Source organism: Centrocercus urophasianus, unplaced genomic scaffold (genome assembly GCF_019232065.1).
Source record: "Centrocercus urophasianus isolate 14NV4802_14NV808 unplaced genomic scaffold, USGS_Curo_1.0 seq_11, whole genome shotgun sequence".
NCBI lineage: Eukaryota > Metazoa > Chordata > Aves > Galliformes > Phasianidae > Centrocercus > Centrocercus urophasianus.
In genome coordinates, this window is record NW_024884253.1 from 21,104,743 (window position 1) to 21,248,118 (window position 143,376).

Consider the following 143,376-nt stretch of genomic DNA (forward strand, 5'->3'; position numbering starts at 1 on the left):
AACTCTTACGAAGCTTAATGAATTGCAGAAACATTATATGCTAACAAAGGCAAGATGCTTCATGAAACAGGAGGAATGTTCATTCAGTATCTCACAGCTCCAAAAAAAACATTACACAGGAAGTTAACTGTCAGAAAGTACATTTGCATAAAGACTTCATACAGAATATATTTAAAGGATATTAAAAAGATATAAAAGGAAGAATGTAGCTTTATAATGCATTCTCTTTCTAGAAGTGACCAGTCTAAGGTAAGTTACAGGAAGAAAGTAAAAAATATGGACGTAGGGTAAAAATACTTGTAGTTTCCATCTATAAATATTTCATAAACTGTTTTATACTTTCCTTGCCATGTTCTTCAAAAAGGTGGCGAGGCAGGCTGAGATGGCACACTAGCAGAAAACTACATGCCAATGATACTGTGTTTTCAAACTCACTCAACACCTTTTTAGAACTGCAGTGCCTTGGTGTACCTGAGATGAAAAAGGTCTGAAACTTTGCTTGGAAAAGGAGAGAGGAAAAAGTCCCCCCGCCACCTTGTCATTACAAACTTTACATAGGCGGATGTCACACACCTTGAGGGACAAATATGGGTCGCATCAACTGCTTGTTCCAATACAAGTTACATATCTGCTTCCCAAAAAGGCTGCAGTAGTATTAAAGGGTGTGAAAACAAGGGAAGCAAAAGGGCAGATGCAAAAAAGGTGTACAGCTTCTCTTCAGGAGAGTTCCTCACTTTTCACGGTAGCAAAAACCACCTACTAGCAGAGATGAGTGCCATAAAAGCTGAGCAACTGCAGAAAGAAAACATGATGAATAAAACTGTGATTGCACAAAGGCAGCTTTTCATCACTGATAAACCCCAACCAGACGAATTATTGGTGAGAGATCCATTACATGGAAATTCAGCCACCTGGGGATTCAAACCGTTAGCAGCCAGATCTATTTTTAATCACTCGTCTGCCAGTCTTAAGAGCAGAGAGGGAAGGATTTGGCAAAGCCCAGGGTAGTTCTGCAAACCCTCTGGAACAGAGCAGAACTCACCATGAGCTTTGGAGACACAGCCTTACTATGCACTCACAGGGGTACACAGCCCAAAATCATGCTGGTATCCCAGACCAGGGCTCAAGCAAGCAGCTTTGAAGAGAAGTGTGTGAATAGCCATGTCCAAACCTCATAGCACATGGGGAGCACACACCATGGTCACCCAGGCTGCAAAACCACCTGCTGCTGTAGGATAACTATCAACACAGCACCCAGCACAGCTCAACAGGCACGATAACTGCAGGCCTTTCACTTCAGCTGACAATCAAAGAAAAAAGGTGTCACAGGGAAGGGGATGACCCAAACATGGTGGTTATAGCTCCAGGAATCCAGGTTGGGTTGCCCTCCATCCCCAAAGCATTTGAGGCAGTCTGCTTAATAAATTTTACCAAGCTGTTTATCCAGAGCTAAACTACGATCCAGGAATTCTAAGCTGAATACAACATAGCCCAATAATCCAAACATCACGTATGCCTGATCAGTATGGGACATATCTGTCAGAAAACAGAACAGAATCAGAACTATGAGACTTCCAGGGATGGTGAGTTTATAAGAGCAGAATTAAGGCAGACGCCACAGGTCATGCATCACAATTGACATCAACTTTGGAGCACCCAACCCTGCAACAACACTGGAGTCTGTGTGCACAACTGCTACACAACTAGACCATATCTATACCTATGAAGGCACATTCCCAGGTGCTATAATTCAGTTCCAGTAAACCTTCATATGGGGCTCAAAAGAAACACTATTTCTTCCAGTTAGCATGGTGAGAATTTGTATCAAGACTTACAAAGTTTGGCCACATGAATTCTTGCTCTGAAGGGCTGTTGACCAAAACAAGCTTGTTAAAGAAGCCTCCTGTAGAGCTGCTCATCTGTTCCACTGAAATGGCACTACATTTGTTTCCAGTGATCTGCTTCTCTCCTGGGAACTGCATTCATAACTAACTGACAAACACAGCACATAAATTACCTTTGGTTTATAGAATCTGATTCAGTTTTTACTTTTTTATTTAATTTAAAAAAAAAAAAAAAAAGGAGCAGCAGTTCTTAGAACAAACTTACAAGGCAGCCAGCTGCCTCTTCCCTGTTTATCAGGTCCCCTGCCCAGCTGAGCCTAGCACACTGCTCTTCCCAGCCCAGGGCATGTCAAGTTTTGCTTCCATCACAGCTTTTTCACTGAAATACAGTTCTGAACAAAGCAGCACTACTACCAGAGTGTTTGTGTCATTCAGTGCTTACACAGAATTTTGTACATTCTGTTCTCTCTCTAGAGCAATAAGAAATAAGTAAGTAGCCGGCAGCCAAGAGCATGCTTGGGACATCCAAAACCATGCAATCGCTTAGTGGAGCATTTTAACACAGCCAACAAACCCTGCAAGGAACACCGTGGGTCAGCTTTGGCCCACTGCCCTGGCAGCACTTCTGAATTAGGACTTGCCCACAGCCTATGGCTCCGCTTGGACCTCTGTCAGGTGCCTTCATTCACACCTCATGTCACACACCACACAGAATCCCACCGGGGACTCCACTGGTGCTTGCTCAACACACTCAACCTATGAATGTGCTTAAGTCATGGATTGCATCGGGTCTGTTATGGTTTTGGCTGCTTACTTTTTATTTATCTTGCAAAGGATTGCTTTTAAAATACAAATTCTCTTCATTACTTGGTCTGTTTACTTCCTCCCCCTTACTCATTAGCAACCCCAAAATGCTGTAATACACTGTACGCATATGCGCTTATGCTTTAAATCTCTAATCTACTTGGCATCCAATTACCACAAGTAAGAGGTTCTGCAAAATGAACTAGGTGCAAACTTAAAATGGAATCCATTTAATCAGAACATCACCATAAGGTGTGGTGTGGGGAGGCTATTGCATATGTCTAACACTTGAGACCCAGCTCATATTTGTCTCAACACAAATTTTATCGTAGTCCCACCAACTTTTATTTAAAGGTCAGCCACTGCAAGAATCTAAAAAGAGCCAAGTAAGGTGGACAAATCAAGAGCTATTTAGCTTTATGCAAGCAAAACACCTTCTTCAGCAGCACGTACCACAGTGACGTAAATGTCATTGTCCTAAGACCACACAGCAGTAAGCATACATCAGGGCATCATCCCCATGGGCAACTCATGGTAGGGCTGGAGCTGGTTGCCCACCTCACTACTGTTGTTAGGGACACACTCATAAATTTGAGATGGTAATGCTTCACTGAATAGCCACGTCTTGCTGGTTCAAGTGTCCACCTTACTTGGAATTCGTTTCCTTACATCATAGCTGTGAAGCAGTCAACACTCCTACACCCATCAGAAATCTCTGATGGAAGCAACCACTCCCAAAGAACTTTCCTTTACTATGAAAAGGAAGTCTTGCTACATCAGCATTCTACATGCACAGTGGTACACCAACAGAAATTGTTTGGAAGAAGGGTGTAGACAGAGCTGTGAGCAAGCAAGGAACTTTTAATTGGGGAGGGTTAAGAATCACTTTGGTGAATATTATCAATTTTTTATTTTGAAATGCATCCTAATGAATGAAGAGCTTTATTTCCTTGATGCTCAGCACCTGTACAGGACTGACTTCAAAGTATTTCCTCTCTTCACAGAGAAGACACCTAGACTTGTGCTCCTAGTCTGGAGCACAAACCTTATGAGGAGCGGCTGAGGGAGCCGGGATTGTTTAGTCTGGAGAAGAGGAGGCTCAGGGGAGACCTCATTGCACTGTACTACTTCCTGAAGGGAGGTTGTGGTGTAAAAGGGTCTGGCCTCTTCTCCCAGGCAAATAGTAGGACCCGAGGAAACGGCCAGAAATTATACCAGAGGAGGTTTAGGTTGGACATTAGGAGAAACTTTTTCTCTCAAAGGGTGGTCAGGCACTGGAATGGCTGCCCAGGGAGGTGGTGGAGTTGCCGTCCCTGGCAGTGTTCAAGAGGCGCCTGGATGAGGAGCTACGAGAGATGGTTTAGTGCTTGTGGCACGATAGGAATGGGAGGGTGGTTGGACTAGGTGATCTTGCAGGTCGTTTCCAACCTTGCGATTCTGTGATTCTGTGACTTCTACCATGCCCATACCACATTTATTTTCATAGTTCAGTGTTCATTCCTCTAAAAATAAAAGTAGTAGAGAAATAGATGAATATTACCTCTTATCCAAACAACTAACAAGTTAGCTATCTTTGTCATGTTTTCACTCTATAAGACAAACTTCTGTGTTCCCCTTTATAACCAGGATGCATCTCCAAAGCAACAGCATTTATAAGGTCTCTGATGACTGCAACACAACCTTGACTCAAGTCAATGGCATTTCATAGAATCATAGAATGGTTTAAGTTGGCAGGACAGAGACACACTCCACCAGATCAAGTTGCTCAAATCCCCATTCAACCTGGTCTTGAACACTTTCAGGAACATGGCAGTCAGAACTTGAGGCAAGTGCCTGTGCCTCACCACCCTCATTCTTCCCAATGTCCTCTTCAAATCCATCCTCTTCTAGTCCAAAGTCATCATCCCTTGTCCTGTTACCACGCGTTTGCTCAAAAAAAAAAAAAAAAAAATCAATCAAGAGCAGAAGCATCTTGTTTATTTTTTCTTCTCCTCCCCTTCCCCCCAACGGAAATCAAGAAATTCTCTTCCTCTTGAAGCAGGCAAGGAAGACATGACCGAATTTCTGTAATGCTTCTGGAATACTCAGTAGCAGACAGTCTTGATTCCAGCGTTCCAGTTCTGGCGGCAGTAACTAGTAACAATGATGCAATAGTGGAAAAGCAAATAGTACTGTTTGTGGGGAAAGAGGGAAGGAGAAACACACAACAGTGATACAGGCTACAAAACTGTTCTTTTTCTGATGCAAATTCAAAACAGTCATTTTTCGCAAAAGCTTGAAGCTATTTATTTTCATCCAATGGATACCAGCAAAGCTGCAGCCTGTTCATACACAAATAGCTTTTTGCATTCCATCAGGAGAACATTCGGTTAAGTTTCTCCATAAGTTAAATGGACTCAAGGTCAACGTTTACTTTGCCAAAACCAAGGTCCCTGTGCCCAGTCTCTGTCCTCCAGGCACCTTTCCCACCAGTGCAGAAGGAAGTGGCTGAGCAGTCCCAGCACACGATGGGAAGGCACCAAGCAGAGCACAGCATCCCCCACTGCCCTCTTCACCCACACGCACTGTGTGCTGGAAGCAGCTCTCACAATTTACTGTGTTGCATGAATGCCTGCTAGCTACAGGATGAATTATGCATCTGGGATAGCACCAGTTTCTATTTTCACCGTGCTGAGACGGTCATGTGCAGCTTAAAAACTGAACTCTATTTTCTTCCAAGCAAGAGACTCAAAATAAGTTTGATGCCTAAGGGTGGGAAAGTGGCTCAGGCTATAAAACAAGAACCTTTTCACTTTGTTACTGTAGATCCTAATTTAATGTAACCAGGGCAATGGGCAGCCAATTTTAAGCAGGTGGTTTGGTTTAAATATTAACTCTCACAGCACACAAGGCTTTATTCAAAGGGTAAGTTCAACTGCACAGTGGCAGTTTACAAAACAAGTGTAATGCAGTGGAGAGCTGAGTGGTAATTACACTCCTCGGAGTTACTTTTAATCCTCAAAGTTTCATATGCTGTGGTTTCCTATAAGAAAAATAAAACCTCACACATAGGACTGAAAAGGAAATTAATACAGTATCTAGTGTTCTTTAATCAGAATTGCCAAGAAGTAATGGCTTTTTAAATGGCAGAAAGCTAATAACTAAATCTGGCTCCATGATCTATACAGAGTAAGCCGATGCATGGAAATCCCTAAACAGCTGGGCACTAGAAAACTTTAGCTTTGAAGAAGTGAAGTCCCTAACTTCCAACTGCAGCAAACCAACACATCAAGAAAAATCCACTGAACCACCACTTCTTTTTAAAGGACACAGCAGCACATCCCAAGCTGTTGTGAAAGGCCGGTCTGCTAGTTGTGTTTGATCAGGCACAAGCAGTTAGATTTTGCAGTCTCTTCTCAGGATAGTTTGTTACCTTCTCAGTTCTTTTTTAACAGACAAAACAGCACCATTCTGAACAACTCTTGTGAATTCCCCCTTGTCCTGCATTTTCTCCCCCATGCAGAAATGGGAGTTTCACCCTTCCCATCAAGCAACCATAATGCATGTGATTGAATTATTGTCTTCCTGCCCTGTACAAAATCCTGCCCACTCCACTCCAGAAGCAACCGACACGCATTCATATGGCTCATGCTGTCCTGGAAAACGGTATCTATGGTACTTCCAGACTCATTATCCACTGCATACTGATGCTGAATCAGTCCCAGAGAGTTTTATTTTAGTACTGCCTTCCTCCTTCCCTCTAATTCTGAAAATGCATCTGTCAATTCTGGATGCTTAAGCTTCAGAGGTGAGTATATTGACATTTAAAAGCAGACTTTAAAGAGTAAAAATGTATCCAGAGACTGAGCTCTGTAACATGCATAATATCTATCTGAATTCCAACGAAGAAATCACAGCGCTGCTTGAATAGATGCCCTGCTTCAACCCTCCCTGCAAAGCAAATGAATTCACATCTCTAAGAGGATTGGTCCTGGAGAATTACCCCCTTTCTGAGCACTGGGAGGGTGCAAGATCCCCATATCTCCATCCAGCCACAGTGACAAGCAGTGAAAGGAGGAAATTCCAACCTCAGGCAAAAAGCAGCAGGTGGGAATGATGTTGCTCAATGCAAAACTGTGCAGGGACAGGAGAAATGCCATCCTAACTGGAGCTGCCTCCTGGAGACCCTCACTTATCAGGCATTAATGACTGATATTTAGCAGCCAGTAAATATTTAGTAGGTGAACATCAACCAAGTTTTAACAGCATTTATACAATATTACTTAATTTTAATCATGTAAGTGGGAGCATTATAACAATATACACCATGATGCACAATCTTAAATGTCGTTGAAAGCTCCGAATCACTGATTTCCAAAGATAAAACACAGATACTTTCCTAGAAGTATACACGAGTGTAACAAGGCAGTAACTTACATGCCAGTCAGACCTCGGAATTTCTTATGCTGAGCTGAAGTATTGACAGCCTTATCTGTGTAATTTTACATCAGTTCAGATACCTGAAGTGGTGTTAGTGCCTTTTCCACACCTTCTCCCATGAAGGCAGTCCACTGCCAAGCAGCTGCAGCAGCAGGGCCATCTCTGCTCACTGCAGGGCCACAAACCCTTCTTGGAGTGATATCACTCAGCCATGAGCAGTCACTGGGTGATTTTCAGCATGTGAGGTCAAGCCGTGGTTCTCTTCTTTGCCCATCTCTCAGTCTGACTGTCCTGGTGCCCTCCATATCCACAGGGAGTAATTCTGCTGGTACTGATCCCACCTCCTCTACCAAATTTTCAGCAAAGGAATATTTTTTTAGCAGTTCGGGACAGATCCCTCTACACTGGAAATACAAATGCACAAATAAATTCTGCCAGCAACAGTTTCAGTTCAGAAGTCACAAATGCAAGAAAGTCAGTGCTCAGCTCTCTTTTCCTCCATAGAAAGGGCCAAGAAACCACCACCAGAATTTCAGGCCACTTTGCTCCCACTTATGCTAATTACACTGGAAATCCAGAGAATTTACAGTGGAGCCATCCAGGCCTTTGTCACAGAACTAGAAAGTCTTCCTAAATTCATCAAATGTGGGGAAAAAAAAAAGTTACAAACATACCTGATGCAAGACCTGTGGTGTTTCAGAGACTGCCTGCAATTACAGACATACTAAGGAGGGTACAGTGGGACAGGTCCATAGACATTTTCAAGGTCAGGCTCCTTACCAAAATACATATTTACTTGTTTAGCCATGATGCTGCCAAAAAAGTCACACTGTTCTTTCTGAAAGCATCACCTATTTCACAAGTTTTCCTAAAATAAAACTTTTACTTTTGCGAATACCTTGCTGAACAACAAACACAAGCATCAAATACACAAGAAAACAAACTAGGACTCACAAACTGCCTGTTTCTTAATCATGGGGTTCTTATCCCAACATCAGAAAAAACAAATCCTGCTCTGCTTGGCATGCCAACATATTATTTTAAATAAGTAGGAAAGCTGAATGAAAGTTCCCTTCATCTCCCAAACCTCAAGAGAAAATGAAGGAGTTATTTCCAGAGCACGTACCCAATGACTGCCCAGCAGAGCCTATTCACTTTGGTCAGGCTTCACAAGTCCCACACCTAATGAACACACTGCCTTCAGACTCCTCTTCAAATGCCAGCATGAGAGGATTAAAAATACATATGGAAAGAGAAAAAAAAATAAATTAGAGATTCTTACATGAACGCCTCTGCCTTTCATTTCCACAGTATTTGTTCCTGCTCCCTTCGAAGAAGCTGTCTCAAGCAAGAGGACAGCCCACGGGATACTTGTAATCAGGGTACCTATTTCTCCAAGCTTTGTAAGAGTAAAAATCATTAGGTACAAAAGCCCTGTGGTAGATGTTCATGCCTCCTAACTACTGAGCAGTTTCTCTGCTTCACCAAGCACCTCTTCCATAGGGCTCTGCACAGCACAGCCTTGGTCCATGCTGGGTGCAACTGAGAGAAGATAAAAGGATAAAGTAGGAGCTTTAAAAAAAAAAAAACAAACAGCTGACAGCCAGGAAACCTCGTGCTTCACCTGTACCTTAACTATCATCCAATTTCTCTGCACTGATGGGAGTATCAGCGGTGCTCAGCATGTACTTCCAACTCTGGAAATACTTCACATCACCGATCACAGATGAAGTGAGATGCAGACATGCTTTTCCATTCACTGGCTGCAGAAGGTTCTGTGCCAAGGAAGACGAGGTTTCCAGCCGAGGGGATGTGTAAGGGAGCTCGTGGTGGGGCTGCCATCTCCTGCACAGCCTAGCAGGCCGCAGCCTAACCACCCACCCTCCTCCATTGAGAACAGACATCTCTTAACGCACCCTGCAAAGCTTCTAATACATTTTATCGCACCTTTGGGAGTTAAGTTTCACGAAGTTGATTTTTTCAGAGCCTTGGCTTTTCCTTCGATGACTTTTTGATCTCTCATCCCATTGACTTTACAGACCCAGGCACCCCAGCTAAAAACCCCATCTTCTGATGCTGTTCTGATGGACCCTCTGCAGAGGCCTGGGAAGAGATCCTTTGCCTTGAAGAAAACCCAGCTTATGGACACTTCACTGGCCATCCCTTCCCCCCACCCTCCAAAATAAAAAAGCCTAGGACTTGTTTTCTCTGAAGAGAAATCTACAACGAGAAGTCTTTGTATCAAAAGATTATTCCTAAAACTTAGGTCACAACCCCACTATAAAGCTCAAAACCAATAATATCCTGTGGTCTTTATTTATCTTACTCTATCACATAAAGTTTTTCCCCAAACAAACTTGTCCTTTATTACAGCCCCCAAGCCTGGAATGGTATTTTTATATTTTCCTGTGGGTAAGACAGCCACAGGCAACATTTTGTTTAAAAATATTCAGCAGGTATTATTAGACAGAAGATATAAATAGAGCCCAGGAAGAACTCTTAGGGCCCATTCCTCAAACACGCTTCTCCCCAGCAGCGCACTGATGCTATTTCAGGTGGCACCTCCTGCTTTTCACTTCCAAGTTCTGACGAGGTCTGCCAGGTTAAGTAGCCAAAGAAACAGTCATTTAAGGACTAGTATAAATACTTATCTTATATAACACCGTGGTATGCCAAGCAGGGCAGGATTTATATTTTCTGGTGCTGGGAGAACAGCCCTGTGACCAGGAAGTTCTGATATAAACACTTAAGGGCAAGTGCAAATAGGGCACACGTCCACCTGCACTCCCGGTCCAGGGGTAGTGATGCTCAGTTTTCCCCTTTGGTAACCATGGAAAGAGTCTGCCCCTCCAACATTTAATTAGTGAACAGCGCTAAGTGTTCCAACAACTTGTGGAAAGAGTAAGAGTGTAGGGTCTTTATCTCAGGGCTTGGGATATTTTGTTTCGATATAGTGTAGGGAAAGCAGCTGTCACCTTGATTATAGTTCCCTTGTAACCGGACACATCTCACATCTCTAACTAATCCCAGCTCCGGCGTGCTCCCTTCTGCTTGGGTGACGCAGTTACAGATTGCTCCAGCAACCAACTGCTGCTTGTGCACCAGCGTGCCCTGCAGCAATGTTGCAGTCCCAGGAGAGCAGCGGATCCAGCAGCTTGCTGCACCTGCTGGCCCATCCTGCCCATGTGAGAGGAGATCTGCAGGGCTTCCAAGAAAGCCCAAAGGGTAGCGATGAGTGCCAAGCTGCAGTGTTTGGCTCCGCACACTCACTTTCCAAAAAGCAGAGCAGATGAGGGATATCTTGCTCAAATCATCCACGTCTGCTGAAACACTTGTCTCATGCGTGCTGTGCTGTCAGACAGGGCTGAGCAAGCAGAGGTGGATTCCCACCCCACACTGGTATCTCCTTTACAGCTTGGTTGGGATGCTCCAGCTGCTCTGCATCATTCTATCACCCCCATCCCCTGCCTGCTCTCCCTTCCCATCACCACTCACAGCAAAGCCAGCAGAAAGGCTGCTGATGGTGGGCAAACAACCAGAGCAGACCCAGCTTTTCATGTGCCTCGTCTCCAGTTCTTGGATCCCGTGCTTGCAACATGAGACCAGAGAGCTGTGCCAAGACTAGCCATTACCTGGCTGGTTTGGCAGCACTCAAGTAGCAGGGAAGGGGAAAAAAATATAATAAAAAAAATAAAAATCAGTCCAATGAGACTGGAAGCTTGAGAGACTGGAGAAAGAGAGCAAAGAACTTAAGGCAAATTACAATTTAGTGCATTACAGTTACTGTGTGCTGCACAGTATTGCTCAGAAATGCCATTAGCACAAGTGAGAAAATCATACTGAACAAAAAGCTGCATTTTTGGTAGGAAACCAGTAGTCTTACAACAACACTGCAGAGATAATGGCATGAGAAAATGAACGAGTGACAAGTTAGATGGAATTCAAAAGCCCTCAGTTGAGGTTGCTTTGTTTGTGTTTTATCTTATGATAAAAACAGCCTACAACTACACAGTAATGAGGAACACCTACCTGAACTCTCCCTATCACTGCAATATTGTACATTGCTGAAAAAACAAGACTACTTTTTCCTCATTTTCTTTTGAAGATGAAAGCCCATTAAGACATAATGTCATTCCATCTGCTTTGATTTATCCTGAGGAAAGTCAAAGCACTTATGCTATATGCTATAACAGAAAAAAAATTACATAGCTCAGTGGACAACGTTTTATAATTTCATGATACATTTCCCTGAGAAGGAGAGCAAATATATTTGTAAGTCACTTCCCATACTTGAAGTGCTGACTGAAACAGGAGTTCAGCACAACTACCAAGTCTACCCTTGCACACAGAGCCTAGCACTGTGCTTCAGGCTTTCCAATTACTCACAAAAAGACTCAGCAAAAACAGGCTTAAAAAAAAAAATTAAATGACAACTGCATAGTGTGGTAGAAGGGACCGCCTCTGTTTAATTGAAGGTCATTTCTGCTAAGCTGCATGCTATATTTACCACCTGGCTGGTAATGGCTGCTTTCATTCAAATGCTGTGCAGTAAAATACGTGCACGTGTAGGGTAGAAAGACTTTATCATTAAAACCTTGTGCAATAAATTAGCAGAATGTGGAAGGCTCGCACACTTCCTCAGCAAAATTAGGTCAGGACTCCTTTGAACAGCTCCACTTGAAGGCTGTGCCAGATTCCAGATCAAATACTTTTCAGTGTGTTAGAACCAACGGCTTAAGAGATGAACTTCTACACTGATGATAATTATTACTAGCGCTGTGCATTGCTGCCTGCCTCTCCACCTGTGGATAATTATAAATAGCCTACATTTTCCAGTGCCTGACATATGCCACCAGATCTACAGCACTTCCAGAAAACATCCTTTGTAACCAATGGTCACACATTTCAAATATGACAACCATGTAACTCCACATAGATTGAGGAATTATGATTTTCCCCACACGTACTCTTAATTAAACACTCTCTGCACTTGCACATACAGTAGGTGATTAGTGTCACAATAATGAGCGATGCTGGGAAGTGCCAAGCTAGATCTCCACATACCCAGCTGCACGCCATCTCCTGCTCTTAAGGGGCTCAGGGCTGTCCCCACTTACAGCAGTCTCCAGTAGCCATGTTAGGAGGGCATAGACCAAAGAACTGCCCTGGACACAAAAATTAGGTATAAATATAATTATACTACCCTTCCTTGCTCATCTTTACAGCTCAACACTGAGACTGGTAGTGAATGCATTCAGTTACCCGTTCATTTCTTGTAAAATTTTAATTATAAATTAATCTCAAATTAACTGCGAGCCCAAAGACTAAAAGTTTCAAGGAATAAAACAAGAAATATACACCCACAGCAGTAACTTTAGAGTCAACTACACCTTCTGTGGAGCCTAACAGTGTAACAAACCCAGTGGTAAGAAAATCTTTAGAAGCTCAGCCTGTTCCTTTTTTTTTCTTCCTGCTTTTAAATTTCACAGCTCACTGAGCTCACTCTAGCAAGCCCAGCTGTTGGGAGGGTTGTTAAGATACATAGAAACATCCTATTGCTTTCCACTCCGCCCCCGTTAGGTGTCACTATTAATTGCACAGCTGGCACAGCTGCCTGCTCGACCCCTCTAAGGAGGTCTTCCAGTTGTGTGAGCTGCTCTAAGTAACAAGAGAGAGGTTAGCTTTGCCTGTGCATCTACAGAAAGTCGTAGAGAAATCCAAAGAAATCTTCTTGCTATTCCTCTCCTCAGACATTCATCTCTGATCACAAATATGTAAATGCCATGTGAGCTACCCTGCTTTATAGGAATCATACCAGGTCCAATCACAAGACAGCCACAATCTCCACCATGAAGGATCCTATCTGCTTTTGTTGAAACTGGAAACATTTATCAGAAGAATTTTTCTCCTCAGTCTTTTGAGGTTCCTCAAGTGAAATACCTTTACATGCTTAAATTAATTACAAACCCTCAGATTTTACATAAAACAGCAAGAAGCATATGGCAAAGAAGTAACACTGAGTGTCCTATCTACGTGTTACAGACAGGCGTGATAGACACAATATCATGGCAGAATTAATAAATATTCACAAGGCCGGAAGACTTCTCTAACCTACAGCCAAGATACACGGCTCTCAAAAAAGTTCCAGAAAACCTTCACTGCTATTAAGCTGAACTGGTTTTTCATTTATAACAGCTTTTATGCCACCAAGCAGAAGACCAATTAAAGGTATCCGCCAGAAGAGACCTCTATCAGGATAGCAGGTCACTAACTCCCTGTTAAGTGCAAGAGATACGCTCAGGAAAGCAGCATTAGTGAAATCACAAAATCCCAGACCAGCCAAGGGTAGAATAAGCTTTTCAAGGTTTTGAATCACAGTAAGAACAGGAACAAAAAGGAAAAAGGTCATTTCCCCTTTCTAATGCCCTACAGTAACAAAGCAGACAAGGGATGACATTTCCAGCACAGCAATACTATTAACAGTACCCGACGCTCTTGTGTTAGCTGGAGCTCAGAATTTCTCCCTGCTCAGTGTCACAGGCCTCCTCACCCCACAGAAACACTATTTAAGACAGAGCTTGAGCCTCAACAAAGGCACAAGGATCCCTCCCTAACAGTGCCAAACACAGCCCTACTCTTTGACTACACATGGCTGCTTGAGCTGAAAGCAAGGGTAAAGTGCTTCCAATATGCAGCAGGAGCGGAAACATTGTCAGTCATCCCCAACCTTAATGTCTATCTCTTCAAGTAACAACTGCACCTGGGCAACCTAAGGAAGTATTTCTATTTAACTAAATAGTTTTATGGTGCCTGTGGGATCTACCTTCCTCACCCTCAAGCCCTGTGCATTCAAATCATTAACCTGCAGTGGGTTTTCCAAGTGTTATTCAACACAGATATGGCTATCAGATTATATCAGTATGTCTTTTTAATACACCCTTGTCTCATCACTCCCCCTGCATCCCTAAGGATGCTCTGTACTGTGCTGTAGAGATAACCACAGCTGCTCCCAGAACAGTATCTCCTGCTTTGCTAAAGGATTTTCTCAGCCGCCGGCCATCCATTGCCAAACTCTGGAAACCTCAGCCATAGTTCCATGCAGCAGATAGATGCAACCAGCAAAGCTTTGGTCAAAAGCTAGGAAAAGATGCTTGCCTGACAAATTCAGCCAACCCAAGCTGCAACACAGATGGACAATTTCAGCTGAGTCAGGAGACCACTGGTGCCACAACAGTCCTGGTGTCATCTCCCAGAAAGGACACCTGTGTATTCACTCTCTTAACATTATTCCTGTTTTTCCTTTAAGGACATTCCATCCCCCCCCCCCCCCCCCCCCCCCCATCTCATTTATGCTTCACAAACTTACTCCTGTCCCCTTACCAGGGCTTTGAGGGGAGAGGGAAAGTTTTGCTGCAGAATAAAATCAAGAGAACCTGTTAGTGCTATGGAGGATCAAGTCATACTTATGGAAGAATATTTGTAACTTACTACAAAATTAAGAAACAAGAGGGAAATAACTAACTAACTAACTAACTAAATATAAAATACATAAAGACCACCTTGTGTTTAAGGCTTTCTTCTTTTCCCCCCCCCGATAAATAAGGTTAGAGAAACTGTTCTTCCCAACCTCATACCAGGACAAAAGAATTCTTAACATTTTGAGGGCAATTTTGTTGTTTGTTTGACACTTTATGTTCTGCATGGCATTTGCTTCCTGACACTTGAAAAACATACTGCCTTCCATAACAGAAGTTACACACACACACGTATCACCACAGCTGTTCCATTCAAAAAGTTGTTCTTCAGAGATGGAAAATAATTGAAGAGAACATGACAGGAAAATTGTAAGAAACCCCATCAATGAGAAGAACTTAGGAGATACAAATGGCACCTTAGTAACTTCATTTATATCTCCAGTATTGTTCTGCCACGAAGAGATTTACGAGTTCCACATGCTGCAAATGCTTTACTCACTAATAATCCCAAAGTATTAGTCTCCTAACACTGTGTGCTGCCCCAGCAGTTCTTGAGAGCTTCTCACCTTCTCACAATGAGACTTACACAAGCCAGTTGCTAACATAGCCAATTCCCCATGCTCTGTTCACAGACACACCTTCTCCCTGCCACACAAAGCCTCACATTAATGCACTTGCACTGCCACCAGTGGCTTGGTCAAGTACCCAGTACCTGTGGGCTCCCTGCAGGAAGGGGGCATACCCCCACAGCCAGGGGAGGAATGGGATGTTCTGCATTGCAGGACAACTCAGAATCCTGTTCCTCAGCAACATTATCGTATGCAAATCTTTGCTGCAGGAATTATACTCTATTATTATTTATAGGGCTGAGCCATACCTATTTTTATTTATGCAACATCACAAATTTAAATTTGATGGAAGTTTGATTTTTTGCACGTCCCAGCAATGGTGCATTTCCATTACTTGGAACTAGCTTCACCCTTCCAGTTTGCTTTCCTTGCCAGTTTTTATTTTACGTTATAAGAACACCACCAATGTCACACCTCCGTGACTGTATACTTGGATGTGGAACTGCACTCGAAAGTGATTTGAAAAAGGAAAGGCTTTGTGGAGGAGGCTTTCACCTAGTAATCAGTTTAAGTGACACACTGATTTTGGGATCTCCACATCCAGAGTGAGCAAGGATAATTAACCCAGCAAACGAAGAAGTATCTGCTGAGATATGGTTTAGTAGCTTAGTGGCAGTGATTGGTAATAGGAGGATGGTTGGACTAGATGATCTTGTAGGTCCTTTCCAGCCTTGTGATTCTATGATTTCCATGCCTGTGACTCCATGATTCTAAGAAGTCTTCTGGACAGCTGTTCTCTCCTACAAGATACACCAAACCACTATCAGCCGTCTCCTGCATACCCCAATACAAAAAGCAAACAGAACTCAGCTTTTAAAGCTGAAAGAGATCCAGAGCACAATGTTTGGCTGGGCACAGCTGCATCCACCAGCTGTTAGTTCCAGCCACGGTCACCCACAGGGACACAACTGGGATTAATGCAGTTCAGCCTAGAGAAAGAGGAAAGCTTACTTCTACTGAGTTACTGCGGGACATGAACAGGCGTACTGGAGAGGATGTGAGGTGAGGCAGGAGAGATGAAAGGCCTAGTTAGGTTATCAGTTCACTGGCAGCAAGCACATTATGACTTTTCTCTCAAGACATCCTTAGTGTGGAAGCCACTCCAGCCACACACCCAGCTGCCCTCCAAGGAGCACTGCACCTCCCACACTGCACTGCCTCCTGCAGCTCTGCGAGACCATTCACACTCATACTTCTGAAATACTGTTCAGAAAATAAGGATGGGCTACTTCACACTGCTTTGAAAGGAGGCAAGCAACCTCCATCAATGTGGAAGCACCTCCAGAGAAAATTATGCGGTATTACATTTAATCAAGCAGGAGCAACACGTCCGACAACATAATATTTAAATCCAGACAACAGCATTCTGGTTGTTAATCACAGTGGTACTTCTGAACATTTTGATTCAGTTCCTGCACATACCAAAGGCTGTTTGACCTTCAGCAGTCCCTTCATCTTACGTTTAATGAGAACATAAACTATGTATTTATCTTCACCCTCAAAAAAAAAAAAAAAAAAAAAACTCAATTGCAGAATTTTTATTTGAACTTTCCCAAAAATCTGTTCACTTCTAGAACAAAACAATTTAGCTTAGACAGGAGAATTCTGAGGAAGCTGTTCAGATGTAAACTAAGCACAGTGATTTTAGATGTAGCATCCAGCTCAGACTTCAGCTGAGCACAGCTTTTGCGACATACACAGCCTATCTACAGACTGGGCCAAGTCTTGCAGACTCCTTAACGCCCTATTAATCATTATTTCACCTTAAATGAGCATCCTACTTGAGACATCGTCAAAAATCATTTGTTCAGCATAAGAGTACTTGTTGCAAATGGCTGTTACACACTATTTCTTCTCCTTCTGCAGTCAGTTTTCCAGCACGTAGAACTACACGTATTTTGTATTTCTGCCCAGATATCTAGTAGGCTTTTGAGAGCATCCCTCAGAGCTGAGCTAATCAAGAAAACAACATACATACGGAGAACTGTCATTACTACAGGGTCAAACACAAATGCAGTTCTTATTCGGGAGATTGCAAATTATATTTCAAATGTGAGCAAGAGAAATCTTGTTCCCAAATCACTGAGTAGTGCCATGTAACCTATGAATAAATTACTAGTCCTGAAGAGATTACAGATAGCAGTTCACTGTCATCATGAACTGCAGATAACCAAACAACAATCCTTTCACAGAACAGCCTAAAGAAAATTTTCTCATGCTTGCTGCAGTGCAAAGTACAGCAACTTGAATGAGGACCAAATTGCTTGCTCATTACTTGTGCATTCTCTCTCAAATGCAGCAACACAGAGGGCATATTTATGCCCTACATTCAAGCAGGGTCTTACACGAGGCCTAGAATAAGCTTTCCATTCTCAAACACAACATTTCTGTTAAAAATCCTGGTCAGTCAGATCTCTTCAGATGACAAAGGAGCACTTTTCCGTAAGTAGACAAGAGTCCTTTGTTCAGCCTCCAAGCCTCACTAAAGCCTGTAATTCTTTGCCATAAGGAAAATGTTTAAACTGGTCAATGGCAAAAGTCAATTTGGTGAGATAATGCAATTAATAAATGCCATCCATATGCCTCGGCTTGACATTTTATAAAGACAACTGGCCACGAAGAGCAGTGCAAACAGAGGGCTCTGCAGGCGGCTGGCTGCTCCTCGGGGAGCTCGTCTGCTGCGTGATGGATGAGCTCTTTGCCAAGCCTGGGGCTCCTGGCCCAAATGCAGCCACGTCCCCTGCAAGGACAGCAGGCAGCTCTCCTCCATCCTCCCTGGAAGGATTAGATCATGACAGCATATTTGAGGTGGGGCTTTACACAGCTTGGACCTCTGCTGGCCAAGCAGTCAGGCCTTCATCTGGTCATCCTAAGATTGCACTTCAGATTATGACCACATAAAATCAGATCCATCAAAACTTCATATAAACCCCAGGTTTGTGGCTCGTTATCTCCAGCCCACCATCTCTACCCCATTAGCTGCAGCAATTGCCACAAACCTACCACAGAGGTATCACCTGCCTAGGAACCACAACCCCAGCACTCAACTTCAAACTGGGAACTATTTGTCCTGACTTGTCCTTGAAGACGCTCATCTTCTTCCCTGATATGGATCTAGAAAAAAATGCAGAGAAAACATCTCTGCACTTCAGGCCCAAATATTAAGTCAATTCCAATGCAAACCTCGGGGCTAAGATATTAAAAAGAGAAACTACCTCAGTGTTTGATCTCGGGTCAAGAATCATCTGTTCTTTAATTTTTAAAAGATAAGCTAACCTGGGAGGGAAACCTATTCCCAGAAAGGTACTCCTGAGAACATCCAGATAAAGGGAGGCTTCCAGCAGCAAGTTGACTGCAGCACCAGAATGGCAAAACCTGAGGGCAGAGGCAGAAGCCGGAGCCCTCCCAAACTTCCAGCACAGAGGGGCTGCTGCAAGGCCCCCAAAACTGAGCCAGGGCAATGGGAGCAGCAGCCAGCAGTGCAGGCTGGCTCCAGGTGCTGCCAGCCACAGGAAACAAGGCATATCTTCCTCACTTCTGCAGGGAGCAGCAGCCCATATGAGCTAAGGAGCAGTGGAAATAAATCAAGACTAAAGAAAAGTTTCCTATCTTTCTTTGGAATTTACTTGGCAATGTAGATTTGAACGCGCTTAGGAGAGATGCTCACAGCATGTAAATCTGAAACACCACCCATCTCTTCAGCAGTTTTCTCTCCTCCTGTAATTACCATCTCCAAAACCTAGCTGCATGTTTCAAAACCAAAACAAATATTCACCCTCTCCAGCATGGTATCCATTTTCCAGATTCCAAAAGCAAAGTAATGATTAGAAACAAATGCAGAAATAATTATAGCACCATGCTTCCAAAATACTAAATATTTCTGAAAAATACACAAAAATATTACCCAAGTAATCCTTCAATAGCAGCGTATATGTCAACAAGCCAGTGCTGAGATGCTTACAGAAGGAACAGACAGACCACAGAGTTGATGTTGGTGCTGCAGCGCTGTATTTTACCAAACCCCCCACAGACAGTGCTGCGGAGCTGACATGAAGCAAAGTCCCCTAACTCAAGAAACACCACTACAGAAGAGGAGAGCCACGACTGTTCTCCCATTTGTGAGTGCAGCTGGATTACAGTGCCGCACACAGAAACCCATTCACCAGCAAGGCTTCCCCACACCCACCTTGGCTTGCAGAGAGGATCAGAGCACCACACAAGCTCTGGAAAACCATTACTCCCACTGGTGAGGAGCAGGAAGAAGCAGAAAGGTTTATCAGCCTCGGCAGAATGGGAACTGACAAGGACAGTGAGATACTTGGCACTGCTCTCTGTTGCTATTAAAATCAGCAAGCGCTGACTCCTGCTATCATCAAGACTGAACCCAACCTCATAAAAGACACACCTGACTCACACTTAGAGAGCTGGCCTTTTCTTTCCAGCAGTTTTACATCGCTCTTTTTCTCCCTCCTACAAGGGCACAAGAAAGAACACTTTTTCCACAATTCACCCAAGCCTGGATGAGTCCCAAAGTGCCTCCACGTCTGCTAATGTTACCAGACCCCACTGATACCAAACATATCCCCATGCACAGCAAACAGCCCTGTGAGCCCAGCGCCATTTGCCAGCCCTGATGTGGGCACTTGCCACCTCCTCCAGCCAGGCACAAAAGGAACAGCTGCCTGGCACCCTCCGCATCCCGATGCCATCTCCTAATGCCTGCTCATCCTACCAAGCTGACACTGTACGCCAATGCACATCTGCAGTACAGGAGCCAACACCAAGGCACACAGGTATGCAGCTCCCTACTACATTTCCAGTACGTTTTTAACATGGCTCTAACATGACTCAAACTGACAGGGACCACCCCAGTAAAGAGCAGGGTTTGGTGGTTACACAAAGCAAACACAGAACACACTTGTTCAAGAATCAAGCAAAGGAAAAGAACTTAGGAGCTAAAACCATTTGACAGTACTCCGAAAGCTTGCAGGGTTGTTGTAAGCATCCGTATAAAACCCCACTTAGGACCAGGACTGCATTCTGCACAGACAACAGATTTAGCACCCGTCTTTTCCCAGAGAGCAGTTTACAAAACTCCTCCTTAAGGGACCACGTAGCCGCCGCCAGAAAGGAAAAAAGGAGGGAGAGAGAAAAGAAAATCCACCTCCCTTTACCTCTCCCATCTGCCCACAACTTTCTGGCAGCACTCAGGGCTCTGCTCAGGGCCGGCAGCACGGCTCTCCCCGCTCCCGCCGCAGGAGCCTGCTCATCCCAAGGCAAAACCATTCAACTTCATACTTAACTAATGACTGTGGCAGTTGCACAGTTACTCCGCCATCAGAGAACTTCATAACAGTAGCATTCCTATGTGAAACTAAAGCATATCGTACCTCATCAGCAAGGGGGAACGTGCTTAGCGGGAACGGGAGTCTGTGCTCGACACAACTCGTTCTTAATTAGCCCTTAAGAAAAGCGTTTTGCAATTGTATCCATCGGAATCACTAACGATGAGGCGCACCGCACGGAGGGCTGCGACGGGGCTTATTTATACAATAGCCAGGCAACTTCAAAAGCGAACCCGAGTCGGTGACATTATTTAGTTCAGTGGAGCAGCTCATTTTAATTGGATTAAGTTGTCACGGTATTTTAATTTCATACTGAAACCTCCATTTATTATTTCCTAATATTTGCCCAAACGCAGCAACGCGCTCTTTTCTCGCCCTCCGAGAAGCGTCGTCCCGAAGCGCCGCCAGCGAAGCCCGAGCCCTTCCCGAGCCGTCCGCACCGCGGGGCGGGAGCGCTGCAGAGGAGCGGCTTTTCGGGAGGTACAAATCCCGGCAACGGAGTTAATTGCATTAAGCAGAGGTCCCCGCTCAGCGGAGACACTTGTGGCTGGGAGAAGCGTAAACAGAGGCATTATCCCCAGCAGCCCGCAGTCAGCCCGGGCGGGGATGGCAGCCGGGATGGGCGCGCACCCCGCGGGGAACCGGGGGTCTCGGGGGAGTCCCGAGCCGCCTAGCCACGGCCAGTTACTCATTTGGCGCCCTCCGCAGCAGCCCGTCGCTCCACGGGAGCAGATCTATCCTGCCGCCGGGGGGACCCGAACCCACACCTCCTCGGGCAGGGCCGGGGCGCCGAGGTGAACTTGGGGCTGGAGAGGCGCTCCCGCTGCGCCTGCCGGGGAGTATTCTCGGGGGCAGCGCTGCGGACGGAGCCCAGGTGGCCGCCCCCCGTCCCGTTCCGTCCCGTTCCGTTCCGTTCCGTTCCCCCGCCCCGCCGCTCTCTCGCTCACTCACCGGCTGCCCGGAGGCGCAGGCCACGAAGCTGAGAGTGAGCGCGAGCCACACGCACCGCATTCTTCCCGCGGAGCCGGCGCGGCGGCCGCCTGTGGCCGGGCACAAAGAAGAAAGCGGGGCCGCGGCGCTCGGCAGCGCCCGGGGGCGCGGGGCAGGGCCGCGGGCGCCCTCCGGCCCGTTCCGCTCCGCTGCTGTCGGCGCTCCGCTCCGCGCTGCCCGGCGGCACAACGCTGCGCGGCGCTGGGACTGCCTGACGACTGCTGCTGCTGCTGCTACCGCCGCCTCCTTTTCGGCCGCCCGCTTCTCTCCTTCCTTCCCTCCCGCCCTCCGCCCCGAGTGCGCGGTAGCGGCAGCGCGGCTCCCAGTTAAACCCCGCAGAAATTCCTGCAGGATTACAACACAGATTGGCAGCTCCCCCAGCCAGTGGAAGGAGGCGGCGCGTCTCCGCCGCCGGCTCTCGCCCCTCGCAAATTCAAGCAACTTTCCACCTCCTCCTACCCCCTTTCCCTCCCCCCAAAAAAAACCTCCGCCCCTCTCTATCCTCCCCTCTCTCGTCCTCCTCCCCAGTGGAAAACATAAGCAGCGAGCGGGGGCTGGCCCCGGGTAGAAGTAGGGACCTGGAAAGCCTCCCTCTGCTGGTTTTGTTGTTGTTGTTGTTTTTTAATTTTGTTTTTGTTGTTTTTTTTTTTTTTTTTTTTTTTTTTTTTTTTTCCAAGGGAATTCTTCCCTCTGCTGCGTGTTCTCAGCCGCCGGATCGTGCCGTGCTGCCTCTCACATCCTTCCCAGCTACCTAGAATGCAGCATCAGGTGTTGGGAAACGAAAAAGATGAGGCTCATGGTGCCAAAATGGCAGCTCATGTTGGGGTGCCTGATTTGTTTTCTGCCTCTTTTTTTCAGACTTTTCTCTGGAGACTGGTAACTTTTAGGAATGGGAGAGTGGCTGTGATTTGTGCCTCATTACATGGAGCCAGAAAGAAAACAAATATTGCAGGAATCTACAGCACCAAAAATGCGCACTTCAGAAGCAAAACCAAGAGGTCTTGCTGTGGCTGACCCATGGTGTTTATCATGTGGGGAAAATAATAGTATTGCAGAGCTTAGGAGCATCTTTCTGATTCAGGCGCCCACGCCAGCGTGTTTCCACTGCCAAGCGTGTCCATATGTTACATCAGTCATTGGACACAGGAAGGTGAAATATATTGCCTCTTGGTTATGAACTGCCACCCATGATTCAATTCAGAGCTTGCGTTTGTAGCCTGAGTGAGGTGATCACTATGACTGTAATGATCACTCTTCTTTTAGACAAGCCCATCCCATTCAGAGGACCCCAAAGAAGCAGTAAGCACGGGGATCCCAGTGCAGGTGTTTCTCCATGCCCATTGCCTTGCCTGTATTGGCCTTTGAGTGGTGCTGAGATCCTATCTGCCTCCAGGCCCTGTGGTTGCTTTCCTATCAAAACAGAAGAACAAAACCAAATGTGGTTAATTAAGCACATGCAGTCTGTTGCCTTCCCAGCCTCTCCCAGACAAAGGCACCCCACACATGCCTGTGTGATACGGCTGTGTGCTGGGGAGCAGCAGGACTCGTGTCCCCACGGGGCAGGTGGCCATGCCCTGAGTGTTCCCACTGCCAGGAACGTGATACTTCTCAGCAGCACTGGCCGTGCTATTTCCAGACCCACCTCCCAGACATGCCGTGTCATTGATTTTTAGGCTGCATTCACCGCTGAAATCTCAGCAGATTTTCAATGGTCTGCTCCTGGCAGGCGTCATGCACAAACAGGTTGTTTAATAGATTCCTTCTCCTTCAAAAGCCGTTGCAAATATTTAGGGCCAGTTCTGTGTATTCTCTTCTTTGACGTGTGGTTGGATTGCAACCTAACAAACTGAGGAACTGTTGCAGCATGACTTGATGAGAGAAGCTGAAGTACAGGGAAGCAAAGGGAGGAAAACTCAGGTTGGTCCAAGCCTGCAGGACCTCATGGGGTCCTACAGGCACCCTATCTGCAGGGTTGGCAGATGTAGAGAAGCCGCAGCTTGCCCAGTGTCAAGGCAGGAACCAGAAATAGCACTCCCTGGGCTGGCAGATTCCTTAATAGCATGAAACCAGAGCATTTGAAACAAGTAACATAAAAGGCAGCATCCTAACGCTTGTCAAACACCAAGGGGTAGGTGATTTACTACAGAAGAGATTTTTTTTAGCTTTCAGACCTTGCAGGCATGTCTTTAATAAATAAACCTAGCTCACCTTTTTTTTTTTTTTTTCTTTTTCTTTTTTTTCCTTGTTACAATCCGTGATTATCAGGGATTTACGTACTCAGTAGACTACATCAAAGACAAAATGTAATCCACGTCAGCTAAAGGAAGGTGTTCCTCAGGCAAAGACAGCAGTGCCAAATGGGCTCTGCATGGACAGCAAGGGTCCACATAGGTGTGCCAATGAAAGACTCGGAGAGGAGGCCCGCAACACCTGCAAAGACCCGCACACAGCCTCAAGTGCAGGGGAATATCCTGTGATGCCATGCACTGTGCTGGGTCCATGTACCGATACTAGAAGGAGCAGGGCTGAAGGCCAGAAGTTGGACAGATAGTTTGGACACATAGAAATGAACATGGGAAGAAAGGAAGGGAAACGGGGAAAGAGAAAGGAAAAAATGGAAGGATAACCCCCCTGTAGTTCACAGGAACAAGAAACAGTTGCATTGAGACCAGTTGTTGCCTCCCCATAGTCTGCAGCCCCACGGAAAATGGCTGTGATAATATAGCTCAAGGGCCATGGCACCTGCTCCTCTTGTCACCTTGTGTTTGTAGAGATAGAGGCAAGTGGGAGGCCCAGCATGAAGCTGAAACAAAATGTTTTTAACCCAAAGGAATGATGTAATAAGGACTACAGTGAGAAGGTAGCTAGTGAGATCCCTGTGTTTGTGCAGCCCAAAGCCGAGGGGAGGCCCGATGGCGGCTGCAGCTCCTCGCAGGGAGTGGAGGGGCAGCGCTGAGCTCTGCTCCGTGTGACAGCGATAGGGCCCGAGGGAACGGCATGGAGCTGCGTCAGGGGAGGGGCGGGTGGCGGTCAGGGACAGGGGCTGCAGCGGAGGGCGGCGGGCACGGAACGGGCTGCACGGGGCAGTGGGCACGGCCCCATGCCGGAGTTCAGGGAGCGTTTGGGCAGCGCTCAGACACGGGGTTGGAATTTGGGGTGGTCCTGTGTGGAGCTGGGAGCTGGACTCAGTGATCCTTGTGGGTCTTTTCCAACTTGGGATGTTCTATGATTAACCAAATGGTAATTTTAATGAAATGTCATCTAATGGAAGGACCTAGCATGAACAATGTGGTTATAAACCACCGAAAAGCCTGAGCTATAACCCAGCTATAATCCATGAAACATGAAAATCTGGCTCAGGGTCTCTTCTAGGGGGAAGTTCATCTCCTGGGTGTGTGGCCTGCCTTCCTGGCTCCGGCCCATGTGCACTGGCTGGTCAGAGCACAGAGCAACTTCACACAAACACAAGTGTTTCTAAGCCCAGCAGTGCTGTGGAGCACAGAAAACGCTTTGCAGGACACTTTTAGTGGGATGTACCCTCAGCTTACTGGCATTTTAGGTAAGAGTTGTGGCTGGAAAGAGGTGGGAGCTGTGCAAAAAGCAGTCTAGAAGAATCTTGGGAAGACCTCAAGCTATGGCTACCGAGTCATGGATAGGAAGAAGTGTGGTTAACAAGTTCCCAAGAGTTTCCCGAGCCTCCATTTCTGCGTGACTGTGTCCTCCAGGACGTGCCCCACTACTAGGGGTAAGGTGAGAGAGCTGCCTGTGGAGGAGAGCTCCTCATAGTGCAGTTTCTTGTTAAGATTTGCCCAGTAAACAAAGCTTGGCCCAGTGAGGTGAAAACCCCCCACTGTGGTGAGGAGAGGGTGAGGTGGTATTGGCTGGAGCCAGCCTGTATGGTATGAATGATTTGTTTCTGGGCTGGGACAGTCTTGGCATCATGTTCAAAGGTCAGAAGAGGTGACAAATGTTCCCAAGTAACTTATTCAAAGTGGGAGCCAAACCTGTGAAAAGGAATAAATGAGACATATAAAACAGAGCGGGTGATGCTGAACCTGTTTGATCCTATGCCCGCAGCAATCTGAAATAAAATTGTTGAAATTCATCAGTGGGACAGGCCAGTGTGAGATTAATACATCCCCAAAATACCAAATTTTATGCTTCTAATTTTACAACAATAAAACCGCCCAACTCTTCTATGAAAATATCTCACCAAATATTTGCAAGTACAGTCATGTTGATTTCCATATTATAACCTGAATTCAGGGATGTGGTAGAGTGGGACTGTTGTTTGTGGGTCCATTTAAAGAGCAGTCTTTTGAATCTCAGGAGAGGTGGCAATAGTTTTGGTAACATGCCATTGAATGTTCTTTTCTGCATCAGCGCTTAACGCTGAAATGTACAAACAGGCAACCTTCTCCAACAGGCTCTTGTTCCAAGGGTACCCCTTCTAAGCATCTTCAAACTGCCTGGGGACATCTTTGTTTCTCTTTGATTCAAAGGCTTTTCTGTTGTGCAGCTTCTGAATCACAGACAGATGCTGGGTATTTATTTCTTATTCTATTTATTTTGGTGAGATACAAAATACAAAATGTGTATGCATGGAACCGGGCCCTCCCCGATAGCATGGTAGGAACTAAGGCCACTGCTGAGTATCCAGCACTTGTTGTGTCTGCTGTGGGTGGGCAGGGGCTTTGTGCAAGGACTGCATGCTGCGTTTTGTACAAACACTGTAGAAGGTATGAACATGGCCTGCAACTGAGCCATGCAGCAACCAAAAACTTTCAACAAGCCTAACTTTTTTGTTTCATTTTTTGTGCAAAACAAGAGTGTTAAGAATGGAAGAGAATGGTGAAGGCCAGGAGTTCCTTCCCTCCAATAAGAAAATAAAACAAAAGGTAGAAAAATGCTGGCATTCTCATCAGAGCACAAGCAACAATCTTGTAGGAGATGATGGGCAGAGTAGAAGCAAGCCAAGAGCAGCCCTGGTTTGTGTTCATTGTTTTGGGACTAGTGGTAATGGGTACAAAGAGATGCACAGATGAACACAGGCATTGGGGTTTTGCTGCAGGAAGACCAGCACTGGGAAGGCAAAGGCTTCAGGTGAGGCAGGCAGAATATTATCTCCTTTGTGATGGGGAGGATGTTAACAGGTTTTCTGGAAGATTTACATTCAGGATGTTCTGACACCCCTGTAGAGGGTGACACCCGAACTAGCCATTCATCCTGATTCAAAGGTGACCTGGTCAGGTTTTAATACTTAGATTTGGCTGCACTCCTGGAATATGTCTAAGTCCCTGATGTTCACAGACAGATGCTGTGAATTTTCTGAATTTTCTGTTTAAAAACAGAAAACACGTGCCTCAAGTGCTGGCTGCTATGGAGGAGGGATGCCTACCAAACAACAAGAGCAAAGCAACTGGTACAATACTGACAGTGAGGGTCTCCGCAAAGTAGGAGTCTTTGACACAAAATGTTAATTTCCTAACCTTGGGTCTGCATGTTCACTGCTGTAAAGACTTCAGTGTCAGTCTGTGCTGGCCTCCTGAAAAGGTTAAAATTCGCCATCCTGCCATTCTAGCCAATGCTATTATGCTTTCTATTTTATTAGCACAAAAAGTACCTTTAAAATTGAAGAGATAATTCTTTATCTCTCTTCCATTTAGAGCCATGGCTCAATATTTCCTTGAGAAATTTGCATACTTGGAAGCATCTCCTACATGACAATCCCTGCAAATGAAATGCATTGTTGATTTAGTTTATTATCCCAGAAGATCATATCATGGTTAAGGTTTGTATGTGGTACATCAGGAGAAAAATATAGAAGGGTTGAATTGGAGTAGATTTTAATTCTGCCAGGTATATTGCTGAAGTTAATGAAAGTCAGTTAGACATACATTTGGCTGCCATTGCTAACTGAATAATCCAAGTAATAACAGAGGCATCTATTTAACTCCTGATGAGCATGAGTAATTTCCATTATCTTAAAATGTGTAGGAGTTATGAATTATAGCTGCAGAGATTGCCCAACACTTTTTCATTATTATATCTTGTTGTCAGTTTCTTATACATTTGCCAAAGTATAATGCATCAAACTGAAATTTCCTATGCTGGGTATCAGCCTCCAGCTGATTTCTTTTGTTTTGTTTTATTTTTGTTTTGAAAGTTTTATCTAGAATGGTGCATCTGTATCCAAGAGCAAGCTTAGGAGAAAGTATGTTATTTTGTCTATGTTAAGCCTAAGTCTTTCAAGCATGTCTTTGAGGAGATGTTTTACCTCCATTCACGGAAGCAAAGAGCAAAATTTTGGCAGAAGGAGTCAACCAAACAAGAGAAATTTGCTTTTCAACACATTTGGGAAATTATTCCCCAGTCTGGACCACGTGTAAGAGAAAATGTCTTTGCAGTTTGTACATGCTTGGTAGAGACTTGTTGAATTCAGACGTCTAAAAATCCCGTCTCTGCTGGCCACGTTCTGGCTGAGAACCGCAGAAATGTCTCTGTGGTTGGTCTCCAAATAAAAGAGCTTGCTGTAGACTTCCTCCCAGCACAGGAGAGACAAGGTCTGCTGTGTGTGCCTGTGCACCAATGAGATGAAAAGGGAACTGAGTTTACTCACAGAGGAAGACAGAGAGGGATGGTGGTTATGAGAGATAGATTGAGGAGGGAAGGGAGCAGCGTGGTGGAAACAGGAGATCGAGAGCAGAGGAAGGTGTTAGCACAAGAGGGTGCCTGCACCAAGGGGCTGGGCTGGAAGAGGATGGCGCCAGGCAGAGGAGGCAGAGCATGTGGATGGTGTCCAGAGTGTCCAGGAGCACCCAGGAGAAGAGGGGGATGGAGATGACCCTACCAAAGACCAGGTAGAAACTGTCTGTCATGAGGCAGCTGAGTTCTCATTCAGACCTGAAAATGACATCACTGATTGTAAGGATCCACGTTACTCTACTGTCTGCAAATAGCTACAGGGAGATGTCTCAGCACTCTGCATGGGCTGGTGAACATAAATAATGGTCTGTGCTGCAAGAGGTGATGCTGCCAGGAAGATCCATGCAGTTTTTTGATGCAGAAGTTGAAAGCTATGACAAAGAAAACTGTAATTACAGATGGTATCAGAAGGCATTAGCTGCAAGGACAACCTTGATTCAGATGTTTCTCAATTCTGAGCACTTTGCTTTGTAGTTCTTATAGCAAAGGTTTTTTTAATGCTTCTCTTAAAATATAACATGTGACATGTCACACTTTGTATTGCGTATTTCTACTGTCTGTCCCTGTAAATCCTTACTTAGATGAGTAAAGGTCATTGGCATTAACTAACACCACTTTTTACCTCCTAACTTTTGTGAGTAAACAGATGCTGCACGACCTTCCCACATCATATACCGAACATGTTAAAATGAGCCCAGATTTGTATGTAATTGAGAAAAGAATCTTAATGTGGTTTCTGCTACCTGCTTTACAGTTCACATATAAATGAATAAGTGTGTATGTATGTACAGCATAAACATATTCCAGTTGGAAGCAGGCATCTATGTCAACCTTCATCACAGCTGTTTGCTGTTTTGCGGGCTTTTTTGCATTTCTCTGTCTGTTGCTGTTGTTTTAACTTCTCTTGATGAAACAGAATCGAGAGCCAAAAAAACAAAATAAAGATGTGTCCAGGTCATGCTTGTTTCAGCATGATTGTTCCAATCTCAGGATATACATCCTGTGAGCATCAAAACAAATTAGTCTGCAGTACCAGGAGAGTCTGGCTGTTTCTAAGAGAAAATGCAGCTGGACTTTTTATGTTAGTGAAAATTCTTTTCCATGTTTCTGGTTTTTCTTTTTTTGTGTGTGCACATAACTGGAAAACCATCGAATATCTAGAAGAGGTTACTTAATAGGGATGAAGTGAAATAATCACAAATGTCCTTCAGTGCTCATAGAGCAGTCAGGCACCAGGTGAGGGGAAGAGCCACCGCCTACAACCATCAGACCATAGGATGAGGGCTTCCCCTGATCAGCTCCCATGGGAGGCTGGAGCACTCCTCAGTTGGGGTTTCAGAAATCAAAGGATAGTACACAGACATTCTCAATAATGACCAGCTTCCTAGTGATAGTAAAATGGGAATTATGAGGTGCTGCAAGCAAAGGACAAATTCTGAATGAGAGAAAATGAGTTCAAAGCATGTGATTAAATAGTGGTAGGCTTAAGGTCTTAATTCTCCTCTCACACTATGCAAAATAGGGGTAATTCATTTGCAGTCAGTGAAGCTATGGAGATGTAAAATGGCATCGGAGGAGAATCAGGCCATTGTTCTCTGCAAAATTCACTGATAAGACATTAATTACTAAAGAGAAAATGCCATCAAAAGGATTTGAAATGCTTTGCAGAACTCAAGAGACAAACTCATTAAATGCTATGTCGTACAGGGAATTAGTTCCAAATTTGTGAATGCAGAGAAGGCAAATGCTGCTCTATAGATAAATGAATGATCACTTTGAAAGCCTGAGTCAGAAGGCTTACTTTCTGTAGAGGAGGGAGCCAACCCCACACATTACATCCAGGGATGTGAAACGATTCCAGATAAAATAAATCACCCTGAACCTTGGTCCATCTTATGCACTGAATCCTAGCCAAGCTCAGTTGTTTAAGGTTTGTGAAAGTTCACTGGACTCTGCTTCCTGCCCAGCCTGTCTCCCTTTCCTCCACTCCATTCCCAACTCTTGTCTTAGGTCAAACCAGGCTTGCAAGCAGAACAGTTAAACACCAGTGCAACAGCATCATGTGAGGACTTCCTATCTCAAAACACCATTGCAATGCTGGAGATCTCACAAGACAGAGCAGTAGAAGAGTTGTAAGCAAGGATTGCAAACACAACCTTGTCTCAGGACACAGCACCATGTGACCTGGCCACTGCATGTCCTGCGTCCTGCTGGGGACACTATATGCTGAGTAGCGTCCAGCCCAGTGTCATGGAGAAGAAAATCTCCCCTTCTATCTCTTGTGGCAAGACACTTGGTGATCATGGGACTGAAGCCCATGTCAGGCTGTGGGGTGTGGCATGGGAAGCGAGACAAGAGGACATGTTTTTCATATGAGCTGACATTAAGCAGTGTTATATATCCCCTTCCCTTGACCAGAAGAATACATTTCTAACACATGGCCTGTGCAACACTGTCCTGTGATCTGGTGGGAGACTGCATTCCTGTCCCAGGATCTGTGTGAAGGGCAATGTCCTCTCGAGTGTCCCCTACATCCTGGCTTTTTCCTGTCACTGTTGTTTGAGTAGCTGGTTTTGAAAGTGACAAACCCAACCACTCACAGTGGGAGAGGGTTCAGGCTATGCCCTTGGCATCATTGTGTGCTGATCACACTTTGGAGCTGGTGGCAGGAGCTGAAATGGATTATTCACAGTTACTAAAGATACCAGAGGCCATCCTCTGTGGAATGATGGGAGTGGATCCCTGACTTGCAGGAGGACACATCTGCCAGGACAGTAATGGGCAGGGCTGCAGGACTTGCACTGTCATCCCCATCCACCCAGTACGCCTGCACTTCACAGCCCTAAGTGCCACAAAGATTAAAGGTACATAGCCGTGGTCAAAGTGGTCATGATGACACCATCTCACTCCTCAAAACAAGGACAACTCATCCGTTGGTCACAGAGTGCCCTGATTGTGTCTCTCAATGGATGGTGCTGTGGCCTCATGGACGTCACATCTGGCTTGAATGGCACACAAGGCTGTTGCCTTTCTGTTGCACACTGAGGCACCTCAGAATTTTTCCTGCTCCATGTAGTCTCCGCCTATTCACATTTTGAATGCACTTGGTTGAAGAGCTGTGGTTGTCAATTCCGTGGTATAATTCTGGGCAATAACATAGATGATACACCCAGATAGATTTTTTTGTATCTATCCTTATCCAGTCAAGTGAATGTGACCACAGATGCATGTGGACAGTCAATGGAAGTGCAAAGTCTTAGACAGAAAGTGCGGAATGACCCACAGGTGTCCTGTCACACACAATTAGAGGGAGCTTTGGTTGTTGTCTTGCAGTAGTGGAGTTAACTTTAGGACTGGTTAAGACTGGTGGTAGCAGGGAAGTGTGTACCAACATCAGAAAGCTGCAGGGCACGAGGTCTTCAATGAAGAGGGCTGCTGGATACCTGGGGTACATGGCCTAGTCTGTGCTGAGTGTACTCTCCAGAGGCAGCATGAACACATAGTTATGGTTTAGAGAATAATCCAGAGGTATGAGATACACGAAGGTTTTGACAAGACCAGAAGTTAGATGATATATCAAAATTTAGAAAGGCCTAGAAGCAGCAGCAATGGGTTTATATCATCAGCTCTGCTAATTCTCTTCTCCAGGGCTGGCTGGGAAAGTGCCCCTCTCCAGCAGCAGGTCACAGATGCAGGGAGTCCTACGGAAGGGGCATCCTGTTTGAGTAGAGTACCTTCAGTACAAATCTCCATGAGGTCTCTCATATTAAAATATTCATACTAAACTGGGGAAGATCTCAGAGACATGTTTTTACTGCATTTGCAAAGGCATCTTTTAAAGCAGGCCAAATAGTGGATTAACAATATGAAATAAAAAAAAGAATTAACAGCCAACATCAAAGTCATATCTGCACTTCTGCAGTGTCCGATCACTGGGCATCAGCCTGCTGGAACTGTGTCCGTTCCAGTGTTTTGTTAAAATACTGCATTGGGAACAGTAATTAAACAGATTCTGATGATGGTTTTTAACACATGCCAGCTGGCTCCCAGCCAGTGTCAAAGCAGAAACATTGTGCAAACTCATGGTCAATGATGACTTTGATCTTTGAAGGGCTTTGTAGCGGCGGAAGGAAATGGGAGGATAGGAGGGAGGGAGAAGGGTGCGAGCAGTGGGGAGAAAAAAGAGTAATGTGCACTGCAGTGAGGATCATCTCCTGCACTTTGGCCAAGGTGGTGGGTGCTTTCTTCCTTCCCCTCTTTTTTTCATGTGGGGCAGTAAGCGCAGTCATAACCATTATTATAAAGGCCCTGTTTTTAAGTGATAACCCATATGAGCAACAGAACTCCCTTAAGCATTTCCATGTGTGTGCCACTGGGATTGCTCTGGAGTGATTGCCCATGCATGCTTACAAGATCCGGCCATGCCAGCCTCTTAATGTGCAATGGACCCTGGATAGCATTGGAGCTTGTCGGGTCAGAACCTGGGACAAAGGAAATGGAAGCAGTCTTGTGTGGCCAAGAAAATTATGAACACCCTGCTATTGCAATTATCTGCTCAGGCATTGCTTGAAAAGCTACAACAGCACAAGGGAAATTGTTCTTCTGTCCCACCAAGTTCTCTGCCTAGCTGTCCCATGAACAGATGCAGAGGGTTTAGGTAGGTGACATTGCTGACTTCTAGGTGCAGAGCTGACTGTGTCTTGGTCAGCAATGAGCCCGCGCTGGTTTGCTGTGCTGGAGGGCTCTGCCTGCTGGTGCTGGCTGATGTGGCCCTCACGTCAGATATCTCAGCTGGTTTTGCTCATATTCTTCAGAAATTCTTTACAGAAGTACAATTATTTTGACAGTACAAGCTGCAGTTCTTCCGTAGTAGGACAGGAAAGCTGGAAAACCACACAAATGTCTTCATGTTGAAAAAGAAAATCTTTATTTCCCTTCCAAATTCTTCACCAATGTGATAGGATGACATTTACAATGTTTCCTTCTTTCTTATTTTCTGTAATGAACATTTTAAAATCATTAACTTCCAGCTCTTGAAGGACACTTGTAGCAGCCCGGAGGTTTTGACGTGGCTCCTAAGAATTTCAGAGGAGAACAAAGTCCTTAATGAGTTCTCCTGCACTTTTGCATACACAAAAGATGCCATCAGTGGAATAACCTTTATTTTATTTTGAGGGCTCCAGTAGAAAATGGAGTTAAATATCTAACCTCGCGTCAGCTGAGTTCCGTAGATGTTCTTAATCATCTCTGTGCGCTCCTCACCTGCTGTAATTGCAAGGTAAGGCAGTTCAACATGAATCTGGTGGGAGATTTTTAAAGCTAAAGCATTTACTACACAGCTGTATGGTAGTAGTTCAATTTTGCATCTGAGCCTCAAGAAAACAGTACGGTGGAAAAGATAAGAGTGCTGTTTACAGGACAGAGCCTCACCCCACTGTGAGGAGGAGACCTTGGAGTGGGAGTACAGGCAGTCTACAAATCGGCCTTGCCTTTTGTACCAGTCAGATCCTCCGTGTGGACACATTTAATTGATTTACAACTGACTAATAGCAAGTAAATTGATGTAAATCAGTTCTAAAGCAGTTTATGTCTGCATAGCTAGCTGGTCCTCTTTATTAAAATCCCATTAATTAATGCCATTTTTGTGTTTATACAGAACAGGTTTCTCTGATACCCCACCTTGAGCTCTGACAGCAGAAATGGCTCTGGCACTGAGTCTCCTAGCAGTACTCTGAAGTACACGTGCCGTGCACAGGGAAAGATCCTGGCAATTACGTTCACCATGGGCTTAGAGTAAGATATGCACTCCTTCAGTGTGCTTCACATAGTGTGAGCATCCTTTGTATTGAGTGCCTTTGGGTACTAAGGGAGGGTATCAGGAGCTCAGAGGTTCTGTAGATACATAGATAGACTGGTACCTGAGCAGTACTGGCACAGCTGTGCCCCTGCAGGCAGCCACAGCTAAACATCACCTCATGAGTGCGTGCAGGGCTCACACTGGGCTGAGGAATGGCACCATGCAGCTAGGCAAAGCCTGATGAGAGCAGCATCTCATTACAAGCTTTCCATACTGAGTCATTTATTATTTTCCAGAAAATTCCTACTTGGTGCGAGCCAAGTAGGGTCACCGTTTTCATTGGAAATATGGGTTACTGCCATCCTTGTTCTGCTGGAGCAGTGTTCTGGCCATGTGAAAAGTGAAGGGGAGTTCCGAGGAGATGTTTAGTCACAGCTTCATTGCTCTCTGCAGTTGAGTTTGATGGCTCCCAAAAAGTGTCTCCTCCCTTAACGAGTCCCAGGGGATCCAGTTGTGTACTTTTTCAAGATCTGTGATGCACATATGTATCTCTCTGGCATTCTCCCAAATCTTTTCAAAGATAAAATGTGAGATGAACATCTGGTTCATGCTATTACAATCTTTATTAAACACTAATTTCTTCTCCAGAATAGCACCATCTGCCACAGCTCCAGTCCTTGTTTTCTAACATGGCTTTTCCTTCGGAAGTACACAATGAAATGAACCTTTAACTGTTTTAGTCCCCAGAATTTCTTCAGATGAAAAGTACAGTGACAGTAGCAGGCCTCAGGAGTTTATTTGCTTAAAAATCCTACATTATTATTTAACATGGTAAAAATCCTTATTATCAAGGATACCAATTCCGCTTCACATTCAGAAGAGTTCACTCAAGCATTTTGATAAATCCATTGCTGAGGGCTTTGATCCTTTTTCAGCAGCTTAGAGCAATGTGTCTTCAAGCCCCGATAGTCACGGCGTGGATTTTGCAGAATATCCTTTGCTTCTCATAAAATTTTTTGGAAAAGAGAGCTTGTTACAGATATACAAAAATACAGTGTCGTTTTCAACGGTTAATTCCACATCTTTACGGTCCCCATTCTTTAGCCCAGGAGTACTTAAAGGCTGGAGAGATGGCACCTCTGAGATCCCTGCTCACTTCCTCAAAGGGAGCATGATCTCCAGCATTCCTTGTGAGCAAGGCACAGTCCCAAGTCACCCATTTCTTTCCCATGATATTTGGAGACTCACCTCTCTCTTTTCAGGAGCTCAAGAGTATAAAAGGATTATGGTCTCCTAGACTCTCAGGTCTATGACTAAAGCAAATCTAAAATAAACTTTATTAAGAGACTAAATTCACTTTGCTGTCTTGGTGTTCCAGCACCACATCAATAAGAAGCTCTATGGGCATTGTCATGTGTTCAAGAATCTGACTTGCAGTGCAATGACCACTTTAGGCCAGGCAAGTGCCTATGGGGTGTCCATCTCTATGTAGATTAATATGGGTCATTTTTACCTAAAGACACCCCAAAATCCTGAATTTCTACCTGTCATTGGCAGAAGAATGGATGAACTCCAGGAGCCCTAATTAGTGTGTGTGTGCCTGAGCACTGGCACAGGCTGACCAGAGGCTTTGGAATCTCCTCTTTGGAGACCTTCAGAAGCTGCCTGTCCGTAGGCCTGGACCCCCTGCTCTGGGTGTCCCTGCTGAAGGGGTTGGTATAGGTGGCTCTAGAAATCCTTGCCAACTTCAGCCATCATGGGAATCTATGATGCTGTGAGCACCACATGATGATGCTTTACTCCTCCACAGCGAGATCTGAGAGCAGCCCCACACACCTCCATCCCTCTGTGATGGTGGGACATGCCAGGTGAGACATATTTTGGAGCCATAGTCCAGCACAATACAGAAAAAAGCAGCAGAGGCTCAGATCTAGCCCTTCTGGGGTGCCCTCACTGCCTTCCTACCTCCCACAACTCAATTTACTTGTGCTTATGGTCACAACAGCATCAAAAAGGAATAAAGAAAAAAACCTGACTGTGATACAACTCTCTGGTGAAACTCTGAAAGAATGTATCTGCCCACTGAACTTCAAAAATTACATTTCAAATCTGGAACTACTCTTTGAAGAATTTTGAAAGGTGGAGGTCCCCATCTGTATGAGCTTCGCAGTAATCCTCCTGAAAGCGAGGGACAAACAGGTAGGAACTGAGACTAATGAAAGTTATCAATATCGCTGGGAGCCAGAAATGGCCAGAAAACCTAGAGGTTTTCCTTCAGATGTTCCCATCTGGAGATGTGTTGGAGATGGGAAGCTGGGTTCAGCTTCCCGTTGGAGTGGGCACCAGCAAGGAAGGTTCAGAGGAGTGGCCAGGCAGTCCCTGGCCACAGCTATCCTAGGGGAGGATGGCTATTTCTGTCTGCATTTCAGTGGTGCTCCTACTCAGGGAAACTGTTCCTGACCTCTCTGTTACTGACACTAGGCCCTGAATGCCTTCTGAAGTGCATCAGGTTGGATGTTAGGAAGAATTTCTTCTCAAAAAGAGTGATGAGGTGTTGGAAGAGGCTGCCGAGGGAGGTGATGGAGTCACTGTCCCTGGAGGTGTTCGAGAGACATGGAGATGCGGCCCTGAGGGACGTGGGGATGGTGGGGATGGGTTCACGGTTGGACTAGATGATCTTCTTGGTCTTTTCCAAACTTCATGATTCTATGATTTTATGAATCCCCACTCCCTTCCTGTCACACTAGGAGGATGTCATACAGACATCACAGGGCAGCTCTGAGGAAGAGAGTTCAGAGGCAAAGGCCGCCTCTCTGCCGCCCTTTGGGTCAAAGATCAATCCCACAGCATTCCTGAAAACAGAGGAGTGGATGTGTAACCCAGACAACGTTGCCAAATTCCTTCTGACCGTTCGATGAGCTGCAATACGCGTCCAAAGCCATCAAGGCTGCTGCACCCAATTACCTATCTGAGATGGTTGCATGCTGAGGAATTAATACTGCAGTTTTACATAACTCAAGCATGAAAAGCACAACACAAAGCCAAACTTCCTGGGACTTACTCCACAGCAGTTCTGATTTCAAATGGATCCTGCATTCAGACAGGGCAAGACAGAGGATGCACTCGAGGCACAGGGCGGTGCATTCAGTCACTCCAAACTTGCAAGGAGAACCTTTTTTCCAAGTGGATTGCATATTGCCAGGCGCATGCACAGAGTGATGAATCCTGAAGTGACAAACTGCAAACGCGCTCACTGAGCCATTGGCGTGAGCTGCTTCCACTCACTGAGCTCAGAGAGGATGGCACTCACTGCCCTGCACCTTCTAAAAGGGCACCAGAGTTCCATCCCCTTGTCCAAGGACAGGTTATGGCTGCACAGCACGCTGCCATCCTACCCTGAAACCCTTTGCTCCGCTGAGTGCACCTCATGGGAACATCCGGCTGTTTGCAGAAGCTGCTCTTGTAGCACTCAGTGCCTGAGCATCCCTTCCCTACAACCTGTTTTCATTTTACCAAAGAGAAACCCAATTTCCTGATTTTTTAAACAGTCTTTGTAACGTAATCAAATTATGATGATTACTGGGCAGCGATTTCAAAAAGCCCTAGAAGTGCTGCTCCGATGTTGCAGTGAATTGTTGTTACGTGTAGAAAATTTTGTAAACGCTTTAAATAAAATGCTTTTAATTCAATCAAAAGAGTAAACAGTGTTTGTTTTTTTGCTGTTCACTGTATTTGAGCCACAAGCATTTTTCCAAGTGAGTGGCTGTGGGGGTTTGTAACGCAACTCAAAGCAAACACTGAGAATATAAAATCACATTTGTTCAAACAGGATTAGAGAGTTTATTCTAGCAGAGCTTCCAAGGATTTCAAAGAGAAAATAGCTTTTTTTTTTTTTCTTTCAGTTAGGAAGGTGGAAAATATGTGCTGCCTGGTCAGTGGTGTTGCTTTGTAAGGTCTCAGATGTGCCACACAGCCCATGCTCAGGCTGTGCAGCAGCTCAGAGGTGCCATTCATTTTTCACAATCTCTCTTCTCTCCACAGCTTTCTCCATCTATGCTCAGCAATCACTTCTGCTGTGTTTTGTTAACATGGACTGGAAGCCAACAAAGAACTGAAGCCTATTTCTGGCGTGGAATCACAGAATCCCAAAATCAGAGAATATCCCAAGCTGGAAGGGACCTGTAAGGATTGTTGAGTCCAGCTGATGGATGGCACACGACACTGATGGAAAACGTGACTACTCCATGCTTCTCTATGTATTCTTCTTGCAGGATGAGTGTATGAAATGGTAATAAAAAAGAAAGAGGTTTTGCTGTTACAGCATCACAGACCTCACTAGGGTGATAATTCTGCCTTGCACAAATGCGCCTCTGAACCCTCCCTGCATACCTCCATCCCTCCCTGTGCCTCCTGCAAAAGTCACAGGCCCCTTTTGCCATCATTTGCCAGCAAATTTCCAGCTCAGAGCTGGAAATATCCCAAACCACAGAGGAAGCATCATCTGTCTCTGCTTTCAACTGTGTTGAAACCCATGTTCACTGTCTTCCCCACAACCCTATTCCCCAAGACAGGTGCTCTTACGGCTAGGAAGGGATCAGAGCATCACAGGAAAGGACGACAAACGCTGCACAATCTGAGAGACTTAACAGCACAGGGGGAGTGCAGAAGACTCCCCCAGAAGCATCTCCAAGGCTCCACAGCCTGTCCTTCTGCCATAATGATGGCTGTTGCTCAGGGCTGTGAATACTCTGTCCCCGTTTGTGGTTAGCAAATCAATTCATGAGCCTGCACCAATTTCTTAAAATGCATTTGTTATTTTTAAGTAGGCACTGACTTGCTTGGACAGATGATTTTCAGACTACCGGTTGTGCTCCAACTGTTTTGTTTCAGCTACTCACTGCTCATTACGTGTTCTATGTGATTGGCAATTTAAGTGACACGGTGTCACTCCTGATCCTGGATTAGATGGCTGAAGTATTTTAAAGAGAAGAGGAGAGAATGGTGTGCAGAAAACAGTGCATTTCTGCAGTGAAGACACATTTGCTCTACAGTTCATCAAACTTCGACTGGATTTTTGTAGGCATCAACAGTTGTCCAACTGCTGTCAAAATGTCAGTAATATCATTCTGCCATATATAGTGAATGGAACACAGGGCTTTAAAAATATCAAAACTGTAGGTTTCTTTTACATTTATCCAGACTTCTCTGTGTGTGTGCATGTTTGCATGGGTGTGTGTGGGGGGTGCACAAATGTAAAAGAAAATACAACTCTTGTGCATACACTGACAGTTTCTGTTCTTTTCCTCTGCAAAGCTTAAAGAAATGTTTAGTGCTGCTTGCTATGGTTCAAAATCTCTGGATGTTCCCTTGCTATCCTTGGTACATCTGTTTATAACTGGTAATCCCAGGCATAACAATTCAGAGAACTAAATTTTTATTTGTCATCGATTTCCTGGAAGTTAGTGTTCAAAATCAAATAACATTTAGGCACTGTGATGGAACCTAATTACTTATTTCTGCTGTAATTCAAGATGATGCGGTGCTCTAGAGAGCTTGGTTAATAGGAGAGAAAATTTATGTTCTCATTTAAAGTTATTACCATCAACTGAAGCCCTGAAAGAAAAATAAAAGCATCCATCCACGTGTGTGTTTCTCAAAATGGGCAGGTCGACGAGAGGTGTTTTAGCTGGGGGCAGCGACCCCTCCTCTGTAATGTTGGCACTGCCTCTCTGGGTCTCCTTCCATTTCTCTGGTCATCTAAGAACCACATTCATTTGACTAACTGATGAAGGATTTGTTTAAAGTAGGGAAAATGTATGCATCCCCTGAAAAATCCAGATACTGAAGAGTAATCACATATTTTTGTTGCCTGAGTGGGAGGATTTCCCCATGCAACTTGCAAGATTATGTTGCAGAAATGCTACATATAAGGATTATATTAAGCAACAGTCATATTTTTAGTAACATTTTGAGCAATTCAGCAGCTGGAAGCAGTGGGAGAGAATGACTCCCACATGATTCACGCAGTTGGATTTGCTTTGTAGGCCACAGTTTGGGATTCTCTCCCTTACCAGCAGCTATTTCTACAGTCTGCTCCAGCATGACCCTGTGAATCATTTAGCACCAGTGCGGAGGACTTGCTCATCAGCGCACAATGTTATCCCCACTTCCTCAGAAACCCAGTTGTAACAGCAAAACTTTCACCTTGGGATCCCAAGACTGTGCCTTGTCATAGAAAATACCCTTGTCCATAAATTTAATGGTGAGGAATTCCTTCAAGAGGCGATTCCTCCTCTGTCTGTGTTGTATTTCCATGACATTGGGAGACAAGACAGTGACCATGGCTCCAAACAGTGATGATCATAGAATCACAGAATCATAGAATGGCTTGGTTTGGAGCATACCTTAAAGACCACTCGGTACCAACCCCCTGCTATGAGCTGGTTGCCACCCACCAGCTCAAGCTGCCCAGGGCCCCATCCAACCTGGCCTGGAATGCCTTCAGGGATGGGGCACCCACAGCTCCTTGGGCAACCTGATGGAGTGAAATAAACTCCCCCTTCAATCCCCCTTCTCACAGTGTTCCAATCCCTCTTGCTTGGCTCTTTTTATTTAAGTAAGAGCAATCTCAACTAAAGAATCAACAATAGAGCATTTTAGAGACAGATTTCAAACCTTTGTGGCCAGGCATTCATCTACAAAATATTGAATCAATTGTCTTCTCACTGCATTTGCTGAGGCACAGAAGAATTGGATATTTGTGGAATTCATTCTTGCCTCACCCAAATGGTGAGTAGTCCATCCTAGTGGAGGGGGGGAACCCCCATCCCCACTTAGCATGCAGGTGCCACCAGTCGTGGCAGAGTTGCTGTCACATGAGAACCAGCATGGTGACCAATAAGGAAGACTGGAGGAGATGCAGTTTCTGGGCTCCAGCAAATGTTGTAGCCACCTGTGCACGAGATCCTTCTGCCTTTTGCCATGACATGACTAATGATCACCTCAGGTCATTTATTTCTTTATAGGCAAATATTATACTCCTTGCATTCTGCTATTGCTTGTGTGCTTTCTAGATGAAAGTCCTGGTAGGTCAGCAATCGTGCCATATTGAGAGCAAATAAAATAGATGAATGTCTCCTCTCCTGCTGCTGGATATCACAGCAAACACAGAGCACATTGCTGTGGCCTCCAGCCAACCGCTGCAATTCCCTGACACAATAGATGGGTTGTGGACAGCGGCAGCTAGTGAGGAACAGCGTGAAAGTTTTTAATACCTGCTTTTTATCATTTTTATCATTTTATCTGATCACCTTGATGTCATCAAGGTAGCATTTAGGTGGCAAGTTTTGGAAACCAGTAAATAACATGGGGTGTAATAGTGGCACGCTGACGACAGTGAGCTGAGATTTTGGTACTGTTGCAGATGGTGGATGGAGGAAGGAGGTGGGCACCAGGATATTTGAGGTTTTTTTGTTTAAACTGCTGCAGGTTGCACAGCTCATTTGAAACTGAAATAGAGAAGACAACACGGCCCCAGCAATACAGTCATTTTTGACTGCGGCACTGAAAGACAGGGATATTGTAATTTCAGTGAGTGTTACGCACAGCCTCTTAGTTATCAAAAGAACCATGCTATTTAAAGGTAACTAATGGATGAAATATGAATAAAGATTAAACTACAAAGGCTAAAAAGGATTATTTAGAGCACTTCCATAATGCAGAGTCCTGACATTAATATTTAGACACTCGTGAACACTTACATAACGGCAGCTTATTTTTAATGGCCTTCTATCTTGCTTTGTTAACAGGCTGACAAAATGTAATTTAGGACTATAAGCTGTGAGCCCCACATGGAGAAGAAAAGCCTATAATTCACATCATACTCTGGCTTTTAAGACTTAGGAGACGGTTGTGATTGTGTGGCAGAATGCAGCTTGCAGGGCAATATCCATTTACATGCCATTTGAAACCTTCAGGCTAAGCGTAGCACTGCAGAGTGCATCATAGAAAACGGAAGAAAAGAAGCCAGTTTAGTTACAATTGGACTGACATGATGGCAAATTAATTCATAAGGTAAGAGGAAGAAAAGGATCTGCAGCTCCATCAGTGTGGCTGCATACCCACAGATGCTCGCGGGTCGTAGGCTTTGCTTTGCATCACTGATTCATCACTCCTGATTTTCCATCATTCCCTCAGTATAAAGCCAAAGAAAGGGAGCATGCATGAGATCAGTGTTTCCAGGAAAATAGAAAAAGGCAAGAAGAGCCAACATAAAAAAGCTGGTGTTGTGTGCACTAGGAAATTAAGGTTGTTAGTTAACATTTATTTTCTCCTCATCCAGCCTAAAGTTAATCATTATTAAGCCTGTTATGAGAAAATCAGGGCTAGGGTTGACTCACATTAAGGGTGGATGCTACCAGCAATTAGCCTGGCTGTACCTCTACATCTTTTCCCCACTATCTTCCTCCTGATGTGCTGTGGTGGGTGCAGGACCTCCTTCTCCTCTTCAGCCCATTTCACAGGTGTGCTCAGGCGGGCAGTTTGCTTTATACTGACTCCTTAACAATTGCTTTGGCCAGTATCTTCCCTCTCTGCTATGACTAGTTCCTGGGTGGTCATGGGCACGGTTTATGAGCCCTCCCTGTGATCTTTCAGGGCAGTACACCACCTAGCACCTTCTGGCCAAGTGTGGGTGTCCAAGGCATAGCCAAGGCCTGTCTTTAATAAGATCGTTCTTAGCAAAACAGCCCTCCAATGGGCATTTTCGGGTCCCACAGCTTTGCCAACTCAATAATAAGTGTAGCCCATCTCTGCAAATAGATCTGTAGAGGCCCGATAACAGTGATTGTACACTAAAGAGAGAGGGTAGTGGCCTCAGGTCTAGATGAATGGCCAAAGGAAAACCTTGGTGGACACCTTGAGAGAACTCTTCTCTTGGAGATGCACTCCGAGGAGCGCATCACTGGGGTCATGCTAAACTTACCTAGGGGTCATTCAGGCCAGCAGCCTTAGGGTTTACTCTTAGGGATGATGTGAGTTGCCAGGATGCCTCACTGCAAGTAACATGGGGATCTCCTGGAAGATTGCCCCTGATCCACCACTGCTGCCAAGAGGGATGTGGGATAGCAGCTCTTGAGTGGTGGTATTTCAGTAGTGTGGTGGTGTACATGCAAAGTCTCAACACCTCACACTTCTAGTACATAAAACTGACTGCAAGAAAACATACTTTCAGCTCTGAAAATTATAATTTCTTTATTTGATGTCTAATATAAATATAAAAATCTACCTCTCTGTTTTTTTTTTGATCCTCATCATCTTTATTTAGGCATTTTGAGTCTTGAAGATATTATACCGGGTTTAATCTGTGACAACAAGGACCTTTGGCAAAGGATACCCTGCTCAGATGACCAAGGAATTCATTCTACTGTATGAGGATGTCAGCCTGGGTAAACACATTTCAGTACAAGGAAGACATAGAGGCTTTGGAGAGTATCCAGAGAAGTGCAATGAAGCTGTAAAGGGTCTGGAGCACAAATCTTATGGGGAGAGGCTGAAGGAACTGGGATTGTTCAGTCTGGAGAAAAGGAGGCTCAGGGGTGACCTTATTGCTCTCTACGACTGCTGAAAGGAGGCTGTGGTGAGATGGGATCAGCCCATTCTCCCAGGTAACAGCAATAGGGTGACAGATAGTAGCCTTAAGTAGAGGCTTTAAGGAGGCTCAGGTTGGATATTAGGAAACATTTATTATGCAGAAGTGTGGTGAGACATTGAAATAAACTGCCCAGGGAAGTAATGTGGAGATGTGGCACTGAGGGACATGGTTAGTGGGCATAGTGAGGATGGGTTGATGGTTGGACTCAGTGACTTTAGTGGTCTTTTCCAACCCTTATGATCCTATGTCTAAACTTCTCCAGACCCTGAGAGGGAGAAGAAATTGCTGAGACAATCACTCTTCTTCAGAAGACTTCAGAGACAGCTGTGACCATTGGTCTCATTGTGTTAGAAAACCTGATGCAATGTGACATTGCACAACTGAGCTGATGATCAATCTCCCTGATGACAACAGGGAATCCTCCAAGGTTCGAATCTAATCAGGGACTGCAGAGGGCAGCAGTACTGCCAAGTACTTGGGCAGCTGCTCCCTGCCACTGGACCAGGAGAATGATTCTCACCAGAAGTGACAAGAAACTCCTGACCCCTCACTGGCATCTTGGGCAAATAGGGTGAATGACAAGGTGGGTTTTTTTGTGCGTGATCATACTTTTCTTTGCTAACAGCAGTGCTAGTGGTTTGCTGGTTAGGGAAGGAAGGCTGGATGGTGACACCCCTACAGGAACCACACAGGCACTTGTTGCCCTGTTGAGCAGCAGCTGGCATTACTCCATTGGGTAATTATAGCTCAGACTCAACAGAAGCAGATTCATGCCCATCCTGTTGCTGTGAATAGTTTCCAAGCAACACCTTTACAACATGCCTATATTCATATATATGTACAGAAATAAATGTGTCCCTCCAGCTCAGGATAAACTATGCTAGAGTCACAAGTAGGTGGCTGTTAACCCAAGCACTTTGGGAAGCTGGAAAAAGGATGTGACAAGACATCCATGGGATTCCACTCCCTTTTTTTTTGGGCTTTTAAGAAGGGAATTACCAGTGCTGCCTGTGAACAACAAACCTGCCTATTAGAAGCTTGATGTTGCTGTTAGTGGATAAAAGTAATATTTCTAATCTACTGATGTCACACAAAGAAATATGGGTTAGATGGTATAGTGGAGCGGGTCCTCCTCAGGGTGATGTTCTGTGCTCACCAGATAAATTCAGCTGATGAATTCTCTAAGAAACACTGTACAAAATGAAATACGTATTCCTGTTCTGAGCATTTTTGTTGCTTGGATGGTACTAAACAGGCAAATTATTTAGGCTTGGTAAAGAAGCCATTATGAAGAACATCAGAGTACTTGCTGCTGCTCGGGTAGATTTTCCTGTGGCTCTCATAGGCTTCTGAAATCCACAGTAAATAATAATATTTATTAATGAAGTTTAATTTTTACCAGATGGTAAGTAGTAGCGGTGTGTTAGGCGTGCTGTTCGATAATGCTCTGCTGCTGCTTTGAATTCTCATTACATAGCATGCTCCTGGAGTTGAGAAGTAACCTCACTGTAAAGGCCTGCCCGCCCGCGCCCTGCTGCAGATGGGGGCTTTGCTGTGCAAGCCTTATCCAAAGCCAGCAGACGCCAATGGAAACAACCCTGCATGCTGGCGGATGAACTTTGGAGCTGCCAAAGGAGCTGAAATAGATACCTTTCATCAGAGAAAAAAAAACCTTCTGCCCCAGCAGCGCATACCGACCAACATCAGTCATTTAATTTCACTTTTGGTCTCAATATTCTTGATGCAAGAATAAAAATTCAATTAAATATCAAATGACCGAAAAATGATTTGTAAATACTGTGCACAGTGGAGAGTTTTCTGCTTATATCTTCCATTAAATTGCTTACTTATTTCCTACAAAACCTGTAGACTGGAAATCCAGACATTTAAATTGAATGTAATTCTTCCAACACAGCAGGACAGCTGCCATATTCCACACAAAGCCATCTGTAGCAAGAAAAACACAACATAAAACCCAGACTATATGGAAAAGGCTCTTCATCTTCCATACCCTCTTCTTTGCCATAGCGGTTCTCTTCACTTTGCTCTTTCTTAATGGTGCTGCGAATCCAGATGGACCGGGCATCTTGGTTTAATGTGCTTCTTAGCATATGGTAATATGTGACTATAGGAGATACTTCGTTATCCAGCTGTCAAGGGACTTGCCCATGGTATGGTGGCTGCTGCTTTGATCTGTCAATCTGCATTTTTAGCCTTTTTCCTTATGATGGACTGGGCACCAAAGGATGGGGATTCTGGGATTCTTCTGTGGTGCTACAACCAAACAGCTTTCAACAATATTTGGTTTTTAACATTATTTTTTTGCTGTCTCAGTTCTCAGAGGCCACAGGGCATTGTGAGGAGCCAGGCATGACTCTTGTCCCCAGTGGGGACTGCAGAACAGCCCAATCTCCCATCTGAAAGAGGTGTGGAGCCTTTCTCCTTCTCAGGCCTTGAGCCCAGCTGGGACATCCTCACTGTACAGGCTTGAAGTTTCACCACATACTGATGGAAGTGAGTCTTCTGAGAACAAAAGCCTTGGGTTTGAGTCCAGAAACATACTCGGCGTCCAGCTCTTTATACTGGTAGGCATTTTTACCTGGCACTTCAGCATAGATTTGTCTTGATGCTGTCTGGGTCATTTCCTTGGCAATACCTGCCGGCGGCAGGACAGAGGCTAGAGGCAAACTGATTCTTCGATGTCCTCGCAAATGAATAAAAGTCATTTCAAACACATTTGAGAAAGGGTTTTCAGGCTCCTGGGAGCAGCCACCATTTAATGCTAGATGATTCTGGGTCCAGATATTTTTCCTGAAAATATCCCCAAAATAAACATGTAGAATCCCATAAAATCAGTTAACTTGAGTAAGAGCAAATCCAATTTTCTGCTCATAATAAATAATCTACCAAACAATGGAAATTCTTTAACTAGCTCCTGTCTTACTTCTAAAATAAGGGTTAGGCCAAAGAAAAGAATGGCATGGCTTTTCTAGCACACAAAGTGCACAAATGGGTTTCTCCCTCCTTCATATACACATGGAGCTCCCCCAGGAGGGTGCAGTATCAGGAGGAGGAGGATCTCTCTTATGGATTTGGGTGCAACCCAATCTAGTTGCAGCCAGTCACAACACTGCCATTCACTTCAGCATATGGTGCTGAATTTAGATGTGTATTTTCCTTTAAAGTCCTTGAACACCAGTTAATTGTTTGTGTGTGTATGTTATGTGCATGTGGACCAGATGCACAGAGTTGTGGACCCCAGAGAATTTCACTGCTTTCAAAGGATGTGATGTAAATTTCTGTACACTAAATTTATTTCTTCCCATGCAACTGTGTACAATCAGTTCTAATAGGAACTAGACACTTCCTGCACGTCTGTTTTTTAATGGAATCTGCTAAGTTTTATAAGGGCCATATTTAGCTGTACATCCTCTCCACTGTTAAACTGTATTATCCTTCTAAGGAAGCCATTAACTCTTCACTAAGCACTCTTCCTATAGCGATTTTATCATGCATGCATGGTGAAATGTGGATCTCTATGGGCTAAGCAGCTCTTCCTAGTGAAAGAATCAGTGGGCACATATGTAACAGGGATAAATGAGGAGAACCTCTAAAAATGCATGACATGATCAGCAAGTAATTTCTGCTCGTCTGCCTTCCAACAGCTCCTAATGCAAACTTTGTATATTTAAACAACTTCCTTTTTTACAACAGGTCCTGAGACGATTGCTCATGGCTCTTAGAAACGATGTTTTCGGTTCCATTTTCATTCCAGCTTGAAGGAGAAAGGTGATTTGTGCATCTTGGCTACTTCCACATTTGCAGCTGAAGACGCTTTCTTCATTGCATCATTCTGGACCAGCTCCCACATTTCATCTCACACTGTTCTGCTCTGCTTTCCCTGTACAAAGTGGAACCATCAGCTTCTAGCTGAAACAGTCTATTTTAAGACCTAGGAGAAATAAAATGAGGAAGATTGTAAGTGAAAAAACTGTGGAGAAGTTCACAGTGCTTCCTTTTTATGAAAATAAACTAGCGGCTGCTTCTGGCAAATATGAAGGTTTTATTAATGGAAATGTATGGTAAAGATCTTAATCCTTGAGCCTGGCACTGCTCTATTCTGTACTGTCTGCATAGAGTTTACACGGGAGTTATAAATCAGAAAGAGGTAGCATTGAAATAAACAGTCTGTACTTCCTAATGGATAACGGTATTAAACTGTACAGCAAGTTTTTGCCTTACCTCTTCTGCACTTGAACAACCAAATGTCAACAAATTAGAAACTGCTTTCCAGTCTGCACTCACCTGCATCCACTTCCTTTGCAAAAGCCAAAAAATGGACAATTATTGCTCTCCAGTGTGTGTGTTTTCTTCCTGTGGTTTGTGGTTCTATCTTCCTCTAACTGAGGATTGTGGAAGTAAGCAGTAAACTAATAGGTGCCCAGATGGCTTCGGGGTATCAATGTCAGAAAGACTTCCAGCTCTACCCTGCAGGACCCCACAGCCACTGGAGGCGAATCCATGCCACAACTGTTGTTGTGTTTGCACAGTCTAAGGCCTCTCTCTCTTATACCATCTATACCCCAGGCTTCTCGTCCCACAATGGCAATGGACTAATGTCAAAAATAAATGGTGGACATGATAAATCTTACAAGGAAAATAAATATTCTGCATAGTTTTCTTGAGAATTTTGATGTTGATGCTCTTTTCTCCTTTCTGGTTCTGTGCTGGGGAAGGAGAGAATGAGTGGGTAGGGTCAGACCCGGGTTTTATGCGCAAGCAAAGAAGCATGAGGAAACTGTCTCAAGTTATACTAAGATTTACATTGGACAAATTAGGAAAAATGTCTTTCATGGTGGTCAAACAATGGAAGGGGCTGTTCAAGGAAATGATGGGGTCCTCATCCCCGGAGGTATTTATGAGATATGTGGATGTGGCACTAAGGGACACTGTTTAATAAAAGGGCTCAGTAGATCAGGTTGATAGCTGGATTTGGTGACCTTGAAGTTGTTTTCCAACCTAGATGATTCCCTGATTCTGTGATTCTGTGTAAATGCTGAGGTTACACATAAACAAGGCCCAATGTCCCGGCTGGCTGGCAGCCTGTATTTCAGGAGAAAGAGACAACAGGATGGCTGGGGAGAGTGAAATGTTGAAAATGTGTGTTCTGAAATGACTAGTAATGATCCTTGGGAGGATATTCACTTGTGTCTAACGTGGCTAAGGAAAAGAAGGAAGAAGAGAAACCTAAGCAAACATATACATTTTGAGCAGCCCAGCAGGACTGAGTTTCACAGCCAGTTCCACAGCCCAGGAGCATCACTTTCCTTAGCTCAACCCAGGATGCCTGCAGCACTGTGACCCCAGCCTGACTTGTGACTGCTCTGCCCACCAGCAAGTCTGGGAGAGCAGAGAGGAGATGATGGGTCCTATCTTCAGTCTGGCTGGAGGACACCTCATACAGTCTCAGGCTCTCTGAAGCCACAGGGCCACACCACATCCTTCTTCCCAAAACTGCAAATCCCAAGGGGGCTGATAACTAAGAAAATCCAGAGTAAAATATGTAGAAACTTCTTACAGAGTTTTCCCTTCATCTGCATTTCTAGAAGGAGTGTCTCAAGGTTGCTAGCGTAAAGTTCAACATCCATTAAAAATATATATTTATTTTCATCATCTACATAAACAGGATCATGTGTACCCTGTCTGCTTTACAGAAAAAAAAATAAAAAAATATCATGTGTGTATCCAAGAACCTCACACAGACTGCTTGCAAAATTATTTGTGCCCTCTGTCTGTATAACTCTGCTGTGCTCAGGTATTTGCAGCATTTGGGCCTTTATGAAGGAAAACAAGAGAAACTCATTGACCTCAACATGTCTTAGGACAAAGATTCCCAAAGGATTATTGTATAGACAGTGAAAAGAAATTCTTTAGGTTATTTCTATAATAAAATATGGAAAAACTATATTTTAAGAAAAGAAAATGTTTGATGTGATTTTTTTAGAAATAGAACTTTATTTTCTCAAAAATTCTCATTCGTTTTGTTTTGCTGGTTAGATCACACATCCCATGGTACTTCAAGTGTGCTCCAGGCAGGGTCTGGTTTACACAGGATGGCTGCTGTCTGGCTTTCAGTGGGATTTTGGAAGCCCGTTTTCATCTAACAAGGTCCTGCATAAACCCACTGAGATGTGCACAGCCAACTAACTTTTAAGAGCAGGAATACACAGGTTATTATTACGCATTATGAAATGGAAGGAGAAGGTACCATTTTAATTAAGGAGCATTTTAATTAAGGACCTCTATTACGTGCAGAAATAGATAACAATTTGGAGTATGGGTCAGCAGGGAAATCAGACATTTTGATGCAGAATTTCAGCCTAAAAACATAAAATGAAGTGCCTGGAGTAAAGGCACATTCTTGCATCATGGATCTAGTGGAATAATCTCTCAACTGATCCAAAGAATCTGCAGAAGACTGCCCTGCCAGGGCTCCTTGACCAAATGCTTCTGACGAAACTCCTCAGCAGGATCTTAGGGAAACCAAAGAGTTGGTCATAAGAGAGGAAGCAGAATACAACTTTCAGTCATGCCCAGGGCCAGGACAAGAGGCCATGGGCACCAACTGGGACACAGGGGCTCCCTCTGAGCACCAGGCAGCACTGCTGTGCTGTGCGGTGACGGAGCACTGGCACAGGCTGCACAGAGGCTGTGGGGGTCTCTTCCTTGGGGATGTTCAGAGGCTGCCTGGCTGTGGGCCTGGGCCCTTTCCTCTGGGTCTCCCTGCTGGAGCTGGGGTGGGCCAGATATCTCAGAGTTCCCTGCCAGCCTTGGCCATCCTGGGGTTCCATTAATTGCTGAGGAGAAAGTTTATAAGCAGACTGCAATTTGTGCTAGGATGTGCTGATCGACCTACTGTAAGCAACCTGGACAAGAAGATAAGCAGCAAGGTGAGAACATTTTCCGATGACAATAAGCACCCAAGGTAGCAAGGGCAACCAGCAAAGGATGGCAGAAGAGCCTGAAGAGACTGCATGACTATGCCAATAAAATGGTGGGTAGAATTCAAGGTAGACAGATCTACAGCGATGAAAGAAGGAAGAAAAATCTTAATTTCACAAAAAAAACCATGGTTTCTGAGCTATTCCTACTGCTGAGGAACTATCTGTTCTGTGGTGATGACAAATAGTTCTCTGAAAATTTCCGCTCAGTTTTTGCTAGTGTGCAAAAAGTAAATTTGAACTCTTTTAGGGAATTAGGAACAAAATAGAAAGTACTACTGCAGAGCTCCACAGTTTGCCCAAATGCTGTGTCTTGATGCAGCCCTTTCCCCTCATGACCAAGGGCAGCATTAGTGTAGAGGCAAGTAAAAACGGTGGCAGATGAGGCACAGCAGCCAAGCAGGGAGCAGGGGAGCAAGTGGGCAATTCCCTGTGTAGAAAGGAGATGCATGCACTGGGGAGGTTTAACAGATATTTGTTACAATGCGGTGATCATGATGAATCACGGAATCACAAAATCATTAAGTCTGGAAAAGATCACTAAGATCTTCTAATCCAACCATGGTGGCAATGGAGATGAGGAGACGGTTGGACTAGATGATCTTATAGGTCATTTCCAACCTTGTGATTCAATGATTCTATGAACCATCAGCCCATCACCACCGTGCCCACTAACCATGTCCCTCAGTGCCATGTCTAAGACCAGAAAGAGGCAGAAGTGTCCGAGGACCTCCTGGATGAGAAGCATATAGTTGCTGGAAGGACTCAGGGGGACTGAACATGGGAGTGAGGGGGAAATCCTGGGAGAATTTCTTCTTTTGGTTCAAGAGGCTTCTGTCTGAAAGCAGCTGGAGGCTGAGAGAGAACTAAAGGTTAGCACCATGTGTGCCTGTCCCGCTCTTCATTTTCTCCAGACCGCTGATGGAGATGGTTACACCACGCTGTTCTTATGATTCTGCAAAGTTCTGTGACCCCAAAGATTTCAAAAAGGGCACTTGGCATTCCCCAGGGTAGACCTGTAAAGTTCAACCTGCTGAGGAGAACACGTGATAAATTCTCCTCATCATTTACCTCCTACTGGTAATGCTGGAGACCTAAGCTGCCAGTGAAGTGTCACGTATATAAACACGCTCTAAATAGATTTATTTCACTTCATCTTTTAATTAAATTCATGTATGTAAGCTGCAAAAATAAACACTTCCTGGGGACTCAGAAGAGCTATGCCGGATGGGATGACATTCTTTGGTTTTGAATCAGATCTCACAGCCAGTGAGAAAGTATGATTAAGAAAGATGAAAACATCTGGACAACAGCTGATGATGATGTCCTCCCAGGGGACACAATCAAAATATCCTGAAAGAATATTTTTGTTGTGGAAGCAAGGCCAATATTGTGCACAGAGAGAAGAGTATTATTTCTTGGGAAAAATAAAGAAGTGCCCTTGTCCAAAGGGCTAAAAAACTCTCCATTAACATTAAAAAAAAAAAATAAAAATAAAAAAAAAAAAAAGGAAACAGTAATTCCTCCTTTTTCGGACAATGAAAATAAATGCTTACTAATATCTCCATATTTAGACAAGCCGGCATACTTAGGGGATATAGTCACTCGTTTGGTATCAAGGGCTTCTTTGTTTGCAGAAGTAAAAATAGCTTTTGAAAAACCCTTGTGGACACTTCTGCCTTCAAGCGTAACGTGGCTGTGATACCAAATCACAAACGGTTCACAATTCCTTTGAAATCAGTGTCAAAAACTGGCTCTTTAAAAAGTTGCTGAAGATACTGACTTGGAGATGTTCGCAGGGTTGAACACGGACACTGATCAAGTTCTCCTGGGTTCATCCTAGAACTGTGCTTCTGGGCTGTGCAGCCATTTAGGCCATGGTCAAGAGCCTGTGGGCAAGACTACACTCATTAACGTTGCTTCTTAGTCGGACAGAGAGAGAGCTACACATCCAAACTCCTTTTCACAGAGGATGAGTGACCTGACAGTGCTGCCTTGAAAGCCTAAACTCATTTCCTCCTGGCAGAGCCAGCCTTGCTCTTGTTTGGCTGCTCGGGGATGTCTCCTGCTTGTGGCACGAGGTTCGGTTCTGCCTTTTGTGGCCTGGTGCTGAATAAAGATGGTGCAGAGCTGAGCGCATTGATCTTCTACGTGGCTGAGCCCAAAAAGGCAAGCAAGAGCAGTCGCTGCTCAAAGGCAGTCCGGAGCCTTCAGCTGACCCTGTGCCACCTGACAGAGTTGTGACATTTCCTGTTCATCGAGGCTCTTATGCCTTGCTCTATCCCTACAGGGCATAGACGTCCCCTCCAAGTCCCAGTCCCATTCAATCCACCTTTTTCATCATTTGGCCACCTGCATTATCATCAAATCCTGCCCTGTCAAGGGGAGAAGCAATGCATGGAGAGCTCTGTCTGCTCAAGTTTTCCTCCAAGATCTCCTCTATGAAAGTGAAGGCTTGATAATGAAAGGTTGTAGTAAATCTCTCAACTCAGGAATGGTACTGTATGGCTTAAGAACAAAGAGAATGAAAGCCTAATATCTTACAAGGGACCAGAGAGAAAATCAATCTAGGCAATTCCCATACTATTTCTGTAACTCTATAAAGTCAGGTTCCAGAAGGCCCTACACAATTTAAAACATATTTTGCAGGGAAAAGTAATCACGGCCATGGAGTTAATGGGAAAATGGGATAAAATTGTAGATTTTTCTTTAATAAGGAGCTGATCGTGTGGACAATTGAATTTTTACAGATCACAGATCTCATCTATCTAGACTTCAATGAACAAATTGATGGGAGAACAAAACGGAAATGATTTGTTGAAATGGGAAAGAGGGGATCTCGTGAGAAAGGCAATGAAAAAGAAATAGGTAATGAGGAAGTATTAATTGGGAATTAAGAGATTAGAGGGTAATTCGGGTAGAAAGGTCATACTGAGGAGCTGGGTTTTTTTGTATACTGAGAAATGGTGTTGACACAAAACACAGAAGTGGCTTAGAACAGTTTCAGAACACTGTCAGGTTGGACTGGGATATTCGATGGGGGAAATAGGGTGGCTATGAAGTCACAGGTAACAAATGGGAATTTAGGCACTTAGGGATCAGAAATGACTATTCCTACAATAAACCTGGAATTAAAAGTAATAGCAGATAGAAATATTGCAGGTGTTTCAGTTATTGGCTGGCTGTAAATCACCACCAATAGACTGAAACATTTCCAGAGGAAAGGGGAATTGTTGATCCTATTTTCAAGACACTGGTAATCCAGTGGTATGTGTTCTGTTCGAGCTGCCAGCAGCCAGAAAAGATGAACTGAGGCTAGAAAAACACAGGGCAAGAGCAGCAGGTGACACCTTGTGTGCAAAGGTGTGAAGGAATTCCATTGCAGGTCTTGGTGCACAACACGACCTGATGGAGGCCTACAAGAGCAGGGCCTGTGCAATGCTGGCAGCCCCTTTCTGGCCCCTTTGGGCACTGTGGCTCTGGAGCAGCTCCTAATTATGGCAGTGGGGACAACAGGAGCTGAAGAGTCTTGAACTGGAGTTGGATGCTGTATAACCAAGATGTTATAATTTTGTATAACCAAGATGTTATAATTACAATATAATCAAGAGAGTAAGGCAAACAGACAATAATCACAAAAGAGAATAAGTGGAAGAGCTTACCCTTGGGTTGAGCTCACCAGAAGATACCAAAAGAGGGGATCTCCAGAAGAGATCCTTCCCCTCTGGTAGCCAGCTCTTAAATAGGTCCAGGAGGGGTGCAGCCTGGCTCCACCCCTTCCGGCAGCACAGGTGAATTGCCTTCACCTGTGCTCCTCTGGCTGACTCAAGGCTCACCTCAGGTGATTAATCAGAGGTTCAGGCCGTGACTCAGCAGTTCCCATACAGATGCGTTTAAGTAAATGACTTCTGTGAGTTGTTGGACCACTTCTCAGTGACCTGGGTGCCCCAGGCTCCTCAAGCTGTTGGCTCCATGTTTTCCTATTGGTGCAGAACCAGCTGTGTTCCCAGAGAACCCTGGGCAGCATTGACCAGTCAATTCCTGGAGAACTCTGCAGAGCTACAGAAATGCAGTACCACTCTCAACGTTTCATGATGGCATTTAGTCAATCCTTACTCACACTACTGCAGCAAAAGATTTCTTCTTATTCCTGAACTTGAATATTTTTTAGTTCTGTTCTATTCCTAGCTTATTTTTCTCAATTTCTTCTACATTGCCAAGGAAGAAACCATTTAAAACAATAATTTTTCAGCATGAGATTTTGCTAATGTCTTGTGGGCAGCAGTTGCTATTATCAGCCTCTTGTGCCTGTTTCTGTGGGATTTGCTTTCCCCTCACGACAGCATTAACACAATTCTGCCATTACCTACAGTGTTTCCAAGGTGAGTCAAATAATTTCAGTGGGCTCTCAGAAGTGAGCATGCTTGGCTACAGCAGTTTCTGGCACACTGAGAGTGCCACATCCCAGTGCGTGGGGAGCAATTAACTCCATAGTGTGAATTTAAGGTTGGTAACAAGGTCAGGGGAGTGAGAAAATGGCAAGAAAGTAGGAGAGTTGCAATTCAAAATTTAGTGAAACAGCAAGATCCTATGCTGTGAAACTTGTGGGAGATATCTACCAGTGATACTGTGTGAGTCAATGCTATAGACCCTCTGCAGAATCCACCTTGTTCTTATGCAGCTGTGCTGAAGTCAGAGACAACTCATTTAGTTCCATCTACTTGGATTTTGGGGATTTTTGCCCAACTCTCAAATAGTTGCTGGAATGTAATGGAAAATGTGATCACAGAGAGTCTGGTCTTGATAGATACCCTATTTAGTTAATAAGCCTGTTTATTTAGACTTAGCTATTTCCTGTGGTCTACAACGTATTTCCAGAGAGCAAACTCAAGTGCTGCTCTATAACTACTGTCTGTAAGTACTACCAAAAAAAATATACAAACCACTTTCATTTAATTCACAATTTAGAAGCCATCGTGCTCCGTGGCAGACATGTGTCTTTTACTCAGAGCTCTCCACCTACTTCTTCTTCAACAAGGTCACTCTCTTTTGCTAAAATTATTGCTTCCAAGTTACTCATTTCTATGTCAGAAGAGCTGGTGACACCACTAACTGTGCACCAGCCCACACAAATAGCTCTCCCTAGCCAGCAGCTTGCCAAAGGAGCCATACCTACCCCAGGTGAATCTGCCCACCATGGGTCCATTCCCCAGTACCCTGTGTTTCAAACAACCTACCCAAAAGAATTGAGTCACAGTCTGATCAGCCAAGCCAGGTGTAGGACTGATGACTTCTTGATTTCCAGCACCGCACACCATGAGTTAAATTCCCATCTAGCAGCACAGTGACGTTTATTAAAAGCAATAGCAAAATCATTCTCAAAACTGTGCAGCATCCTGCTTCTGTCCAAAAACAATCCACTTAGAAGATGAGCACCATCCTTCAACACTACAAAAATTAATAGAAGAGGAAAATGAAGTGAGGCGTGTTATGAATGGTTGCCAGCACCAAGTATCTCACGTTATTCCATGAGAGCCTCTCAAAGCACATCCCCATAAGACCGATTAAATCAGTTGTCAGTAATCTGACTAAAGATGGCGTATGGGGCTGAGGTAAAACAGAGGAAGGGAAATCATAGCAATAAAGGAAAGTGAATACAGGATAACACACATAAGAGCAAGCAGCAAGAAATCTGGCTCCCCTTTTCAGCACCATCAACTGTTCTTAAACTCCTATGCAATCACTGTGTGCGTGTGTGTCAGATATAATCCAAATAATTGCAGAAGGTTCCAGCCCTTAACGCAGGGCCTCATGAGGGTAACCAAAAATGCTGGCTGTGCAGCTTACTACAGGGGAACCTACATCTTCTAAAGCAACGGGTGGCTGGCACTGGGCAAGCCTGGGAAGGGACTTGGAAAACATGCTCACAAAAATGTTATATTTAAGGGACAGAAATTCTGACCAGCAATTTTGTGGTCGGTTTTTATTTTAACATGTGTATTTATTGTTTACCCAGAAGATTGACAAATTAACAGTTTTCCTTATAACCACAGCAGTATTTGTACTGCCCAGAGTGCATGCACCATAACTCTGAAGCCAATTTATAACTTGCAGCTACAACTGAGACTTTGCTCAGTCCTTCACTAATGAAGATTTTCGAGTGAAACGATCTCCTGCCCTCTCTTTGGCTGTGGGCCATGCATGGACTCCCACCCACATGCAGAACTTTTCAACCAGCTGATGAGGAAAACATTGGATAGGCCAACCATGCGGGTTCCAACTTGGGTCAAGTCCAAGTGCCCAAGGCTCCAGGCTTACTCACGAGATCACGAGCAAAGATGATGCCTCATTCAGGCATGTTATCACTAGGGTAAGAGCCGTTTAGTCATCTAGACATTCCATCAGGCTCATGGGGATAGTGTCCAGCACTGTGAGTATTGCCCTCCTCATTTACTGGCAGCATCAAGCAGCATGTGCTTGCCTGAGGCAGCTGGCATGGCCTGGGGCTTGGGATAAACAAACACATGTGTGCCCTAGAAATCCTGAGGGCACAAGTGCAGAAATATTGACAAACAGGTGGACTTTAATTTGTGCAGTCAAACTCTTATGCCATTGCATTGAGGATGACTGTGTACTGTTCCTGCTTTTCCAGTTAGTGTAAGGTTATTTCACTGGAAAGTGCATGTTTTCTCACATGTGGGTTTTTTTGGAGGGTTTTCTTTGAAGCATGAACTGGGGGTGAATTTTAACTTGTTGCTAAGCTGGAAGAGTGAAAGGAATCCTAAAGGGGACTCCATGGAAAGAGGTTCCAAAGGCTGTTGCATAAATGCTGTCACACAGGTGTGGCATTAGCAGTGCTATCCCAAGTCCCAGGAATGCTTCTCCTCACACCACTCTTTGCCACCTCCTTTTCCTCCCAGGTTTAGGATTTGTGTTTAAAACAACCGTCTGGATCTGTGATTTAATGAGTTTGGCAGGAAAGGGAAAGATCCATTGAAAACCCTTATCCTTTTTTAAAACAACCTCTGGAGGAAATAATTTCACAAATGAAAGATAACTTTCAACAAAATTTCAGTCCGTTTCTGGCTGATTTTTGAAGGAGTCACTCTCACTCAGGTCTAAAATCCACTTTAGAATTTTCTTCTGGGACTCCTAATGCAATGTGCATCATGAAGGGTGCATTTATATTAGGGATGCTAAAAGATGCATACAGATATCAATTTTTCAGGCCATTATTAGTGCTCAGTATATTAAAAGAAAGCTCCCCGTGCCCACTGAATGCAACAGAAGAACTGGCAAGCAATTGCTACCAGCTTCCTCACACCTCAGACTGAAATTACCTCTGCCCTGCACATTCCTATTTGCTAATGTCTAGGGAGACATTACATGAGAAGAAAAGGAGTGAGATGAAACCCTGTTTGTAAGATGTTTGCACGTATTGGCTCCAAAAGAGAAACTAAAATGACAATTAGATTTTGCTGCTGACAACAGAGCAGCTAATCACCGGAGCTAAAATCAGATTACACGAAATGAAAGTCTGTTGTCTGGCTGCGGCTGAGTTTCAGATGTTCTTAGTATAAGTGTACCAAGAGGAATTGCAATCCTGTTATCCAAACAAGAACTAAAAGCCCAAATCAAATACCAGAAGGATCAAACTGCTCCTTCCTGCACTCCACATCCCGCTCCCCCTCTGCCATCCTACAGCTTGAGCCCCATCTCCCTCCAGGTCCCATACTCCACGTTCTCAGTGCTGCCTTCAGGTTCCCACAGAAACATCCATACCAGCACACAGCACACATCTGGAAACATCAGCTTTGACAACGATGTGGTTGGAAGCTGAAAAGTCTCAGTATTTAATTTGTTGGCCTCTCAAGCTTTCTTCCTCTTCTTGCTCACACACTGGTTGCAGAATTGTACAAAAAATCAGCAGCAAATCATACCCTCTGCTGGATGCCAGAGCAGCAGTCAGAGGCAGTGTACTGTATCACCGGCAAACATTTTGGGTACTTGTTTTTCTACCATTCACCTGAAGTTTCCAGAAGGGTTTAACCAAAATGTCAAAGAAAGAATATATGCATACCGTAAATCTAATGATCAAGATAGATGTAATTTATTTAAATTTGAGAAAAAATCAAAGTAAACTCTTTAAAAATGTTGGTCATATATATTTGAGGCTTGCAATGGGGTAATAAAAATATAAATTATGTACATAGAACCTACTGTGGTATAGGAACTTAACCTCAACATATTGATTGAGGCAGTTCTTGTCCCTGAATTAATATACACCTACGGGTGAGTATTTGTTTTAGGGAAGTTAAATAGAAAGGCCATGAATAAGTATAAAAGCTGAGATGAAATAGCCATCTGGACTACATTAAACCAAAATACGTAACTGATGCAGGGAGAGCATGCATCCTTTGATCCAGTCACGCACAATCGAAATGAAAGTAAATGGGCAATTCCTATTATCTAATCATCAGAGAAGAGTTTGCAGCACATGAAAATGCCTCTGCAGCACGAGGACCCCAAGCATGCCAGCCCTGGATGGCCCCATGTTGCATGCTGCACCAGGGCCAGGACATCAGTGCCAGCCTGAGCTGGGCCTGTGTTTAACCTGGTAATGGTAAGCCTCCGGAACAGCATTGGTATGGATGTTCCGCTGTTGGATCTGTTCAAAGCTGGGTCTGATGGGGTTTTGAGCACCCTGGTCTAGTGGCTGCTGATGGCTGAGAGGTTGGAGTAGGTGATCTTAAGTTTTTTTCAACTCAAATCATTCTGTGATGTTATGTATAAGTTTTGTAACCAGCTAGCTCCAGAATGAGCTAAGAACTCATTAGAAACTGCTTCCTCACCCAGGCAATTTTCTGCCCATCCTCAAACCCAAGGCTTGAGTAGGTGCCTCTGACTCCTGGTCCCTTGGCTTCCTGGTCAAAGACATCAGCCAGCCACAACCATCAGTTGGGTCTGCTGACAGCCCCAGTAGTGTAAGATCAGTAGTGCTATGCTGGCAGAAATCCAGTGGGTAAAGTAAGGAACATCAGAAACTTTTCCCTGGTGTAGCTCACTTGGGAAACCTATTAGTATATCACCAAAGTTTTTCCAGCAGAGCTGTACCAATATCAGGAGAGGTTCTCTGGGTCGATAAATTACCCCCCGAGAGCTACTCTCAGGCTAGACATCTCCTCTGGCTTTCCACCTCTGGCCCACACTTCTGTGATGCTTCTGAGATTTGTGCCCAAGCCCTGACACTTGTCCTGAACGTGCTCTGCTGGAATTAACCACAGGGACTGGACTGCTGAAGTCTTACATACTGATACAGGATGCACAACACTTCTTGACCATCTCATTGCAAGCAGGACTCATTCAGCTACAAGTTGCAATTCCACTGGTGTCACTGTAAGATCCCCCTGCTAAGGAACGATGACATTTGGAGGAACAAGTAAAAGCAGGCACAGCATAGGGCCATAAGGCACCTGTTTAGGGCATGAGTAGATTGATGTTTGTCATGGCTTTACGATTTTTTGTTATTGGTATCCCACATCATAACATCACGTAGTGCACTGGGACTTAAAGTGTTAATGCTCCAGTTCTGGGCACCTGTCTGGAAGAGAAGAAAAACTACAAACCCCAGGGGGCTTTGAGGTCAGAGAGGAGATATAACCCCTGGCAAGCTCACCTGATGTGCTTTCTTCATCAGGCTCTCCTCCCTGCTGCTCAACCCGACTGCACATCTCACCTCAGCATTATGGTGAGGCCTATCCACCTTTCGGACACTCTCATTATATTTGATTTATTAGCTTTAATTCTAATTATATTGTATTACAGTGTATTATCTTGCATACTGATACCATATTTAGTAAATTTGCTTCTCCTCAAATTGCTGCCGCTGCTCCAGGTCTATAAGTATTTAAGGTGTGGGGGGCAGAATGGCAAGGGCGGATTCTTTTCAGTGGTGAAGGGTGACAGGACAAGGGGAAACGGCTGGAAACTGCAGCATAGGAAGTTCCACAAATGTGCACAAGAACTTCTTTACAGTGAGGTGACGGAGCACTGGAACAGGCTGCCCAGGGAGGTGGTGGAGTCTCCTTCTCTGGAGATGTTCAAGACCTGCCTGGATGCCTACCTGTGCGACCTGCTGTAGGGAACCTGCTTTGGAAGGGGGGTTGGACTCGATGATCTCTGGAGGTCCCTTCCAACCCCTACAATTCTGTGATTCTGTGAAATTATTTAGGGGTCCCCAGTTTCCCTCTTCCGAAGGCACAGATTCACAAAATCCCTCCATCCCACCAGTCATGGAACTGGGCCAAACCAGCCTGTAAACCATTGACAATGTTCTAATGGGCAGCCTCATCCAGCCTGCCTGAGGACGCAGCAGTACTCAGCAAAGCAGAACTTGCTGAAAGCCATTTCTGAATTCCTTTATCTGGCTAGAATTTCAGCAGGTTCAACCACAGTGAACGGTCTCCTAGAAAAGCCCTGTCTGGAGCAAAGTAGAAGTATCACTGAATACAAGCAAATCATTTTCCAGGATCCTGCTGTCAACTGCCAACTTCTGGAAAAGTTTTTCCATCTCTCCTGTGCTCCTCAGCTCTGTGCATGTGGTTTTGTCCTGTGTTGAATGCGACGAGTTTTGGAACAGGCAGACTGTGAAGTCACCCTTATGTGCAGAGGGAAACAGGCTGGAGAATAGCCTTGAAACAGCTCTGTGGTCACCAGCATCATGTTATCTAATTCATTTTCTTTGTTATTTTCTCGGCTCACAGAGCTAGAGAAATGACCTGCAAACATTTGCTGCACTATAAATATGTGCATTTTCTGACATTACGACATAAAACATTCACCTGGAGAGAGTTCCCATTATTTCCCAAACTCGAGCAGAAATTTCTCGTAACACTCTGCCTGACCACATTACGCAGTCATTTAGTTTCCACAGAATGTAGCTGATAATTTAAAAAACAGTAATTTTTCTTTTAAAACCTTCACAAATTTCTCCATGACTTCTTTTGGAGTAATTTCTACCTGCTCTGACAGGCAGAGGTAAAGCCAGCTGAGTACCTGAGCAAAGATGCTCCTGTGTGTCTGATAGCCCTTGTAGGGCACCACAGGTTGTTTCTGTGACATGCTGCTCACGATGGGTGCTCCTTGATGAGAACCATCCTTGAGTGAAGTCATAGAATCGTGGAATCACCAAGGTTGGAAAAGACCTCTAAGATTATCGAGTGTGACTGTCCACCTATCACCAATATTTCCTTCAGGTAGGCAAAAAATCTAGCAGCTGGCAACCCTGCCTGTGGCAACGGGGTTGGAACTTGATGATGTTTGTGGTCCCTTCCAACGCAGGACATTCTATGATTCTATTCTATGAAACTGCGTGCCTTTACAACCAGAGTGAAGATGTGAGGCAGGGAGGGCAGCTAAAAAACTAACAGTGTACCTTTGGAAAACAGCTGGGAGCCCTGACAGCTCCCTTATTTGGGTACAATCTCCAAGCTGGAAAAGGGCTCCAACAAGCCCTCTGTCACCAGCTTTATCCACCACAGTCCTGTTCCTGCTCTCACCAGAGCACGTCTTCTTCCCTTTGCTCTTGGTAGAAGATTTTTTTTTGCCTCTTGCATCTCACCAAGATATTAGAAGAAAAGAGGAAATCCCACACTCCAGGTGGTGCTGCTTCCCACCCACCCCAAACACCCTCCTGCTCCGTCCTCCTGCCAAGCAAAACTCCACGTCTCTGAGATGAACAGCGAGGGGAAAGATCATACATGAGAAACGGAGAGATTTCAGAGCAAACATTGTGTTCATATTTGTCAGGAACAAAAGGTGTGATCTGTGGACGTGTGCAGCTGAATTTAAATTAGTTTGCACAGCTGAGTTAACCTTTATCCCTGCCTGCGAGGAGAAATAGCTTTCTCCAGCTGTGGTGCCCACACAACACGTAGTGGCTGGTTTTGGTAACGGGGGATTGTAAGGAAAAGCAGCAGGACTTGGAAAAAGCTCTTCCTTAGTGGAGCTTCATCATGGTTCCACAAAGTCCAGAGCTGTCATCTGAAAACTAGGTCAGGGTGACCCAGCTGCTATAGGAAGGGTGAAGTCAGAGGGCGAGGCAGATCCTTTGAGTGAGAAACACAATTGCTACCTTTTGTCTCATTTCCTAGTCTGTTTCTTAAGGTTCCTAGTTTCTTATCAGGACATGTAGCTTAAAGTTCCTGTTGTACACTGAACTTTCACATAGGCATTTCTCTGGAGCTGCTGACTTAGAGTGCTCGGAGCTGGGCTTACACAATACTCAAGAGAAACACTGCTCATACCTGGGAGGAGCTGGCCCTGTGCTTAGCAGACACGAGATCCTGTTTTTTTCCTGCAACCCTTGAGAGGCTTGGGGCACAACTCAAATGTCTTCTGGAGTCTCCCAGCTCTATGATAGAACCTTGCAGGGGTGCCCAAGGGCTCATCAGTTGGCTTGGAAACATCTGGGAGTCACCTTCAGAGAAGATACTAGGAAGCATGGGGTCTGTCTGATGAAGTGCAAGCTCCTCAGCTTCCTCATGGTTTGGTGAGGACCAGATGGAGGCTGGAGATACTCAAAGCATCCTGTGAGAGCTGATTAGCTGATATGGGCTCGTTAGCAAACAGGAATGATTAGAGGACAGAAAAGCAGGGGAACATCATATGCCTGGGATTTGTCCTCTTTCCACCTCTGTAGCACTGACCAAATCAAGTTTGAATGCTCCATGTACTCATCTGTTTGTCAGCTGGAAAAAGCAGCAGCAGCCCAGCAGGAACAGCAATGTGGGAGGGGCAGATCCCACCCGTTGGAAGGATTCAGCTTTGGTAAACCCCCCCCCATCTTTGCAAACCTTATTGCAGACCAGCAGCTGCCCATGCTTTGTTGCAGTCTGGGTAAGGCCCTGGAGCATCATTAGAAGTGTGTGGTACTCTGGGAGGGACGGAGCAGTCCCAGGTTCAGCAGAGGAGCTGCTATGGCAGGGTTTGCTCCTCAGACTCTGAGAAACACAGGGAACATGGGCACTGACAAATATTCCATAGGACAGGAAAAATGTCACCTTACACACATGATTTCTACATTGAGATGCACTTGTCAGGAGCCACAGAATCAACACCTGGCTAAGAAAGCAAAAGCCAGGCAGAGCTCATTTGCTGACAGGCTCAGTCTCCTGTGGCTGTTGAACTGGAGACCTACAGGGAAGTACAGTCATTTATGCTGTGCAAAAACACTGTTTTTTATCGCTGTTGGAATACAAACATTTACAGACCTCGGGGTGTAGCTGAGATCAGCTATCAAGATGGGAGAAGTTGGGAAGGTTCCCTGGGGCACCCAGAGCAGAGCAGCCCCCAGACCTTCAAAGGCAGCCCAGCAAGAGCAGCAGATCCCAGCAGCTGATATCTGTAGGCATTACTTATCATTTCAGGGGTGAGGCATTTTGCACTGCAAAGTCTCACTTCCTCTACAACACTTGGAAAACACCAGTACAATAACAAGGGATATTTCCCCTCTGCCCCAGTGTCAATCTTTATCTCCCAGCCACCCATATCCAAACCATAAACACTGTGGGCTCTTCAGTGGAGTCCCTCATTCACAGACAGCATGAGAACAATAAACAAACTGCAGACAGTTCCCCCCAAGGACCACTTTCTCACTGTGGTTGGATTTTGAAGATACCTGATGAAAAAGAAGCGAAATGAATGGGCCTTACAAGTGGTGATGCTGGTAGCTCATGGAGAGAGAGATAATTGCAGCCTCTATGCAAAAAAAAAAGCAACAAAACAACCCACCAACAACACAAGAAAAATAGTACCATTTGGGGTGATCTTAAGCAGCTTATTAAGGACTATAGCTCTGACAAGGGATTAATTGCCAACACCTGTAGATGGCACTACAAAGAGGACTTGAAATGCCCTAACTTGGCATGTATGTTGGCCTAATAAACTATCATTTTTGCAACTTTTTAATTGTAATCTCCACCTATTCCTCTGCATTATCTTATGCAACAACATTTTCTAAATAAAGCTCCAAGCTGAAAGACCCCACGCTAGATAAATTAACTGAAGTAAATAAGCAAGCAGCTAACTGCAGCTAATTATACATCTGCTGGCAGCTTTGCTTTTAAGCACCTTACAGGTGAACATTTTAATTACTTAATATGCTCCATTGTTCTCGAATTAGATACAAGAAAAATAACATTGATCCAATCCTTTTCTAATTTTTATGCAGCAGAGTTGGAAGGCAAGTGGCTTTGTAAGGGGATTACGTGCATGCTCATCCTACTTAGCTATAATAAAGTTCTCTGCTTCGTAGCGAGGCTTTTTAACCCTCTTCCAACAGCTGCAGGGAGATCCTAACGCTGGATGCTTTCGGGAATCTGAATTACACCTGAGGGAGAGTTCAGAGGAGAAAGAAGGATAACATACGCCAAGGGCTCTCCAAAGCATTGGAAAACAGCAGCACACCACAATGACCAGTAGCGCCACATCTACACGTTTCTTGAACGCCTGCAGGGACAGTGACTCCACCACCTATTTTTGAGAAGGATAGAAAGGATGACCCAGGGAGCTGCTGACCTGTTAGCCTCACCTCTGCACCAGGAAAGAGCATGGAGTACATCTTCCTGGAAGCTATGCTAGGGTACATGGAAAACAGGGAGGTGATGTGGGATAACCACCATGGCTTCACCAGGGGCAGGTCCTGTCTGATCAAACCTGTTTCTTTTTATGATGATGTAACTGTGTCAGCAGACAAGGGAAGAGCCACCAATGTAAGCTATCTGGACTTCAGTAGGGTCTTTGACACGGTCGCCCGCAACATCCGTCTCTCCAAGTTGGAAATATAAGGATTTGACGGGATGAGGAACTGGTTGTGAGATCCTACCAAAGGGTGGTGGTCAATGGCTCAACGTCCAGATGGAGACTGGTGACAAGTAGTGTCCCTCAAGGGTCAGTACTGGGACTGGTGCTCTTTAATACCTCCATCAATGACACCAATGATTGAGTGCACCTTCTGAACAAACAAGTTTCTCTTGTTTTAACCAAACAAGGAAAACACCATGACGGGAAGGTGATCAGCCTCTTGGCAATTTTAATAAATGCAAAACCAAAACACTGAGGGCCTTAAACTCTGGGTATTCATGGCAGGACTGTGCCAAACCATTAACTGATACAACCTGCAATCTCCTCATGCAGGTGTAAGCATACAACGCACGCCTGGGCACACAAAGCCACAGCGAACACATTTTTCCGTAACTCTGTGGAGTTGCTCATTACATGGAAGTTTAAGTATATGTTGTGGCCAGGGCTATCTTACCCTGGCACTGGGCTTTGCAGACATCAAATCCCTCCAGAGACAGAATTGATGGTTCAGTGCTGGTAGTCCTGGTGAAGTATAGCAGTATATTTTTAAGTCAGCAGGAGCTAGGCAATACTCTGGTTATTTGACATGGAGTTTCAGCCCTCATACACAAGCAGAGGCATGCAAGGAGCATCTATAGCCACCTCCATAACTGAGGTCATGTTTCAGTGACAAACACTAACACTTAAAAGCTGCGCAGCTGAGTGGCAGGATTGTGCCATTAACCACTTGCTGCAGCTTTCCTTGGAAATTTTTTCAGGAGATTTGTTGGAAGTAGACACACAAGAAGCAAGTGATGATCATTATGGAGGCCCAAAACAGGTACAACTTTGCAGAAAGTAAGCTGTGAGACAAAAGTGACAGTGGCTCAGGACAAACGGACACACCTGAGAGAAGGAAAAGGCCTGAAATAATCTCACATCTCAGGGCAGACGTAGCACACCTCTGCATATGCCCTAACAAGCAGAGAGGCGCCCAGGAGATCAACACACTGTCTGTACATTGTTTATTTTAGGACAGATCCAGCTGCCTTTTCTTCACATATGTGAGGGCAAACAATAAGCTTCAGTCTTCCAGAAGCAAAGATTTCCCTCTGAAATGGGCTTCAACTCAAAACCAGCACAAGAACCTCTCTCCAAGCCTCTGCATGATGCCTGTTCTGCCCTGATCCAACCAGCATCACCTGTGTTGGTGAGTAATGAGGAACACAAGCTGCCTGCCTGCTTCATCACTTGGAAAGCCAAACATACGCGACAAGAATCAGACAGAAAAATAGAGTTGGTAGGAAGCACTGTGCTCCACATGCCTTTGCACAGCAAAAGCACAAATCACAGAGCAGCCAGAGAGCAATGACTGCACTCTTAACAAAAACTGCAGTGTGAAGCTCTACTTTGCCCCACACGTGTTTACCTACCTTCAGTCAACATAAGTTTTAAATCAACAGTCAAGGCATTGGTCATGAAATCTTGTTGGGAAAGGTGGGTAAATTGAAGTAACCCAGGAAAACAAACCAAACACCAGAATATATTAGAAGGGTGGGAGTAGCATCACCTCACTTCTGTTTCCTTTTTATAAAGCACAGCATGTTTTCATTTTTAGGGATTAAGAAATGCGGATAACATTCTTGGATTTACTACAGAAACGCATTTTTTTAAGCAAGTCCCATGATAATTTTGTGGTTACAGCATGGGAACCAAGGATCTGGAATCTTACTCTAGTCTTTGTCTTCAGCTTCCTGAGGAAATGTAGACAAGGCACTTACCCTTTGTCCTCATTTCTAATCTCTAGCACAAACTTGCTGACCACCCCATCAACGTTGCCACGTTCTATGCACTGTTTGAAAGAAAATGCTTCGATTTTGAAGTGGTGCAAGAAGAAAAGCATGAACTATCATCACTGCCAATCATGGTATCATCACTGCAAAATGCAATGGGCCTGAATGAATGACAAGTGCTGCCTAAACCTGAAGCCAACAAGTGAAACACTTCAGTCTGAGAGATATTCTGGGCTGCTTAGAGAATGGCACCAGGAAACTGCAATTCAGCTCTACGTAATGCATCTGGCTTCTCCTCCCCGTTCTCAGACCTGATATTTCAACTGCATTCACAATGTGGGCAACACCTCAGTGCTGTTAGCAGCCAAGGTAACTGGTACAAGCCAGGTGCCCCCTACTGAGGTTTGGGACTGAAAGGCTTTTCTAAACCTAAATAAATAAATAAACGCTGATTGACATCAGGCTTTTATAAGAAGAAGGAGAATTATTTGCATAGGGCATGAAGTTCTGAACACCTACTGAGCCATTCTGAACTCTGAGCCACATAAAGAGACAAAGCACTTGTAATCTGCACGTAGTGGGTTCCCTTTCCCAAAGTGCACAGATGAGGGATAGGCTCATCTGATCAGGCAGATGAGCTCGTGGCTGCACTGCAATGGGCTAAAGTGCAGGCGAGCATGCAGCACCAGAGCCTGTGGGCCTGGAGCAGCACTGCTCCTAGGAGTAAGGACTAAACAGCGGTCACACTGTCCTGACCCACAGCCCTGCACAAAAGGTAGAGGGCATAGGAAGAGAGCCAGAGGAACCCTGCCCAGAGCTTCAGCCCAGAGACCTTCTGGAGGAGCAGCACAGCCTTCAAACAGGAAAGGCACAAATTGGTAGCCTGTGCGTTTGGTAGCGACCAAAATAGAAGTCTTTCTCTTCCTTATTCTCTGAAGACTACAGCTATCATTTCATGTTTTAATTAAAAGCCTCTTCAAAACTACTCATTTGACTCGATCTTGCTTTGGTTGTCCAGCTGCAAGTTCGACAACATGGGCACTTTGCAGGCCCGTGTGTACGGCACACATAATTAAAGTTAACAGAAGTTACAAAGGCTTTAAAAGTGAGCCAGGCTGGCTAAAGTTAGTGGCCCCAAATTAGAAGCAACATCTGAAAGCACAGATGCATTTGTGCTTTTGTGTTACAGCATCACCTAGAGGCTGCGATGCAGATTAACGCCTGTCGCACACACGGTTCAGATGCTCTCGTGTGTGCAGACACACAGTGGGAACCCACTGCCACAGAGACCAGGCTCGGAGTATTTCGGTGGGATGTCTCTACCAAATGAACTCTACATACATTGCGTACTCACAAGCATATAATGCATTTGGTTTTTTTTTTTAAGCAAGAACTGCCAATGAACTGAATAAGAGGGTACAATAACTGCAGAACATATTTTGGATCACATCCATTGGAATGCTGCCGCTATAAATTTCCCTACTTGAAAAATAAATAAGAAATAAATTAAACTATCCGGTTATTCCATGATCATCTGCAAGCTGAGAGCCACAGAAACGATGAAAATTAAACCCATGTGTATGCTCAGTATAGTCTGGCACTTACATCGTTGCTGATTATAGGAATTCAATGTTTACGTTTTGCATTCTTTCCCAGACTTTTTTTTTCTTCCCTGAATTGAAGTAAAAGCTCACTTGGCCTTACCATAAAACAAATCAGACCACTGAGAACAGCAGGACTGCATCTTTGTGAGAGAGGCAGAGTCCAAACATGAGACAGCAATTCCGGCCTGGCAGATGATAGAATCAAATGAAGATATAATCCAAATGAAAGAAGTAGGAAGGAGCTGGAAATAAAATTTGATACCAAACATTTTGAAAGCCTTTCAAAATAACCATGCAATAAACCTGAAAGCTTATTATCTTCACACTTTCACTAGTAAGTCCTGTTGGACCCAGATGGGCTGAGAAGCATGAAAGGCATACCAAAAGGAACTGGGAGCAGGCAGACCTGGTGCCAAGTAAAACCTGACCTGGTTATTGTCCCACTCTGACTCTGCCTAGAAATTGTGCAGATGGCTCACAGCAGGTATACTCCATCTACTGCTGCTGTGCCAGGATAGTCATAGAATCACAGAGTGACCTGGGTTGAAAAGGAGCACAAAGATCATCCAGTTTCAACCCCCTGCTACGTGCAGGGTTGCCAACCACCAGACCAGGCTGCCCAGAGCCACATCCAGCCTGGCCTTGAATGCCTCCAGGGATGGGGCATCCACAGCCTCCTTGGGCAACCTGTTCCAGTGCCTCACCACTCTCTGTGTGAAAAACTTCCTCCTGATATCTAACCTAAACCTCCCCATCTCAGTTTAAAACCATTCCCCCTTGTCCTGTCACTATCGACCCCTGTAAACAGATGTAAGAGTCCTAGTCCTCAGTAGGGACTCAAATCTTCCTCCACACAAACACAGCTTACACTTCAGAACATCAGCTGGTTTGACACACAACTCCGGAACAGGCTGCCCACAGGGACTGTGGAGCCTCTCTGGAGATATTCAAAACCTGCCTGGACACTTTCCTGTGCAACCTACTGTAGGGAACTTGCTTTAGAAGGGGAGACTGGCCTATGTGGCTCTACCAGTGATCCCTTCCAACTCCTATGATTCTGTGATTCTTGAGTCCATTTTGCAACCCAGTTCTCCCATCCAACAGTAAAACAAATTCCTAAAGAGTAACTAAATTTAAGACAAGACTCATCCTGTAAAATACAGAAGCTTCAGAAGACATTCAACCATTCACACTATCAGATCCGCTGTGTGGAAATAATAAATCACAGTAAAACCTTAGTGTCTGCAATAGGCTGCTGAGGAACTGCTTCAGCTGTCAGCAGGAAATTGCACACAATAGTGTAGTAACTTCTGAAGGCAGTATGTAATTTTTTCCTATGCTTTACAGGTACAGACAAGCACACACACAGGGTGACACGGGTTGATTTACTGAGTTATTGCAAAATACAATACTTTGCAATCAATACAGAGCAATTCTATTCAAAACTATTAAATACATGGTAACACTTGTGTCCTCTTGTGATAACATGGTAAAAAATATTAAAAGTTTTAACAGCTGGAACATCAAATTATCATCTTCACAGAAGAGTAACAGAAGCACCGGTCAAAATCACACTCCAAAAAGTTAATTAGGTGCTGTATATAATCTACACAGCAACTTTAGCACTTGAATCAAGTACTCCAGGCTAGCACTGGTTCATTTCATGCCTGCATCTTAAAACTCTTCATTTTCATTTAGTCCACCACATAAAGTTCATGCCACAACCCTCTGCTTATGCCATGCTGCCCCAAATTAGCCTCCCTTCAATGGCTGACAGCATCAATGGACAGCCTCCAGAAGGCCAATTCAGATCTCTCATTAGCAGCAGGGGAGATCACCAGAGGACAGAGAAAGAAAAACATCAGAAGCAAGAAAGTAAGAATGAGAAAGTGAGACAGAACGAGTAGTTGAAAACAGAGCAGTGCATCTGTGACTATTTCAAAATACTGTTCAAGCAGCAGAATTCATACATGGATGCTTGTTGCTAAACAGTTCAGTGACTTGCCATTGTAGGTATCACACACCCCAAATTCAGCAATAGCATACTAAATGATACAATCACTTTAAGTTTACAACGGTGACCAAAAGCACCTTTCCAGCATGAGCTAGCACAAAGCTCATGCCCAAAGATGATGGGGCTGAAAATACAGTTGTCAGTCAGCAGAGGACTTGTGAGAACACGTGTGAATTCCAGCCAGAACTGCTGACAGGACAGGAAATGTCATTTTTCAAGCAGTGTTTGAAGAGCTGACTTCAGTTTATGCTCACCATAGCCTTCCCTCTTTTGAGGAGCAAAGAAAACTCAGCCAACCAAACAGAAAAATCACAGGAAATATTTATAAGGTGTTGTTACACAACATTTCTTCTATGCCAGTGCTGTTGTAACAGCATACAGAATCAGCTTCCACCAGGACAACACTATTTACCTTTTCAATATTTTTTAGGGTGCAGTTCAGCAATGCAAGCACCAGGTCTGCATTTACAAAATGTGTGCTCTTCCCCACAGGCAACTAGATAGTGTACTTAAGCATCTGTGTGCACGTGCAAGGCCTTGTACACACAGTTGCAAGTATAAAACAGGCTCTCACCTTTCAAAACCACACTACTTATCGCATCCAAGCCATCAGACTTCCAACCTCTTGCTTTGGTATTGAATTGACAGAAAATTTACAATGCCACTCTTCAGCCTTACACAGACTGACTTATTAATCAAAACAATAAAAAAGAAACAAGAAGATCCAAAGAAATCTACAAATACATTCATCAATATGCAGCACACCACAATAAAGACAATACATGGAAGTGTATGACAACCAAGTACTTTCAGGAAAGCTTTAAAGTCTTCCTATCATTTTTCTCATGTAACATTTAATGTTACCGTGTCAATGATTAAATAGCAGCTTCTAAGTTACCTCTGAAGTTGTACGCTTGCTTTGATTGAAAAAGGGAGGGGAACAAAGGGCCTCTGAGGAATTCAGCAGCAACACAGTTAAGTGCATTGAAAACGTCGATTTGTGGCACATAGGAATTCATGGCTTACACAGGATACTTTTTTCCTATTTACAGTATCATACACTTGTATAAAGCCTTTGCTGCGCTTTCTTCAGTATTTATTCTGTGGCAAATCACAGTAACTTAATCATGCAACAAGAAAACCTCAGTCTCTTTTGCAGATTAATGATTAATGGGTATTAGCTTACTTAAGCTACATACTTCTACGAAGTCCGTGAGTCCCAAAATCTAATTGGCACAAAACCATTTTGATAATTTAATACAGGAACAGATTGTTCTTGATTGTTTACCTCTTGACTTAATGTCTGTTCACACATGATGCATTATCCACTTTGCCAGACATCGGAATTAATGTTTCAAAACAACAACAAACAAAAAACCCAGCACCTGCACGAAAGAGTCCTTTGCTGTTGGGTATCTGACTGCAAGACAGAAAATACCAAATCAACTGTGGTATATCACAGTAACATCATGCTACCTCTCAGATGTCAAAGACTACAGAGTCTTTGCAAATAACTGTTTATGGAAGTAGTAAGCAACTTAACTTCAGCAGAAAAACTGCCTTATCATCAGGCCTGGTACATCAGAGCCTTCAAAGCAGTTTCTGCTCTCAGTCTGAAGAAGCTGGGATTTCTTGGCTCCAGCTGAGGCAGAGGCAAATTAAAGGAGACTGGAAAGAAACACTGAACACAAGATGACACAGCTAAAAGAATGACTTGAAAATGCAAAATTAAGTACTGCCGTAAAAACAACTAAATGACATAACTGAGTGTAAGAGGCATGGCCCTCCCTCTCTACTTTGCAATAGGTTTTATCTAAGTATTTAACAGAGCTTGAAGAAATATGAGTATGTAACAGTCAAGCAAATGGACAACACAAAACTAAGAAGTCATATTTAAAGGGCAATTTCACATCCTTTACAAGAAATCTGGACCCATTTTTCAGTTGGTAAAGCACTGTCCCCAAGTGTGGAGAGCCTTTAACTAAAAGCAAGCAGCTGGATATGAGTACAGAAATGTAAAATATTTAAGGAATCCCTTCTAGAAAAGTTCTGAGACTGAGAAAGACTGGCAGTTGCTTTTAGTCAAAAGGATTGCATATTCTTTTAGACAACAACAAAACCACAGTGAAATAAAACAATCCCATCGACCATGCAAACTGATTATCAGCTTACTATCCTTTGTGTTTATGTCCTCAACTAAGATATTAAAAACTTGCAACACCTGAACACAAAACAGGGCGTACCTGCTATGACAAGATTATGTTCTTTCCAGCATACTCGCCATTAGCTTTTGTTGCCACATGCTGAAGAAACTAGTTTTATATCAGCGAATGGCAAGTATCAACAGGCAATGATTTGCACAACACTGGTGGCTCCGTCATGACCATCCTTAACAACAACTTTTTTAAAATTTAAAAGCAATCTTCCATTTGGAAACTCAGAGCTAAATCTGAATTTCTTTGTCATCTCGTGGTAGAATATCTTCAGACATCATTCTTACTTCTTGCCAATTCCATTTGTCACTTTTGATCTGGAGTGTCGATTCCTCCTCCGAGACGAATGGCTTTCACTATTGACTGGATGTTTTGGTGGGCTGTTGTCAGCACCTGCTGAGAAATACACACTTTTTGACTATCTGACATCAGTAAGTTCTTGTCCAAAATAAAAGTTTTCTAGAGCTGGTGAGGAATAATACGGAATAACTCAAGCTAATATAAACTGGCTGGTACTTGTACTCCATCTAGTGGCCTAATAAAAAAAAAACTTAAAGATTTCTGTAAAATTCCTCATCCTACAAGAAATTTTAGAACTTCTCTGTAACAAAATATAGCAGGCCAACATCATCTATTTTAAATGACATCAAAGTACAGATCTCCACACTGTTACTGCTGGCAGGCATTGCTATTAGAAGTTATGAGCTACAAAGTCACAGATCCTTTGAGAGAACATTTCCTGTTTCCAGTCTTTCATATGACAGCCCATATGTGACTCTGAAAAAGCAAAGGGAGACAACAGGGACTGGAACATGAAAGAGGCTGAAGCTTGCAGTTAATGAAGAAACAAAGTTAGAAAATATATGTAATTGCTTGGCTAGATTTATTCAGCAATGTGAGAGAGACTTTTTGACTGCAAACAATTTAACTCCATATAAAAATCCATAAATTCACAAAGCTGTGAATAAGTTAATATTAGCATCTAGAAAAGTTGCATAATAGCACATATAAAAAGAAGCTCTGATGTGGGTGCTTTTCAATTTATGATACACATGATGCATAGGTATTTTAATGTCACAAGTACAACTGGAACATAAGCTTTGACAAATAATTTTCAGATATGAAGTTTGATTTTTTTTTTTTTTTTTTCTCCAATATGCAAGCCCACAGTAACAAGTAAAACAGGGAGTTCAGTAACTTAATTGGGCTGTAGGGTAGGGCAAAGATGTCAGACAAATGGGTTGTCTTTGCTTAGTACAGAGGAAGCTATTTATGACAAGATCATAAGCTCCAGGCCAAGTTCTTGACTGATTTAAAAAGCAAAAATAACAGCATAATCCACATTCACACGTTTAAAATCAAACATGCAATGTTCAAGTAGAAAATTCATTCCGAACAGTTCTTAAATACATAATGTTCTAAAACTACAAGAACGATATCAGCAGCACAAAAATGTAACTACTTCATGAAAAAATAAATACATTTGCAAGAGTTGGAAGAAAAAAGGCCGTAAAGCCAAATAGCTTTGCAGAAGATTTATCTGTATAGCTCCTGCAGGCTCGTTAAGAAAGTCCAGTTGTCTCCAAGTTTCTCAAGTTTCACTTCCTAATGCTAAGCATTAATGCTACCACTTTGAGAATATACGTACAAGAGTGCCAATACCTTTACTGAATTTAGAATGAAGCCAGGAAGCATCTGGACTGTACGGGCTGTCTTCACTTTCTGATAAGGTCTGTGAAAAACAAGAGGGAGATGTGTCATTAGGATGCTGGTTCTGGAAATCAGTGCTTCTCCACTTCACTGTCAGACTCACAAATTTACACTATGGCAGATGTCCTGACAAATCCTGATACAGCCTGTACTTAGGACCTTTCCCTTCCTAGTTAGGAGACACAACGTAGATGATAGAATAACAATTCACTACTTGCCACGTAATCTGTTGTGAAATCAAGTGCTCTTGCTATTCTCCTTGCATACCACTTGTACAGTGGGAATGTTAATGAACCACTCATCTCTGAATTCTATGACAAAATAACAGCTTAAATTTGAGAGCCTATGAGCATTCTTTAGAAACCACAGTATAATCTGGCATCTGTTCAAGGCTCACTGAATTCAGAGCTCTTTCTATTGACTTCAGTGGGACTCTGGACTGTCCTCCTCTCTCCCATATATGCCAGCTCTGGTAAAGAATTCTAACATCTAATTAGGTATAAAACAAAAACAGGCTTTCCAGTAAAATACCTTTTCTCGGTGGCCATAGTATTCTGCGTACCAAACCATGCCATATAAACACAGGAAAGTTGTAAAGGCCTAAAAAAACAAGGAAGGAGAAAAAAAAAAAAAAGGTTTTTTTTTTGCCCAAACTCTCTGCTAGTTCAAGATCTTAAAGTGTGTTTAAAAACTGTTTTGGACATTGTGCTCAGGACATGATTTAGCAGAGGGTTGTTAGAGTGAGGGTAGTATGGTTAGGTTGTGGTTGGACTCGATGATTTAGGTCTTTTCCAGCCTGAGTGATTCTATAATGTTTGCTCTCCTGGACATTCCACAGCTGGAGACTTTCATGACCATGAGACCATAAGAATACATACATAGAGATAACTTGCATACATGACCTGGTACAAACACCATAATCAGGCAGTTGACAGACAGTCGTAGGTATGTACCAGAGCAATCAGTCTAGGAGAAAAGAATTCTCCTTTTCCTTGCTCCATACTTCATGCTGCCTTTCACATTTGGTTTTCTGGTGTTGATATGGGCAGCAATTCAGTACTTCTTCTCTGAAGTCTTTGGAACAAAATCATCATGCTAAATAACAGAAAATAAATTCCAGTTCACTACCACCTGTTTAAAGCTGCATTCCCATTTAGAAGGAAGAAGTGTTTATTGGTTATTTTTCAGTGACAATAATATGTTTGACATAGGATTTACAAGACTGGCATGGCCAGCACACATTATAAAATGGGCATCTCGTGCTGCATTTGCACTAATCACAATGAAATACAGAAGGCAGAGTTTGCCTGATAAGGCAGGGTTTATGCAGTTGTAAGACTTCAGTGTGAGACACGCGTTACTCATCAGCGTTAGTCATTAACTCCCGCTCCTCTCCAAAGGGCACCACTGGAAGCATCTCCAAAATTATCTCCAATTGAACTGCCATTTTCTCTCATGAAGACAAGCTCTCAAACTAGAGTTGGTCTCATTGTTAAGTACCAATACAGTGGCTACATTATGTTCTGTTGAGAACTGTGAGAAAAAGTTATTCTAGCCCCTCCATAATGTGTTCTAAATGACTTTGAATTTGCTTTTCCTAGGATGTGCACCAATTTCTTTACTAGCATTTCCCCACAGTGACCCCCTGCTGCCAATTTAGGTACTTTTGATGCTTTCACCATGCCTACATTTCACAAAAGAATTCTCACTTACCACACAGAGAAGCCAAAACACGACATACAGTATTTGTGTTTTGGAGAAAAGATCCTGTCCAAATTTTATGCACACAATAGCTTCAAGGAAAGCAATAACCCTGTGGGTAAAGGAAAGAGAGAGGGGAGGGATTATAAAAAAAAATAATTAATAATAATAATAAAAATATTTCACTCGTTCACAACCCAGACTCAGGACTGCCATAACAGGCTAAACAACAGCTACATTCTGGTTAGCACACAGCTCCCCTATGACAGTATGAAATGGAAGACTCAGAAATCTATTTTTTATTCTTTACTTTTCTTCGGCATAAACAGCCCAGAAAAAGGGACCATCTAGCAGTACAGAATTCCATAACTCTCTGCTTGTACAAGGAGCAAGCAGGAGTGTATGCCAACAGCAGAGAATTTCTGTTTATACCAACCACTGCGCCTCATCCCTCACCAGATAAAAAAGTCTTTCCCATGCTGAACAACCAACAGGTTCCCTGTTTGTGAAGTAAAACTGTTTCAGATGTTTCTTGACAGGACACAAATTTGCTACAGTTCTAATTAGACTCCTTTGCTCACTTCAGATGGATTTTAATGACAAAAATAACATTGGCGAGTATTAGATGTTCTCTGAGAAACTGCATATTTATTCTGGTTTCTGTGTAAAGCCAGGTCACACTACAGTACCAGAGGATTTATGAAGAAAACTGCAATACTTACTTCCCTATCTGGCATTGTAAGAATCAAAACAAGTGTCTCCAGGTCTCTCTCATCACTAGAAATTTACATTTTTGAGGCTCAGAGCTATGGAGTCCTGTACACCATGTGGTATGGAATGAGGGGGCTATGGATGCAGGCCAAGCAGATGCCAAGAACAGCCAGCAGATCCCAGATCTTCCATGAAAGAGGAGGAAAATTACACTAGCTGCATAAAGCTACAAGTTGCTGAGGTGCATATTGGTAAAAACTAGAGAATTGTGTTACTTTGTTTAGTCACCAGCTTTTTTTCTTTCTTAGTTTTATACTGCTCTTACTGACACAGCCACAGCAGTGGGAAAAGAAAGAGCACCACCAGGACACAGACACAGAAGGGTATGACATACTTGAAGGCATAAACAAATTGGAGGCTATGTTCAAGGACTCAAAAAATGATACAGTATAAATACAGTTTCTGCTGTATTTATATATTATTTCCTTGATTCTTACTAAGAACACTTGCCCTAAATGCATTATACAAATGGTCAATTATGCACAATATCAATACAAGAAATAGGAGATGAAAACACAGAAGAATGCTAACAAAGGAAGGTGTAGCACTCCTCTGAAGGCTGATGACAATACTCACATCACTGATTCCTGGGCTGAAGAACTGAATATCTAAGTTTGTATTTGTTGAAATCTTTCAACATCCAAAAATTTACTGTATTTTTAAAGAATTTACCTTAATGAAAATGATGCCATTTCCAGTAGACACACTGCACTGGAATTGTTCATGCCTTGCATTACTTACTGTCCATCTGCCAGCAAGCGATGCTGTATAGTATTGTTAAGCTACGGAGCAATGTTTAACATGAATGCAAAACACTGCTCTTCATTAATTAGGCATGTGAAAATTCAATCTGTGACTCTGGAACCATCTCTTGACTATCACAGGTACAAAATATTCTATATGTGTGCTTTTAATCATTTCAAAAATGATACTCAGCGTAGTTAAACTACTAGATGAGTGCTGTTTTCCCTGCAAGCATCTTGATGTCGCTCTTTTTGCTAACAGACTACAGCAACAAGCAGTATGAAGAGTACTTGCTCTGTGCACACTTTGCACAATTAGATCAGACTGTCAACAAATATTTAATAACAGTTCCTATGATGCAATATTTGACTCTGTTTGCTGACAAATTATACTAATTTGCTCAGGGAGAGCTTTAAGCCAAGGCTGATACGCTTACCATACTCCTTAATGATTTTCCAGAGAGAGAAAGTAAACATTCAGAATCTTGTTTCCCTTTATCTTACAAAGGATTAACTTCACATCTATTCATACTTCTTACTTAATAGCACAGAACTTTTAAACTCTTCTTTCCAAATTATTAAATAGTTTAAACCTGTAGTTTACCACCTGTAGTTGAGAACTGACATGTTTATACGTACTGAAATGATTTGTTCCATATTTCAGAAAAATGTCTGTCTTCAAATTCAAATATCTGAAATGCTAGTTCAGTTGCTCTTTAACTACTAAGATGCTTATGCACAAACAGAGCAAGTTTATTTGGTTCTAATTGTAAATTAAGTAGTCATATTAACCGTATGATTGATGAGTTACCTTCAGTGCTAAAGCACCATACATACAAGAACCAGGACAGGTTACACTGCAATGATCAGCACAAAAAATGCTACTGGGGATTATGTATGTTACAATCTCTCTTTACCAATCATAACACATGTTCCAAGGAGGATCCTCTGCAGGTAAGTAGAGGCATACAGAAAATATTACAAACTCCTATAGAGCAATAAAGCTAAACAAGACCAGAACATGACTACCTTGTGGAAATACAGTGGAAGTTATGACCATGAGCTGAACACAGTAATGGATCCATCGAGGAAGATGGTAATTCAGTGAAAGAAATCAGAATTTAGGTTCATTCAAACTCAAGGAGACACGTGTCACATTCTCCATTGTACATTTAAAACAAGATTAGAAATCCCTTTATCTGAACTTCAGCACGTTCTGCTCTCATCTCAATTAACTGTTGCAAAAGGGGTACTGCTTACGATGGTGCATCTGAAAACCAACCTGCTGACTCAACACTTTCTGAAACACTGAGACTAACAGCAAAGGTGAGAAAGTTTGCCAAAGCACTGTCTCTACATAAGATCTGAACATTTTATGGATCACTGAAGTGCTATTCTAAAACAGCAACAGCTTCTACAAAGCACAAAAATGACAACTGAAGACACAGTAATCTTGATGATAATAAAACAGCTGTTCTAATTTACAATCATTGCAATCAGAAAAGTTTCTTGACAAGTTTTTTTAAAATATATATTTCTTTTACAAGACTTGATTTAAGATTCCTTATGCTTGCCAATTTGCAGGTTTCCAAATCAGAGACCAAACCAGACACTATGTTGCTTATTTACTAGAAGCAACCAGAAGTTACAGTGCAACAACAGCATACACTTCTGGTTTCAAGAAGGGTCTGCTCTCATCAAGCCATCTAGCGAAGGAAACTCTCACCAAAAGCAATCTTGCCAACTCTTCATTTAAAGATCTCCAAGAGATGGCAAAAGAAATCACAGACAGGGTAACCAATGTTCAGATTAGCCTTCTTTCCCCTCTTTGAGAACAGCACAGGCATTTTTGACAACTGTGGCTTTTTTGACCATCTTTTATTGCAATTACTTGAACAATGTATTGAAGCAATGTCCACCTTGGCAGCCAAGAAAGTGTTACTCTAATGACAGGAAGGCAGATGGTGCAAAAGCTTTATCCTTCTCATCTATCTGAGAACATGGACAGCAAGGCCAACGCTACTCTGAAAGAGGCTTGCCTTATCCAGCAGTTTCCAGTTTTTCCTTCTGTTTTCCTCCTTACTCTTTCCATCTCTTCCCATTTCAATATCTCTAAATCCAGAATTTTCTTTTCCTCTGAACCAGCATGAAGAAAATCTCTCTGTATTCTTTTTAAACTGCAAAGAATAGACACTGGCTTTACCAAAAACCTGTTTCTGTGCTGGAATCATGCTTAACACCTGTCCAAATTTAAAGTTAGATTGCAGCAAGAACACTTACCCAAACACCCAGCACTGAGTTCCCACCCTCTTGCACTGTGTATCTGTGAGGTAGGCATAGTATTGCCTGGGAAGGAAAACATAAGAAAATTCTTCAGTGATGTTAAAAGTTCCCAGAACATTTACATTTAGAAAAGTAGTTTATGTTACAAGTGGATTTGTACTGAAAATGAAGTGCTGATACTTGAATTCACATGCAATCAATCTGGATATCTACCAGATGGCTTCAATTCCAGCAGCAGAGATTATCATAAGATCAGATAGCTTGAAACAACACAGAAAACAATTCTGAGAGCAAGGACTGGGAAATTACCTGAACTAGGTGAGTAAAGCTACAAATCTGTCTCCTGCCTCTCCATTGAAACTCCAGTTCCTTTGGGCAACATACAATAAATAGTCTCAGAAGAATTAGAAAATCCCTTACTTTTTTCACAGTTTCTTTTTAATTTGCAAACAATTGCATTTTCTTGACAGTTGTGTGTTTGAATCTTGTAAGTAACTGAACGTGGCTATGCCACACCCTGGGCCAGTGCTCTAAGCATGTTTTCCTCTCAAGAACAGATTAGAATTTCTCACTATTTTTGAAAACAGTCTGCAGACCATTCTGCTCTGCTTCCTTTAAGCTCCTAAATTTTAAGAAGAATTCAGCAGCGAATCCCCCCCAAAATAAGAACCAGGTTCCTTTTCTCAGTCTCTGATTTCCACTGACAGACAGGGAAGCCAAGCATTATTAACCCAACAATATTTAGGTTGTTTAAGAAAAAAAGACTTCTACAGACTGTGAAGTACATTAAAATACCTCAAAAAAATCAATATGCAGGAGCTTATAGGACATCTGACATGATTTAATTAGCAGTGCAAAATCCCTGCATATAACTTCTGAGATTACCAGCTATAAAAACCACTGTATTTTATGAATAAAGCAATGCATGTCTGCTATGTAATTGTCAAAAGGTAACAACACTTTACTCGTGAATATAAAATTGCTTGACCCTATCTTCAAAACTGGGTGAATTTTATCTTCAGCTATGTCATAGGAAAAAATTATGAAGACAAAATGAATGCATGACTAAAAGGAGATTCATGTTTCTACACTTGTTAACAGTGCATATATGCTGTTATGTCATTCAGAATAAGGTAATGTTCTACTTCTTCCTCTCACATGCTAACATTTCCTGTAGACAAGCAAAACAAGGAGCTCAGTTAGAAAAATCAACAGCTCTATTTTCCCTCATCTGCAGTTTTGTGAGCATTTGACTCAACAACTCAGCTACTTTTGCACAGGGTCCTTAAGGATAACATATGCAGATTCTATACAAATGAAAGATGGAACAGAGAGATTCTGCGTCCTCATGGAAACACACGTGTACCTCAATAGCTTACTGGGCAGAAAAGACACTTCATTGAGAAATGATGGCTACTTTGCTTTTCATGGTAGCAAAAGTATGTACTTTTTTGAAATGTAATGTTGTTATTCACAAATTACACACAGTTCTTAGGAGCCTATAAGTTAAGCTACTCTTAAGGTAAGAAGAAATACCATGGGCAACAAAATTACCTTACAGTGGGTGCTGTAATGATTCCTATGAAGAGAATTCTCCCCCAGCTTAACGGGTGACTCGCTTGGAACACAAAGATATGTTTCAAAAAGAACGTGTTCAACTCAGTCAGCTAAAACAAAAACAAAAAGTCAGGCAACAGTTTTCAACCTGCTTAACTTCTAATGATTTACCACCAAAAAAACTGCATAGGTTAATATGTTAACTAAAATAGGGAAGAAAAACTGTTTATGCTTCACTGTAAGCATGCTTGTTAGGCTGAGAATTTACAGAGCCTAGGACAAATAAGGAATGTGCAAATAAAACACAGAATTCTCCTCTAGACACCTCTGAGAAAGTATTTGGTCTCTTTCCTGAAACCTGTTAAGGGATCAGACACTAAAGTGCACTGCAGGTGTCTTCTGGAACCTTTCCTATTCTAAATCAGATAAGAATGATTAAGACTAATTTGTAAGAGAGACAGAAGAGATCATAAATATATATGTATATATATTTAAAATACACTAAACCCTTCTTACCCCATTTCAAAAACTAAACATGACAAATTAAAAAAGTGGTTTTAGTGAGATCTGTTAGCATTTGCATGACTACATGCTCAAGCACCTGGGTCATATTATAGAGTCTTGCTGGATCACAGCCAGAGTTTTGGGTACCACAGAGCCATCTAATAGTCAACATGGAAGAAAAAAAATGAAAAAACCCACAAAAATGGCAGTTTTAAAAACTGTATCAGTTGCAAAGAGAAATCTGATACCCAGTACAACAATCTATAACTTTTTTTTCCCTAGATTCTGTAATTACACTCCTGAACTATCATGTAACTCTCGTGAACAATGCCCTGACCCGTTCTGTATGATCAATTCATTTAATTGTGTGTTTCAATGATGGACATACACTGCTTTAGAATATCTTCTAGCCAAACTCAGCCAATAAGTAACTGAGCTGATGGCAGCTTTGATTTCACAGAACTCATTTCTTACCTGCCAAATGATCATGAAAAGATAGATTCCAGCCACTCTCTGAAATGAAGACTTCGGGTCAAACCAGCGGACATAGGTCCAGCTGGCTGGGGTGAACTGTAATACAGCCCTTTTGATTTTCCCTGTGGTCGTGTGAATATCCCTAGAAAAAGAGAATGGCTGGAGTTAAAACAAGGAAGATGCAAGGAAGAGAAATAAAAAAAAAAGCAATAGCCATTCTACTATGAAAGGCTGCCCTTCTCAAACTTGAGTCTAAAAGTAAAATTCACCCATCATTCTCTCTGCGAGGGAAACAGAAACAATCATGATGGTTCTAAAAATGCCCTGGAAAAATCTAGAGGATATTTATCCTTATAGTGTACTCCTCCACCCAATGCTTCTTTTTTTCCCCACAGCTCACAGGTATCTGTCCTTCAAAGAGATCAGATTTATTATTTGTTATGCATATAAGAGGCTGGCTCCACAGGTTTGGACATAGTGCACTCACAGCACACGCAGCCCTTCCCTTCCTGGTCTCATATTTGAAGCATGAGAATCTTTTGGAAAGAAGTGCAATAGCACTGTTACAAGCTAGCAGATGTTTAGATTCCTTTTTGAAAGGGGATGTAAATGGAGGTTCATCTGACAGATGTTATGGTTTTTGCTTTTGATAACATCAATTCACTTAAGTAACAGCACCAAAAGAACAGGAAATTTTAAGAAAAAAATAGTTCTGCCAAAGATATTCTACTGTTTTAATTCTCAGTGAACTCTAAACTCATTATTCTTTCCAAATGTGGGAAAACTGAATTGAGACTAAAGACTGGATGGCTCTCAGAACAATGTACATATTTGTGAGGGAAGAAAGCAGGACAGAAATCCTTACAGGGAAAGAAATTGGAAGTCAGGGCTCGAGCTCCTTTTCCTTCTTCAATATCAACTCAAGACACTGACCTTTGGCAAACTATTTCATTTAAACTAGTTTCATCTGTGCTATTGGTAACGTACAGATAACCGTGCTTGACACTTACTGGCAGGGAAGGGGAAGGAAGGGCAAAAACTATGGAAGAAAGCAAACCTGGGAGAGATAAGAATTGAAACTTGCTGGGCCAGGAGCTGCCACATACAAAAATGTCTTAATTTTGCAATCTGATTTATTTTAGAAGGTTAATAGCAGGGTAAGGCAATTTACAGCATATGTACAATCAGCCTGATCTCTCTTCTGCATGGATAACTAATGCTGCCAGACCAATGTCTCATCAAGATGAGCACCAGTGTAGTGTTCATTATAAACACTGTATAAGGAGAAAACAATTTCAACCACCTTTGCTCACTGTCTTCTTCAAAGTTTTATTGGTATAAACAATAAACTGAATATGCAAATAACTTTTTTAAACTCAGGATTAATGTCAGTAACTTAGACTGCAAAGGAAAATTATATATACATAATCATATTTTAAGAATATATGCTCTATAGCAACATTAATTAGATAGGTTTTTAACGCTTAAATTTACAGCACTGTTAGCACAAGCAGATTGCGTGTTATTTCTATACTACATGCATACATAAAGACAGTCTGCTTTCCAAAAAACTGAATTTAAATATTAAACTAACAACGTTTAATCAAGCTTTAATTTAGACCTACTTGAAGCTGGCCCAGTGATAGGTCCTCATCTCCAAGAAACGACAAACTACCATTCCCAACCAGATGCCACCCCCGTTACAAAGCAGGATGTCCAAAATGACTTGATCCCACCAGCATTCAGCAAAGTTAGGCAGAAGATGCATGAAGAAGAGCTACAGAATACAGCAAAAAGATTTTGGGTGAGGAACAGCATAGAAGTCATATAAATTCATTCTGAAGAACACATTAAAAACGATCAGCTTTTTCATATTTGTCATACCTCGAGGACACAAGCCACAACCACTGCAAATTCATGAGAGCCCTTCCATTGATTTTAGAAGGCCTTGAGTAAGTCCACATAAGACCACAGAGTTCCTTCTCCCCATTCCCTGTTGGGGCTATGCTGTATACAAGACTGTGTCAGATATAAGGATAGCGTTCAGCTTTCACCCTCAATGAGGACACACAGAATATTCACAGAAATGAAATGAAGCAAGCAAAATTACTATTTGGTGTTGTTTTCCAGAATAAAGCGGGTGTTTCCTGCTTAAAAAAACAACATTTTTCTTTCCTGCTATTTGAAGTAGTATATTTCCAAACAAGCAGTAAGTTGCAGTAAGTAGAATGGCCTTGTTTTTAAATAACTGTCAACCATAGGGCATTTTGGAATTTAAGACTTAAAACTTGTTCTAATGTAAACACTTCAAAATTCTTTCTTTCACTTATTATTTTTAGGAAATTTAATGACCATAAGAAGATTTGGAGTTTGCCAATAACTCAGACACTACAAGATTTGCTGTAATACTTGATCCAGAACAGCTCAAGCCAATTGAGAGGATATTTAAGTTCCTCTTCCTAGTTAGTCTCTGATATGCACCAACTGTGAAGATAACTATTAAGATACAGGAAAGTAGGGCAGAAACAAGCCAACATCACACTAAAAAGCTGCTGGGATTGGGATATATCAAAACATACTTAGGCTTCCCCTACAAAGCATATGAATGATTTACTGCTTTAGCAATTGACTTCCCTCTGAATTTAATCTACGGCTTAACTGAAGACCACACTGAGGCACCAGTAAGGCAATTAAAAGTATTTGCAGATACATTTGGTAACTTTAAGCTTTTGGTAGTGTGAAGGAGAACTGGCTAGACAGACAGTTAAGGCAAGACGTAAGCACAATGTACTGTGAGCTAGCAATGGATTCACCTCTACCCATTCTCATTCGAAAGAAAGTAATTGAATAATTTAGTCCACAAGGAGAAAAAAAATAAAAAAAAATACAAAAGAAATCACAGCAACCCAAAAATTAGAGACTGAAAATATTAGTTGAGGACTGAAAACCAAGACATCCGTATGTCAAGCAGTTCCCCTTGGTATACACACAGAAATGCTTAACAAAGCACATAAACTAAATAACTCGTTAACTGACAAAACTGGTGCCATGTTTATGGGAGAGTTAACAAATACACACGATCCATGCATCTGTGCAAGATTATTGGTATGATTTTGTAATAGAGTATCTTTGGTTGATAAGTGTAGAAATAAGATATCCCCACCCAGAAATCAGATGTGTGAAGAAGAACACGAAGAATGTTCTCTGTACACAGCAAGAATGAATAGAGGTCAATTTATAAAAATTACAGTGACCAGTGTTGAGTTACCCTTCCTTTGAAAACCCTTGTGAAGTGTATCAAAGTAGCTTGGTCTTCTTTGTCAAAGCTACATGAATTTCAACCTGTAGAAAAGAAATTTGTAGCTTTCCTGCAGGAACCAAGCTACACAAGATTGCTCATTATCTTGCTACAAACAGCTTCCTTTTCATGTTTCAAGCAGATTTAACAGCAAAGGGGCACTAGGCTATGAATCTCCATGTGCAATAAACAAGCCAAAGACACCAGAAGTTACAGATAGTGAGGCAGTGAAAAACAGACCACAGGTGTTAGCCAGCCAGTTTCTGAAGTGCTTGCTGTTTTCCCAGCACAAGAGATCAAGGACTGCCTGAATCCCAACTTTAATCTGACAGACAGTAGCATGAGCCAAGTGTATCATTTCAGGATGGGAAGCCAGCTGAAAACCATTAAAGCTAATAGGAGATGCACGGCTAAATCCCCATGTAACTGCCCTGATAACTTCTGCAGGTTTCTAGTGACTCTTTTGAATTAACTAATTCATTAAAAATCCATTTGGGTGGCGATAACTCTTCCATATGTTGAACCTTATCCAGCATATTGTCTGATCCAATGATCTGCTTTTCAACAACAGGGAATACTAGACAACCCATGTGGTGTCAAATTGAAGACAACGGTTGTGTGCCTGAACAATAAGAGTGTGTGAAACAACTCCAAATTTAAACTTCTTTTCCAGAGGAAAAAAATAAGTAAAATAACTAGCTAAACTATTCCTTGTGGCTGGGTACTTGTGAAATTCAGATCTTAAACAGCTTCAAAATGACTTGAAAAACATCATCAAATGCCATGGAACAAAAACATTTCCAAACCTGAAGTTTAATCTTCGACAACCAGATCCTTATCTGCATCTCTGAATTATAAATGACCTCTATAGAAAACAGATTTTAAAGGTGTTTACATCTGTATTTAGCGCTTTAAGTGTGACATTTTAAACTACATTGTCTCCAAAGCTGATTAAAACTAGGCTTTTCTATTTTTGCTCTGAATTGTTCAGTCAAAGAATATAACGAAACAAAACTCACTTTCTATAGGAACACATCCCTACATTTTAGATGATGCGTTCCACCAATCAACCTCTAGGTTACATGCAAATTAGATAATACTTGAAGAAACAAGAAACAATCAATTTGAATTCTCAAAACAAATTCAACAATAAGGACCAGCAATCCAAGCAACAGTCTAGTGATTGACTCAAGTATCAGAATGCTTTTACACCAGAATAGGATTTAAAAGTGTCAAAAGCCAACCACCTTAACTATATACTTGGAGAACTGCTGTAAAGCTGGATAACAAACAAAATAGCATGTGGTACCCCAAACTATGGCACATGGTTCTATAATAGGTGCGAACTAGTTTAGATCCTGGTTAGAATAACTACATTTTTATGCAAGTGAATATGAATAATCAAGGCTTTGGAGTGTGATGAAAGAAAACAAGTGTGGCTCATGTGCGTGGCTCTCAGGCCACACAATAGAAAATATCTCACTGCATTGTGTCCTGCCATTCCGTACAGACTTCTCCTCATGGGTCTCTCACTTTCCTTGCAACTCCTTTTTGCTGTACAGTACTACAACCTTTCAAAATGTTCGAATATTGTTATATTTGGAGCAAGGGGGATCAAGACAGTAGATACTGCAAGGTGAAAAGGGTAATACATGATCAAAATCAGAGCATACAAACCAGCACCTGAATTCACAAGGGCGTTGGCTCCTACAGCAGCAGAAAAAGAAAGAGTAGATGGCACCAATACACTGGCTGAGATTTCCCCCCTTTCAGATAAGAGCAAGCCTCCTTTTAGGTAACAGAAAGCCATCACTTACCTAAAGCCCAGATGCAACTGCACTAATTGCTTGGCATCTAGTTGATAAGGCTTAAAATATAAATTTATACTGAGAATTAGTATGCCATCCTTCTATTAACAGTCATGTTTTCCCCCACAACAACTAAAGTCCCACACATTTCCTTATACTTGAGATAAATGAGTGACCCACCTCAGTGAGCTCCCAGGTGATGCTAATAGTCCAACACAGGCCATAGCTGCGGATCAGTAAAGCCTTCATTGCCCAGCCCCAGAAGTGCCCAAAAGCAAATATATCAAAGTGGCTGAGGATTCTCTCCCAGGTGATAACATGGCAATTCACAGCATACTCCTGTTAAAGACAGAATATAAAAACAAACAAAAAGCCTTCGGTGAATAGACAAATGCAGAAGTGCTAGAATGAAGTAACTACTTTCTATCCAGTGCAACAAGCCTGAAATTGTAAAGATATTATTCCCCTTTTTTTCTCCTAAACTCTGTGGGAAAGCTTGCAGTGTTACCACACAGTTCCAATTTGAAGAGAGAGAGCAGACCATGCTTGGAGGAGCATATATTTCTTATGTAACAAAGGAACAGCAGGAACAATAAAATCAATAATAATAAATAATGAAGCAGGAATAATGAAATCAATAATAAAAGCAGCAGTACTTGAAAAAACAGATTCTTTGCTTTTCTTTGGGAGTTCTGATTTGCAATAACCACCTTTCCCTGTTGTCATGTTGTCTGGTAGTCAGAAATTGGTGGCTAATTCTCACCAGCTTAAGACACTAAGATATTAATCTCAATATTCACTTGGCTATCTTTTTGTCTTACTTTCGTTACTCAATTTGCAAGAACATATTCATATTGAGAAGGTTCAGTCACAGGACTGAAGGGAAAAAAACAACAATCAAAGTGAACTTACAACTGTCCTGTCACAGATGAGCTCACACAAAAAAACCTCTTCTTTCCAACCCTCCTAAAATACACATTGCCATCTGCAGGTGACAAAACAGCACTCCTCAGTGCTGCTGAATTAAAGGATTCTGCTTCAGGCCCAAACCATGATCAAGTTGAAAAAGAACTGATAGATACATAATTAAATCCTGGTCTCTGTGAGGACAAGAACACAATTTCACACAAATACACTGCCCATCTCTTACGCTCCCTGTCAAGAGGCAGCTAGGTCTATGAAACCATAAATGCTCCTTGCTGGTGGTGCTCCCTGATGTTAGGGAATGACACTGGTTCTTGCAGATGCCAGTGCTGTTCATCATTCAGAGAAAGGTGTGCCACCTGTCCTAAAGATGGCAAAGCTGTAGCTTTATCACAGATACTCAGAGATTTGAAACTTATTTGCTGCATTCTGAGTACAACTGGGAACACCCTGGCACAGAGCTGGACAAATCCACATGTAGATAGCAGCTCTGGTACATTTCTTTTTCTTTATACTCATACACATACAGAGAAAAATATCCAGGTTCAAATCCCAGGAAACCCTGAGTTGACACTTGTGTATCTTGGCCTACATATACACACAACACTTACAGCCATAAAAGTAATTTCAGAAAAAAACCTTATTCTTCATGCCCTGGTATACAGATTACACAAGAAAACTTTTCTGCTTTTATTTTTATGCTGTACCATATTTTTTCAACTGCACCTCTGCTAGTCATACAGTGAAATGTGTTTAACTTCCTTTTATTCTCAAGTACAGCATGTGTTCTTCCTTTTATTCTGCCAGTACAGCAGAAGAGACCAAGCTGCAGCTTCGTTATTGTTGCAAATTTACTCCAACTTTCTTTAAGTGATCATGTCAGGATCAACAGCAGAGTCAAGTTTTTGCCACTACAGTCAGGACACCTGGTGTACGGTAATTTGGCAACAGTACTACCACTAGTCCTCCTCTGACCTGAATTATTTCTAGTTCAAGTGACAGGAGTGCCAAGTGAGCCTGGCTTATGAACAGGCTCTACATATCAGCCTCCTTTTGTTGCTCAGCAACGTCACAAACCCCCATGCACATGCTGCATTTAGGAATGTGCCCTCCCAGCACCCTAGCAGCAAGCTGTCCATGCCTCACCACCACCACATATCCTGCAAACCAAAGTCACAGTCAGTCTCTGGATCTTACAGCTGCACAGTATACTGCAGTAATACTACAGATTAACTGAGGCGCAACATCTGAAGCATTCAGTTTTCCACAGAAGGAGCTCATATGCAGCTCTCACTATCAATCAACTAACATAAGGTAAGTGCACTGTAAGGATTTCCATTTTTTCTTACATGCTACAGGGCAGAGTTTTGCAGCTGCTACTAACCAGGTACCGTGTGGTAATTGTCATTGGCAAACAGAAACTTACTACATAAGACAATCAGTTTACTTGCTTACTCTTGGGGCAAGAACAGATGACAGCAGATGACCATGGTGCAGAAAAACACAAAACACAGAGCAAAGAGACGCTACTCAGTTGAAGTAACTCCATGTGACAGTAAAGGGTAAACCAACAACTCTTACTTCTACCTAAAATAACTCTCTTCTGATACTCAATCATTCACACCCTCTTTTGCAATGCAAGTTTGTGCCTGTCATGTCAGCAAATTAAGATGCATTCCTTCCCACTCAGGTAAAACACACTTAAGTAGCCAAAGTGCCCAATAAAATGCCAAGGATACATACCATAATGTCTGCTTCCCTTGTGGCATACCGAAGATTAGGATCCAGCCAGTACATGACTGCTTTCACCTGCTCAAAGTTAAGGAAGAGCACGAACACCAGGAACAGAAAATACAGCACACTGAGACCTGCAAAAAGACTTTGCTTTAGAATCACACACATAAAACTCCTTGTGCCAGAGTCCAGAAAGCTGCCTTACAACTGATACTCAATGCGTGCCTGGTTTGCACAAATGAGTTTTCTACACACAGCAGTTACACACCCAAAAACCTAATGGACAAGTCAGGTGGTAATCTTTGAGCATTCAGCCTTTCTTCCATATCACCTCCTGTTTCACATTCTATAATATACACTCAACTGTATAAACCCAGACAAAAAAAAAAAAATCAGACTAGATAGTTTCAGCACAAGTAGCACAAGCCTGTGATCAGATAGCTGGGCAGTAAACGGTAGATTAGGATCACAGGATTGTTTTTTTTCCAACACAAAGATCAATTTATTAATTCCACCTGGCAATTCTGAGCTGTGCTTACAACACAGAGTAGCTACAAACATAAACCAGCATACTGGCATGATCAGTTAGTTCTGCCAGTTGGAAAATTTACTGTTTTAATCTTCTCAATATAAAGATAATGATACATTTTTACACCATTATACACTATGAAATACTACCGCATTTGGGATCACCTCCTCTTTCTTCCCAATGCCAAAATACAGCCTTATTAAAAGAAGGAAAACTTGTAAGAACTTAAATAGAGTCCTGCATAGACCTGTGGGTAGATAAAGCTGCTTATGGCAATACATCTTTACATTGTTCACAAGTTCACAGACATCTAAGACTACATGAACACTAACACTAGTTCTATAGTCTAATACTCAAACTTACTTGTGTCCTGCAATGTCATGGTGGTAATGTCATGGAAGGCAGAAAAATTAACATGAGTAAACTTAATATCTTCCATCTAAAATAAATTATAGCAATTCTTCAGCAAAAAAAAAAAAAAAAAAAAAAATTATAACTAGAGATTGACTGCCAGATTATGGAAGAGAAGTTCCATTCAAACGCACATGCACGTACAGGAAGCACATATTGCCCTCTGCAGCACGTCCTGAAAACACAACAGGTACACAGATGCCCAACTACTGGAATGAGCACAGCTTGCAGGTGGGATGAATCTTGAAACACCAAGGTGCTACTCCTGCCTTTCACATACTGCACAGGTGTGAGACCTCAGGCCAGAAGAAGCAAAATTACAGAGGGGGAAAATGTTGCTCCTGAATGTTTGTAGTTTTTCCACCAGAAGTACAGAGGCTCTGAGAATGTTCTTTACTTTATATTTGCTCAGAAGGGAGCAGTAGGACCTGTGTTTCCCCCAACACCATCAGGATTCATTAAGTACTATCTAATCAGCAGTACCCCCTCAATGTCAGCAGATGAGTAATCAACTAATTTTGGAAGCTATTTATTTTTAGCTACATAAGATGGCATAAGAGAGAAGTATTAATAATCCCTTAAAAAAAAAAAAAAAAAAAAAAAAAAAAGAGGGGTCAGCTTTTAAAGCAAATGTGCCTCATTCTCTGTAAGCAAGCTTAACAGCTAGGCTACGCTCTGTGAACTCTGAATTATGTACAAATACAATTTCTTATGCTTTTGCCATGTAATTCACGTGTTTAAGGATCAGGATTTCACTCTGATTCCTGTAATTAATGGAAATATTTTTCCCCAACTATAAATGCAATTAATATTTACACTAATTTTATGAAAAGAAAAGCTAAAAAGTAAAAAACAAAACAAAACAAAAAACCCAAAAAACAAACGCATCAGGAATACAAATGTATGTTGAGCTGCACAACTCTGCCTTGTAAGAAATGAAGGAATAGCACATTTTGTAGATAATGAAAAGAAATGCCCTGTTGAACTGGATTTAGTCAGAAGTCAACTAGCTCATACAATAGTTACAAAAACTTTTCAGAGTGGGAAGAAATGGTGTTAGAGGGAACAGAATTCTTTGTTGTAATCCTATTGCGTCCTGATTAGAAGGAATGCTCCTTTTCTGACAATTTAATTTACACCATCTTGACACAGAAACTCCAGTGACATTTCCCAACATAATTAAGAACAGATTATCAGTAATTGCTCAGAAGTGGGAAGGAAGAGTTATTCACAGAAGTATAATGCACAATTATATTTCATGACAAACCTATTCATCTCATCTGGGGGGAAGCGTGGGGACTATCAGTCCCACAGAAGCACCACATGAATTAGGAAGACAAACTTACCAAAAACCATTCGCCATATTGCAGGGTGGGGGCGTGTAAAAGGCCCTGTGGACAGTAAACAAAAAGCCTATTACAAGACAGTCCATAAGTGCCACACAATCTGTTTCTGAGTTCTCATATGAAGATTTGGCACAAACATTGAGAAATTCTCCATCGAGGTGTGTAACGTACCATGAAGTTTGGGGATCCTTGCTGTATATTAAAAAAAAAAATGGCAGCAGCAGAACTGAGAGGGACAAGACACTGCCTATTAATAGGACAGACAAAGTGTTCAATTATTTTAATGGGAGCTGCTTCCAAAACAGTAATATACTACTTGCTTAGCAGATGCTTTATTACAGCTAAAAATCCCCCAATCTGGATTCCAGACCACAGCTAACACGTGGCTTGAAACCATCAAATACAATTCCTTGTGCATTAGCAAAGAAAAATGGTGCTCAGCTTCTAATGACTACAAAATGTTAACAAACAGGCATATAAAAAGAACTAGCAGACTAAATACTAGACATCTAATAGGATTTAAAGCACCTGTGTTCTTTACCAGGGCCACTATTATATACTTTAGAACCAATGATTACACTGACTATTAGATCAAAAACCTCTGAGCCCAAAAAGCAGAAGAGGTAAGTCTGGTTTAGACATTTCCATTTTGACACGAATTACACATTTAGGTCACAAGAAGTGGCTGAATTTTCAGTGCATGCTGAGGATCCCTCTTTCACAGTTATAAGCGTGAAATTCATTTTTCTCTGACATTCAGTTTTTCAGGGACTACTTTTTGAAAGCCATCAATTAATGAGGTTCAAACACAAGAAAAATACATTCCAACCCTGAACTACAAAGCAGTCGTGCACACAATCACTGTTCACTTGTTTCAGGATGTTGCCACTCCTGAGATTCTTTGGAGTTGACACAACAATTATTCTCTTGCAGACAGCAACAAGCAAAAATTAGAAATAAATCAAATCAGGAAAGATGCCATTTCTTCCACTGGATTGTCACCCAAATGATTTGCCCCTTTTGCACTTTCTGCTGCCCACACAATTACCAGAACTTTCATCTGCCTTTAATTTCTACCAAACAACTGTGGTTTTACATTGTAATATGATTTACGTGGCTTTTAACTATCACTAGGTGATTTATGTACTGTGCTACATCTTTAAGAATTTGTAGAATGACACTGCTAAAAGTAAATTCATTTACTGTATTTCTTAAGGAGCTGGCAGCATTATTAGCAACTGTGAGCTGCAACTGTGCACCTGCAAATATGGACCCTGATTTTGAAAACCTGACTTCCTTGTTAGATAAAGACAAGCTATAAATAACTTATCTCCCCTCAGAGTGACTGCAACCCATTTTTAGACTGTTCTGTAATACAAAGGAATTCAGAAGTTAAAAAAAAATACATTTCAAAGAGGTACTTCAATCAAAATAAATATAGTGGCAATAAAGAGAAATTTATGTGTTGCAAAAAGTGATGTATGAACCTTACTCACCATTGGGAAAAGCTAGAACACTGATGATTAGAAAGAAGAAAATCACAGAGAGGATACCCCTCCAAATATTTTCCTCTGGGACAGAATCATCCCTGAAGAGACAGAGAGCATCAAAGTGTTAAAGTATCATTTTAAGGTTGAAGTTGAAAGACACTGAGTATATAATTATTTAAATGAAGATTACATAGAAAAAAGTACAAGAAATAATCATGCTGGTTATGTACCAAGTCAAGATAGGAATTGCACTGAGTGACTTTCACTGCACTTCTAGCTATCCCTGTTTTCGTGATCTCTGCAATCCCCTTTGTTCCCCTGGCCTGTTCCCAATGACAAATACCTGGTGCAAGTGCCAGGACAGGGCAATTAATTATTATAATCAGCATTTAATATTCTAATGCCCCAGGTTCCTGTACCCTAGTCACAGCCCAGAGAGTCCTTCTGCTGGGGCTGGGGGAAGCCCACAGAATAGTTTCTAGGCTGTGTGAGGCAAGGTACTGCGTTTAACAGTGACACAATTGAACTTAAAAGAACCAGAGGAAAATATTAACCTGCTTTGTGATCTATTAAGCCATAAATCTGAATGAAATACAAGGTAACATTTGTGCTATCGTCATATTACAGCCAGAAGAGAGATCTAAGAATTCAGTTTGGAATAACATGGCACACTTGACTGAGCTCCTCTTTCTTCTCAAGCTGTTAGAAAATAAAAGATATAATGCAGCAAGATGACCAAAAAACAAGTCTCATCAGCAGTCAGCTTCTAGCAGACTTCAGTAATAGGCATGGAAGAACTTCCAACTATAATTATAAGCACATTATTAGTAATATATAAAGTAATATTTAACAATGCATCAGCTAGTACTACTCCGAGTTTTACTATCGTGGTACTTTCATGTACTTGTGGTCAGTTTATCTATTTAAATAATTCCTTCATTTATTCCCAGTACGTGATATAAATAAAGAAAAATCCCAATCAATGTTAGAGGGACTACAGGTCTTCCTGGTAGAGCATCTGGCACATGGCTGAATGGTTCAGCAAAGAATCTGTGGCAGCATAAATGTGTTCCACCTTAGATATATGCTACAGTCATAAAATATTTCTCACTTTGCCAAATTATTTTCCTTTCCCTCAAAATTGCACCTCAACAGTTCCATAGCAGACCCTCATCATCATGAGGCACTTACATCTGTATGGCAGGAAAAAGTACATTAAACATGAATGGTTCCTCTGCAGGCCTTTGGGATTCCGTACAGCATTTCTCTCAAACCAGCTGACTCCAGATAGATACACCAGCAGATACACCAGTCATTCTCCTGCAGTTGTGCTGCACAGGCTGAATCCTGAGCTCCTGGCCTAAGCTCTGGCTTCCTTGGCAACCCCAAAAGCCTGGTGTTATCCACAGCATTTCCAGACAGAGCCCCAGATTCCAACAGCTCAGACGAAGCCATATTCCTGCTTTAACATACACAAATAACACACACTCACACGCTGTCACTGGTGTCATCGAGTGTGGGGATTCCTTATTTTCTGAAGAAATAAGAAGTTCCTGAAGTCGTATCAGCACACAGTTCAGTGCAGCCAGATAAGAACTGAAGGACACTGTGATCACATCAATTGATTCTCACTCCAAGGCCCTCACCTTTGCTTATCAGCATTGAGGGTATCACTCAGTTTCAGCAAAGCTGTTCTAATCTTATTGGTTCAGGGGGAAAAGAGTGCCAGAGAGATATTGCACGAAGCGTTAAACCGCTTCTCGTTCCAAGCGAGTGGTAGAAGCATTTCATTTTGGTCGGAGTTACCTTTGAGAAGGCATAGGTACCCCATCTCCTTGCCAGAAGCAGGTAAAGGCAGGCAGCAGCAGGAGATGGTTAGGATAAGAATTACGGCGCTTTCCTGAAGAGTTATTTTGGGGAACACCAAAAGAAACAGAGAAGCAAAATAACTGTCAGAGGAAAGAGGCAATCACGGCAAGCTGCAATCAGGAAAATGTGCTAAATCATCTCTTCACTTCGCCTTAGGAACTTTGATGCTGACTTTGAAATATAAGCACTCACGCAGCACAAATGAGGCTTGTGTGGGAGGACAGAAGAAAATTCTTACAGCTTAAACCCACTTCACAAATGTATTTTTCAAGTCTGGGGCTTTCTGCAGAAATAATAAAAAAAAATGAAGTGTATCATATCTGCACGATCTTTTCCTCTCTCTTGATCTTCTCCCCATTCCAGAGCACTGTAATAAACTAACACATTACAAAAACATAAAACGTTATCACATAAGAAAAAAAAAAAAAAATTAGGACACTGAACTGGAATAAAAATAGTTAGAGCACTAAATTTAGAGCATGTGGGAGGAAAAAAGAGAGTCTTCCAAAAATGCACCTAAATCCATAATAATCCAGTTTGAACAAAGGGATGTAAAAAACTACAGATCAACACCCTCACAGGTCTTGTTCCTGTTCCTATAAAGCCTCGCACATCACGCTAGAAGCCGCCAGTCTGCCACCTCCCTCAGTCCTTCCTCCAGCAGCCCTCCTGCAGGGCCACCATTTCCTTTCTCAAGGGAGGGAAAGAACAAGGAGAGCTAGAGCCACTCCACTCCTCTGCTCTGGGGTGCAGCCTGGAAGCAGAGGAGCCGCTGTCTGGCTCATTCAACAGGAAACAAGCAAGGCAGCTGCGGCCGTTGTCAGAGGCACTAGAAGGATGTGCTTTAAAAACAGATAACCACTACTCTACACTTTAAAATGGAGAAGCTAAAAACACTCTTCTTTCTCTGGATTATGATTAATACGAGAACGTTACTGCTATCTGAAGCAGAGTTTCATCATCAGTTGTCAGCTCAAAGTCAGTATCATCTTACTCTCATTGATCCCAAGGGAGCCTCCACATTATGGCTTGCTGCATCCAAGGGAAAAGTATTTTCTAATTTGATCTGAACCCTCTTGTATTCCTGACACTGAACAATTACAGAAGAGGCAAGAGAGACTTCAAAGGAAGCAGAATTTCCTCTGCCTGCACTGCAGTTCCTGAAAACAAAAATAATTTACTGAAGATGAATGTATTGTGGAAAATCCCTTGCTTAATATAATTGATCAGGGGCGCTATGGAACAACTGACAGCAGAAAGGAAGCAAAGAAGAAGAATCTGTCACATCTTAACTGTGTACAGTCCTTAGAGCCCTCGAGATAGAAATCTAAATGCAGCCACTGCAGATTCACACAGTAAGCTGGTGGGAGTAGGAAGATGAGAGCTGGGAACGCACACTGATAGCATGTTGGGTACTATTCCCTCTCCATCTCAGCTTCTCAAAGAGAACATATGGTTTGGGTAGTGTTCCAAATAAGGCAACAGAGGCAGCACATTGGTATCATCCCCATTTAAAAAACTCCTGGGACAGCTGGAGATAGCAGAAAAGGAGGAAAAAAATGAACACAAAAGAAAGCAAACAAAGAAAAAAGTAACTCTCACAACTGGTGAAGAGAATAAGAGAAGAGTTAAAGAGAAGCTGATAGTACTTAAACACAGGAAGTGAGGCAGAGAAGAAAGGCAGACAGGGAGAAGAAAATGAAACAGAAGTCAGTTAGAAAGCTACCAAGACAAATGGAAATAAAAGCTAGCAATCCTCTTGGGGAACAAGTAACCACCACGATATTAAAAAAATATTCCAAGGGCCATGAAGACTCCGTAGTTCTGAGCTTGCTGGCTGACTCATCCTCTACTTAGAAGAATTAAAGGTAAAAGTCCTTTCTTCTCCCAGAGGTGAGTGATCAATTCCATGAATCCTTCAGAATGATATTTGGATGAGAATTCCCTAATAACTCATAAATTTGACTTAAATTAGATCAATTTGACCTAAATCAGCCCTACAACAGGACGAGTTACCAGATGGAGAAATAGGGCCCTCATAGGAAAGATTCCTAATTCAATATCATACCAAAGCATAGAAACATACCTCTAATTTAAGAATTAAAGAGAGATCTCTCAGACAGTTACCCTCAGCTAAAATCTTGCCACCTGAGTAGAACAAGTGTTTATCACCTTCACTGGGGCCATATATAGAAAACAAAAAGAAAACACACTCAGGGCCATGTGCTGCTACACTCTTTTACACTTCCTCATGCTATTTTCTCAGCCCAGCCCAGGCACGATCGTTACTTCTGCGGCTGATAGAACCTACCCATTTGAATCTTTAATACAGATGGCACACCAAATTGTATCACAACCCTAGGGATAAATAATGATGTTCCACTGTCAAAGGCAGAGTATAATCAACGAGGCTACTGCAATCTGAGATTAAATACATACTACAGCACTAAAGCATCAATGAGTCCAAAACTCAATGCATTAGTTTAGTTAGAACCTCACAGGAATCACTTTTAATCTTTCCCAGCCTCAACGATTCTGTGATATTGAGCAACGTGGTTTTAGTGGGCATGGTGGAAGTGGGTTGATGGTTAGACTGGTTGGAGATGATCTTAGTGGCCTTTCCAAACCTTAATGATTCCATAATTCTGTCAGAGGCTGCATTACATCGCTTTGGGGAGGATCGTAATGCCATCACATCCCCAGATCCACTCAATAGGAGGAACAAAACGTATGGGCAACCTGGAAAAGCAGCACAACATACCCCATGGAGGACACTGCTACACACTTCGTTTACAAACGGGGCTCCTGGGCTCCTGGAGTTACCTGTGCCCACTCTCAGCTTTATCACCATAAATGAGTGCAGCAGTGAAACCCACAGAGCTTTTCCTGTGGTGGGGAAAGGACGTGGCCGGGCTTACCAGAACAGGGGCCTAAGTCCACGTGTGATTACCCTCAGAAGTTACATGAAAATGACAGCACAAAGCAGCCACTTCTGCCCACTGCACACTTGGTAAATTACTACTTGGGTGATGTCATCGCTGAGCTCCTTGATAGCCCAAGGAGAGCCATTTCTGGCTACTGCTCAAAGCACACGCTCGTTTTTTTTTCCGTAAAGGAAGCCACAAAACGGCGGACAAGCCCGAGGAGGGGCAGCGGCAGAAGACGGCCCCTCATTGGAGGCTCTCCCCGCAGGGCTCCCTCAGAGCACGGCGCACACGGCCCGCTACTGCATGCACAGCTCCTGCTCTCGCCCCGCGCGCCCCCCTTCTCCTTCCCCCTCACCCAGGGGCGCGGCGCGGGGACGGAGCGGGGAGGGGCACCCACACCTGGTGAAAGCGAAGGCCATAAGGCTGAGGATGGTGAAGCTGAGGAGGGTGATGGTATGCGGCCGGTAGAAAAACTCCAGCGTGATGTCCTCCACCTGCTGCTCGTTGATCATGCGGAAGTGCAGGCGGTAGTTCACGTCGTCCTTGCTCAGGGTCCGGCTCCCCACGCACGCCGCCATCTCGACCCCTTCCCCTCGGCTCGGCCCGGCCCGGCCCGCCCCACCCGAGCCCGGCGACACCGCCGCCGAGGGGAAAGCCGCCGCGCCCGCCGCGCCGAGGGGCGGACCCAGCGCTGCCGTTCACCCACGCGACGGGAGAAGGCGGGGGGTGGGTGGAGCGAAGCCGAGCCACCTCCTGGTGGAAGCGGTGGGACGACCCTTTCCCCTCTGCCGCCCCTCTCCTCGCTCCCGAGTGGTCTCGCCCGAGCGCCAGTTCTCCTCCTTTCCCCCGCCCCGCGCAGGGGTTGCTGGGCTGGGAGGCCGATGGGGGTTGAGAATGGGGTTGTGATGCTGCCCCGTGGGTGAGGTGAGCGTGCTTCGTTCCCTCCCTCCGCCTCTTGTGCATTGCGGAGCACCGCGTGGAGGCGGTGGATGGCCGTGTGGGCTCGGCTCGCCGCCCGCTGCGGCTGGCTGAGGGCCGCCGGCTTGCTGGGCCTGAGGAGCCGCGGCGGCGCCGCGCGGGCGTGCTGTGGGGCGGCCCCGCTGCCTGCGCTGCTCTCTGGGCGCAGGCTTACTCCGTGGAGGCTGCATGTATCTGTAGGAAACTATGCCCGGCCCTCCCGTGCCAAGGGCGAGGCCTGTGCTCCCAGGAGCAGCCTGCCTGTAGCAGTAAAGCAGGAGCAGGCGGCACCAGAGACGGTCTCTGACCTGAGCGCAGCCAAACTGTATGAAGGTAAGAGACCTCAGGGAGTCCTGCGTTCAGTATTGCTGTTGGCGATCTTTTTTATTCAGTTCTTTCTTTTCTGACCTGTTTAACTGAATTACACAAGTTGTTTTGAAAGTAGCGCCTCCTGTTTATTTCCATGCAAACTACAATAGGTGCGAAGAGCACAATAGCTATTTGATAGGGCAAATTCTCAGCTACAAAACAGTTTTCCAACATAGTCACCACTGTTAGCTATGCATTTTTGGCAGTGATGAAGAAGAGCCTACATGTAGATGTAAACATCTACACCAGTGGAGTTGATCTGCTGTTGCCACCACTGAAATGCAGCACCCACTGCCTCACTGTGCTCACGTCCACTATCTGTTCTCCATCAGCATTCAGTAAGCATCAATGAATGTCAATGGATGCCATTTTTTCCTCACGTGGAGGAATTCAGTGACGGGCCTTTGCTTCCTCACTTCTGCTGATGCTATTCTATCAGACTGCCTCTCTGCTGCCATCTGTCACACAGCAACAAAATGTACCAAAATATCGGTGGGAAGGTACAACATCTCCTGACATATCACCAATACCCACCTCTGACACTGCAAGCCAACAAAATAAAATAGGAGGCATTACTTTCAGAGCAGCTCTTACATTTATCTGGCTTTCCTGACTTTCATTTGGTTTTACTCCCATAGTTAACGTAGAATTCGTGCTGCAGCTCCATAGCATATAAATCCAAAATCCAAAAATTGAGCTAATCCAAAATAAAGTTGTAATGTGGTGGGTTGGAGCAGATCCTTGAAGGCATTTTGTTTTCGTAACTGTCTGCAGCAGCTGAGCAGGGGTGGGGGAAAGCAGTCCAAAGCAATTCACACAACACTGAGAGTTGGTCCAGAGTAGGCAACAGGAGGCAACAAAGTGTGAAGCACTGCCGTAATGAGAAGTGCTTGTCAAATTACCTCCTGAGGGAGATAGATCTTGGAGTTGTCTGCCTCACTTTTCTCTACTAAATATTTTCAGAGTGGCCTTTTTTTATATTCATGTCTGAGAGAGCATGTAAAAATTAAAAATACTGTTATCTGGAAATAATGTCAGTATGCTGAGGAAACATGATCTGGAGTAATAAAGCAGTCATATATATTCAGATTCAGCTTTGAGCCCAGACAGCTTGGATCTTACAGAGCTTATTTTTGGGGTGGCTCAGAGCTGCAACTGAGACCTGTGTATTTGTGCAGCTGGTTCTGGAAACAGTGCAGCACCAGATCTGACAGGTCAGCCAGCTTATATGTCTCTGCACCTGCAGCACAGTTTGTTTACGTGCCAGATTTGATCTGCAGGCACATTTACTGTTGTGCAAGTATGTGGAGCAGTTTGCCCAGTTGGCAGTATGTAATAGGAGAGACATAGCTTTTTTTTTTTTTTTTAATTATGATTTATTAATTTGAGATCTATTTTATCATAGGAAGTTTAAAGAACTTTGAGTGGGGGGGGGAAAAAAAGTGCATCTGTGATATGAGAATGAATTGTAGTCTATATTGATTTGTTCCTGAATGGAAATGCATCATATCCATGTAGACTCCCGGAGAGCTCTTATTACTGTTTAAGATGTAAGTGTTGCTAAAAGTGTTTTATTGGGCTTTTTTTGCTGAGGCTTTGAAGTGGCAAGAGCTGCAACAATTGAATTAGTCTATGCAACACTTCCTAGAACAATAGCATCTTCCTGCTTATTTTGAAACCTGTCTTTGTAGTTCAGGTTTGTGTTTTTTGCCACTTAAGAGTCTCACCCAAGTGTGTAGGAAGTCATTGTGCTAACTAAGGTACAGGACTCAAAAAATCCCCATCCAGGGGAGTTTATAATTAGTGCTGCTGATTGGTAGTCAGTTGAACAATTGAGGTGAATGCTGATGGACAGCCTTCAAAATAACAATTCTGATTTGCCAACTGCAAGTTCCTGTCACTTGAGAAATAGATGAGTTGAGAGGAAATATTTTCAAAAAAGAGAGCAAATTCTGTGACTGAACAGGTGAGTGGGAGCAAACACAATGGTGTTTATTTGGGAATGTTAATAAGTAGGAATGGAGCTCGAATTTTTTAGCTGTCAGAGGTGGTGGCAGTCAGCAGTTATTCTCTAATGGTTGAGATATGATAGCTGAATTGAAGGTGTCTGTGAAATACCTTGACAGTTAAAAACAACTGCAGTTCAAGCACTGTATTTAAAAGAGGTGCAAGAGAGTAGACCTACCAGGTAATTAAAAATAATCTTTCCAGTAGCTTTTGGTCTGGATTTGATCAGGCAAAAATGTATTTGGGAAGACAGGAAAGAAGTATTTTTCAATAAAGTGATGTGATCTGTTGTCTGCAGTGATGAAGCTGGAGGCTGAAGGCAGGGTGACTGGGCATTTGGCTCAGATTTAGCGTTATGAGCAAGGAGTTGATGGACAGTGACAAGGAAATGTCACAGAGGCAAAAACTGGGAGCAGAATCTTTTTGCACGTCCTTTCAAATAACAATAGATTTGCTGTTCATTTCTTGCAAAAAATGTTCTTGCTTTTTGAGATGGATTTGAGGAGATCTCCATAGCCTTTGAGGGGAGCAGCTTTGTCATTCACAAAATGCACCTTAATCTTCTGTATTTATTTCTTAGACTGGGATGATGTTCCACCTTCATCTGCTTTGGAGGAGATTTCTGAGGAAGAAGCTGTGAAGATCATTGCAGATCCACTTCTTCCTCCTCAGTCTTCCACACTTCGAGATTATGTTGATCACTCAGAAACCCTGACCAAGCTTGTCCACCTAGGTGTGTGTGATTTTGTTTATGTGTTTTCTGTGTGTCTGAAGCTTTGGAAGTTCTGCAGTTTGTGTTTTGATCTTATTGGTGGTTTTGTAAACCTGAACATTTCAGGCTGTGGAAACAATGACCAGTAAGAAGGGCAGCAGAATATTATGCAGGGTGAATGGAAAAAGCTGTGCATGAGTCACACAGCAAGGATACTTCACTGAAATTGTCCCCTTCCCTTATGTAATGGAGTTAGGAGTTCCTTGTACATATTTCTGTGCAACAAGACAGGTCTCTGCATGCGGTACATACTAGCATGCTCAATTTCTCACATTCGGGATTCACTGAAGATATCTCTCTTCAGAAAACAAATTTAGCAAAAGAGTCTGAAAACAGTCTGTTTGTTTTATCTGGAACATTTCCATAATATGCAACCTTCGTGTGTTCAGCAAGGTATGTTAAATAAGAGGAAAATTTTATACATATATATATATGTGTGTGTGTGTGTATATATGTGTGTAAAAATATATACACACATACTACTGCTTAGAAACTTCAGCATGACTTTCTGAAACATTTATAGGAAATCAGGTCTGTGTTTAATTAAAACAGTCTCTCATTTTGTTTCTAGGAGTTGATTTATCTCAAGTGGAGAAACGTCAAAAGGCAGGTCAACTCTTACTAACCTTGGACTTTGAAAAAGATATAACTAAAATACTTCTGTTTCTGAAGGATGTGGGTATAGAAGACAGTCAACTGGGACCGTTCCTAACCAAAAATCCATACATCCTTGGTGAAGATCTGGAAGCTCTAGAAACCAGGTATGCCCATAAAATATCAACATGGTGCTAAGGCCTTAGGGTTGAAGTTTCCCAATTGGCTTAAGCTTGTCTGAACGTGTGTTGCTGCCACATATATTCAGCTCCTGGCTCCACATTCCTTTTCTCATCAGTCAGCATTAACACATGGTGGTGGTGTCATAAGTCACATCAGTGCTCCGATGCATTTGAAAACTGACCATCATATCAAATTTTACTGCTCAAGTTTTCACTCTGACTTAACAAGATGCAAAGCCGTACCACCATAAAAAGATGAGACACATACTTCAGAAAGGAGAATAAACAGAAAAGAGTGTCTCTTTTAGTAGCAACTTGGAACTGACTTAACAAGGAGACTGCCCCTTGATTGCATATGCTTCAGAAGACACATTGTTCTGAGTATAATAGCTACTTGTCTGAAAGTAAGCACTGAAGAAATAAGAAAAATGTATGTATATACACCTGTTTCTCCAGCAGCATGACTTGTAAAGTGATGGGATTTGTGTTGGAAGTTGTCAGTGTATCTACCAATTTTGTTGGTTTTGGGTTTTGAGTTGGTTAGTTGTCTGAATCAAGCTGTTTAGTAGTATTACTTGTTCTCTGCCAACAGTGGAACATCTTCTTTAACAGTAATTATTTCATTAACAATTCTTTGTCTGATCATTTCTAGAGATATAATGACATAATGGTGGTAACTGTGAATATACCTTCACAGAAGTCTGTCCTGAGTATTTTTAGATTGTTAAGTTTGCAGTATTATTTCTAGAACTTTAAAGACAAAATTTGTATCTGTGACAGGAAACCCTTCACTTTTAAACAAAATCCTTCCTAAAGTTAAATATCCCAAATTAAAAATACTAAAGATATTGCTATGTATTATCTTAAATATATTTCTTTCCTCAAAAAAAGAGCTTTTAGTTCTTCATTTAGCCAAAGTAATTGAATGTAGGTTTGGAGCATGTATTTCTGTGCGAATGTTCCTTGCCACAGTGCCGATGTGATGACTTGTAACTGTGTTCCAGTCTTTCTCCTTGTTGGTTTATGGATAGAAACAGTTTCTCTTTATTCTGATGCTTTACTGCTTCCTTCCAAATGTTTACAGGTGGGACACCATTAAGTTATGAAATACTCAAGGTACCAGCACCAAACTATACTGGTTTATCTTGTAGCCATAGAGATTCTAGCTTTCTTTATTCATCTGTATTTGCCTGTTGCCTATCTTTAGTAAGGGTTAGATTATGAAATGGAGTGATTGAATTCTTCTGATGTATACTTTCATTAGATGTGTTGATTATAGACCAGAAAAATTGCAGGAGATGGACACAATGTCAAAAGTACATCAAGGAGGCTTGCATTAATTGAACACTTTTTTTTGTTTTCAGAACAACTCATGTACATACACACATGCTTTGCAAAGAACTCAAAATATCCTACTATTTAGAAATTGGAAAAAAAACCTCTGTCTGGTTGGGTTATGTATGTAATAACTTTCCAAGACTGAGCTGTGAAAGTACATCTTTATGGAAGCAGGTATATTAGCATACTCATGTCAAACACAGACTTGACTTTTTTTCTCATTTTTCTTCTGCTCTTCCATCTGCTTATTCACTAAGTGGCCTTTTAGAAACGGTAGGCAAAACTAACCTAGCTGATTTTTCAGCAGTAGTGTTTGAGTTGAGATTGTCTGAGTTACTTAAGTTTTCCAGAAGAGAGTAGGTTTTGCTACAGTAAGTTTTGTAACTCACCTGTGAAGTTAGATCCGTTTTTCAGTGACTGTTCTGTGGCAGTCTGTGAGACTGGGGCTGAATGAGGCAATCCAGTTTCTTATTCGTATTCCACAGCCTGATTTTTTTTCAGTAAGTTTATCCCAGATTGGCACTGATGAATGCCTTTCCACTAACTCAAAGGTAAGCGTTCCACAGAGGCTGAACATGTCTCAAATAGCTGTCTTTTGAAAGCTGAGTATCACCTTTATATAAACACTCCATCACAGATGGACATGGTATCGGTTACATCACGCTGGAATGTTTTATTGCTATGGATTCCACATTGCCAGGAAACAAAACACAAATTTTCATAGATTTGGCATTTGACTTCGGATAAACACTGTAAAAGTCAAAACATTCCATAATTCATAATAATTTGACAGTTGCAAATCAGTGTCTGTACTGCAGCTGCACCAGATGCTTTGTTTTTACGGAATTATTAATGATGACTTAAAACTCTTAACATGCTACATAGAACTGCTGACCCCTGCAGTAAGAATGAGAGCTAACCTTAGTGCCAATACTCACAAAGTTATCTCTAGCCTTGGTCAGATTGAATGACTGTTCTCTAATGTACTATCTTCTAGAGTCAGCTGATTACAATCTTGCTATCCCCCTTTTAAAAGCCTTTCCAGATTGCCCAGAAGTGCTTCAAGTGTGAATCTTAATGACTTGTTAATAGAAAACAAAAGGAAAAGAGTAAAAACAACTGAAAGTTTTTGGTTTTTTAACTGCTCGTTTAGCTGTGTTTTTAAGATGCTTGACAGGTGAAGCCTTGAAAAACAGAAGAAATACAGCACAGCCAACCTGCAGCGTTCAAAAAAATGAGATAAACTATGAAGGAATAATTATTTTTGAGTCCTGTATTTCTCTCCCTTGTCATCTCTCAGTCTCTGAAGTTACTGTAGCCAGTGTTAGTATTGCCTGGAGATTACGCTGCTACTCTTTGAGTTGAGATGCCTTCTTAGTTAAGTACTGGTCCTCTGGAGCTTATTCTTGAGTCTGTTCTGTAGAGTTTTTTGGCACGTGGTGATCTAATTTCTGAGACTTTGTAGAAAAGGATGTAGTGACTGGAAGGTATTTTTACTTCTTCACTCAAAAAGGTATAATTTAATACAGGCTCTTTTTTTCCTACTCTAGGAGTAAGCATCATTTGCAGAATATCTGCTTCTGCAGAACATTCTGCAGTCTAGACGGTATCTCAATTGCTGTCAAATCAGTTGTTATATGACCAATTTTCACCTAACAATAATTGCTTGTGTTTCTGAATGTCTGTATTCAAAGCAAACCTTTTCAAATGGTAGGACAGTTCTTAGTAAATGGTGATGTAAGGACAGGCAATAGCAGATATAGCTGCTTTAAACCGGTTTTGGATCACCCAAGAAAGGTCGCAGTCTAGTAATAAAGAAGAAATCTTTTATCGCTCTCAAAGGATTAGGGCTCACACAACACTCCAAAGGTGACAGTCTCCAGCCCTTAAATGTGATTATGGAGGGATAGGCCCAGGGTCCCCTCTTCTGGGCAAACAGGTGAATTGCTTCCACCTGTGCTCCTAGGGCTGGCTATGTCCTTTCACCAGGTGCTCAATCACTGGTTCAGGCTGTAACCTAACATTTCCCATACAGGTGGCACATAGGTTAATCATGTCTCTTTTGTACCCTGTATTTTCCCATCTCAGCATTTTTTGAACACCTTCAGGGATGGTGACTCCACCATCTCCCTGGGCATCGCAATCCAGTGGCTGACTGTTGTTTCAGAGAAAGAATTTTTCCTAACATCCAACTTAAATCTCCTCTGGCACGACTTGAGGCCGTGCCATCTAGTTTTATTGCTAGTTATGCAGGAGAGGAGGTTGACCCCCACCTCACCATAACCTCCTTTCAGGCAGTTGTAGAGAGAAATAAGGTCTCCCCTGAGCCTTCTTTTCTCCAGACTGAACAATGCCAGTTTCTTCAGCTGCTCTTCATAAAACTTTTGCTCTAGGCCCCTCATTAATATTGCAGTAGTGCTTGAAACAGGATTTCATTTTCACTGAATTCACAGGATCACAGAATTTCAGGGGTTGGGAGGGATCTTTAAAGATCATTGAGTTTAACCCCCTCCCCCCCCGGCTAAAGCAGGTGCCTTATAGTAGGTTACACAGGTGGTCTTGAATATCTCTGTAGAAGGAGACTCCACACCCTCTCTGGGCAATGTGTTCCAGTACTCTGTCACCCTTACCATAAAGTTCTTCCACGTGTTTTTATGGAAATTCTGTTTTCAAGTTTTAGACCATTACTCCTTGTCCTATTGCTACACACCTCCAAGAAGAGCCTGGCCTCATCTGTTTGCCTCCCCACCCTCTTTTAGATATTTATAAACATTAATCAGATCCCTTCTCAGTCTTCTTTTCCCTAGACTGAACAAACCCAGGTTACTCAACCTTTCTTCTTACAGGAGATGCTCCTGGCCCTTTATCATCTTTGTGTCCCTCTGCTGAACTCCTAGGAGATCCCTGCATTCTTTTTAACTGAGGAGCCAGGAACTGGTCACAGTATTCTAAATGTGACCTCGTCAGGGCTGAAGAGGGGGAGGATCCTCCCTTGATCTCTGGCCACGCTCTTTTTAATGCATCCCAGGATACCATTGGCCTTGGGCACAAGGGCACAGTGCTGCCTCCTGGCCAACCTGTTGTTCACCAGAACATCCAGGTCATTCTCTGCAGAGCTCCTCCCCAGCAGGTCAGCCCATTAGCTGTACTGGTGCATGCGGTTATTCTTCCCCAGGAAGAATACTCTGTACTTGCTCTTCTTAAGCCTCATTGTATTCCTCCCTGCACAGCTCACTAGTTTGTCCAGATCTTGTTGAATGGCAGCACAGCCATCTGGTGTGTCAGCCACTCCTCCCAGATTTGTATCATCAGCAAACTTGCTGTGGATGGACTCTATCCCTTCGTCCACGTCATTGATGAAGATGTTGAACAAGACCGGACCCAGTACTGAGCCCTGGGGATCATGGCTAGTTACAGGCCTCCAAGCATACTCTGCACATCAAACTCAATGAAGTTAGGGGGAAAAAAAAATCTGAGCTGGAAAGAAAGATAGTTTTATTAGATATAAAAACATCAGTCAGCCCCTTCACTTTCTGACAAGCAGATGTTTTGTAACTAAAATCCTTGGACTAGTGACTGAAAGTAGGGACCTCTTGTAACAGAACAGCTGATTTAGGAATGTCTTTGGACAATGTCTTTACAGGTGGCATTGTTGTGTGATATTTCTTCTCCAGTGTTATTGGCAAAACGGAGATGTATGAGGTATATTACTCTGTTCTTTCAGCAGTAGAAATGGAATTCATTAAAATAGCAACAGGCTGTGTATATCTTCTTGTCCGTATCCTATGATGATCTATTAATGTGTTTGTAATCTAGGAGACAGGCTGGTAGTTAAATGTAGGTTAACATAGTTATCTGCTAAAGTACAGCTGGAAGGAATTAAAATCTGTCTTCAGTATTGACATTCTGCTCTAAGGTTTATTTAACTTCTAATTAATTGGGAGGGATGGTATTTTGCTTTTATGATAACTGCAGATTTCCTTCTAATTATTTTTGGCAGAGTTGCATGTTAATGATAGAACATCTGTCCGTTTATAAGATATCACTGAGGAATTTAAACAAGTACTGAATAAATGAAGGCAGTAAAATTTTCATCACTGGATTTTATTTTGTTTTTGTTCTGTTTCTAGAGTGGCTTACCTAAAATCAAAAAAATTCGGTAATGCAGAAATTACTCAGATGGTCTCAAGAGCTCCATATTTGCTGTTGTTTTCAGTGGAAAGATTGGATAACAGACTGGGTTTCTTAAAAAATGAACTTGGCCTCAGCGTAAAAAAGGTAAAAACTGTACTCTGAAGTCTTTAAGTACCTTGTCAGCAACATCTCAACTGCCTTAGAATATGAATACTTATGTTTGTCATCACAAACCTTAGTGACACTGCCCACGTAATGCGGAGAATTACAGGACTATTAACATGATTTTAACCTTCTAAAAATGTAATAGGGTGTCTAATATTCCAAAAATTCTGAGGGCTTGAATCATACAGTGCTTGAAGGTGATCTGCTGTAGGATATTGTCAAACAAGCACGTGTGTACCCAGTTTTATTACTTCTGGTGATTCATGGAACTGAATGCGTTGCTGAGAACTGCATGCATCTTTTTAACTTTGAGCAGATTCTCTGTTTTTGTTTCTTCAAGGTACTGTAACTTAACTTACTGTATCTTAACTCATCAGCGAAAAATAGTCTATTCTCCAAATGCAAATCAAACTAAACACTGTCATGTGCTCAGTTCACTGAGAGTAATCTTTGAGTAATCTGCTTCTCAGAGCGCTACCATGTTAGGTGCTTAGAAGGTTTAGCACCATGCTTTGAGATTTTGACAAGAGTTAGTATTTTAAGCTTCCTAGAATGGGTGGGCAGCATTAGTTGTTTCCTGCAATGGCTGGTGATTGCAATAAATGTCAGCTTTCAAGCGGAATCTTGTGTTTTTCTGTTGGCTTCTTTAGCTAAACAGTCATAGCTGACACAGTGCCTGTTCTCGGTCTTTCCAGGCTTCAGGTACGAGGTCCCTGCCTTGTACCTGGGGGGGGATTCCAAGTGATCCCATGAGTCAGGAGACATGGAGTAATTTCTTTTATTTCCGTAGTACTATGGTGTTAGTAGGTCCTGGACGGGACAGATAAAGTACTGCAATTGAAAAATTCTTTTATAGCCTCTATCAGGTAGTTTTGTTTTGCTTACTTCTTTTTAAAAAGATGAAGAGAAACAACTCAAGCACTGAGAACGAGAAAGGGCTCTTCAGTATGCTTTCTTCTTCTGGGGAATGCTTTTACTCTTGTCTTCTAATCTGTTTTGTAGTGGCTACAGTCATGTTCATTTGGATAACAAAAAAATACATTTGATTTTGCATGAAGATTTAATTTATCAAGATGCAAAGAATTTACTCATTTTTGTATTAGAGTTCTAATGAAATGCAAGTGAAAGTTTGTTCCTTTTCTAATTGCAAAATAAAGTTTTTCCCCTCATGGATAAGTTTGTAGGCATGCTGTCAATAATAATCTTTCTTCTGTCTGTGGGTTCTCCCTAATTGCAGACAAAGGATCTGGTAATTCGTTTTCCTAGGCTGCTGACTGGCAAATTAGAGCCCGTAAAAGAGAATCTTCAGGTAAGCTTATTAGTAGATGTTGAAAGTATATTCCCTATCTGCATAGTTTAAGAGTTGACTGAAAATAAAATTCCCTAGAGGAGAATCCTGTTTAAAAAAAAAAAAAAAAAAAAAAAAAAGTCATGAAATAATTTTGGGGAAGACAGATGGGGAGCACAGAAAATAATTGAGCATTCTGTCAAACAGCTTCTTTTCCTCTATGGTTTGCAGGCATACAGCATACTTGGAACAATGACTTGTTCTGTCTTCTGTTCTGATGTAGGTTAGAATCTTCATCTGACTCCCTTCCTGCCAAAAGTTGCTATCCGATGACACAAATTGTTACCCGTTCCTTTACAATGAGTGAAAAATGGAGCTTGTTCCTTGGGCTCTTTTGGTCTTCAGTTGTGGGGTTTTTTTTTATTTTTTTCTTCTTAATTACTATGGGGTTTTGCTAACTTAGTTTGTTTATGAAGATTTAGGGGCAAGAAATGTGGTTTTGATTATTTTCCTCTTGGCAGGTAGCTAGTGTGCCAAAATGTCCATTTGACACCTATTGTCTGATAGCAGATGGTCATTATTAACAACTGTTGGGTAAATAACTTTAAACCCACAGGGACTCCTTTCCCCTTTGAAAATGTCACTGTGTATTGGTTTAATTATTGTGCTGTAAAGCTGCTAGGCCAAACAGCATGATGTAGTCTAACAATTTGAGAAATCCCATTATCCTATAATGCATAACTATGAATTAAAATATGTAATTTTTCAGACGGACTCACCACTCTGAAGCCAGTAAGCACTGGGAGTCTTGCAATCTGAAATGTGTGTGTGGTAAGGGAGGAGACTGGAAAGTAGCAGACTGTTCCAATTAATAGTGCTTTCTTTTTAACGAACATTGTTTCCACAGGCTAGGGAGTCAGTGTATTACAATGAATGCACTTTCTGAGACTTTCAGTTCTTGGTAATTATCTTTTGTCTACCTACAAGGAAGTGTAAAGTATTGTTGTTATTGTAGCATTCCTACTTTTAACACATAGAGAGAAGAGGAGGAATTCTAGGTCCTTGATGTTGGAATCTACTGATACTTAGAAGCGCCATCTTTTCAGGAGGTTGGATGAATCCAACTCAGAATCTGATTTCTGACCTGTGTTTCCTTACCTCGGGTGGGCAAGCAGCGTTCACAAAGTGTAACCATTTAACAGCATTTGCAAGTGATCCGGTGCTATCCCTCACTGCAGCTTAGAAACAAGTGCTACAATCAACACTGGTTGTCAGGACATGCTAACATGGATTAAGCAATCTCAGGGGTAGATTATTCAATCCTCTGAAGTTCTCATCAAGCACAATTTGAGATTCATTGAGAGAATAAAACAGGAAAGTTTGCATTACCAGGATGTGTTGGGGGAATCACATAGAGTGTGTTGGTAACAGCTAGGACTTGCACAGTCAGGAAATTAACATGTGGTGTAGAGAATTACTGACTATTAAGTGTATGTAACTGAACACTTAAAGCAATTTACAATTGAGCTCCCTATTTATGTCCAGAAAACTATTGCTCAGTTTCATAGCGCAGAAAAGACAAGGTGAAGAGACTTGCCAAAACTAACTCTGCAGTAGAGCCAGCCATATATCTCCACTGATTTAAGACCAGGCCGTACTTTCAGTTGTAATTCTTAATGCAATAAGCTACCCCTGCCAACTCAGATCTGTGGAAAGCACCTCTGTAGTGCAAACACATACCTTCATACGTGACTGCTGTCTTCGTTAGTATTTCCATGATAAGGAAATATTTATAAAGCAGATAAAAAAGAATCAGGAGTTGGCAGACCTGATTACAGTCATCTTTGGAAGCAATTGCCAAAGGTATCTTAAAAGGTGTATTCAAAACCCAGATTCCAGATCCTTTGCTTTGCATTTGCCAGGAAATCCTGGAAAGGAGCTTTGGTGTTGTCACATCAAACTGGACAAACAAAAAGCATCATCCTTTTTGCCAGCTGTGAAGAAGTACCTGAGTTGGATTTCAAAGTCTGCTTTATGTTGACTGGCAAGAATACCCACTACATGATTGAAAGCAAGTTCCTTGTAAATGTCACATTCGGATAGAAGAAATGGCTGAATTATGAGATGCTCTTGGATGCTAAATTCCTTGATCAACAACTCTGAACTGCTTGCTGCCTGCACACTGGGAGGAGTTCTCACGATTTTATTGAAAAAATGTGTTTTATTTTCCTTTTGAGGAATATAATTAAAGTCAAGACAGGCTTTGAAAAAGACATCTTACTTTAGATGTGAACCAACTGTAAAATGAACTGAAGAGCTGTTTTGCACAGCTCTTTCAGCAGAGTTCAGGATTGGAATTATAGTCCCTAGTATAGAAAATATGACTTGAATACATTAGCAAAAGAAATAACACATAAACAAAAGTAGTCACTTTGATTACTGTGTTTTACTGGGTTCAACAGCGCCACAACTAAAATGTCAGTCTCTTTTGGAAGTCTGGTATTGGAAGTGATGAAAAACTCTCGGGGGAGAATTTTTATGCTTGTAACTGCCATGCATACCAAGATACAGGAGTTTTTTTGGTTCATATCTCAGACAAACTGTAAAATAGGTAGCATTCACACAAGTAATCTAAATTTCAAGAATGTTCTATAAACAAATTATACTTCAATCCAGGGGTGATGAACAGTTCATGCTCCCTGACTTCAAAGGATTAGATTATTACGGATTGCATTCATATTACTGTGTAATAAAAGAGTTACATTAGCTTATTTCACTGGCATGTTAAAACAAGCTAACTTTGTTGTATCTGACTTTTGAATATTGTTCTCTTTTTCAGGTTTGTCAAGTTGAATTTGGTTTTCAACGTAACGAAGTTCAGCAGATTGCGTTTAAAACCCCCAAGATTTTAACTGCAAGTAAAAAGAGACTCAGGCAGACATTTGACTACCTGCACAACATAATGGGCATTCCCCACAACATGCTTACTCGCTTTCCTCAGGTGAGCTGTTAATCTAAATTGGAGGTGCTATTTGCACAGTCTAATTCATTTCATCATCATTTGCACCCTTTGATAGTCGCCAATTCTTTTTGTGACAAATATCTTCAAAGGCAGATGTTGCTGTGCAAGAGAAGACAAGTAGGTTTTCTGAACTACTGGTTTGGTGAAAGTGGAGGCTCACTGTATACAGGACATACAATTCTTCTATTTTTATGTGACTTGTACTCTATTTGAGATAACTTTTTATTGGCAACTCAGCAACTGTTGAGGATTGACTAAAAAGCAAAAATTGTGTGGGGGAAATATGACTTCTCTTTTGGATTTTTATTACTTACTTTGTTACGTACTACATCTACCATTACCTGACACTGATGGTTGCTATATCTCCAGTTTGTATCTCACTTCTGTTTTACTTGACCTGTAAGTGATCACAAGTCTTGTTCACTACATTCTCAGTTACGTTGTTGTGGCTTTGTCGTGCTTCACCTTGTTATTTTTGTTCCTTTTGTTTGGAAGAGAAAGTGGAGAGTTTCTTCCATTTCATGTTTTTTGTGTAGCCAAAACTGCAGCCATCTCTTCTCTCCCATCCTCAAAAGTGAGGGGTTTCAGGACAGGGTAAGGGCAATTCAGTTTCTATGTATTCTGGCTTGGCCATGTCCCTTTGACTCCCACATTGTCCACACATGATACATCTGCATCCTGCCATTTTCCCCACTTTTTTTCTTTTTTCTTTTTTTCTTTCAAATGTGTTCCTCTAATACCATTATTTTCACCCTCTGATAGTCTGCAGTTCTTTTTGTGACAAATATCTTCAAAGGTAGACATTGTTGTGCAAAAGAAAACAAATGGATTTTCTGAACTACTGCACTGTGCCTTTTGATTGTGTTATAAAAGAAGATGCAGCCATTCACCTCTTCTGCTGCCACTGTTCTGTGGTTGTTAGCTCTTCATTTCTTCCCCATAACAATGCTAATCTAAATCTAAGCATTCCTGATAGTAGAGGAAAAATGTTTCGATAATCTTTTTCTCTGTTTCCAAATGTCTTCTTCACTTCTTTGGCTGTGATTCCATGAATTATAGCATGTAGTTATCTTATATAAATGTACTAAGTATGTTGGTCCCTGATTTTCCTGGTGTATGCATCTCAGCATGTTATATTGAAACATTCGTCTAGAATTTAAATAATTTTATATATAAATATGAACTACTGGATGGTTGACAAAAATGAGGAGGAAAGATATAAATTATCTGTTTTTGTGCTCCAGTTTGTCTGAAGAATGTTTTATTTTAGATTCATTAGAGTCTGAAATTTAGACTACCTAAAAGATTCTCTTTTATGATTTTATGATTTTAGGATTCTTTCTTTCTGCTTTCTTAGGTTTTCAACTCAAAGCTATTACGAATCAAAGAGAGACATATGTTTCTTATATTCTTGGGAAGAGCCCAGTATGACCCAACTCAACCCGGCTACATCTCTCTGGACCAGCTTGCGTCCTTACCTGATGAGGTGTTTTGTACAGAGATTGCCAAAGCCTCCATGCGGGACTTTGAAAAATTCTTAAAAACAATTTAATTATTAACACATATAGAAAGGAATAAAGTTATGAAATAAACATTTTTAAAAACTGCTTCTTTCAAGGTCTCAACTTCCTTATTGTTTAAGAATTAATTACATCCTACAAGTGTTTCATAAGTAAAGGCTTACAGCAATGTTTACGGTGACTTAAAAGTATATTTAAAAAGAGTTAGGTGAGTATATGTTGACTGATATTGATGTAATCCTTGAAATTAATTGCTATCTTTTAATTCAGCATGAATGATGGAGCACATGAACAGAAAAGTAAATTGAAGTGGATTTTTTTGTTTTGTTTTACTTTCAATAATTTGGAGTTTGGGGAGATGGAAAGACTGGTTAGTGATTTCTTCCCAGTCTCTCCTCCTGTCTTCTCCCTCACCTTTCTAAGAAAATAGCAAGTTAATGTAGTTAGCAAGCTAATGTAGTAGCAGAGAAGTGGCACAATTACATGTTCTCATCTTAGAAGCTAGTAATGTTATTTGCTCTTTTATATGTCAGAGAGGAATACACTATTACATGTGTAAAGTTCCTCATACAAAAGGGCATTTTTTTAGCAGGTTACAAAGGTTTTTCTCTTTGAAGCTGGCTTCTGAAGTTCATAACCTAAAAGCTGTGCTGTGAAACTTGGCTTGAAATACAACAACAACAACAACAAAAAAAACCCACAGCAAATTGAATCTAGGCAAATCCCAATAAGAAAAACAAAAAAGGCTCCTTCTAAAATTTTAGGGATGTGTCTAGTTTTGTTTTAAATCACTTTTGTCTTTGCCTTGTTGACAGGAGAAGCAGTTTGGCTTCACCCTGATGTGATTTGTATGTCTTTAGTATAGAAATAACCACACAAAAAGAGGCTGTAGTATGTCGTTAATTGGCTCAATTATAACTGAAGTAAAATGGGAACTGTGGGGAATAGTGAAGGTATTTTATACTATCAATGAATGAACTACGTTAATACAGAATTACAAAATGCAAGCTGATTGTCCAAATGCAAGCAAACACTTTATTGTTTAGAAGCTTCTATTCTTCCAGTTAAAGTAGGTCAGGAAATTAAAATCCAGATGTTTTCATTTGGATTTACGTTTATTTAATGAAAACGTCTCCATTTGTTAAAAGCTTGGTGTTGGAACATTAAGTGCCCCTTTGTGTTGCAGAAGTAAGGCTGAAAAAGGCTTTGTATGCAGATATGAGAGGGTTTTTTTTTTTTTTGTGCATTTGCTCCGCTGTGCTCAGCACCTAACTGCTTTGTGACAAACCATTGTACCATAGAGTATGTACCACATTTTGGATGGCTTAAAATTTGAACTTCCACCTTTCTGAATGTATTTAAAAAACAAAACAAAAAAACCCACTGCAGCCAGAGCTAACACGGCTTCTTTGAAATGCTGAATGCTTGTGCCAGATATACTTCCCAGAAACACCGCGAAGAAAGGCAACAACCGACTTTATTGCAAGTGCTGAAACAAGGCAGGAGAGAGGACAGCAGAGCTGCCTCACGCCAAGTGCTTTTCGGCTTGAGGATGGAAAAGCCTGCAGAAGAAACGTTTGGCCTGCAGTCACCGGCCATCCTCCGCCTGCTGCTCGGCTGGGAGCGCTGTAGCGGTGTAAGTAGTGTAATTAGTTATTAGCTTTGGGGTTAATCAATTATTTATGTATTTGCCACTCTTCAAAACCGCAGCACTGCGCACGCCATAAACTGCGCTCTACCCCTGTCACCGCCCCCTCCCAGACGGCCCTGCCCACACCGGCCCTTCTGCCCACGCGCATGCGCCCGCGCTGCGCCGCCATTGGCGGCCTCTCCTCTCCCTGCGGCGCCGCGACGTCCCCAGCAGGCCGCTCCCAACAGGCAGTGCGCCGCTCCGAGGTCAAGATGGCGGCGAGGGCAACGGGTGAGAAGGAGGAGGGATCGCGATCGGGGCGGCTTCGGCGCGGGGCTTGTCCCATCGAACTTGTCTTCGTCCTGCCGTCCTTCCTACTTGCTCTGGGGGGCTGCGGGCCGGGGCGGGGGAGTTGGGGTCGCGTTGGGCTTGTTGGGTCGCGCCTGTGTCCTTAGCCCTTCGGTGACCTCTGTCCTAGCCTTGTCCTTCAGCTCGGGCCTCTGTCGGGCTTCGAGCGCTGGGGCCGAGGGGCTCGGAAGCCATAGGAAGGAGTTTGGGAGCCGCCACCTTTGTGAGAGGCCTCGGGCTCCGGTGACCTGCTCGAATGCTGGCATTGCTCTGTCCCTTAGCGATGTTTCCTCTCAGGTCCTAAAGCTTAAGAGTATGAGGTTAGAAAAGCGTGGTGGTAGAACACTGCTTTTAGCTCGTGTAAGAGTGATGGAGCTTGAAACTGTTGCTGCAGTCTTTGGTAGCGAGTGGTTAGTAGTGACATCAGTCTTAAAGTAGTCTGATATTTAAATTGTGTGGAACAGGTCAAAACACTGTAAGCAACAAGCACTCATTCCATGTGTTCAGTGTCCCTTTCTCAATACTGTAACGCAGACAGGCCTAGGTCTATAAGTTCGAGTGGTGTCACGCTGCTGCTATGAAAGAGATTGGCAAGTATTTGCATGCTGTCATAGTGTTGTGGAACGTTGAATTTTATGCTGCTCTCCAACTGATGGCAGTCGTTTGTAGTTTCAGGAGGTGGCCGCCTGATGGACAGAATTCGAAAGTGGTATTATAATGCAGCTGGGTTCAACAAATATGGTAAGTATTTCATCGGGCCTTAAAGCTTTTCAAGTGTAACAGTCCTCAATCTGGTTATGATTGGTAACTGGTCAGTGTAGGCATTTTGAAATGTCTAATTGTTTTATTGATATTAGCTGCTATGTTTATTGTGGAAAAAAGTTAGAAAAAAGTGACTTCTGTTCTGTATTTCCTCTCCTTTTCTGTGAAATACCTTTTAACAGTTAAAGTCAGGCTGAAGCTCTTGAAGACACTTCTGGAAAGCAGTCCTGAAAGCTTGATTCTTTCTTTTTTTCCCACCAAGTCAATTGCACCCATCGCTATTTGCTAACCTTATTACCTTCCCAAATGCTATCCGTGAAAATAGGGAGATCGATGCTAATAGCAGTCTGGATTATAATAGCAATCTATCTGGAACATTTGTGCAAAGTGTTCAATTTCCATAAAAAGGATTTATTCTCTAGCCTATTTAGTGATCAAGTAATTGTAAAAGTGGTGTTTCTTTAAGTAAAGGAGATTACCTTGATGGTATCATACTTAATTTGTCCATTGTTATTACTGAGCTTGTTTCAGCAGTACAGATTGCAGAACTGTTTTTGAAAGACAAGAGAATCTGAACATGCAGACTGCTACTACTGACTGCAGTTCGAGTGAATTGTTTAAAGGCAGTTCACACGCTTTCCCCAGGAACATGAGGAAAAATAAATTTGAATGACCAATGTTCATTCCTCTGCCACTGTCTCAGTAATAGAGGTGCAGTGTTGTCTGCTTCCTGAAATTCTTAAAGACTTTAATGCTTTTTGTTGCTTTTCTGAAATCTAGTAATTAAAGGAGTTACTGTGCTTCTTGTGCCTTTAGCAAGAAACTGCAAAACTGAGTTCAAGAATATGCTGCTTAAAAGAAATTCTGTTTCATTGGGATACTACTTTCAATTCAAGTCTGTGAGATCAAAACCTTAGACCTCAAGTCAGTAGCTGTACTCATATAATCTGCATCAATCTTGGAATGATACAGAAGTAACGTTTTGTTTTTTGTTGTTAATACTGAAATTTTAAGCAGTTGGTTGAATTTCAGGAATTCTTCATTAAAAAAAAAAAAAAAAGTGGTGGTTTTGGCTTTCAGAGGACTAGATGGTCCTACTTGAATTAAATCCCAGTTGGAGGGAAGAAGTAGAAACTCAGGCACAAACAACTTGAGTGGTTTCATGTTTCCATTGCTTGTTTTAGTCAATGGGCATCAAGGCTTTTTTAGCAGTGAAATTTACAAGATTTGTTCTTAAATACTCAAGTAGTCACATCTGTGATCAACTGACTGCAATAGAATCAGTTCTTAAATCTCTTACGTAGACTGCCATCTGAAATATAAGGATATAAGGATATAAAATAGAGCAGGAATCAACAATCAGATCTCAATATCTCATGAAACACATTGAATCAAATATCCATTTTCCATATTCTTTCTTGAGAAAAGGAATGAAAGTATGTGGAAGTCAATATTCACAGTTTTAATCTCTTTGGGGAAGTAGTGTTTATCTTTTCCTACATGTGTCTGTTTTCTTTTCTTTCTAACTTTGCATTTGAAGTGTTACGCCCAAGTTTAGAAACATATTTGTTGGGTCTTGAGTGTTACTTGGGAATATCTATTCAGTGATATTGTAAAAATATTTTTGGCACAGGATTAATGCGAGATGATACATTGTATGAAGATGATGATGTAAAAGAAGCACTGAAGAGACTTCCAGAGGATCTTTACAATGAAAGAATGTTTCGCATAAAGAGAGCACTTGATTTAAGCTTGAAGCATCGGATCCTTCCAAAAGAACAGTGGGTAAAATATGAAGAGGTAAGTGTGCAGAGTGTTCTTTGGGACTTTGAATCTCTGTGAAGAGGTGCACGTTGCATGTTATTTAAAATGAGTAAATCAGTGTATATCTTATAAAATACCTTTGAATAACATTGCTTTGGAATTCTGTTTAAATGTCTGGATTTTAACAATGGAAATTCAAATGCTTTGTTCAAGATGACAAAAGCTTAAACCACAGCTCAAAACTATAGAACTATTGTCTTCGGATGAAATATTCTAAGCTGTTAGATAAGGAAATACTCTCTAGTGACCATGGAAATTCTTCTATGAGTTTCTTAATAAAAGCTTTGGCTCAAGATTTTCTACACAATTAATGAAAATGTGAAGGAAGAATAATTTAAAGGAAAACTGTGTATTAGAATAAGCGTCTTTCTGTAATATGAGAGCCAAATCAAACAAAATCTGCCTTTTTAGTTGTAGTTAGAATGTTTCTTTGCAGTGGAGTAACTCACACATTTGTATTTCTGTCCATTTCATCTTTCTCCAAAGATAAGGCAGAGAGGAATCTTGCCACTAAACTTTGTACTGGAAGATAACACAAGAGCTTTAATTTCCCTCTAGAAGCAGAAGCTGTTTCTTGTGTTATTGGTCCTATTTTGGTAAATGCTGCGTTGACTTCATCTGTTTGCATATGTTGATTGAGCAGCAGTTTGATTAGCAACTGAACACAGTCAGGTGTTCTGCTGAATCTTTGCAGTGCTGTTTAGAAGTTAAGTTGAAAATAAGTTTCTTTCATGCAAATAGTGTTTTACGTGAACCTGATGTAATGGAAGTAGATTTTGCTCATTTGGATACTTGTCAAAAAGCAGAACAAGAAAAAAAAAAAATAAAAAATAACCCAGTGTCATTTCTGAGGATGAAGCTGAAAGCATCATTTTATTTGATAATGCCGGTGAGGCATTAGGAATTCAAAGTGGTTACATTAGGTAATTCGTCTTTGCAGACTTGGCAGATAGCAAGTCTGTCTTTTCAGAATGAGTAATGTGATTCTTTTTCTTTCTTTTTTAACCCCCCTTCTCTTCCACTCAGTAGATTGCTTTGTAGTCAAATCTGAGAAAGAATGAGAGAGAGGTGATCTGCAGGAATGGTTTGAGTTATTTCTGGACCTCCCTTTTAAATATAATCATGTTTAAATGTATTCTTTTCTTTTCTTCAGGATAAGCCTTATCTTGAACCATACCTAAAAGAAGTAATTCGTGAACGACTTGAAAGAGAAGCATGGAACAAGAAATAACTATTGAACTACTTCATGCCGCATCTTTCTGATATTTCTAAAGTTTGGTTCATGTCTTCAGGGAAGCACATGTAAGGCTGAAGGAATACTTGTTTCAGCTTGTTCACTGAGTCTGTTCATCCAACTAAAATAAATATGTTGAAGTATAAAATCTCCTGGGAAGACTTCTTTATAAATGTTAGCAAGCTAATGTTCAGATCTTTCCTATGAGCATATACATTACATGTTAGCTTAATGGGATGTAGTCTTCATTCCAGCTTCTTGATTCTTACTTCTTTCATAGTACAGCTGTTTCCTGTACTTGGAGAGTTAGGTAGGAAACACCCAGAATTGCTGGCGAAGTTGTTAACTTAAAAAGGAGGTGCTACTTCCTTCATCTTTTCTCCCCGGAGGTGAGAATACAGTGCTTCATGTTGTGTTGGTGTCATGAGACAGCAGAAGTAACAGTCTATGGATGTAAGCATGTACATACTACAGTAATGACAAATGGCAGTGGTTACTTAACCATAAAATCAGGGAATGTTTCTCTAGCTATTTATATTATGTGTGTTGTTCAAGCATAAAAAGATAATTTTCATATAAATCTTAAGGTCTCATTTCAGCTTATGATATTTTTGTAAAGGATAAAAGTGCTATGCTGATGTGCTTTTTGCACCATAATTAACTTCCCATTTCTTTTTTTTTCTTGACCTAGAGGATGTTTACAGTAAGTGGTATCAAATATTTGAAACAATTGTGCTAACAGGCTTAATATTAGAGATGTGTATAATTCAGGCTCTACATAAACACAGAAGTGATTCAGGTGTATCTGGAAATACTAGCCCTTGCTGGCTGAAGGCCTTGAGTTTAATGGTAGCATTAATTTGGTGCCTGTTTTGTGTTATTACACACAAATTGCAAAATTTGAGATCTGTTATACTCTTTGGTATCTTGTGTGATTGTGTGATAGTAACAAGATATCTTTTTTGCTATCTTTTGTGCTTGTCTGACCCATGCTTTTGTTGCTTGCATCTCTAAAATTACAGAATCACAGAACTGTGGGGGTTGGAAGGCACCTCTAGGTATCATTGAGTCCAACCCCCCTGCAATAGCAGATTCCCTACAGCAGATCACACAAGGTAGGTGTCCAGATGGGCCTCAGATATCTCCAGAGAAGGAGACTCCACAGCACAATCTCCTAAGTGAATACAGCTATTCCTGGGTGAAATACTTATCCCAGTATTTCACACCTGACGTGGTAAAAACAAAATGGTGTGAAAATATCTGTATCGCCAATATTCCTTAAAAATTTTCCAAATGAATTACATTAAGAACGTAAGGTTTCTTTCATATCCTATCTTAAAACCTTATCATTGAAACATACATCATTTGATGATGCATTTTTGAGAACTTACTAATAAAGTTAGTGTCTGTTTGATCCTCGTTTTGAACTAAGGTTAATGTGATTCATAAGCTTTTTTAAAAAAATGGGGTGGAAAAAGGGGTGTTGATGACGTGAGGCATTTGAAAATAGACAGAGCGTTGAACAGAGTGCAAAGCATCCATGTGCCAGTTGGCATAACAGGTAAAATCACTGACTTCTTAACATTCATATTTAGCATTTTGAGAGTCAGAGTCAAATAAAAGCAGCATCATATTGCAGTACCTTATTATCTTACTGGTGACAAGCTGGAGGGTCAATGTGATTCCTGTTTTTGAATCCTTAACTTCTTCATTAAAGACATTTGGGTGGGGAAGAATGAACTTGTAAAATTTAGAGACATGATTATAATGTCTATAACCTCCCTGTAACACTTCCTACCTGTCTCAGCAGCTTTCTGTGGGATCCTGCACATCTCTTGTGTAGGCTGTGTGCTGTTCTGTGAATGATCTAGGATTGTGCAGCCATGGGCTGCAGTAAAGTGAGATAGATTAACAAGGGTGAAAAACAGTCTGATGGTGAAGGAAACAGCATTAAGTTTTGGAGAACTAGGTTTTCTTTCTTGTACTGTCATGAAGTTCTTTTGTAACACTGTACAAGGCGCTTTTTGTTCTTCAGTGTTCTGATTCCTATCTGCAGAAATGCAAAGTGGTTATATCTGTATCATTTCAGTAGACCTGTTCTGAAGAATATTAGATAAAGGTGTTGCTATTCATCTGGTCACACAACAGATGGTACTGGTGGCGTTGCCAGGGGCAAATCTTGCAAAGGTTTGTTAGATTTGAAAAAGACCTCACAGTCCTTATTCCTATGATGTAAAGAATAGAAATACTTGCACAGAAGCTGATACTTCAATGTCCTGCACAGTGTGCAGTAAGCAAGATGGAGCAGTGCTCCAAACAAGCCTGAAAAGAATTCCTAAATAAGAGGGATTCCCACTGGGGAGGGAGAAGAAGGAAAAAACAAAACAAAACAAAAAAAAGGGACCTGTAAGTTTAAGCCATATCTTAATATAATAGGCAGCAGCACCTTGATTGGCAGCATCCAAACTTGATTGTGAAACCTTGAACTTCATTGATATAGTTTTCTGGATATGAAGTCTATATGGATTCCATAAACTGAAATATTTTTCTTAGTTTAATTCATATTTTTAGGCGTATCTAAATATCAAATTGAGAGAATCTGAGTTAATGCTGTTAATCCTGCAGCTTGGTGATGGTTGTAGCTTAAATTCATTTAATTGTTTTTCAGTGAACCTTTACTTCATTTAAGTTCCTTTATTAAATACACAGTGAAATATAAGAATACATTTGGATTTGTGGAGATCATGTTTGTTATGGCAGACAGATTTCTTTAAATTTTCAGTCAACCAAGAAACAATGGATGTTTTTTGCAGCTCTGTAACAAGAAACATATGCTTGTTTTACATCCAACTTCCATCCAAAGGAGAGCTACAGCAGATATAAATCTCATAAGAATTTTGATGAAACATCACGCTTGTCATTATAATGGAACTGTTTTAGGATTAATATGGTAAACGCATTCCTACTTGAAGCGTTTTCTCTCTCTAGACAGCAGAAGTCAAAGATTATCTTTAAGATTTCACCACGATGCTGTTGCACCTTTGTAGTTGGCTTTCATGGACCGGAGCTCCAGCTGTGGGAAGGGCTGCCTGTGCAATCCACAGAAGACAAATGCAACCTGCACCACTGCTGCTCTGGGGGGAGGCCAGAGATGGAACTGGGAGGCCCTCTGGGTATGCAGCTGACTTAAGTGCCCTGAGTGACTTCACTTCTTAGCCTCTTTTTTTCCAGCCAGTCTAAGCCCCAAAGGACAGATCTGGAAAGTACTTAGGCGACTATCTCTGTGGTAAACAAACAGTTTGGGTTAGTATCTATGTGCCCTTGGAGAACTAGGCCTGATCCCAAAGCTCACTTTCCCAAATTCTATTGCAAGTCATGGCAGAGGTGCAGATTTCCACCAGTGGGGTTTTGTACATGCTTCAGTGTCAAGCAGCTCTTGGCTCACCCAAGACCTCAGTGCTGGACCAGGTGAGAGGCTGATCGAACAGCATGGCATGCCAGAGATCACATACTCTTCTGTTTACCTGGCAGTGTTGGTGTTCTCAGAACCACATCAATAGCTTCTATTCATTAGTGATTCAAAGCTAATTTATGCTGGCAGGCAGTGGGCTCAATTCCTTTTCTTCATGAAAAGCTTTGTGCTGCTAGAGAGGGTGCAGCTGTGTGTCTTAGTTTTGCCCCCTTCCAGTTCATGGTGCTCACCAAGGTTTCAGTCTTCTCTGAAAATACATGAGTATCTTTCAATGAACTGAGTTGAGAGAGGGGCCCAAGCTGTCCTTGTCCTGTTGCCAGAATGCCCAGGCATAACCAAAGCATCCATTTGCCCTGGCCCAACCTCGTCTGCTTCTTCCCATGAAAAGCAGAAGGGTTTTAAGAGGACATCCCAATGGTCAGCCTGGGGCTGGGAGTGGATATTCACATCTCTGCAGTGTAAAAGGAGACCTGGATCTTTCTCTTCCAAGTCCTAAGCAAGTGTTATAATTGCCGTTGCTGTTTTATGAGCTTGTGCTGCTTCAGTTCCTACTCTGGGAAGGGATCTGGGGTTTGAAACCTGATCAGAAAGAGGTACCTCAGCACAGCTGGGCTATGCTCTCTTCAGCATTTCCTAAAGTGGTTCCCTGCTGGCTTGTGCAGATCTGGTTCTTTGTGTCTTAAGTCTTCTGGATTGCGTGGGGAGGCTGGATAGCGAGACACCCAGTGAAATGCTGCTGCGTTCAGTGTTACAACACCTAAGTCCTCTCATGAAGCCTCATACTCCCGCTGTGGCCTGGCAGATTGAAGCGATTGTTTATAAGCAGCAAAGTTCAGAGCTCAGATCTCTTCAAGGCACTTCAGAGGGCTTTTGTCAGCGAGTTGTGCTCCCCAGTGGAGTATTAGCTTAAAAAGATACTGTTCTGAAAGAGTCATAAAAGCAGCGAGGTATGTTTGGTTTACCTCAATTAGCTAAAAATTCTCCAGATCGTGAAAGATTCTCAGCTGCGCTCTCACACTGAAGATTAGGGAAGGAAACTCCCTTAATTTTCCATCAGTGCTAAGGCAGGGTTGTGCTGATGTTTGGAGCCCAGCTTGCCTATTAGAGCTAATGAGGCTGTTGTGGGAGTGTGAAAGTGGCTCTGATAAAAAGTAAAATGTATTCTGCTGCCAGGTGAGGTTTGGCTCAGCCCTGCTCTGTGCACTGCAGAACCTGAGTTACCAGAGAGTGAGATCAGTATTTTGGAGCTTTATTATGGCATTCATCCCTGCCTAAGGCTACTCAGACTGTAGAAGGGCAAAATCAGAACCTGAGTCAGCAGTGATAGGTGGGGGTTTTTTTTAGCTTTCTTTCTTTTTTTTTTTTTTTTTTTTTTCTTGTAAAATACAGAATAAAAAATTCTGGGGGAAATCTAACAAAGCATATCGCATTCAGAAGTACAGCTGTCTTAAGGAATGGCTGTTACTCCCATTATAGGACTGGTCATACAGTTATGACAGATGTTTCCTATCTGTAGTTTAAAGCCTGTACGTAGCAGCCCAGGTTCACCTGGCTTGCTCCAGAGAGCACCATTACCTGCCCATCTGCTGTCCATGCCCTGAGGGCAGCTTCTGCTGGAGCAGCAGCTCCTGCTGGAGAGCCTGAAAGTCTGCGACTGCTCCCTAGGGCTGGATTCAGTACAGGTTTGGGGTATGGAGCACCTGGCTTTGCATAGCCTCATTCTTAACTGGTTGCAAACTTTGTGGAAAGGAGGGGAGTAGCCCCTCTCCACTCCTAGAGCTTTGGGGGATTTCTTTGATTCATTTTTATGCTTAGCTTTTAATCCATGTATATAACCCCACGGATCTGCTGTGAGCCTGGGCACCTCCAAAACAGTCGTTAAAGCCTCTCTGCTTTGCAGTGATCCAACAAACTGTTTCGAGAAGAACAAGAGAAGGTATGCTTTGAACGAGGACTTCTCTCCCAGCTGCTTCCACCCAGCCCTTTAACAACACGTAAGACACAATGTAGCACGTGTTGACATAAGTGATCTTCAAAAAAACCATTGGATTATTTTGAAGGAGTATAAACACACGTGGGGAGAGTTATCATCCTTCCCCAGCAAAACAATTACATCAGTGCTGCTTGGACTGGGATCGGCCTTAAGATCTCCCAGATGTTGCAGGCAGCACGATTGCTGACCGGTTGCTCGTTGTAATTAGAAGCTGTTAAAAGGAGGAGGAAAATGGGCACAGAAGGCCTTGCAGCAAGGCACCAGACTTATGGGCTGTGTTCAGGCCGTAGAAGGACAGCGTAAGGCACTCATGGCTTGGGCAGCCCTTGGGACTCAGTAGGCCACGTGTTAGTAAGTGCCCTTCTGCGAAAAGGAGGGATAGGAGGCCTCAGCAGTGCTTTTTCTGTGGGTAACATATTTGGTGACCGGGTTCTCTGAGGTCTTTGCCAAATGCCCCAGCATCGCCCACGGCTCACGAAGGCTTCTTCACCCCAACAGCAGGTGGGGCTGTTCCACAACAGTACGAGCACCGCCAAAGCATCCTGGCATTGTCTTCTTTCCTTTTTTAATTTCATTTTTCAGGATGACAACACTTTAGAGGTTTATGACCAACAGGAGAATTTACTACTAAGTCATATACTGATGTAATGAAATCTAATATATGCTGTGTAATGAGTTATGAGATGTTATTTAGTTTCAGGGTTTTATTACTTCAATCAGTTATGACCATATTTCCTTTTATATGATTGCTCACTCTTTAAACATACCAGATGACTGTATAAAGAACACCTAATAAAGTCTGGAGATGTTAAAATATAAATGTTTTAATTTTTGCCATAAATTTGTTCGAATTCTACCAATAGTGGCCTTTGCACTGGAAGTGATGCAGCCATTGTCAGGGATGCAGAGCTTGTTTATATTGTCCTGGGCCCACTGTGAGCAGTATCAGGGTGACCTTGCTTGATTACAGACTACAGTTGGTCAACATTGCTAGTGCTTGATCCACAGAACTGGAAAGATTGAAAACATCCATCTTTGAGATAAGACTTTGTCTTAATTTTCTCTCCTTTTCACCATCACAGCTGTGACGTACTCACTCCTGGTTTAGAAACCACCCTTTGAGAGAGGAGAATAAGGTGTCATCAAAACATCAAAATCAAATACACAAATGATCTCCCCAGGCACTTTCTGGCAATCCTCCTAATTTTTTTCTCATTCATTTGTTGTGTTTAAAAGTCCTTTGGGATAACTTCATAGCAGCAGAATTATATAGCTGTGAAATAAGATCGTAATGAAGTCTTTAATAAATCCATGTTTAAGCGAGTGAGAGACTTCCACTACTGAACAATTGCAAGAACCAAAGCGTGTAGATTCTCATTCTTGATGTATTCTTAGAGAAAAATATTGTAGGGGACATTTTGTGATGGCTTATGAGCCTTCAGGAAGACTTTGTGTCCATGGTAGAATCATCAAGATTAGAAAAGACCTCTAAGAGCATCTAATCTAACTACCAGCCTATCCTCACCATGCCCAGAAAAGAAATTTATCCTAATATCCAACCTGAAAGTCCCCGGCACAGCCTGTGATCATTACCACTTGAACAGGTACTGCCCTTCTATCCACTACTTGTAATGATTGCAGCTACTGCAGAGCTCCAGTGCACTGCTGTACCTAGCGTGCCAAATGCCTGGGCCAACAGAGGTCTGCAGTGCATGGCTCTGAGCTGCCCTGCTGCGCCCAGCAGAAACCTTTGCTGACTCTTTTGCCAGGCGCTCCTGTCCAGGTCTTGGTCCTAGCTGAAGATGAAACAAACAGAAGTATTTTCAGCATGTTTGGACTGTTGTAGCTGTAACTGCCACCTGTATCATGGCCCGAGAATGATTTGGTCCCTGCTGCTCCTTAGGCAGTCAATGCCAAGCCCAAGCTCTCCAGCAGTCCCCTCTATCCCCAGTCCCACTGCATGTCCCAAGCACTCTCTCCAAGACTTGGGTTAGCTGTGCTTGGTGATGCTGCAGTCTGAGTCTCCTGATTCCACAAGGTCGGACGTCATCTCTGGAGAGTTCTTCCATGCTGTTTTTTCTTCGGTATTTTTTCTTTGGAACTGTGCGTACATCAAAAGGCTGAATTTACGTGTTTATTTGGTTACTGACAGAGATACTAATGGAAGGAAAAAGCATCTAATAGTTCTAGTGGATCTAAATGATCCACCTTGCTTCTTCTTTTATTAATACCTCTATCACTAATTGGATAAATTCAAGGTGAAGAATTTTGGTAATGAAATAAAAACTTTACAGTTCACAAATCCAGGGTAATAGTTGACCTAAAGAGAATCCTACTTGAAATAAATGGCCACGCACACTTAAAACATGTCTTTCTACAGTAACAAGGCACAACTTAATCCCATTAAGAAAATGTTGGCAGTGGCTCAGCACTGGAGAACATGCCGCTGAATTGTCCTGCTCTAACCCGGGATGTAGGAAACGTTGAGACAAAGCAGCATACTGAACTTGACAGATCTCTGCCCTTTAGGTCCTTAATCATGCAATGAATTACTGATGTGTTTAACATTGTTTAGATGCAGAAATTGTCTCATATGCAGAAGCCGAGCAGTATTGTGCTTACTGAATGTGCCCTATATGCTTGTTCATATGTGGGATTTATTTGCATAGTCATGAAGCACAGACCTCTGAACCAAATCAAAGGAGCAAGCCCACGTTATTTTAATTTACAAGAATCAGTCTGTATTCCGTATCTGTTAGTTAGTGGATAAAAAGACAGGTGAGTTTCTCTCCAACCAAAAATATAGCAAAAACATGGTGTTTTTTTCCCCTGGTTTATTTTTTTACTTTGTCCCCAGCATTGTTAGTCGGACCCAGAGTGCTTTTCTCCAGGAATTTCGTATGTGACACATATGTGCCAAAATAATTGGCTTCTCTTATTTCTAATTAAGAACAACTGAATTTGTGCTATCAAAAAGATAATATGGCTGGGTGAATTTCTCACAGCCACATCTTGTATCCTTAGTGTTTTAGCTACAGAGCACGGAAATGATACTGTGCATAAAGTTCAAAGTGACAGATTTTCAGGACAAAACGAGTGCTGGCTCAGCACAGGAGCAGCCATGGTTCTCAGCACACCATGCTGCTCTGACACGAGTGCTGCCCAGATCTATGGCCCTATGGGGCTTTGGCATGGCATTTCCCAAACGTGGCTTTTGGGTTTGGGTCACAGGCAGCTCTCTAATTCCTGATAACTTAGAAGGAGAGCGCGTGTTTGGACTGTTACTGCAATATGCAAAAATCAAAAGTGAAAAATATTAACGTTCAGCACTGACCGCTATGTTTTTATAAAGGTCTTGCCCTTAAAATATCATCTGTGGGGTTTTCCCCCTCTGGTATTTGCAATGTCATTCTGTTGAGCTGAGTGCATCACTCGACAGAGCTTTGTGTCTCTTTTTACTGTAACAACTTCCATAAAGATTCGCACTGACAGCTCCTGCAGGAAGGCATGAGGAAACATATTTGAACAGAGCATGTGTTTTATAGTGTGAGATCAGACAGTGTGCACACGTGTCAGGGTGCAGCGGGGAATAAGAGGTAACTATAGATATGTGCACAACACACAAACACAAGTGATTATCTTTTAGCTCTTGATCCATACTCCAACATCCACTGCCAAGTCAACAAAAGGAAAGAAACAAAAAAAAAAGATGTTCCCACTCTGCGATCACAGAACAAAACTTTGTTCTACAGAATAAGGTTTGGAAACCACTGAATGACCATGGGATGGCCTTGATTTTCTGACGTGGGTCAGAGAAATGGGGCTTTTAATAGGGGCTGTACTGGGCCAACAGCCACACCAGTGGGATGGTGGCCCTTTGTCACATACATGGGCTTCTGGAGGGGATCAGAGGGGCTCAAAGGGACGACACATGCTAGGTGGGCTCAGCATCACATCAGCTCTCTGCCTCTCTGCTCCAAGGGCAGCTTGCTGACAGCAGAAGCAATGTGACACAAAGTTCCTCGTTGAGAGGGATTAAAAAATACAGAGTCGTGTAGAATTTGTTAAGCTCAATTACATGAGTCAGGAACCAGTGAAGGGTTCAAGGAGCTGGAAATAATTTCAATCTGTCATATCAGGAGTCTCTTTCTCAGAAACAGGCTGTGGGAGTGGCAGCAAGCAGCCATATGGAGAGCAGATGTCTCCAGGGAGCTGAAAAGAAGATACTTTGCTAGTACTAAAAATACTCGATATGAGGAGGTGATAACAAGTGCTTCTAAAATTTATCATGGAGGAGACAATTTTTACTGTTTCCTAGAACACAGCCCTATATGCTTGAATAATCCAGGACTGTCATAGAGAAAAGGCATTGATTCATGGCTCAGGGAAGGATCTGTAATAGCAAGCAGATTGCACTTACTATTTAAGTATGCGCTTTTCTAATCACATTTTATCACAGGCTGTCTCACAATAGATAAGTAGAAAGACAAAGAGTTGTTCTGTTGTACTGATGTACAAAGTAGTTATCTTTGCCATTTGAAGCTTTGGTATTGTATTTTTTGGCACTTTATGTAGGAACAGCACTGTGGAGACTGACTCATGCCCACAGGTGTTCAATGGCTTAATGTCTGTATGGAGATCAGTGAAGGATGGTGTTCCCCAGTGGTCAGTATCAAGATCGATGCTCTTTAATATCTTCCTCAATTACATCAATAGTAGGATCAAGTGCACCTTCAGCAAGTCTATGAATGACATCAAGCTGTGTAGTGCTGCTGACACACCAGAGGGATGGGATGCCATCCAGACAGTCCCAGACAGATTCTATAATTTTATGATTCTATAATTCTACTACAGAGTAGGCTGGCTCCAGAGAGCCTCCTCCAGGCACTAAACCTGCTTGTACTCTTCAGGAGTGAGGCATCAGAGCAGAACTTCATCTCAGCCCTCAAGTACCCAGTAAGTATTTTAAGCACCCTATTGAGCAAGGAAACCAAAGGGCAGATGGCAGTTAAATGAGTGCCTGCTCTGCAAGCAAAGGCATTCAGCTGTGGATAAGGTGCATGCAGTACCAGCACCAAGTGCTCAGACTGCTCATGCCCCAGAGAGGTGTTTGTGTTCTCCTCCTGCCACATTTCCCTGCATTCCCAACACCAGATCCACAGCTCCCTCCTGCAAAACTCCAGAAAATGGCTGTGGGGAAAACAAAGCAAAGCAGGATGAGTTGGCTTGATCCCTGGTGCGAGATGGGCTGTCACAGACCATTTCCGACAGATCTTTGCCTCATCTGTTCTTATAAAGGTGTAATGGCTGTGCTCCCCCAACCCACATAGGCTGCCTGCTTCCAAGCTTATCTTCGATTACAGCTGAAAAGTTTGTCCTCATGTCTAATTTATATCTCCCTTGCTTCCAGTTAAAACTACTATTCCTTGTCACAGTCTCAGGCAACTCATCTTCTTCCTCTTTATGGTTATTTCTGAAGGCCATCATCCCGCTCCCTTCTGCCCCCTCCATCCTCTCTAGATAAACAACGCCAAGTTCTTTCAGCCTCTCGTCACAGCTCAGATTTTATAAACTCCTCTATTGGTGTCTTGGGACTATCTATATTGTTTATATCACTCCTTAAAGCTGATGCACTTTGCTCGACACAGAGATGAAGCTGCAAAATCCCTTTCATGACAAACCCCCAGCTCTCACCTTTCCCACCCCCATGAGCACACCAAGGGGTGCCATGTTGTCTCTGATCTGTGCTGGCTCCACAGCATCTCCCAGGTTCCTCTGCCATCCGGTCAGTCACCTCCATTTCAATAGGAGTCCTTTTGACCCCTTTGCTCTTCGCACGTGTCTCTATTTAGTTCCATTTGTTGATTCTGGAACACCTCTCCAATTTTTCATAGCTATTTTGAATTTTAATCCTGGGCCCCAATATGCTCACAATCCTCCTGGCTTAGTGTGATGGGCAGATTTTATAAGCATACTTTATTCCATTATCCGAGTTACCATGAAAATATCAAATAGAAACAGGCCCTGGACAGACCCTGGGTGACCCCATTAAAAAAGAATTTCCAGTTCGATGGTGAACTGTGATAAGTTCAGCATGTTTTTTGATCACTTGTGCACCCACTGACTAATGACTTCATCTGGCCTGCATTTCCTTAGCTGTCCTTACAGGAACATGACGGGACAGATTCAATGCTCTGCTATGGTCAAGGTGTGTACCACTGCCTGATTTATCCTCCCCAACATAATCTACTTTGGCTCCACTATGGGAAGTGCTGCCCAGCGTGTTCCAAGGCATAAGTTTGGGTATTGAGATTCCTGGTGACTGCTATCTGGAAACTCTTAAAAATGCATTAAAATTATGGTGTTTCTTGTTGGTGTTTCTTCTTCTCTCGTGGGCACCTGGGCTCATTGACAGTCCCCTCCAAACTGAACACTAACACTTCTGGCAGCCACCAACAGGAGCATCATCACCTAAAGCCCCAGAAAAGAGGAGGAATGCAAAACTGTTGCTCTGTCAAGGTAAAAATCATTCTCAATTCAAGAAAGGATTAATGCAGTCCTTGCAGAGAAGAACAAAAATTGGGAGACATTGTTTTGCTGAGGCCAAGAGGGGTTGCTGTTATAAGGAAGCAAAGCTCACAGAAGCCTTCCTTGGTGGAGCACCCTAGAATCCAGATTGAGGCTGACAGGGCCCTCTGGATCCTTCTGGCCACCCCTACTTCAGCAGGAACACCCAAAGCAGGGAGCCCAGATGCCTCCTCTCCAAGGAGGAGACTCAACAGCTTCTGGACAACCTGTGCTCCAGCACCACAAAGCACAGCAGTGCTGCCCGGTGCTCAGAGGGAACTCCTGTGCTTCAGTTTGTGCCCAAGGCCTCTTGTCCTGGTGCTGGGTATCACAGAGAAGAAGCAAAGGCATGAGAGATGGCTGCCTGCACTCCCCAAACTCAAGCCTGAACAATTTGTTCCAGGACAACATTTTGTCATTCCTCACAGGGTGAGGCAAACAGTTTTTGATACACGTTCTGATTGCCCTAAGCAATTCCTAACACTGGACGGTGCTAAAGTCCAAACGCAGACAGGCCCTGGCTGCAATGTCCTGAACACACTGCCCATTTCAGCAGTGCCACTGTTTCTGCCAGGGATGCCTCACCCTGTCCCCATGTTCTCTGCTGCCATGACCACAGCTGCCGCCAGACCTGGGGCAGAGCCATTCGTGCTGGTAGCTCTGGGCTATGTAAATTGCACCTTGATATTCAATTCCATGCTGCCTTCAGCTCACTGGCCAGCTGCCAGCACAGCTGCAGCAGGTTTGGGGAAATTTGCCATAATGTGCTTGGGAATTCTTGTGGAAAGCAAGTTTCACCTACTACAGTGGAGGTGGATATGTTGGAGGGACTTGGGTTTCTTTTTGTCCTGAAATACTCATTCCCACGTAAAAACAGAAGCAAGGTGGAGCTGAACATTAAGCCTACAAGTTAATGTTGGCTCATTGTTAATGTTGGCTCTGAAATTACACTCAGCTCATGCCCCAAATTAAAACCTGTGGAAGTAAAACATAAGTTTAACCAAAGTCCAGCCCTCGCTACTAACACCCATGAAGACTCTGCTCTCAACCCAGGTTTTGACAGATGCTTTCAAAAAACAGAGAGATGTGTCCTAACTAGTGCTGAGCCAGGATGAAACCCTATTGTGCCACAGAGTCACGATGCCAGAAGGTTTTCAGGCCTGGAGGAAAATAGGACACAAAAGATCAGAGAAAGACACACGGCAGACATTATCTGTTTCCTATCAGTAAAAGCTCCAGCGATGTTTTTGGTTTTCAAGAATACTCTAATTCAGCATTTTGCTGCAGCGGGGTGGTCACCAGGCTTTGGAGTGCAGCCCAGCCAAACAGAACAGAGCTTTTCATCAGTTAAAGCCCAAAGAGGGAATAACAATCTCTAAGGTTTGTATTTATCATCGGATTTGGCCCACCGACCTTCCTAGAAATGGCAGTGGCTTGAAACAGTTTGCACAAAGCCAAGTCCTAAAAGGCTACAGTAACAATTAATTTTATCCCTTTTTTTTTTCATTTTTCTTTTTTCTTTTTTTTTCCTTCTGAAAATACACATATTTCTGTCACATCTGGATAAACTATGCCCTCAGCCCAGTCAGCACAGCTTCCCACTCTCCCAAACTGTTTTCACACAGCTGTGGGGTTTGGATGGTGAAAGCTCAGGTGTTTTCCATTCTATGGATGTGATCATGTATGGGATAGGATCCCTGAACTTTTGTCTGTAGGGCCACAATATAGAAGACTATAGAATTTCCAGCTTGCTTCCCAAAAACAAGGAAGATTTGGACATACAGGTGAGAGACCAACAGAAGGCCACCAGGATGCTGCAGGTCCAGGAACCCCTCTCCTGGATGGACAAGAAGAGAGAGCTGGACCTGCTTGGCATGGAGAAGAGGAATCTCTGGGGAATCTCATCAATGTCCGTAATGAAGGGATAGAAGAAAGCAGATAGAGCCAGGTTCTGTTCAGTGGTGCCCAATGCCAGGAAAAGAGGCAGTGGGAACAAACCTCTGAAACCAATGCCTGCCTTGGACATGATAACAAATGCAAACAAACGCTCTGCAAATTTAGCAGCAGGTGGAAATTACATCTGTGCAGTGATTCCTTACACCTTGACATCAAGACGTCTTGCTGATACAGATCCTCAGTAAATGACTAATTGTTTTAGGCTTTGTTATACTCGTTAGGATCGCATCTTAGATTGATTGTAAGCTTTGTTAGTTTCGCTTACAAATCTTACGTTGTTGTTATCTTCACTAACAATCTTATGTTGACTGTGCACATACAATCCCATAGACACAATCCATTGATTAGGTCTGGGAATATGAGTCATCCAGCTGCACCCAGGCTCCTTACCTCTGTGCTTCAAGGTGTTCAGGAAGCAAGAGGATCTGCTCTGAACTTTGTGACTCAACGGGAGAGTCTCCTGGATGTACGTTTTTAACCCTACCTTCTATACGGTAAATAAACCGGTGTGTCCAGCCATCACAAATCTTGTTCAGTTCACTGCCTTAGTTACAATTAAACTTCATTAATTCACTGTATTGCATCCATATTGTATCAATAAATGTTCTAGCTCCTCTCCTATGAGTGCAGTACAGTGTGGTTGTTTTCCACATGCAACAGAAGAGGAGAGAACCGAAATCACTGCAGGAGGTGACACACATTTCTGCTGTGCTGGCTGTCTCAGCAGAGTGGTGATGACTGAATGGATGGGGCTCCGTGGATCAGACAGAGAAGGTCTCTTTGCTGCTCGCTGGTAAATCCAGCTCAGCATTCATTCACTTTCATCTGAACTCACCTACGGTTCTGACAGCAAAGGAAAACACATGCTTAGAGACAAATGAGATACATATTGGATTTTATTCCGCCTCCCCATAACATGCATGATTACTGGAAATTCTTTCTTTCCCATGCAGCCTTTCTTTCTGTTTATCTGTCCCAACTTTGAGCTAACAGCTGTTTTTACCTAGGAGGACCAACTCACTGAGGCACTTTGGGATATAAAGCACATTTATGGCGAGACACCTGATAAATCCCTTTATGTTCTGCATCTTTCCTGTGAAGCTGGGTGGGAGCGTGGGGGAGGAAGAAGGACCTGCTTTGGGATGATGTCAGCACTGCTGGGCACATCTGCCACAGATTAAATCACCATATAATGGGCTTATTTCACAAACATATTTCTTTCGGGCTTGGAAGGAGACATAAAGCAGTGTATCCCTTCAGTTTGCATTTGGGGAGCCTCTGAAAATCTGGGCTCACCCTTCACAGTATGCCAGCAAGATTTACTAGTGCCGAGTCTCCCAGGTGATGATGCTGTACAAGCTGCATGAAAAATGAATCTTTCTCCTTCCTTGATTAAGTTGTGACTCATCATAAATCCTGTGGAGAAATCAAGCCTGTCTCACTAAAAGCATGAGGGACCTTTGCAAAGCCTTTAAGAAGGTGTGAGAAAGGGATCTCACCTGGAAGGAGAAAGCTCACAAAAATGAACCTGTTTCAATTATAAAATATCCATTCTTGGTATTTCACAGATAAATATACCATGCATACCAGAAGGTGAAATGAAAAATGAGAAAGCCATCGAAATAAACAACAGCATTCCACCACGCTGAGGATAAAACACAAGTAGACCGCTTTGGTCATAAGAATGCTAAATAAAGAGTTACAGGAAAATGAAGGAAGAGGAAAAAATACTGGAAAACTACATATATACACACATATATTATATGTACACGTATGTACTAATATGTTTCATAGAAACATGGAATCATGGAATCACTCAGGTTGGAAAAAACCTTAAAGATCATCGAGTCCACCCACAACCTGACCATACCACCCTACCTCTAACAACCCTCCACTAAATCATGTCCCTGAGCACCACATCCAAACGGTTTTTAAACACATCCAGGGATGGTGACTCAACCACCTCCTTGGGGGTAACTCCCTGGGTTTGATGCAATCTTTCCCTAAGAAGACAGACTTCACACTCCAGGTGATGAAGAAGAGGCAGCCTGGAGGAGCAGAGAGATCACACTCCATCCTCTGGCTGGTCACTGGAGCAAAGTGTGGGTGATCCCAACGTGCCTCTCGTGGCCACGGCAGGCAGCATGTGCCAACCACAGTCACACTTGTTTTGCCATCTTAGAGAGAAAGGAAATCCATGAGCCCATTATTTGTCCATGGAAGTTACTTCAAAATGGGACAAAATTGTCTAAAAATGCCTCATTCCAAGCGCAGGGAAACAAATAGCACAGGAATTCCACCTCTTAACCGATATAGAAACCATGTCCCCGCTTCTCTGCTGATGCACACCAGTCTGGTTGGTGGGACCCTGCTGAGTTTTCACCTTATTCAGCCATATTTTCATCTGCTCCATGATGAAGATTCATACACTAATTCCATGCAAAGCACTACCATGAAGAAATAAACTAAAAAGAGTCTCCTTGTTTGGTCCACAAGTCCTGTTTCACAAATGAGTTATCTCAGCTCTGCTGGGTCGGATCTCATGGAGCGGACAATACATTTGGTGCTGTCATGTAAATCATTTCCTTTTGAATACTTAGGTCTAATCAACTTCAGACCTTGTTTTGGACACATTGTACGTTTCATAATCTGGAGAACTCTCTCTGATGAAATCCTTGCCTCCTGACCCCAAACTACATCTGAACAAAATTGTCCCATCAGGAGTTCAGATAATTGCTTGGCCTTTCCTGTCAGTCATAAAACAGACCAATCCAACTTTTTTGGACACTTCCCCACACTTTAATGTGCTTTTCAAACACATTCCGAACAGCATAACAGAATAGGAATGGTGCTTTTATAAATGTGTGGTACTTTATATGCTTAAGCAAAGAAATCAGAGACTCTCTTTGCTGGTGCCATATGTATTATTGTGCGATGAAAATTTACCAGCATGTAGCTCTGCAATTATTGTTCTTACAGCTCCATTAGTCTTAAATCTTATTTATGTACCGTGGGCTTTTTTCCTTGATTGGAACTCCCAGGCCCTGCCTTGCCTCTCACCAAAGCTGAGGAAGCACTGAGGGCTCCAGGCACCATTTCAGGACTGTCTCAAGTGCAGAGTGAGCGTGTTGAAGGCAAACACCTTCCTGCAGATTGCTCCAGAGGGGACAGCAGCACGGCTCCCTGGGGCTCATGGGGATGCCCACCATCAACATCCTCCTGGGGACGTGGGTCATGGGATGGGGGGGGGTCAGCAAGGACTCCTGGAGGGGTCCTGGAGCTGTTCTGCTGGAGGATGGCAAGTTGCCCTGTGCACTTGGCCGTCGCTAAAGCCTGAACAATGAGAAGCATTGCAAATATTCAGATAACACAGACAAGGGCTTACCGAGATCACAGTCTCGAGTTGAAAGCCTGGGAATTCCTCAAGGAAAAGGTGTGGTCTGGGGCAGCGCATGTGGGCTGAGAGCTCTCCAAGTGCGTCTGCAGCTCTCAACATCTGATGAGAAGATTAAGTTTGTGGGCAAAACACACTGTGAAAATGGAAAGCAGACTGCTGCATTTATCAGCAAGTTGAAAGGACAAAATGAATGTGAATGCTAGAGAAGGAAAATAATGGAAAGGCCCTTCTGCATCAAGAAGAAATCCTTCCAAAGAGCAGAAAGTACAGAACCGTGGGGCTTGGTGACATATCCCTCCTGTGCCCATGTTACTGTTGGGCAGGCAGAGGCACAATACAATCTGTGTTACCTCCTGGCCAATGGGATCCTGTGTCCATAGAGCTGCAACAGTGTGGGCATGGGTGCCAGCTCTGAGTGTGTTACAGATGCATTTTGGGGTCAGCAGCCTTGAGCAGGGTGACTGTACCCATGGACTGCTGCATTCATAGAATCAGAGAATCTAAGGTTGGAAATGTCCTCTAAGATCATCTAGTCCAACCACTGACCCATCCCCACCCACCATCCCAATAACCACATCCTTCAGGGCCGCATCCACACCTTTCTTAAACACCCTTACGGGTGGTGACACCACCACCTCCCTGGACAGCCTATTGCAATGTCCCATCACTATCTTTGAGAAGGGATTTTTCTAATATTCAACATGAAACTCCCCTGGTGTGACTTAAAATAATTCTCCCTCATCCTATTGCTTTAATGTGGGAGAAGAGTCCAACCCCCACGTCATTACGGCCTCCTTTCAAGCAATTGTAGACAGTGATAAGGTCTCCCTTGGCTCCTCTTCTCCAGACTCCTATTCCCTTCGCCATTCCTCATAATGCTGCTTAATTCTGAGCTGCTTGTAACGAAACTCTTCCTGAATCTATGTCTCATGATAAGCATACACAAAATCTCAATTTTACAAAGACCAATTTTTTCCTCTCTCCACTATTTGGGGAAATATTTTATTTCATCATTCCCCATGCCATGAGGTGGCTTTTGGAATTTCCAGGCCACCGCTTCTCCAATTGCCTTCATGTTTCTTCACCCCTGGTGTGCTTTGCAGCTGCTTCACATCCCTAGTGTTGTTGCTGGTTTATTCTTGCAGTGCAAAAAGCTGAGTGTACTGCTCTGAGCACAGAAATGAGCGGGGTCAGGTCAGACATTTTTGTCAACTCCACACATGTCAGTAATTTGACCATACATCTCCATCACTAGAAACATATATTAAAAAAAATAATAATAAATTTTAGAAAATAAGCAATAAAAGCAAAAACAGAAATAAACAAAAGTAAGCTTTAAAATTAAATAGATACAAGTGAAAGTAAATGAAAATAAATGAAAATAAAAAGGCGTGGCCGCGAGGTGTCGCTGCCGGCCCGGATACAGCCGTGGCGAGGGCCGGGCGCGGCCTCCGGGCGTGATTCCGCCGTCATCTCCTGCGCTGCGCCCGGCCGCATCCCGCCAGTGACCGTGGGGCTCCCGGCATCTGAACCACGTGGAAACACCATTCTTGTTTGCAGCCGAAGGCATTCCCTTGTGGGAACCCATCCCCTTGGGGTCCGTTAGTCACATCCAGTTCGTGCGCAGTGATTTTCACCGGGAGCCTCGAGGGCTGTGATTTGTCCCGGAGTGGAAGGAAAAGACTCCTCGCTGCCTAGGGCTTTGTGCTGACCGCTTAGGCTGTGCACGTCACTGGGCTCTCCCCTCCGTAACCCCTGTTGTGCTGGAGGCTCACAGTTCTTCACTCTGCCCATGACATTGCCTGCAGCATTGTCACCGTGCCACTCAGCAGCACTGTCACTGTGCCATGCAGCAGCAACTCCCTTCTAGCTTTGATACTGATTTGACAATGAAACAAGTGCCCAACCCAAAAGTCCATCTCTGTTCAGACGTTTTCCCAGGTACAAAGAGCAGATCTCCATCCCAGCACTTCTCCTGCCAGAGATTTTCATACAATTATCAGAGAATCATCTGAGTTGGAAGGGACCCTTAAAGACCGTCTGGTTCAACTCCCCTGCAGGGAACAAGGACACCTACAGCTACAGCAGGTTGCTCAGAGCACATGCAGTCTGACCTTGGGTGTCCCCAAAGACAGGACATCCATCACCTCTCTGGGCATCCTGTTCTAATGCCTCACTAAAGAAGAACAATTCTCCAGAGCACTTCTACAGAGCTGCCTTCTCTCCCCAGGTACATGAGTGAAGGGCAGTCTGTGACCCTTCCCGACCTCCAGCTGCCAGTTCTGGTCTTTCCACAGGCATTTCCAAATGATTTTTGGGGAGAAATATGGAACACAAGATTGGGGATAACCTCAGAAAGGAATAGAGAAGCTGAATGGGAAAGTTTCCAGGATTCTTATCTCCTCTTGCTAAGCCAACATCTGGTGCTCCCTCCAGCATCATCCCAACCCCAATACAGGATCACAGATCTCCATGCTCCTCCTGAGTGGGTTTTTGGAGTCTACCCAGAAGCAAAGCTCTGTTCTGGAATCTGCCTTCAGCAACAAGTTGGATTTGGATGGGCAGAAGACAGAGCGAGAAGCAGATTTTCCTCTGATATATTCATGCTGTTGTAGGTTTCACAGGGAATCAGTAAATGAGAAGTGAACTTATTTTGATAAACACTGAAATGCAGCCTTCAGAGTGTCGAGTCAGAAGCCCCAGTTTGGTTTGCATTGTAACAGACACAGAAATAATGACAAACAGAGGAAGCAGAGGCTTGTAAAGCTGCCCAAGCAGCTCTGTACGAGTCAGACTGAGAGCCATCAAACTTCCTTGTGCTGAATAATATCCCATTACTCCTTGAATGAATAAGGGAGACCTCAATGGAGCTATCAAGGGATACAATTCCAGTAAGCTATACACAATCCTGGCCTTGTTTTCTAAACATATGCATTATTATTATTATTATTATTATTATTATTATTATTATTATTTTGGTCAAAATCCCATTACTTCTTTTCTACAGTCTGATAAATCTCAGACTACAAAAACCTGGACACCTACTTGTGCAACTTGGTGTAGGGAACCTTCTTTGACAGGGGGTTGGACTCAATGATCTCTGGAGGTCCCTTCCAACCCCTACAATTCTGTGATTCTGTGATATTTCGTAAGTTACCTGAAAGAAAGTGTTGACATCCACACAAGGAAAGTGGTGCTGGAGCAAAAGAGGTGCAATTGGGTCTGTGCTGTGGTTACAGGTGACAAAGCAGAAGATGCCCAGCCAAGCAGCCATGTGTTTCCATTGCCTCCGAGCCAAGAACTGTTGCTGAAGAAATGCTATGAGATTTACAATAGGAGTTCAGGATCAAATTCTATTCAGTGAACTCTGAGGCAAAACAAAATATGTATATGATGTTAATTAATTACTCGGTGTGATCTGAAAATGGTGTTCCCACTGGAGAATATTAGTTGTATCACACATCCCTCTGGTTTCCATCTCTCGCAGCGCTGCTCACTGGATATCGTACACCTCCTGCTGTGAGATTGCTGCCCCAGGATGGGACGGCGTGGGGTGGGTGTGGGAGGGATGGGGTTTGCAGGGCAGCAATGACAGCTGCTGCTGGTGAGCACAGAATGCTGAGCTGCACCACCAGCTTGCTCAGCTACGACAAAGCTTTGCTTTCTTGTTTTCCCTTTTTCTTTCTTATGCTTAACCAAAAAGAAAGGAAGAAAAGAGAAGAAAAAAAAAGGAAAATCCCCATTGATTGCATCCAGCTGTTAAAGTTTTACGATACAGAGATCCCCAGTTGTCACGACCACTTTGTGTAGTTTAATATGCGGTCGTATTCTTTTCAGTTTCATTTTCTCCCCCAGCTTCAGTTAATAAAACACCTTTTGGACAGCCTGTTCTTAGCAGTCACAGCGTGCCTGCTCCTTCTCTACAACGTCGAGCCTGGAGCTGATCCCCAGGCACACACGTGGTCACTAACTGTGGGCTGCACGGCACACAGGGAGCTCCTGCGGATGGGATTCCCATGTTTGTGTCATCTCCATGCAAAGGAGACACAAAGGAGCGGAGCAGCCCTGCATTTCAAAATGATAAAGGCACCAGGACACACGATGGGACAGAGGGGCTTGCTGAGTGCTGCTGTGTGAGAGCTTCCTACTGAGCCTCAGCAGTCTTTGGTTTCATCCTTTTGCCTTTGTGGGGTTGAAAATCATTTTGGGAACTCAATTAATGGGGCAGTTTTATGTAGAAGGTAATGCACTACTGCACTAAATATGGGAGTAACTTAAAATAAACGGGTCTGGATTTGTGAGGGAGCACCGATAAACATTGGGGTCAGCCAACATGCTTTGCGGACAGTGTTTAAGGAAACATCAGCTGTTAATGTGCGGAGCTTGAGGAAGCTGTGTCCTCCCTGTGCCAGTATTTATAGGAATAGTTTAATAGGAAGCTTCTAATGATAACATCTTACTACTTGTTTAATCCTCTTTTACTCTGCAAAATAACAGAGTTAATTTGGGAAGGAGGAGGAACAAGGATGCCAGGGCTGGCTTGGGATGGGACAGCCTCAATGGGCAGAATGGATCCAAGGGAGAGAAAGGAATGGAAGGGAAGGGAAGGGAAGGGAAGGGAAGGGAAGGGAAGGGAAGGG

The 143,376-nt window shown here is 42.7% G+C and overlaps 4 protein-coding genes across 7 annotated transcripts in view; 2 read left to right on the forward strand and 2 right to left on the reverse strand.

The window, feature by feature from the left end:
* Positions 1-21,568, reverse strand: part of SDC2 (syndecan 2) — a 57,283-nt gene extending 35,715 nt beyond the window's left edge. Inside the window, exon 1 of the mRNA XM_042809109.1 lies at positions 21,468-21,568. Coding sequence (XP_042665043.1) covers positions 21,468-21,527 — 60 coding nt within the window. The 5' untranslated portion in view covers positions 21,528-21,568. The remainder of the gene's footprint in view (positions 1-21,467) is intronic.
* Positions 21,569-46,396: 24,828 nt separating this feature from the next.
* On the reverse strand, positions 46,397-99,817 carry PTDSS1 (phosphatidylserine synthase 1). 4 transcript variants are annotated; one of them, XM_042838239.1, is made up of 14 exons: positions 99,605-99,817; positions 94,416-94,507; positions 92,920-92,964; positions 90,643-90,767; positions 88,156-88,314; positions 84,495-84,646; positions 82,870-83,011; positions 81,889-82,001; positions 80,332-80,397; positions 76,550-76,649; positions 75,368-75,436; positions 74,789-74,858; positions 73,414-73,519; positions 46,397-47,612 (listed from the first exon to the last, which is right to left on the reverse strand). In XM_042838239.1, exons 1-14 carry the CDS (start codon positions 99,781-99,783, stop codon positions 47,606-47,608), a joined length of 1,425 nt encoding a protein of 474 aa, XP_042694173.1. In that variant the 5' UTR covers positions 99,784-99,817; the 3' UTR covers positions 46,397-47,605. The 4 variants fall into 4 exon arrangements, with proteins under 4 accessions (XP_042694173.1, XP_042694161.1, XP_042694183.1 ...); XM_042838227.1 differs by having other exon boundaries at positions 73,414-73,522; XM_042838249.1 differs by lacking the exon at positions 46,397-47,612 and having other exon boundaries at positions 70,266-73,519.
* A 169-nt stretch (positions 99,818-99,986) lies between these two features.
* Positions 99,987-115,640, forward strand: MTERF3 (mitochondrial transcription termination factor 3). Its single transcript, XM_042808829.1, has 7 exons — positions 99,987-100,495; positions 103,119-103,271; positions 103,882-104,071; positions 109,555-109,702; positions 110,961-111,032; positions 113,851-114,012; positions 115,391-115,640. The coding sequence occupies exons 1-7, from the start codon at positions 100,195-100,197 to the stop codon at positions 115,583-115,585; spliced, it is 1,221 nt and encodes a 406-aa protein (XP_042664763.1). The 5' UTR covers positions 99,987-100,194; the 3' UTR covers positions 115,586-115,640.
* Positions 115,641-117,383: 1,743 nt separating this feature from the next.
* On the forward strand, positions 117,384-121,499 carry LOC122155134 (cytochrome b-c1 complex subunit 7). Its single transcript, XM_042808910.1, has 4 exons — positions 117,384-117,474; positions 118,201-118,272; positions 119,927-120,093; positions 121,271-121,499. The coding sequence occupies exons 1-4, from the start codon at positions 117,456-117,458 to the stop codon at positions 121,346-121,348; spliced, it is 336 nt and encodes a 111-aa protein (XP_042664844.1). The 5' UTR covers positions 117,384-117,455; the 3' UTR covers positions 121,349-121,499.
* The last annotated feature ends 21,877 nt before the right edge of the window (positions 121,500-143,376 follow it).

Bases quoted from the DNA above. Each gene is read 5' to 3' on its own strand.
- PTDSS1 (XM_042838227.1), bottom strand. From the start codon at position 99,783: ATGGCGGCGTGCGTGGGGAGCCGGACCCTGAGCAAGGACGACGTGAAC. The intron at 83,012-84,494 runs GTAGGTCTAAAT...CTCTTTTTCTAG, and splicing joins TATCACTGGGCCAGCTTCAA to GGATATTCACACGACCACAG. The intron at 80,398-81,888 runs GTAATTTTGTTG...TTTCCTTCCCAG, and splicing joins ATTACAGCACCCACTGTAAG to GCAATACTATGCCTACCTCA.
- MTERF3 (XM_042808829.1), top strand. From the start codon at position 100,195: ATGGCCGTGTGGGCTCGGCTCGCCGCCCGCTGCGGCTGGCTGAGGGCC. The intron at 100,496-103,118 runs GTAAGAGACCTC...TTTATTTCTTAG, and splicing joins CGCAGCCAAACTGTATGAAG to ACTGGGATGATGTTCCACCT. The intron at 114,013-115,390 runs GTGAGCTGTTAA...CTGCTTTCTTAG, and splicing joins TGCTTACTCGCTTTCCTCAG to GTTTTCAACTCAAAGCTATT.
- LOC122155134 (XM_042808910.1), top strand. The intron at 118,273-119,926 runs GTAAGTATTTCA...TTTTTGGCACAG, and splicing joins AGCTGGGTTCAACAAATATG to GATTAATGCGAGATGATACA. The intron at 120,094-121,270 runs GTAAGTGTGCAG...TCTTTTCTTCAG, and splicing joins AGTGGGTAAAATATGAAGAG to GATAAGCCTTATCTTGAACC.